At 33.3% G+C, this 127,154-nt stretch overlaps 10 protein-coding genes and 1 long non-coding RNA gene across 22 annotated transcripts; 8 read left to right on the top strand and 3 right to left on the bottom strand.

Moving 5' to 3' along the window:
• Positions 1-11,678: 11,678 nt before the first annotated feature.
• LOC130961234 (uncharacterized) lies at positions 11,679-14,745 on the bottom strand. Of its 5 annotated transcripts, none has more exons than XM_057887023.1 (4): positions 13,894-14,745; positions 12,658-13,730; positions 12,537-12,566; positions 11,679-11,920 (listed from the first exon to the last, which is right to left on the bottom strand). In XM_057887023.1, exons 1-3 carry the CDS (start codon positions 14,602-14,604, stop codon positions 12,539-12,541), a joined length of 1,812 nt encoding a protein of 603 aa, XP_057743006.1. In that variant the 5' UTR covers positions 14,605-14,745; the 3' UTR covers positions 11,679-11,920; positions 12,537-12,538. The 5 variants fall into 5 exon arrangements, with proteins under 5 accessions (XP_057743006.1, XP_057742983.1, XP_057742992.1 ...); XM_057887000.1 differs by lacking the exon at positions 11,679-11,920 and adding an exon at positions 11,956-12,296; XM_057887009.1 differs by lacking the exon at positions 11,679-11,920 and adding an exon at positions 11,956-12,219.
• Positions 14,746-18,193: 3,448 nt separating this feature from the next.
• On the top strand, positions 18,194-20,832 carry LOC130965081 (uncharacterized). The gene is made up of 6 exons (XM_057889921.1): positions 18,194-18,856; positions 19,065-19,591; positions 19,742-20,173; positions 20,256-20,355; positions 20,440-20,553; positions 20,647-20,832. The coding sequence occupies exons 1-6, from the start codon at positions 18,194-18,196 to the stop codon at positions 20,830-20,832; spliced, it is 2,022 nt and encodes a 673-aa protein (XP_057745904.1).
• A 3,105-nt stretch (positions 20,833-23,937) lies between these two features.
• Positions 23,938-49,340, top strand: LOC130961201 (suppressor of mec-8 and unc-52 protein homolog 1). 4 transcript variants are annotated; one of them, XM_057886957.1, is made up of 18 exons: positions 23,938-24,165; positions 24,261-24,387; positions 24,627-24,807; positions 40,427-40,637; positions 40,827-40,979; positions 41,977-42,025; positions 43,090-43,173; positions 43,331-43,434; positions 44,317-44,403; positions 44,518-44,571; positions 45,414-45,509; positions 45,853-45,980; positions 46,288-46,414; positions 46,496-46,555; positions 46,664-46,771; positions 48,181-48,281; positions 48,569-48,620; positions 49,052-49,340. In XM_057886957.1, exons 5-18 carry the CDS (start codon positions 40,839-40,841, stop codon positions 49,148-49,150), a joined length of 1,290 nt encoding a protein of 429 aa, XP_057742940.1. In that variant the 5' UTR covers positions 23,938-24,165; positions 24,261-24,387; positions 24,627-24,807; positions 40,427-40,637; positions 40,827-40,838; the 3' UTR covers positions 49,151-49,340. The 4 variants fall into 4 exon arrangements, with proteins under 4 accessions (XP_057742940.1, XP_057742932.1, XP_057742928.1 ...); XM_057886949.1 differs by lacking the exons at positions 23,938-24,165; positions 24,261-24,387; positions 24,627-24,807 and adding exons at positions 37,898-38,332; positions 39,461-39,508; positions 40,221-40,289; XM_057886945.1 differs by lacking the exons at positions 23,938-24,165; positions 24,261-24,387; positions 24,627-24,807 and adding exons at positions 37,898-38,332; positions 40,221-40,289.
• LOC130961219 (uncharacterized) lies at positions 30,797-34,744 on the bottom strand. 4 transcript variants are annotated; one of them, XR_009079433.1, is made up of 4 exons: positions 33,818-34,744; positions 33,696-33,725; positions 31,831-32,098; positions 30,797-31,057 (listed from the first exon to the last, which is right to left on the bottom strand). XR_009079433.1 is itself a non-coding variant. In XM_057886983.1 (3 exons), exons 1-2 carry the CDS (start codon positions 34,663-34,665, stop codon positions 33,698-33,700), a joined length of 876 nt encoding a protein of 291 aa, XP_057742966.1. In that variant the 5' UTR covers positions 34,666-34,744; the 3' UTR covers positions 32,127-33,457; positions 33,696-33,697. The 4 variants fall into 4 exon arrangements, 2 of the variants coding, with proteins under 2 accessions (XP_057742966.1, XP_057742954.1); XR_009079440.1 differs by having other exon boundaries at positions 31,831-31,992; XM_057886983.1 differs by lacking the exons at positions 30,797-31,057; positions 31,831-32,098 and adding an exon at positions 32,127-33,457.
• A 2,696-nt stretch (positions 49,341-52,036) lies between the features above and the next one.
• LOC130959224 (pheophytinase, chloroplastic) lies at positions 52,037-57,404 on the top strand. The gene is made up of 7 exons (XM_057885279.1): positions 52,037-52,295; positions 52,396-52,503; positions 52,943-53,081; positions 54,640-54,810; positions 55,237-55,477; positions 55,706-55,797; positions 56,791-57,404. The coding sequence occupies exons 1-7, from the start codon at positions 52,208-52,210 to the stop codon at positions 57,065-57,067; spliced, it is 1,116 nt and encodes a 371-aa protein (XP_057741262.1). The 5' UTR covers positions 52,037-52,207; the 3' UTR covers positions 57,068-57,404.
• Positions 57,405-59,576: 2,172 nt separating this feature from the next.
• On the top strand, positions 59,577-60,926 carry LOC130965065 (late embryogenesis abundant protein 76-like). Its single transcript, XM_057889920.1, has 3 exons — positions 59,577-59,779; positions 60,348-60,514; positions 60,625-60,926. Exons 1-3 carry the CDS (start codon positions 59,577-59,579, stop codon positions 60,924-60,926), a joined length of 672 nt encoding a protein of 223 aa, XP_057745903.1.
• Positions 60,927-63,793: 2,867 nt separating this feature from the next.
• Positions 63,794-70,436, top strand: LOC130966656 (sugar transporter ERD6-like 6). Of its 2 annotated transcripts, XM_057891477.1 has the most exons (18): positions 63,794-64,464; positions 64,567-64,629; positions 64,720-64,809; positions 65,277-65,336; positions 65,459-65,524; positions 65,606-65,671; positions 65,895-65,970; positions 66,477-66,541; positions 66,709-66,801; positions 66,938-67,018; positions 67,133-67,217; positions 68,388-68,434; positions 68,523-68,585; positions 68,681-68,740; positions 68,821-68,886; positions 68,989-69,048; positions 69,412-69,526; positions 69,612-70,435. In XM_057891477.1, the coding sequence occupies exons 1-18, from the start codon at positions 64,270-64,272 to the stop codon at positions 69,722-69,724; spliced, it is 1,464 nt and encodes a 487-aa protein (XP_057747460.1). In that variant the 5' UTR covers positions 63,794-64,269; the 3' UTR covers positions 69,725-70,435. The 2 variants fall into 2 exon arrangements, with proteins under 2 accessions (XP_057747460.1, XP_057747469.1); XM_057891486.1 differs by lacking the exons at positions 65,277-65,336; positions 65,459-65,524 and having other exon boundaries at positions 69,612-70,436.
• A 6,175-nt stretch (positions 70,437-76,611) lies between these two features.
• Positions 76,612-77,469, top strand: LOC130965049 (uncharacterized). Its single transcript, XM_057889918.1, has one exon. It carries the CDS (start codon positions 76,612-76,614, stop codon positions 77,467-77,469), a length of 858 nt encoding a protein of 285 aa, XP_057745901.1.
• A 6,588-nt stretch (positions 77,470-84,057) lies between these two features.
• Positions 84,058-95,482, top strand: LOC130965033 (sugar transporter ERD6-like 6). The gene is made up of 18 exons (XM_057889917.1): positions 84,058-84,192; positions 84,976-85,038; positions 85,156-85,245; positions 86,181-86,240; positions 86,476-86,541; positions 87,941-88,006; positions 88,114-88,189; positions 89,106-89,170; positions 89,268-89,360; positions 89,928-90,008; positions 90,144-90,228; positions 91,034-91,080; positions 91,427-91,489; positions 91,599-91,658; positions 92,243-92,308; positions 92,414-92,473; positions 94,862-94,976; positions 95,367-95,482. Exons 1-18 carry the CDS (start codon positions 84,058-84,060, stop codon positions 95,480-95,482), a joined length of 1,407 nt encoding a protein of 468 aa, XP_057745900.1.
• A 1,959-nt stretch (positions 95,483-97,441) lies between these two features.
• On the bottom strand, positions 97,442-102,263 carry LOC130956623 (uncharacterized). Its single transcript, XM_057883672.1, has 4 exons — positions 101,480-102,263; positions 98,624-98,713; positions 98,473-98,540; positions 97,442-97,659 (listed from the first exon to the last, which is right to left on the bottom strand). Exons 1-4 carry the CDS (start codon positions 102,131-102,133, stop codon positions 97,539-97,541), a joined length of 933 nt encoding a protein of 310 aa, XP_057739655.1. The 5' UTR covers positions 102,134-102,263; the 3' UTR covers positions 97,442-97,538.
• A 5,768-nt stretch (positions 102,264-108,031) lies between these two features.
• LOC130963387 (uncharacterized) lies at positions 108,032-108,410 on the top strand. Its single transcript, XR_009079807.1, has 3 exons — positions 108,032-108,109; positions 108,213-108,278; positions 108,363-108,410. It is a non-coding gene; the product is annotated as an uncharacterized LOC130963387 (long non-coding RNA).
• Positions 108,411-127,154: the final 18,744 nt, after the last annotated feature.

Raw genomic sequence — 127,154 nt, 5'->3', positions numbered from 1 at the left:
AGTATCCAAACAAGGTTATTAATTGAATATATACTTTTGATATAACAAGTTTATTGTATATTTCATTACTCCATATTTATATAATAAACATTAACCAATAATCGGTCCAGACTAATTCAGTTCAAGATAAAAATTATTTAATGGTGAATCGAATAAAATAAAAAAATATTAAATAATCGATTAATCAATCAAATCGATATGAATTTTAATGATTAATTAATTTAAAATAATAAATTATAAAAAATGTCAATTTTTAAAAAAAATATATATTTTTATACCTAAATATATTGTTGTTATATCTGGTTCAATTTCAATGAAATTTCGATTAAATTTTTAAATTATTAAATTTTTAATTCTACTGTTGGCCGGAATCGTGTAAGGTACTTAGGTTTAATTATTTTCATTAAAAAATATCAAAAACATAGCTGGTCATTAAGGGTTTGTTTGAGTGCGTTTTTAAAAAATATTTTTTTAGTTATTTTTTTAAAAGATCTTATAAAAAAATAAAAGAAATTTTATGTTTGAGTATCTCATGTAAAAAAAATTTTTATTTATCAATTATATTTAAGTATAACAATATAAAAATATTTTTTTATTTATTTAATATATGAAAAATATATTTTTTTTAAAAAAAAAATCTTTTAAAAAAATATATAAATTACAATTTCTCAAAAAAATATTTTTTTTTTTATTCTTTTAGTACTTTTACTTTTACTATTAAAAATTTGTCAAATATACTAAAAAATAAAAAAATATATTTTTTTATTAAAAAAATATTTTTTATTAAAATAATAACACACAAACAAGACTATGTCTTCCTTTTGTCTCATTCCCTGTTGATGATAAGTAGTTATTTCTTTTAAGATTAAGACAAGACAATCTTTGAATTATTCGACTATAACCAGCATAGTGGCAATCATGTGGTAATTGGATCTTTATATATCTCTGTGTGTGGTCGTCGGTGCGATCCATTAGAAAGAGTGGCATGCTCGTTTATGAATATTCTTTAATTATAATATACAATACACAAGAAATTTCAATAAACCCTTACTTCCATTTACCAATGAAAAGACATTACAAGATAAAATATTCCATGGATGATTTCTACTAGAAGAATCAAGGGATTGATCTATGAATTCCGTTCACTATTGCCAAGTTGGAGTTGCCTTTAGAAAAGAGATCGAGGTTGAGAGACAAAAATAAAAAGATATAAATTGTGTTAAATTAAATTAAATTTTTATATTATATTTAATATAAAATATATAATTGTTCATACCCTGCCCCAATGTTAAGGGCCCAGGTCCAACCAAAAGGCCTGATCTAATAGATTAAGCCTAGCAAAGCACCGACCTCCACTTAAGAAGTCGGTGTCAACCACGACTTAGTATGAAGAAGTCGGTTATGAGATTAGCTAGCAGATAAACACTCATTCAAATGAGTAACCGCCCCTAAAATCTCTCTAACCACTTCATAAAGCCATATCTTAACCTCCCTAAGATAATGGGACGGTTAATATCCTAAAGATACGGCACTACTCCAACGGTGGTTATTGGCTCACCACTATAAGTACACTGACACGCCTCAGGTATCTCTAAGCCCAATACTCTCTAGACCTGCTCACACCCTTGCTAACTTAGGCATCGGAGTGTCTTTGCAGGTACCACCCCCCATTCATTCACGCACGCAAGTCGGACGGAGCCTCCCGAGTTGCAGATCCATCCGGAGTCCTCCTCCTTCAGACACTTGGACCGCTCAACGCCATCCATCTCATTTATCTCCGGTTACCCATCGTAACATTGGCGCCGTTGCCGGGTACCCGAGAGATCATCCATCGATGGCGGACAGATCCCACGAAGAAGGCCATGTGGAAACAGATTCTGAACAAGAGAATCTAGACATGGGCAATGACAATGAAGACCTGGCCCAACACCAGGAAGATAACAATCAACACAGAGAGGGTACCTCCGGAGTGAAAAATCCAAAGGTAAATTCCTCAGATGGGCGCGAATCAGAAAAAGGCGGACCATCCCACGTAGCGGAATTAATGGGATTAGTCCATAGCCGCCTGGAACAGTTGGAGCAAGAGCGGGAGAAACAGAAGGAAACTGAAAGGTACCTTAAAGAGGAGATGGAGCGGCGAAAAGAGTTAGAAAGAAAACTCTTACAGCTAGAATCCTCCCTCAAGGGTCACAACTCTCGCAACGATCAGGAAGATCAATTCCCGGGTGGAGAGGATCCTTTCAGCGAGGACATAATGAGGGCAAAAGTTCCGAGAAACTTCAAAAGCCCTGATATGGACCTCTATGATGGGACCACAGACCCAAAGCATCATCTAAGCAACTTCAAAAGTCGGATGTATCTAGCTGATGCCTCCGACGCTACGAGATGCAAAGCTTTCCCGACCACTTTATCGAAAGCGGCAATGAAGTGGTTCGATAGCCTCCCACCAAGATCAATCACCAGCTTTGAAGACCTCTCAAGGAAGTTTTTGATGAGGTTCTCAATTCAGAAAGATAAGGTGAAACATGCACCGAGCCTCCTGGGAGTAAAACAGGAGGTCGGAGAGTCTTTGCGAGCCTATATGGAAAGGTTCAATAAGGCATGTTTGGAGATCCAAGACCTGCCCACAGAGGCAGTCATAATGGGGCTAGTCAATGGGCTCAGAGAAGGTCCCTTCTCACAGTCCATATCTAAAAGGCACCCCGTTTCTCTAAGTGATGTACAAGAAAGGGCCGAAAAGTACATCAACATGGAAGAGAATGCGAAATTAAGAGACCTGAGTTGGCGACCTGGACCCCCTCCCTCATCTAAGGAGAGGGAAAGGAAAGTCAAGAAGAAGGAAGAACTCGGTCTCGAGAGGCCCAGAAAATATCACTCTTATACTCCTCTCAAAACTTCTATAGTGGATGTGTACAGAGAGATTTGCCACACTGAAAGGCTGCCACCCCCTAGACCTATTAAAAACAAAAAAGGGGGAAGCCGCAGCGACTACTGCGAGTACCATAAAATATATGGTCACTCCACCAACGATTGTTACGACCTTAAAAATGTGATAGAAAAGCTGGCTAGGAAAGGTCGGCTTGATAGATATCTCATGGAAAGGTCGGACACCCATGAAAAGAGAAAGCGAGATGATATGGATATAAGAGATCCACCGCCGCAGACTCCAGAGAGACATATCCACATGATCTCAGGAGGATTTGCGGGAGGGGGCTCACTAAATCCTCTCGCAAAAGGCATCTCAAAAGAGTCTATCAAGTCGGGGAGGAGTCATCCGACCTCCCCACCATCTCGTTCACAAAGGAAGATGGGCAAGGGATAATCCCCGGGCACGATGATCCCGTGGTGATAACTATGATCCTAGCCAATGCCCATCTCCACAGAACCCTAGTAGACCAAGGAAGCTCGGCGGACATCCTTTTCAAGCCCGCCTTCGACAAGCTAGGGTTAGATGAAAAAGAGTTGAGAGCCTATCCCGACACCTTATATGGATTAGGGGATACGCTAATAAAACCACTGGGATTCTTACCCCTTCACACCACTTTTGGAAGAGGGGAAAAATCAAGGACTCTGAGCATAGACTTCATAGTCATTGATGAAGGGTCAGCCTATAATGCCTTAATCGGCAGGACTACCCTTAATCGCCTCGGAGCAGTGGTATCCACTCCCCACCTTTGCATGAAATTTCCGACTTCAGCGGGAATAGCAACGGTAAGAGGAGATCAAAAATTGGCGAGGAAGTGCTATAATGAAAGCCTAAATTTGAGAAGAAAGGGCAAAGAAGTCCACACCATAGAGCTAGGCGGCACAAGGACCAGAGAAGAACTGCGACCCCAACCGGGAGGAAAAACCGAGGAGATACAAGTCGGTGGAGAGGAAGGAAAAAACACTTACGTAGGAGCCAACCTAGGGGAAACCCTGAAACAAAAGTTGGGTGAACTCCTAAGAGCTAATTCTGACCTCTTCGCATGGAAGGCTTCCGACATGCACGGGATTAATCCCGAGCTCATGTCCCACAGACTCTCGGTTTACCCAGGGTCTCGACCTGTACAGCAAAGAAGACGCAAGCTCGGCCCAGAACGAGCCCTAATAGTAGAAGAGCAAGTGCAGGCGCTCCTGGAAGCCGGCTTTATTAGAGAGGTCAAATACCCAACGTGGCTAGCCAATGTAGTGCTAGTCAAAAAACAGAATGGTAAATGGAGAATGTGCGTCGACTATACCGACTTGAATAAGGCATGTCCTAAGGACCCTTATCCCCTACCGAGTATTGATACCATGGTGGACTCCAGCTCGGGGTACCAATACTTATCATTCATGGACGCCTACTCGGGATATAACCAAATCCCGATGTACGAGCCCGACCAAGAGAAAACATCTTTCATCACACCAAGGGCAAACTATTGCTATGTGGTCATGCCATTCGGATTAAAGAATGCAGGAGCCACATACCAACGGTTGATGAATAAAGTGTTTTCCCCCCACCTAGGGAGCCTGATGGAGGTATACGTCGACGACATGCTAGTAAAGACCAAGGAAGAAGTCGACCTCTTGACCGACCTCTCACAAGTCTTTGACACCATAAGGTTGCATGGGATGAGACTAAATCCCGCAAAATGCGCCTTCGCGGTTGAAGCAGGAAAATTTCTAGGATTCATGCTAACACAAAGAGGGATTGAAGCCAATCCCGATAAATGCAGAGCCATCCTAGAAATGAAAAGCCCAACTTGTTTAAGAGAGGTTCAACAGCTCAACGACCGACTTGCAGCCCTTTCCAGATTTATGGCAGGATCGGCACTAAAATCCCTTCCACTATTTTCCTTATTAAGGAAGGGATGCCAATTTGAATGGACTCCGGAATGCGAGGAGGCGTTCCAAGAGTTCAAAAAATTCTTAAGCCAACCTCCTATCTTAACTCGACCAATACCGGGAAAAGACCTCGTCCTATACCTATCCGTAGCAAACAGGGCTGTCTCATCAGCCCTGATCAGAGAAGACGAGGTCGGACAACACCCGGTTTACTTCACCAGTAAGGTCCTACAAGGCCCTGAACTAAGGTACCACAAACTAGAAAAGTTTGCCTACTCCTTAGTAATAGCCTCACGAAGGCTACGACCTTACTTTCAAGCTCACACAATAAGAGTCCGCACAAACCAACCCATGAAGCAAATCCTTCAAAAGACAGATGTTGCAGGAAGAATGGTTCAATGGGCAATAGAGCTTTCCGAGTTTGATTTGAGATATGAAACTCGGACAACAATCAAAGCCCAATGCCTCGCCGACTTCGTTGCAGAATATGCAGGAGAGCAAGAGGAAAAACCGACTACATGGGAACTCTATGTAGACGGGTCCTCCAACAAAACAGGGAGCGGCGCAGGCATAATATTAGTAGATGAAAAAGGAACCCAAATAGAGGTCTCCTTAAAATTTGAATTTCCGGCTTCTAACAATCAGGCAGAATATGAAGCCTTGATCGCCGGATTAAAATTAGCAGAAGAAGTTGGCGCTACAAAGGTGATGATATACAGCGACTCGCAAATAGTGACCTCCCAAATAAGTGGAGAGTATCAGGCAAAGGACCTAAATATGAAAAGGTACTTAGAAAAAACCTTGGAGCACCTCGGGCACTTTGCGGAAACCGAGGTCAAACACATACCTCGGGATCTAAATAGTAGAGCGGATGCCCTCTCCAAGTTAGCAAGTACCAAACCAGGAGGAAACAACAGAAGCCTGATTCAAGAAATCCTCCAAGAGCCCTCAGTTGCAAAAACAGAAGATAAACAGGAGGTGCTTGAGGTAGTCGGTTTAAACCTCGGATGGATGAATCCCTTAGTCGAATACCTAAAATTCGACATCCTCCCTAAAGAGGAAAAAGAAGCTAAAAAGATCCGGAGGGAAGCACAGCACTATACTTTGGTGAGAAATGTCCTTTACAGAAGAGGGATATCAACGCCATTGCTAAAGTGCGTACCGACCTCAAGAACCACCGATGTGTTGGAAGAAGTACATAATGGGATCTGCGGAAACCATCTCGGAGCAAGGTCGCTCGCCAGGAAAATAATCCGAGCAGGATTCTATTGGCCGACCTTGCAAAAAGATGCCACAGACTTTGTGAAAAAATGCCAACCATGTCAGATGCATGCGAATTTTCACGTAGCTCCACCAGAAGAGCTCATCAGTATCACTTCTCCCTGGCCCTTTGCAAAATGGGGGATGGATTTGTTAGGTCCTTTTCCTCAAGCACCAGGACAAGTCAAATACTTGATCGTGGGAATAGATTACTTCACAAAGTGGATAGAAGCAGAACCATTAGCCACTATCACCGCTCAAAGAAGTCGCAGGTTCCTCTACAAAAACATCATCACAAGGTATGGAATACCTTATTCCATCACTACAGACAACGGAACTCAATTTACCGATGCCACCTTCAGAAATCTAGTAGCCAGTATGAAAATCAAGCACCAGTTCACCTCGGTGGAACACCCACAAGCCAATGGGCAAGCCGAGGCAGCTAACAAGGTCATACTGGCAGGATTAAAGAAGAGACTACAGGAAGCAAAGGGAGCTTGGGCTGAAGAGCTCCCTCAGGTGCTATGGGCTTATAGGACAACCCCCCAGTCCGCCACAGGAGAAACACCCTTCCGACTAGTCTACGGCGTGGAAGCCATGATTCCAATAGAAATCAATGAGCAAAGCCCAAGGATAATTCTCCATGACGAGGTCAGAAATATACAGGAACATAAAGAGGAGCTCGAATTACTCCCCGAAGTCCGAGAAAATGCCCAGATAAGAGAAGCTGCGCTGAAGCAAAGAATGACTACAAGGTACAACAAGAAAGTCATTCGAAGAACATTTGCCACAAATGATTTGGTCCTAATCAGAAATGACAGTGGAGTCAACAAATCGGGAGAAGGAAAGCTCGCCGCAAATTGGAAGGGACCATACAAAATCAAAGAAGTGTTAGGGAAAGGTTATTATAAACTAACCGACCTAAACGGCACTGAGCTACCAAGGTCGTGGCATGCTTGTAATATGAAAAGGTACTACAGTTAAAAGCGAGCTCTACTCCCTGATGTACTCTTTTCCCAACTTCATGATTTTTTTTCCACAAAAGGGTTTTTTCTGGAGAAGGGTTTTTAACGAGGCATCATAGTAGAGGCTAAGGGAAAATAGGCTATCAAGACCCTTAGTAGCAAGAAGGTACCTTCCTAATTAATAAAGATCTTTTTTCATTTACAGTATCTCTTACATAATATCCTACTTTATTTCTTCTAAGTTTTTCTACGAAACGCGCCGACTTAAGCTCGACAAAACGTAAAAATCCCATGAACCGACCTAGATGGTCGTCAGGATAAAACGACGAGGTACAAGTCGGTGTAAAGAGGTTGTATAAGTTGATCGTAAAAAACTCGGGGACAGTCCGACTCTTAAGTCAAGAGATGAACCCGAGTAAAACAAACTCGGAAATACTCCGAGTCGATAAAAAACGCATCACAAAAACAATCTAAGTCGCAAAAACTCACCAAAGCAAAGTTGAGTAAAAAGGATAACGAAAAGAGATTAGAAAACCTGAGAAGAGTTTAAAGGCTGCATAAAAGCCCTTAAACGAAAGCGATACAAGCCAACAAAAAGGTTTTCAGAAAGAGATCAAAAGGATTTTTTGAAAGCATACACGCACAAAGTAACTAAAAAACCCTTATCCAAAAAAGGGGCATTTATATTCACACCCTTATTTAAAAGGGCATTCGCCAGAAATGCTTTTGTTTACGGCCTTAAAAGGCCAAAATAGTTCACACAACCACCAACAACACATAAACGAGTTTAAAAAAGGGGGACTCACAGGCCGAGCCCCCATATAGCCATAAAAAAAAATAAAGTTATCTTTTCAAAGGAGTAGAGGAATCATCACCAACAGAGCCGGGAGGAACACCACCAGGACCAGGAAGGGAAGCTGAAGAGGAAGTCGGAGGAACAACTGAAGAACTCGGAGCATCTTTGGAATGAGGAGGAGACTCAATAATCCTCTGCCCCCGAGTCTTCAAATCTGACTCGGAAACAACCTCGGGGGCAGGAGGATCCACGATAGCACCATCGATGACTACCTTATCAGGATGTAAAGGAGAAAGATCCAAGTCGGGAGCGATGACTCTGACTTGTTCTAGGAAAATTCTCCAAGACTCCTCGGCACCATCAGCAATAGAGTCTTCCAACTCGGCGTATGCGTTCCGAGAGTTCAGCAAGTCCTTCCTCACAGCCACAATATCTTGAAATAAACTGTGATAGCTGTCCTGTGCTGTTTTCCTCAAATTTGCCTCCAAAGTACATTGAGCCCGCAGCTTACCCTCCTCCTCCCTAAGGTGATCCCTCTCCTTCCTCAATTTATCTCTCTCCTCCTTCAACTCCTTCTCATGTTTTTCAAAAATAAGAAGCCTCCCCTCCAACTCCTCAACCCTTGAGGTTGCCCCCAAAGAGATGAGGGGAGTCTCCTCAAAAAGATCTAAAAGTTTGCCACAAACACCCGCTGTCCTAAAACTCTCCTCGGCCATGGTGGTGAGGTGGTTTCGAACAGAAACATCATCCATACTTATAAAAGGATAGATGTTCTTTCGGACGAATGCCAGAGCATCCGCCTTAACCCCACCATCAAAAGAAGAAGAGCCAGACTCTGAAGTCTTACGCTTCTTCTTCTCTGGCTCGGAAAGAAGTTGGGCAGAAGGGAGTGGCCGGGACAAAGTTGAGGAGGAAATTATAATAGGACGAGAGGGAGTACCCACATTCTTAGGAGGAGGAGGAGGAGGAGGAGGAGGAGAGGTGATCGCCCTGGCACCACCCGACCTGGCTCGAGATTTTGCCTTAGCCTCCTGAACTCGTTGGTAAGATTCCTGAGCATTCTTCCTTGCCATATCTACAAGAAAAACAACCAACAATTATAAGTCGGCAACATTCAAGTCGGTAGAAACAACTCGGAAATCAGGAATGCATGCACTACCTAATTGAGATTGAACAAAGGTCGGCGTTCCCTGGAGGATTTTTCTGGTATCCAAGTATGGGGCCCTCCCCCACGCTTCTCGGAAAAACCCCAAAATGGCCGCCTCCACCTCGTCCAGGTCATCTGGACTATACTTTTCACAAGGGGAGGCCGCCAACCAATATAGGGGAAAGCGAGGGGAAGAGTGCTCATCAAGGAAGAAGGGATGGTGACCCTCTACAGCTTGTACTTTGAAAAAATAGTTTTTGAAGTCATGAAAGGATTCGTCAAAAAGGGTAAAAATCCTCCGACCTTGTATGGCTCGGAAGGATACCCATTGCTGTTTGTTGTTTAGCCCACTAAAGGGCTTAGTCATATGAAAGAGAAAAAAGAAAATCCTCAAAGAGGTCGGGAAGTCCAGAGCATGGCTTATAAATTGATAAATTTTCAGAAAACCCCAAGAATTGGGGTGAAGTTGAGTAGGGGCAACTCTACAGTGGTGCAAAACAGATATTTCGAAATCTGAGAAGGGAAGAAAAACACCCAAACGGGTGATCATACATTCATACATGAAGAAAAAATGAGGGGTTGCCTCATTAACTCTCCCAAAACAAACCCGGTCTTCCGGACCCGGGACTATCAGTTCGTATTTTGGCTCGTCCTCCTCTGAAGTACAAAGCCGGTGATGAGTACGAAGATGAGTGATAAACTCAGCATCAACCAGGGGTTCCTCCCCAAGGACAGTGTCATCAACCCACAGAGAAAGAACATCTACGGAAGCCATTTTTTATATAAAGAAAAGTGGCAGAAACCTACAAAAGAAAAAAGAAAAAGAAAAATAAAAAAACACGGCCCCTAAAGAGGAGAGACACGAAGCTAGAATCTACAGGCTAACCTATCCACTCACAACACAAAACATGCAAACATAAGGCATGACATGGAAGAAACAAAACTAACCTTTATCCGAAGAAATGAAGGCTGGAGAGAACGGAAATCTTCGAACACAAGAATACAGCACGAGCAAGAAAATAAGAAGTTTGAAAGATTGCAGAAACGGAAGAAGGAAAGAGAGGGAAAGCATTTATAAACATACTAAGGGGCATAATGGTAAAAACGAGGCAGTCATTAATGAGATTGCACCGTTACCAAAGCCCTCAATCCCAAAACGCTTCCTCAACGGACACGACGCTTGAATTGACGTAACTGTCAGAAACAAAAGGTCGCGAAAATCACGTCGGTTTCAAAACCCGTGAAGGTCGGCTACGAACCCGAGTTAAATACTTGAACCCAAGCCTTAAAAGGATATTGGGCTCAAGTAGGGGCACTGTTCATACCCTGGCCCAATGTTAAGGGCCCAGGTCCAACCAAAAGGCCTGATCCAATAGATTAAGCCTAGCAAAGCACCGACCTCCACTTAAGAAGTCGGTGTCAACCACGACTTAGTATGAAGAAGTCGGTTATGAGATTAGCTAGCAGATAAACACTCATTCAAATGAGTAACCGCCCCTAAAATCTCTCTAACCACTTCATAAAGCCATATCTTAACCTCCCTAAGATAATGGGACGGTTAATATCCTAAAGATACGGCACTACTCCAACGGTGGTTATTGGCTCACCACTATAAGTACACTGACACGCCTCAGGTATCTCTAAGCCCAATACTCTCTAGACCTGCTCACACCCTTGCTAACTTAGGCATCGGAGTGTCTTTGCAGGTACCACCCCCCATTCATTCACGCACGCAAGTCGGACGGAGCCTCCCGAGTTGCAGATCCATCCGGAGTCCTCCTCCTTCAGACACTTGGGCCGCTCAACGCCATCCATCTCATTTATCTCCGATTACCCATCGTAACAATAATATTAAATTATATCTCAATATTATATTTGGTTTAAAATAAATATAAATATAAAATAATAATATTTATTAAAATATTTTTAATTATTAAAAAGTATTGTTAAAGTTTTATGTCTTTATTTTTTGTTAGTTTATTTAAAAAATTTTAATGGTATAAAATTGAATTGAATTTCGGAATTTGAAATGAATTAGTAAAACTATAAAATTGAATTGAATTTTAGTATTTGGCATGCTTATTAAATGAATTAAAATTTTATAATAGACAACTTGATCATTTATTAATATAATATCATATTTAAATAATTCATATACTTATTTATTAAATTATGTGAAATAATTAAAAAAATGTATTTTTTAATTGCAATTTTTTTAACTGAAATTTATTCACCTCCTTAAAAAATAAATAAAAATTAGATTTATTTAAAATATTAAATTTAAAAATATTGTTATTAATTAAAAAAGTTAAATGGTTCTCCATAGTTTATTTCGACGACAAACCAACAATAAAAAATAAATATGACGTATCAAAAACTAACTTGTTAAGTGATCTAAATCTAATGACATAGTAAGTAAAAAAAAATCAGTTATTAACATTAAATTATAACAATTAGTTAATGTCATTAAAATTGGACAAACTCATTATTTAAATTTGTATCATTCCAGGAGACTTTTCTAAAATCGATATAGAAAATTTGTAACATTAAGAAAATACTATCGACCAAGAGTCCAAAATTTGTTATATTATTTTATTGAAAACTTTTCTATTTCGTTTAGTTTAGTCTGTATATTAAAAGATTTAATTGAATTGGATTTGTTAAAGTTGAATGTGTTCAAATTAATTTTGATTTGATATAATTTAGCTATATTGTATAAAATTTTATCATAATTGTGATTTTTTTATTTTTTAAAATTTAATATCTACAAAAATGGGACGAGGACAAGAGGCATTTTCCTAATCAGTAACGGATGACGGGAAAGGATCTCCACCCCTATAAATATCAATTGTCATCCCTAGTAGCAAGCAGGAGTGGCAGTGGACCGAGTAGTGGCAGATTTTTCTTTAACACGTATAAAACCCCCATACCGATAGCTATTCGAATCTAGCAAACAAGATTAATTTTTAAAATTTGTAAAACTATGATCACGCCTGAACATAAACTAAAAACACAAGAAACATACAATGTCAAACAACATAAAAAAGAGAAGAAAAAAAAACCCAATGTCTAGTCACTAAACAAATTTAACACAATTAATCTTGGTCGCTTTCTAACTCCCCATCATCATTAATATTTTGGAGGTCAAGATTGAAATCCGAAAATCAAGAGTACAATAGCAATTAACAAATTAATTTGCATTCCTTCCTTCTTCAGGAGCATGAGTGCCACCAACAAGAAGCACCCTCAAACATAACGGAATATTGGAACCAAGTGCAAAAATATACAGATCAGTAAAATCATTAAGCGAAGATGAGCAGACCTATCATTAAATTTAAGCACATTTTCAATAAAATTGGATAGCATTCATTTTGTTGAATATACATTTATTTGTTGCTAGATTCTGACAATTTTATGGTGAGTATATATACATTAGTTAAGATTTTAAAAAATAATAGCCATTCAAGGTGTAATTTTTCTTTCAGGATTGGAGTTTTCAATTTTAGGTTAGTGTGCAAATATTCTTCTTTAATTTCAACGTCTTAAACAAAGAATTTCTTACAATTATTGGTCTTCATCTCCAACAGCAAACCTGTCCAGTGTCCACAGAGATAATGCAGTAAATATCAAAACTCAATGAATAAGGTCAAGAAGTTTAAAGAGAGAAAGAGGGGCATACTCACATATAAAGATTTACATAATCACCAAGGTTAAGATTACCCTTGGATTCAATCTTGGCAGAAAAAGTTTTGAGTTGGAGCTTGACTCTGGCATAAGAAACAACCCCAGAACCAGTGTTAGTAGATGGCTCTCCCTCGAAAACATTTCCAGGTTCCATGAACATATAAATCAAACTTTCATCGCTAGTGTTGTGGCAACAAAAAATATACGTTATTTCTGCGGTCTTGTCCAAACCATCCACCCTCACCGTTTCCACAACATTCATCTTAGATAAATCATAAATACGCCACATTGGAGCGAAGTCAACAATCAGAAGATAATGACTGCATCCCAAACGAACAAGTTTCCTTGTACAAGATTTAGGAACTGGCGGAAAATTCCAATCAAGGTATTCCCAATTGTTAGCCTTGACGTCATATGACATGAGCCCTTGATGTTTATCACCACAAGAATACAATACAATGTGGGTCTTCTTGTGAGGCTTGGTGCTGTCCTCCCACAGAAAGTAAGAGTCAGGGTATGACAAGAGAGCACTTTCGGGCACTTCCCTTGTTTCCCATAGACCTGATTTTAGGCTGTAAATATCAACCCAGCAATCTGCAGTTCCAGTACCCCCAAAGATGTACAATTTGCCATCATAGGGGACTACTAAGGGTCCATATCTGCGGCAGAACATGCTTCCACAGAACTTCCAACTCCAATTAGAACCCTCATACTTGAGGCACCACATCCTTGAGGGGTAATGATCATCCCAATCCAAACACAATTCTGGGTCAAAAATATTCAGGTCACCACCACCAGCAAAGAAGAAGCTGTGACCGACAGAACAAACTCCTTGCATAAATGGTAATGGAAAATCGACCAATAGACCATCTCTAAGAGGCCATTTGGCAGTTACATGACCTCCATCTTCAAGATCAACAGTGCCATTCTTAATAAAGTTGGCCTCAGTTATAGTTAACATCCTGCGCGTGATGGCTGATTTCCCAACATGATCTCTTTCAAGATTTATATTTTCCACAAACAGGTATAAGCGCTGCGTCATGGATAGCTTTGGATCAGAAGAACCAACATCCTGGAATTAGGGAAACAATCATATTATCTACGACAGAATCAAATCACCATAAGTTTACAGCAATTAACTATTAAATAGAAAGCTTTGCAGTGTGTTGATGATAAATTGAAACGTCATACTTATCCAGTTAAGTTTATAAGGATAAGAGGATGCAGAAACCGACCTCAGGATCATATTCCCCGCACATGGCATCAGCAGCACCTCCCGAAACAGCACCTTGCAAAACCCCAACAACACTTCCCCACCAGCTGTCAAAATCCGCGTTCAATTCAGCAGTGTCCCCCAAATCCCTAATATGATTGGCAGCCTTAGCCATCAAATTCGTGTCATCTCCAGAAGCCCCTTTGCCGGCGACAAACGCACTGAAACCGTAAGCATTCACAACTAACGATCCAAACTTATAGCCCTCCGCGTAATTGACGATCCCACCGGCGAACATATGTGCTCCGAGAGAACGGTTGTCAGTGGAGATGAAATCTTGTCCGAGAAATTGGTTCCAAACTTCCGAAGTTGAAGCAACGAGGACGACAAGGTTCTCCTTGGGTAGGGCTTCGGGCACGTAATCCCTGGCATCTACGAGCTCCGTAACGACGCCCAACGGCTCGAGCAAATCGCAGAGGCACGAAGCTAGGGCTTTTGAGGTTCCGATTTGGGAAAAAAATAGAATCTTGCCAGTTGGATTGCTTTTAGGTTTTTCATGATGGAGTCTTATGAGGTTCTTTTTGTGGGAGTAGAGGCGCATGAGGCGCATGAGGCGAGGCTTGCAGATTAATGACAAGGTTGTGGCAGTGGCCGAGACCACGGTCACGGTGGACAAGAGCAAGGGTACAGAAATATCTGCTTCTAACGACGACAACAACGAAAGTATTGCCATATTTCTTTTCTGCTTCAGAGGGTTTCCACCACCCCTCCTCTGTTTTTCCGCGTTGCTGAAGAGAGTCGGTGTGTGTTCGTTGATGGCAAAACCGAGGCGGTGGAGTGAGAAAAAAGAATAAGTAGGACACCAGAGGGTTTCCCCACCCCTCCTCTTCATTACAACATTTTTAGATTAAACTACCATTTTTATTAAAAAAATATTTAAAATATTGAAAAATTTATTAAGAAAAAACTAATTTTATAGTCATAAATAATAGATTTTCGTTGACAAAATTATCCTAAATTTTTAAATGATCATTTAATTATTATATTAATTATCAAAAAATTCTTTTTTTTATTAATATTAAGAATATTTTAGAAAATCAATTCTATATCTTTTATTTAGTGTTTAATTTATTTTTTATAATAATTTTTAAATAGTTTTAATATTTTTAATTTTCATATTTTTAATTTAAAATTAATTATTTAATTTTTTAATAATTAAATAATAATTTTTAAACACTATAGTAATTAGCAAATATTATTTTAAAAATTAAGAACTTATTCCAAGAATATGTATAATGATAAAACATATTTTTAATTTATTTTTAAGAATATTAAGATCTATTCTCAACCATTTATATATTACAAAATAAATAATTTTTTTATAATATTTATATAATCAGCTTCGGATATATATAAAGGCATATTAACTTTAAATAATTTCTGCTCCGATAGAGTGATATACAGAACGTGTATAGACAGTATAGCAAGTAGCATGGGATAGAGTGTCATAATTTTCTATTGGAGGTTAACTGGATTAATAATAATTAAAAATGTAATAATTACCAACATAAGGTTGGCTGAGCTTTTTTTAGTAAAGTCCATGTATATAGTATTGGTAAGTGGATTAGGCTCATATAAGCGAAGAAAAATTTATTTTGTGGTTTGAGTTGAAGAAAGAAAGTTTAAAAAAAAGAAAGTAAAACTAAAAAAAAAAAAAGTACACATTTGAAATAAAAAATTTAAATGAAAAAAAAATATAAGACTTGAACAACGGAAACAAAAAGTTAACGATGCTGTTAGGATCATATAGATAAATTGTGTTAGATAATTTTGGTAGAAAAATATAATAAAAAGAAGTAATATGATAATACCAAAAAAAAAAGAAGTAATATAAAAAGAAGAGTTGTTTGATTAGAGATGCGGATGAAAATAAGAGTGAACGAAAGCAAAATGAAAAGAAAAATTATTAAAAGTTACAATGAATAAAAGAAAAAAAGAATGGAGCAAGTATGAAATGTCATATTTAGTAATGTTGTGATAGTATCTAAATAGAATAATTTTGATTATTTTAATTTAAACATAGTTATAAATGAAGTTAAGAAAAATGTTATAGTAAATTACAATTTGATATTAAAAATAAAGTTGAATGCAAATATGAAAATATAATAATTAATTAAATATAAATATAATTGATGATATTTTGATGTAGAAGTAGTAGTAATTTTGCCAGAAATTTGTGTTTTAATTAAATATAAGTATAATTGTATTTTAGTTTTATGTATGTATATATAATGTGGTATATTTAAGTGAATTTGTATATAAAAATAGAGGAGCTATTTATTTAATTTTGTATTTTTTTAGTGTGCAGTCTTGCTAAAACTATAAGAGAACAAATAAATTTCATAATATTGGAATCAGATTAAGAAAAAATCGAATAGAAGACCATATGGAACGACCTATCAGCAAAAATAATAAAGCACATGTAATAATGATCCGCTATTATTTTTTATTATGGGATCCATAATTAAAATTAATCTACAACACTAAACTATTTTTATTTTCACACCATGTGTGCATCAATAGTACTAACATCATTGTCGCCTCTGTACTTCTTTTTCACGCTTCTCAATTTTTGTCTCTCGCTCGTGGATACATGAAACTATATCCATTTGACACAGCATTTCTATAGAGTAAATAGCCTCTCCGGCCCCTGTCCATTTTGAAATTTGACTACACGCCCCCTAACGTTTATAAATTATCAAATCAGCTCTTATCCATTTACTCAGTGATACCAATTAGCCCTTGAGTTGGTTTCTCCGTTCAAAGTCGACGAAAAATGCTGAGGTGTAACGTGCAGCCCGTGACGTGGCGTTGGATCATCAAACGTGAATTGCTCTGTAGGTATGTGGACAAATAAACCCCTGCAGACTCAGCAAAGCGACGTCATTTTGCTTGGCATCATTTTGCTCGTTTGGGGTGAAATCCTATTCTCCCCCCTTGTGCACACCCCAATCACCATATATCACCCTCGTTCTCTCCTCAAAATTACGAAGAAATCCTAAGAGACCGAAACGTCTCCCTCCAAGCAGGCTGACAGAGACTTCCAACAGGGAGGTGTTGATGATGCTGCAGACAGAGGAACTGACAGCGCTACTAAGGTTAGTGTCACTATCTGATCTTGAAGCTTCGTTAGCTTGTGTTGCTCCATTTTTTTTTTTACTGAACTTGGTTATTGTTAATGATGATTTGGATTATTGATCACCCCATGCATGTTCTAAAATATTAAAATGAGGCGTGATGGAAGTTATTAATTAATTTCTAATTATTGCACATTGTTGTTCTAATAGATGTCATATGAAATAGTCCCTATTTTTCATCATGGGGGTTGGTTTGAACGGGATGAAGATGGTGCATTATTCTACCGCGACGGAAGTGTTGAGACATTTCCTCCGTTAGACATAGATTATGTTAATTTCAAGGATTTGGAGAAAATGTTCAAGGGTTTAGGGTATACAAGTTACAAACAAATGTATTGGTATGATGGCAGTGCCCTTGATTTAGAGTCTGGGTTGCATGTTCTCAAAGGGGATAAGGAAATCAATAAAATGTGTGATAAAAAGATGGAGAATGTGGAGTCGGATTTGCTGGTTATTTACTTTGAGCATGATGTTAGTCAACCAGTATATGGGCTTGATGTTGTTGAGGTAGATTCACCTTCTTCCGATGACGGATATGAAACAACTGAAGACGAACCCTAAAAATCCCCTCCAACTGGATTAGAATCTGATAGTAGTAGTAGTGATGAGGAAGTAAATGTATAGAGGAAGAGTGTGAGGAAGAAGCAGCCTAATGTGAGAATGAAAGAGGCAATGGATGCTAGACGAAAGGGTGCTAGGAAGAAGAGTTGTATTAGACAACAGACACCTAAAAAGAAGAAGAACGTGCCACCTGGTAGTTTTGGTGATAAGGACATGTCTCCTAGGACTAAGAAGAAGAAGGCAAAGAGGTATGTTGGAAGAAAAAGAAAATATATTCTATCCCAACAAGAAGCAGACAATGAGCCAAACAGTGGGCCTAGTGGAGATCAAGGTAATGGGTCAGGTGATGTTGACCCAAATGATGAGGCAAGGGATAAGCCCAATTCAAATCCAGTGGCTGAGGAATTGGACTCAGACCTGGAAAAGCCATATGAATATGAGTCTGAGGCATTTAACTCCCCAATTTCTGACTCAGATGAGGAGCATAAGGCAAGATATCCTGATTTCAATGAGGATGCAGAGTATGGTGAAGTTCAGTTTTAGGTTGGACAACACTTTGAGACCATGGCAATGTTCAAGCAAGCACTTAAGGATTACTTTGTATATGAGGAAAAAGAGCTTATGTATTTGAAGAATGAGCCAAAGAGGATTAGAGCAAGGTGTGCTGAGGAGGGTTGTCCATGGCTGGTGTTTTGCTCTCATAATAGTCAGAGTCTAAGTTTTCAAATCAAGACATTCATTGGAGAGCATAACTGTGGTAGGAATTTGAGCAGCAACATGGCTGATAGAGCTTGGGTGACAAGTAAGTTGGTAAAAAGGTTGGTAACTCAACCTCTAATGACTCCGAAAGAGGCACTAGAGCACATGAAGCAGGACTATAATGTCCATATAAACTATAGGATGATATACAGAGCCTTGAAAGCTGCTAGAGAGCAAGCAATTGGAAAGGAGCGAGAACAATATGGAAAGCTACATGACTACTTAAATGAAATTCACAGAAGCAATCCTGGATCCACTGGTATGGTTGATGTAATTCCTCAACTGGAGGGTCGTCCACTCTTCAATAGGTTGTACATTTCACTGGATGCTTGCAAGAAAGGCTTCAAGGTGCGCTGTCGTCCTCTGATCGGATTGGATGGATGCTTCTTAAAAGGGTACTTTGGTGGTCATCTGTTGTCAGCTGTGGGGCAGGATGCCAATAATAGTTTCTTTGTTATAGCATTTACTGTAGTTGAAACTGAGAACACTGATTCCTAGAAATGGTTTCTTTCAATCCTTCATGCTGATCTTGGTTCTGTGGTTGCCAATGGGTGAAACTTCATGTCTGACCCACAGAAGGTTACATTACTAGTTTCTTTGTGTTTCCTTTTTGTTATATGGTTTGTGTTCTGTGCTTACTTGTTAATTCAATTGTTCTTATGAATTGTTATTGCAGGGATTGGCTAAGGCATTGCATGAGGTAATGCCACAAGCCCATCATAGGAACTGTGTCTTACATATATGGAAAAACTTCATCAAGAACTTTAAGGACAAGCACACAAAAGGGCTAGTTTGGAAGGCTGCTAAGAGCACAACAATGAGAGAATTCAAAGACTCAATGGAACTTGTGAAGAAGGTGAACAAGGATGCTTGGGAGTATCTACGGAAGTTTGATCCTGGTGCATGGACGAAGGCTTACTTTAGCCATGGCCCGAAGTGTGACAATATCACCAATAACATGTGCGAAGTTTGGAATGCCAAGATCGTGGAGTATAGAGAAAAACCGATTTTAACTATGTGCGAGGAGCTTCGAAGTTACATTATGCGAAAGATGGCAGGGCACAAGCACAGAATAAGCAAATGCAAGGGTAAATTAGCTCCAGTTCAACAACTAAGGCTGGATGAGTATATCATTCCTGAGAGCAATAAGTGGACAGCAGAGTGGACTGGGGATGAGGCAAAGGTATTGTTTGAAGTCCAGAGGTACCAGACCAGAGTGGCTGTTAATTTACAAAGACAAACATATGCTTGCAACGTTTGGCAACTAACAGGTATATTCATCAACTCATTTTTTGGCAATGATTTAAGTAAATATTGATTGAGTAAAAGTCATTTATGTATCTATCCTACCAGGTTGCCTTGCAAGCATGCAGTGGCTGCTATCTCAAGGTTAAGGAAACAAGGGCTGAGGCCAGAGGATTTTGCACATAAATGGCTTACAATAGAAGCTGTTCGGGTTACTTATAGGGACTCCATTAAACCAATGAATTCTGAGGAGTTTTGGAAAGAAACAAACAGGCTGCGTCCAGAGGCACCAATCATTAGGAGAGCCCCTAGGAGACCAACCAAAAAAAGGGCTGTTGATGTGGTGGCTGAGTCACAAATGCAGCAGCAAGGTCACAAGGCGAGGAAGTCATTCCAAGTCACGTGCAGTAAATGTGGGCAAAAGGGACACTACCACATGACTTGCAAAGGACCTCCTGCAAATCTGAATTGGCAGCCAAAACGAAAGAAGGCAAAGCAACAACAAATTGGAAATCAATCATCACAGCTACCTCCAGATCAGCAGGAAGCATAGGTAAAAGAAGTTCTACATATTTTTCTTTTCCATTGTAGTAGTTGTTATTTCCTATATTCAATTGCGCAGTATAGTAGCTGAGATTGTTATTTTTGGATTTGCACAGGCCGGGGAAGGAGTTGGAAGCAATGTTCCCCAAAATGTTACTGCCACATCTATTGATCCAGTGGTAGTTTTTTATCTGAGACCCTAAACTTAAGTTTTTTTTTCTATCATGGATGTGCTTACTTTGCTTCTCATATGTCTTTCACAGAGTAAAGCAAAAAGGCAAAAGAAAAAAGTCCCAAAGACCTCTAACACTCACTCAGTCCAACAAGAAACAAGGATTGACACTCAATCCTCACACCCTGCCCAACCACCAGTAGAGGTAATGTTATTTTACAGATTCATGCCCTTTAACTATAAAATTAATTGGCCCAAGAGCATATACAATAAATTGAGTTGTTTTCATTTGGTTTAGGGTGTGGACTATAACACTGAGCTCTCAAACCATACTACCCCAACTACACTCAACCACGGGCCAAACTTCAGACCCAAGCAAGCTATAACTAGACCTCCAGCACCTACGGTGTACCACCCTCAACAGCAGGCCACAGCCCCAACAATTCAGCCACCTCTACAGCAAGCAACAACCCCAAACTCATAACCATCAACTGAGCAACAACTTTCACCTAAAGGAGCAACTAACTCAGGGACTGCCACAACTCCCTTCATGTTTATCCCCACACCAGGCCTAAATGCACACCCCAAATTCAAGCCAACATATGGGTTTAGGCCACCAAGACCTCAGAAATGACATAACCCTAGTTATAGTTATGAATATTTTGGTGTAAAATTTTTTGGTTGTCAAGTTATTGGAAGTAATACACTAAACAATATGGAACATGTTTTTTGTTTTGTGAATTCAGACATGTGCTGATGATTTTGGCTCACTATGTAAATGCCTTTGTGCTTAGCAGTATGAATATAAACATTATACTTTTACCTTATACAGCATTGTGCAGAGTTATCTTGGGTTCAGCCTTTACATTATTACAAAGAAAAATTCACATTCAATTCATTTAGAATCTACAATTACAGAGAAAATTAACCCAAATCTTAACATATATCCATGCATCACTTAAAGCAACACAATATACCCTAAAACACTACAAACACAAATGCTGTTAACACAATTAACATTGCCAGCATAACAAACACACTATGGCTATTACTACATTTTATTGATTTTGCTTCATATTCATCTTCAATCTTGAATTCCAGTTGCTCCAACCTTTTCTCCATCATCATCATTCTTCCTTGAACATCATTGTCATCTTCATTGCCAAAACATTTAGCAATCAGTTCGTCCAGCCAAACAAAAAAGTTGCAGTGACGTTGCTCCATCTGCAATTGCCATTATAGTGAATACAACTTGTTAAACAACGTAGGAAGTTGATTACATAAACTGAAGATGGGTGCACACTTACGCCATAGTAAGAACAACCCAGAAAGATTCTGTCTGGGTTCTTGGCTGTCCCAGACTGTTGCATGACTGCATAGGTGCCACACTTGCAGTTAGGGTGTTGGAACTTGGCCTTCTTGCCCTCACTTGCATTGCTACTCGAACCCACCAAATTCTTCCTCTGGACACGGCGTGTGTTTGAGGTTGAAGATTGCTCTAGATCGCTCATGCTTCAGGCACTAGTGTTAGGGTTCAGAAATGGGGAGACTGAGATTTCGCCCTAAACGAGCAAAAGGACTTCTTTTTAAGGGGAGATTGAGTCTGCAGGGGCTTATTTGTCCACATGCCTACAGAGCAATCCACGTTTGATGATCCAACGCCACGTCACGGGCTGCACGTTACACCTCAGCATTTTTCGTCGACTTTGAACGGAGAAACCAATTCAAGGGCTAATTGGTATCACGGAGTAAATGGATAAAGGCCGATTTGATAATTTATAAACGTTAGGGGGCGTGTAGTCAATTTTCAAAATGGACAGGAGCCGGAGAGGTTATTTACTCCATTTTTATATATATAGAAATAAGATCCACTTCTACACCAGAAACACCACCTTAAAATTAATAATTAAAATCACTGAAATATTGATAATTTTAGAATACTTAAAAATTCTTCTAAAATAAAAAAAAAGCCTCTATGTATATGCAAACATTTTCTCTTTATGATGTTGTGGTGAGTAAGCCACAGCTCCTTGTACATTATTTAATTCTTTCTAGTTGAAGTTCTATTATTTGTAGTTTGCACTGACGTGTTTATTATAATTTGAATGTCTCATTTTTGAAGAGTCAAATGTGTGTGGTACGTTATTTATTATTCTATAAAAAAATACTGTATATTACTATTTACGATATTTTTTAACTTTTAAACTGATAAATCAACTTAAATATTTTAATTTTTGTTAAGTCAAATATTTTAATTATTTTTTTAAAATATAAATCTTTTGAAGTCAAATCAATGTTAGACAACAAAATGGAAAATTATATATTTTACCGCTAGATTGATAAAATAAAAATGAATTTCACTTCTAATTTTTTTTTACCAAAAGATAAAAGTCTGTTGAAATCCTCAATTTTAAAGAATCATTTTTTTCTAATTTTTAATATCATTAAAAACCTAAAAGGCTAAAAATTAAAAGTCTATAAAAATATGCAAACAAATAACAAAAATGCAAATCATATAAAAAAATATTTTACTAAAACTTTGATTTGTTGATGACTGCTCAAAAGATTTTCTAATAAGTAAAAAATAGGATTTTTTTATTTAAATTAATAAAATATAATATTTATTGAATTGTGTAAACGTCAAATATTTATCTATATATATTATGTGACACATTTTGGGTATTGTGTCCCAAAGCACTCTAAAATCATAAAACGTATTTTAAATATGTAATCATCAGGATATAACATACGCATTACACATCTTGAATGCATCCGGAATATGAAATAAATGCTTAAAACGGATTCTGAGTACTTAGGATACCTGGCTAATGATATTGGGTCTTAGTATTTAAGATATTTTGTTTTAGTTGATACTTAGGATATTTTGATTCAATTAGTTAGAAAATATATTAGAATAATGACATATTAGATTAACTTATTTTGATTAATCAGTTTTTTATGTTAGGATAATTGAATTTAAGTAGTTAGAGTACGTGTTAAATGTAGGGTTGTGTTGCTATTTTTTTTTATGGTTTTTGAAGTTGTGTTGGTATATTTTTTTAATAAGGGTTAAGTATCACACCAATATCCATAAATTTAAAAGGATATATTCGGAACAAAACTTTAAATATGAACTTTTGACTATAGAATTTAGGGTTTAAGTTGATTTCTTTTCGAATTTTTTGATATTTTTCTAAAATTTGTATGCATTTGTTTTCTTTGAATTTGTATATATTTCATCTTTATATATATATATAAAAAAAGCTAAAACAAAATGTGTGTATGTTGGGAACAAAAAAGTATTGAGTTCAATTTTGTTTTTGGGGGTTGAGGATAATATATTATATATATATTTTTTTACAAATTATCTTTGGTATTAGAAGCTCTCTTTTTTTTTTTTTTCAAATGTAGTATTTATTTATTAAAAATAAGTAATAGATGTCCAAGTTATAGAACATAGTAAAAGAAAAGGGGAGAGGGGAGTTTCTCCTAGTAGCACTAAAGGCGTTCGAAACAACTAAATAAAATAAAAAAGAATAATAGAAACAGATAAGAGGAATAGGAATGAAAGGTAAAGTAAGAACAGGTCTTCAATTAGAAATAGTGGGCATCGTTGAGCGCCTTTTTTAATGAGTTTCTCCGAGGCAACCACCACTTCAATTGGAGAGCTTGTTTGATTTTTAAAAATGGCTTTGTTTTTGGTCTTCCATACATTCTAACACTGGCAAGCTAGCAGGTCTATTTTTCTCTCTCCACCATAACCACCACGTAGGGATGCCGATGAAGCTTTCTACTATGCTCGGATGCTTGAGAACTGGTGAGCAAAAATCGGAGTTCCAAAGTTGCTTTGTTGCCAATATTTCTTCGATTCAAGACATTGAGTGATACAATGATTGATTGTTTCTTTCATAGATTGGCATCTCTGCAGATTGGACGTGTTGTGGAGATCCTTTGATGTAGTTGTGAAAGAATATAGAGCCGTTCATGCAAGCACTTCCAAATAAAAATCTAGACTTTATGAGAAATTTTTTGTTTTTAGGTATCCTTCCAAACTAAATTATTCTGGTTCTAGTTTAGGTTCACATTTGGGTAGAAATGGTAAAATTGATATGCAATATAGTAACCAGAAGCAACATCATATGATTTTGACTTGTTTAAAGTCCATTCTAAGACATCTTCACCCTCACCCGGTTTGATTGTTTCAATTTGGTCTATAATAGAAGGGAAAAAGAGTTCTTGTAAGAGGTACTAATTACATTCTCTATTCTCTGTTAGCAGATCTTTGACATAGGCAACTTGAAAGGACTACGTGCCATAGCTGGAAGAATACTCACGGGGTAAGGAGGAGGTAGCCACGCATATAAAAAAATATGAATTGAAGTTTTAGAATCAACTCTTCAATGGAGGCCCTTTTCAACTAGTTTTTGGCCCTCCAACATACTGCACCATTCCCAGGAAGGTATGTTCCTTGCTTCTGCAGACATAATATTACCATATATGTAGTATTTATCTCTGTATATATCGGCTAGGATAGTCTGTGATTTTGTTGTGATTCTCCAAAACTGTTTGCCTAATAGAGTTAGGTTTTGATCTTGGAGATCTTTAAATCCGAGACCCCATCCGTCTTTGGTCGAGTCATTCAGTTCTAACTAATCCACGCCATACGTCTTTCATCCCATTTCTATCCCACCAAAAATTAGTCTGGATACTATGAATTTCAGATAGGAGAGTATATGGTAACCTGAAACATGATGATGTGTATATAGGAACTGACTCACCTATAGCCCTTAGGAGAACTTGCCTGCCTCCAGCTGACAATAAATTCTGTTGCCATCTGTAACAACCCTGATTTTCGAGTACGCAAGATATTTTCTAAAAGTACGGAGAACTCCGGAGGATCAGTAAGGGGAGAACCTCTGATATATCATCAAGTATCTCAATCCTCATTGTCATTATGTCATCTTTAAGATAGAACCTTTTCTGAGGCAAGCTCGATAACGCAGGGATGAAGAACTTAGTTTTTGAACCGTATCGATTACGATTTTTGATTATGTTTTTCGTAAATAGTCTCAATTTGACGAACCGGACTCGATTCATGAGAGAAGAGAGATAATAGGATAATATTATCATTATATTAGTATTAGAAGCTTCTTGAATGATATTATAAGATTACCTGGTTAGTTTTAGTTAAAAACAGAAAATCGATTTAACCGGGTTTACAGTTTACTAGTGCAGCTTAGCACTAGCACTCTATGATGACTTTAGAATGCAAGGCCTCATTATTCTGTTTTATTCCACCTCCAAGCCAACCAATCACAACTCACCCTACCCCCCAAGACCTTCAAGGCTGTCTCATTTCATCATTTTGGCCGAAAATAACAAGGGAGAAAAGAGAGAAACTTTCATGAACACTTAATCTTCAAAGCTTGATTTCTTCTGAACTAAAACTCAAATCAAAACTCCGATTTCACCAAAATGATCCTCTCTTCTTCCTCTACATAACCATGTAACTTATCAAGGCTGAAAATAAGGTGAGATGGCTGTTCCTTTCCCCTTTCAATTCAGTTTTTAAGGAAAACCATGCAAAACATGTGTTTTCTTGATGTTCTTCCTTAGGAATCCTGCTTAACCTGACTTGAGAGCTAAGAAACGTTAATTTCCAGCAAGTCTAAGGTGAGATATCCCTTCCTAACGTGCTGAGAGAGATTTGTTCAGTTGAGAGTTTTTGGATTTAAAGTTGTTCTTGATGTGATTTAGGAGGAAAAAGTGCTTAAGGACCACCTGAAAATCTAATTGAATTAGGAGCAGCAAAACCAGGTAGGGTTTGACGAATTTAATCTTGATTGATTGTGTTTGAGTTGTGTGGTTATGATATGGTTTGGTTGTGCTTGAAATTGATTGTTTGTATGAGTAATTCTTGTTGAAATTTTGGTGAAAATTTGATGAAATTTGATGAAATTCTAGCTATGAATGTGTGTTCTTGTGGCTGCTGGAAAAATGAACCCTAGAGCTTAAATTAAGGTTCAATTTGTGTTAAAATTATGTAGAAAAGATGGGGTTTTAGTGGCTGCTAATTTATTTTGAATTATGGTAAAAATCGGTTGCTGAAAAGACTGAAAAACGGGTAAAAACAGAGAAAGAATTTGAAGAATATACGAAGAACATGAAGAATACTTTGAGTGTGATGAAAAACAATGAAGAACAGGTTTTAGATCTTAGAAAGGGCAAGGAAGTAATTATTTTGGTGTTTGAAGGGTTATTTAGTAATTTCTGAAAGTTAGGGTGGTTAAAGTAGAAATATTAAAAGTTACGGGTGGTAAAAAGTAAATTTTAAAGGTTAAAAATAAAGGGTAAAGTAATTTTCAAAAATATATTAATAAAATAATAAATAATAATAAAATATTAAATAATAATATTTAATTAAAAATAATATTTTAATAAAAATAATAAAATAATGCGGAAAAGGCAGTTTTCTGTAAAAGCTTTAGAAAGACAATTTTAAGTGCAGAATCTCATAGTTACCTTCATAAAACACTTAGGGAGTGGTAAGAACATATTAGTGAGGCAAAGATAAAGGAAAGATAAGAAGTTAGGAATAGCACAATTATCAAGCTATACACAATTAATTCATAAAGATCAATACCTAGAATTTCCAAATACACAAATGACAAAGGTATAAAGCTTTCTTACCTTACCCATTGTGAATTGGGATAAAATTCAACAATAACCCGTTACTAGATCACACATAAACAACCAAAATCACAAAATTTTTTCAAAATCAAAACCCAAAATCACAGAATTACATAGGGCAAAAAATTGGAGTGTGAGATTTGAGTTCTTATCAACTTTGTTTAGCTAGAAATGAAGAGTCTGACGAGAAATTCGTGTGGCCGCAAATGGCTCATCAATCGGAGTTCCGGATGAAAAGTTATGGAGTTTTGAAGGAGGAAATGAATAGTGACATGGAGCTCTCTCTTCCCCCCTCCTTCTAATTTCAGTGTGCCCTCACCCACTTTGGTGAGTGAATGAGCTGAAATGCTCATTTAATGTGTGTTTATAAGTTGGGTTTGGCCCAACTTAGGCCCGATTCAACTCGTTAGTGTTTTTTGTCCGTTTGACCTAACTTTAGACAAAACCTTTAGAATTAGTGCCCGATTTGCAACTCTAATCTATTTTTATCTTTCAAATTAATAATTGAATTTCCTAAATTTATTTACTCATAATTAAATTTGTTTTCTTACTCACAGTGCCAGTCCAATTAAATCGGTATGTGTTTTTACGTATCTTTCAGCTGAAAAGTACTTTCTCCCGCTCGAAAAAATTTACTGAATCCAAATTTTATCTTTATATTTTCTAATTAATATCTCTAAATTTCGAACCTAATCCGGACACCTAAATCATATTTTTATTTTATTTTAATTAAATGATTAATTAATTCTTAGTTCTTACAGGGGGCTTCTAATTCATAGTTCCTCTCATCCTCCTTATTCTCATATATGCTATGATGCCTATAAAATTTCTCACAATACTCCCTATCAGTCACAGGAACATAAGAAAGGACAGTGGTGTCTACTTAAACTCGAAGATTAGGGGGGACTTTGGTTGACATACTCGTAAGAATAGTACGAGTCTACGAGACATAAAGGCTACACTTACAAATGGAAAAGAAAAGAAAATCGTTACTATAAGAGGTCGAACCTCGTACACAGCAGGTCGAGTAAATCAACCAAACCAAAAGAAAGCTGCTCTTTACAAAATTTTTTCTACAGTGCAGCCAAATAGTGCCTCTCTTATGCACCATCGCTGCATTAAAGCAACATCATTAGGGGCAGTACAATACATAAACAAAAAGGTAACAGCCACAATAATAAAGAGAAGTCTTGTAGGATCTTTCATCATTAAACTTTCTTAAACGTTTCAAGCATCAAACTCACAAAAAAGTCAAAAAGCAAACCTTTTTCAACAAAACGGAAAAAGGACAATGATAGTGGAGGTAAAACCTCAATAAAAACAACCAGCAGTCCCAGGTAAACAGAAATGAGAGTTCACGAAAAAGAGAAAACAAAAACCAACCTCGAAAAAAATTGTGAAAAAAGGGAGAGCACGTCTAAACAGCAAAAACGCGGACGATCCTTTTCACGCCGGCAAAAGCAAAATTCTTCGAAAGACCAAGATAAAAAAATCTTAGAAGAAACAACCAGCAGTCCCAGGCAAACAAAAATGAGAAATCACAAAAAAGAGAAAACGAAAACCAACCTCAAAGAAGATAAAGAAAATTCATAACATTAAAAAAATACTATCACCGAATTATAATCATCGACCAAGAGTCTAAAATTTGTTATGTTATTTTATGAGTTAATAGTCAAAATCGTCCCTGAAAGATACCCCGATCTCCATATTCATCCCTGAAAGATAAAGTTAATCAAAATCGTCCTCGAAAGATGACGGACATGACCACGTTCGTCCTTCCGTCATCTCCTTCGCTGATGTGGCTAACATTGGGTGACGTGTTTCGTTAACTACCCATGTGGACGACGCCTACGTGTACGCTATTGTTGCTGACAAGGTAAGTATGTGAAAACAATTCAAATTAATCCCTTGGATGATGAACCCTAATCCTAAATTCGATGATAAATAAGTCACGGTCAACAATCATATGGCCATATAGTTAGGTAGAACTTGGAATTGTTGGGTCGCCGGGAGGATGGAGACGGGAAATGGAGGTCGTAGTGGTAGTGTGTCATTTCCGTCGCACGACAGCAATGGTTCCAGCGCTTCAATGCGAATGAGGAGGAAGACTCATGAGGAATCATGTTTCTGCGGGTTGAAGGCTGTGATAAAAAAATCTGGGATAGCAGAGAACCCAGATAGATTATTCCACGCATGTCCAAGGTACCGGGTGAGTGGTGTTGAAAAAGTTCAAGGTTTTCCATCTTGTTATGTGTTATTGGGTGTTTTTTCATTGTTTTCTTCTCTGATTTATCAATTTGCAAAAGGACAGTCACTGTAATTACTTTAAGTGGATTGATGATGATGACTATCAAGCAGTGGTTGAAGGTGATGCAAAGAAAGATTCTAGAACTGATTTGCAAGTTGAAAGTGACTATGATGAATGGAGGGTGAAGGTGGCATGGAGATTGGGTAGTTTAAAAGATGAAGTTAGATCTTTGAAACTGTTAATAATTTTCATGTTTGTGATAGTTATAATTAATGTGATCCTTTGTTGTTTGATATGTACTTCCAAGTAAACACAATTCTGTTGAAATATAATGGTGTATTGAGTGTGATGGATTGAATGAGAATAGATGTTTGATTAGTGTTGTTTAAGATTAACTCCAAACTCTCAATTACTGGCATTGTGGAATATTGCAAATTAATTACTATCACTATTGCTATAAGATTAAACCATAAACAGAGTAAGTAATCAAAGTAAGTAGTTATAACATTGTGCTGCCATTGAAGGCTAATTGTCACATTGTCTTAAAGATAAGTACCATGGTGCATGCTTTTTGCCAATGATATCGTCCTTATGGGAGAATCAAGAGAAGACCTAAATAAGAAGTTGGAGTTGTGGAGAGAAGCTCTAGAAGTGTATGGTCTGCACATAAGCCGTAGCATGACGGAATATATGGAATGTAAGTTCAATCCGAGAAGGGAAAACCCTAATATAGAGGTGAAGATTGGAGAAAACATCCTACGAAAAGTTAAAAGTTTTAAGTATCTTGGGTGCATCATACAGGATAATGGAGAGATTAAACAGGATGTAAATCATAGGATCCAAGCAGGTTGGTCAAAATGACGGAGTGCATCTGGTTTTATATGCGACAAAAAATTGTCTTTAAAACTTAAAGATAAATTCTATCGCACCGCTATAAGACCGGCTACGCTTTATGGTACGGAGTGTTGGACGGCTAAAGGGGAGCACGAACATAAGCTGAGTGTGGCAGAGATGAAGATGTTGAGATGGATGAGTGGTCATACGTGATTGGATAAAATAAGGAACGAAGATATAAGGGAGAGAGTTGGAATAGCACTCATTGTGGAAAAGATGGTTGAATCGCGTCTCAGGTGGTTTGGACATGTGAGAAAAAGACCGATAGAATATCCAGTCAGGAGGGTGGATGAGATGGAAGATGGACAAGGGGTGAAAGACAGAGGAAACCTAAGAAGACCATCCATGAAGTGATCAAACAAGATCTACATGTAAACGGTATTTCTGTAGACATGATACATGACAGAGTACAATGACGTCGTTTGATTCATGTAGCCAACCCCACTTAGTAGGACAAGGCTTTGTCGTTGTTGTTGTTTGTCTTAAAGATAAGTACCGCAGCAAATTTGTAAAGTATCCAATCTTAAAAATGAAGGCTACACCAAAAGAGAATGGTACATACAACTTTCAAATTACACATAACCACAATATTTAATATGGTACTTCATTTGTCCTGTACAAAAAAAAAAAAAAACCAAAGCGGCCCCATACATTGCTTTCTAATCAAAGTAGTTTATCATTCTTTTTTGGGTTCTTAAAGCCTGGAATAGGCACAAAAATCATAAAGTTGGCCAACTTCTTAGCAGTTGTAGAACTTGTCTCTTTGATGATCTCAGCTGAAATAGCCACTGGTGTTGCAGTAAGTTTAGGGGGAGAATCTAACTCTTACTTTCGCTTTAATCACCTATAATTTAGGTGGCGTAGCTACAACTTCATCCTGCAAAATTAACCATTAGCCAAATTATATATCAACTTGATAGCTTGCCATAATGCCATAAACACTTTTTTTCCTATTCCCAAACAATACCGCATAATGATCATCAGACAGACAATGCAGAAATTATAATTTTTAGTTAAATGCTAAATGATCCTCAAGCAACATGTCTAGTTGTTTATCCCGTTTCATAGTTGTTTGATTCCATTATAAATATTATATTACACAAGTAAAAAAAATTAAATAAACCATGACTAAATTTGCACTGAACTTAAGGATACATATCATGGCCTAATAAAAATATATATAGACACTGTTTTGGCAGGTAATGTTACTTACCAAAATTTTTTTATAGAAAACTGTACAAGACTGAATCCAAGAGATTATCTAAAAGATATTAAAATTTATTATATTGAATAAGCTGTCCATCGTAGATCATGACTCATCTAAATTGACCATTTCATTTCTCTCACCAATTTCATTAGTACTAAGGTCAAATAGAATCTTTCAGTTCTTATAACCGAAATATTCCATAATCTTTGTAAAAGTTCCTGGTAATCTTCAATTCAAGAGTTAAATGTCCTATAGTCCATAGATTTTACAGGGACTCTAAACTACAAATAAATAGTAAATATAAACACACAAAAGAGACCATGATTCAGTTTGAATCTAATACAAACTTCCACAGCAGGATTTAAGACAACAAACTGAAGGAATTGTAATTGTTATTGACGTTATAAAATAAAATTCACAATCACAATAGGGTAACAGAGCACCTGTATCTTGCGACGCCAATCTTCGATACCCTCTTTGACCATGGTCACCCCAATCTTCGATACCCTCTTTGACCAGAGAGTGTATGGAGCAGTGTATGGAGCAAGCTTTGTCATTGCCAAGACACCAATGACCAAGAAATAGAAATTAGCAACCCTCCTAAACTGCTCAAAGAGTGATTTTGTCATGTTCATATATCATGTTTTCATCAACAGAGTTTTTAAACATTCCACCACGGTGAAACACAAAAATCATGGGAGGACCCTCCATCTACAATAACATTGACGAAAATTTCATTAACAAACATAGAAAAACATACCAAAACATACCCTAAACCCAAAACAAACACGCAACAAACGAATAGAACCATCACTAAAATGAAACACCCCTACCTAAAAAATCATCACAAAGCCAATAAAAGCAAAATATTCTGATCCACTCATATCATATAAGAACAGTCATACAAATCGTTAATCACCCCAAACCCTACCCATACTCAGAAGAACACATGAGTCACGCCACTAGGAAGACATCAAGCCACATAATAACTCAAAAAACAAGAAAAAGGTTTCATCTTTATCTCTAATCGTCGCAATGGCTTCCTCCACTATCAATGTTGCTCCAGGAGATGATCAGCTCTGTATTCAGTACCGATACCTCTTCTGTTTTAATTGTCTTCCAACACTGACGAAGGTTGATGGCATGGTTTAAATGTTGGGTCAAAGGCTTAGGGCATAACTTGAGGGAGACGATATGTTTTGGAACGAAATAGAGAGAAATGGTTGTTAACAGAGGGGATAATGCTTTGCAATGTTTTGAATCAGTCCTAAATGGCGTCATTTTGATAGTATGTCATGCAAACAGTTAACGAAATATGTCACCCAACATTAACCACCTCGGCAAAAGAAAAGACGGAAAGACGAACGTAGTTATGTTTGTTATTTTTCGAAAACGATTTTGATTCACTTTATCTTTCAAAGACGAATATAGAGATTGAGGTATCTTTCCAAAACGATTTTGATTATTAACTCATTATTTTATTGAAAACTTTTCTGTTTCCTTTATTTTAATCTGTATGTTAAAAGATTTAATTGAATAATATTAAATTAGATTTAAAGTTGAATGTGTTCCAATTAAGTTTGATTTGATACGATTGAGTTAAATTGTATAGAATTTTATCATAATTGTGATTTTTATATTTTTAAAAATTTAATATCTACAGAGATGGGACGAGAACAAGAGGCATTTTCCTAATCAGGAATAGATGACGGAAAAGGATCCCCACCCCTATAAATATCCATGTTTTCCCCCACTTGACCCGCCCTTCTTTAAGAAGTATAAAACCCCACCCCGATAACTATTCGAATCTAACAAACAAGATTTAATTTTTAAAATTTATACAACTATGATCACGTCTGAACATAAACTAAAAACACAAGAAACATACAATGTCAAACAAGATAAAAAAGAAAGAAATAAAAACCAATGTCTAGTCACTAAACAAATTTAACACAATTAATCTTGGACGCTTTCTAACTCCCCATCATCATTGATAGTTTGGAGGTCAAGATTGGAACCAAGTGCAAAAATATACAGATCAGTAAAACCAATAAGCGAAGATGAGCAGACCTATCATTAAATTTAAGCACATTTTCAATAAAATTGGATAGCATTAATTTTGTTGAATATACATTTATGTTGCTAGATTCTGACAATTTTATGGTGAGTATATTCATTAGTTAAAATATTAAACAATAATGGCCATTCAAGGTGTAATTTTTCTTTCAGGATTTGGGAGTTTTCAATTTTAGGATACTGTGCAAATATTCTTCTTTAACTTCAACGTCTTAAACAAAGAATTTCTTACAATTATTGGTCTTCATCTCCAACAGCAAACCTGTCCAGTGTCCACAGAGATAAAGCAGTAAATATCACAGCTCAATGAACACGGTCAAGAAGTTTAAAGAGAGAAAGAGGGGGCATACTCACATATAAAGATTTACATAATCACCAAAGTTAAGATTACCCTTGGATTCAATCTTGGCAGAAAAAGTTTTGAGTTGGAGCTTGACTCTGGCATAAGAAACAACCCCAGAAACAGTGTTAGTAGATGGCTCTCCCTCGAAAACATTTCCAGGTTCCATGAACATATAAATCAAACTTTCATCGCTAGTGTTGTGGCAACAAAAAATATGCGTTACTTCTGCGGTCTTGTCCAAGCCATGCACCCCCACCGTTGCCACATCATTCATCTTAGATAAATCATAAATATGCCACACTGGAGCGAAGTCAACAATCAGAAGATAATGACTGCATCCCAAACGAACAAGTTTCATTGGACAAGATCCAGGAACTTGCGGAAAATTCCAATCAAGGTATTCCCAATTGTTAGCCTTGACGTCATATGACATGAGCCCTTGATGTTCATCACCAGAAGAATACAATACAATGTGGGTCTTCTTGTGAGGCTTGGTGCTGTCCTCCCACAGAAAGTAAGAGTCAGGGTTCATGCAATATGACAAGAGAGCACTTTCGGGCACTTCCCTTGTTTCCCATAGACCTGATTTTAGGCTGTAAATATCAACCCAGCAATTTGCAGTTCCAGTACCCCCAAAGATGTACAATTTGCCATCATAGGGGACTACTAAGGGTCTATATCTGCGGCAGAACATGCTTCCACAGAACTTCCAATTCCAATTAGAACCCTCATACTTGAGGCACCACATCCTTGAGGGGTAATGATCATCCCAATTCAAACACAATTCTGGGTCAAAAATATTCAGGTCACTACCACCAGCAAAGAAGAAGCTGTGACCGACAGAACAAACTCCTTGCATAAATGGTAATGGACAATCGACCAATAGACCATCTCTAAGAGGCCATTTGGCAGTTACATGACTTCCATCTCAAGATCAACAGTGCATTCTTAATAAAGTGCCTCAGTTATAGTTAATTAAATAGAAAGCTTTGCAGTGTGTTGATGATAAATTGAAACGTCATACTTATCCAGTTAAGTTTATAAGGATAAGAGATGCAGAAACCGACCTCAGGATCATATCCCCGCACATGGCATCAGCAGCACCTCCCGAAACAGCACCTTGCAAAACCCCAACAACACTTCCCCACCAGCTGTCAAAATCCGCGTTCAATTCAGCAGTGTCCCCCAAATCCCTAATATGATTGGCAGCCTTAGCCATCAAATTCGTGTCATCTCCAGAAGCCCCTTTGCCGGCGACAAACGCACTGAAACCGTAAGCATTCACAACTAACGATCCAAACTTATAGCCCTTCGCGTAATTGACGATCCGACCGGCGAACATCTGTGCTCCGAGAGAACGGTTGTCAGTGGAGATGAAATCTTGTCCGAGATTCCAAACTTCCGAAGTTGAAGCAACGAGGACGACAAGGTTCTCCTTGGGTAGGGCTTCGGGCACGTAATCCCTGGCATCTACGAGCTCCGTAACGACGCTGAACGACTCGAACAAATCGCAGAGGCACGAAGCTAGGGCTTTTGAGGTTCCGATTTGGGAAACAAATAGAATCTTGCCAGTTGGATTGCTTTTAGGTTTTTCATGATGGAGTCTAATGAGGTTCTTTTCGTGGGAGTAGAGGCGCATGAGGCGAGACTTGCAGATTAAGAACAAGGTTGTGGCAGTGGCCGAGACGACGGTCACGGTGGATAAGAGCGCGGGTACAGAAATATCTGCTTCTAACGACGACGACAACGAACGTATTGCCATATTTCTTTTCTGTTTCAGAGGGTTTCCACCACCCCTCTTCTTTTTTTCCAGCTGCTGAAGAGAGTCGGTGTGTGAAGCATGACACCAGTAATACGCCTTATATCTATATCCAAGGCGGTGTTCGTTAATATGCCTTTATATATATATCCGAAGCCGATTATCTAAATCTAAACATTATAAAAAAATATTTATTTTGTAATATATAAATGGTTGAGAATTGATCTTAATATTTTTGAGAATAAATTAAAAATATGTTTTATCATTATGCATATTTTTGGAATAAGTTCTTAATTTTTAAAATAATATTTGCTCATTGTTATAGTGTTTAAAAGTTATTATTTAATTATTAAAAAAATTACTTTTAAATTTAAAGATTACTATAAAAAATAAATTAAACACCAAATGAAAGATATTATAAAATTGACTTTTCAAAATATTCTTAATATTAATAAAGAAAAGAATTTTTTTATAATCAATATAATAATTAAATAATAATTTAAAAATTTTGGATAATTTTGTGAACGAAAATCTATTATTTATAACTAAAAGTTAATTTTCCTTAATAAATTTATCAATATTTTAAATATTTTTAATAAAATGGTAATTTAATCTAAAAATGTTGTAATGAAGATTTAAATTTGTATCTTTTATGATATTTAAATATTTTTTGACTAAACTACTCTTTTAATTACATATATCTTTTTTATTTTTTAACATCTTTAATTTTATTTGTTTATTTTTTAAAATATCAAACCATTTAACAATTTATGTTTGATCAAATGAGTTAATAGTTAAATTTGTCTTTGAAAAATCATCAATTCTTTAAATTAGTCCTCAAAATACAAGTCAATTCCATTAGCTAGATGATAACGGCTGATGACATGTTACATTAAGTGCCACGTGTCACAATATCATTGGTTGATGTGTCAGGTCAGTGGCACTTAACATTTCACGTGTCACTTGACGTGTAAAAAAATTATTTATAATCAAAATAGTCTTTGAAAATTTAGACTAAGTCATTTTCATTTTTAAAATTTTATAAATTAATCATATAAATTTTTTTATTTTTTCATAATATTAAATTTAAAGTATTTTTAATAGTACTAACTTTAATATTATTCCTTAATAAATAAACTTTTATTTACATAAAATAATAAAAATAATTTAAATTATTATAAAGTTATTTTGTCATTTTTATTTTAAATTTTATATTTTTAAATTATAACTTTTATAGCAAATTTTTTTATTTAAACAAATTTATCAAATTATTATTGATTCTATATTTAAAAATTTAATATTTTAAATTTTATTATATAATATAATATTTATTTTAAAATTATAATTTTTATTATTATTTAATATATATGGTAGAACTCAATAATTGAAAAATCAAATTGTGGGATCATTTGTTGAATCTTAATATTTTAATATATTTTTTTAAAATAACTACTATATTTATAGAGTGAGATATAAAAGATTAAAATATTTAAAATAACTACTATATTTATTTAGTGAAATCCAAAATATAGTTTTAATATTTTGAATTTCATTAAATAAATATAGTTGTTATTTTAAATGTTCTAATCTTTTATATTTCACTAAATAAATATAGTAGTTATTTTAAAATATTAGAAAACTAGGATTTTAATATTTTAAATTTCAGTAAATAAATATATTAGTTATTTTAAATGTTTTAATCTTTTATATGTCACTAAATAAATATAGTAGTTATTTTAAAAAATTGTAAATTTAAATTAAATTTTTAAATATATAATCAATAATAATTTGATAAACTCGTTTAAATAAAAAAAGTCACTATAAAAAATTACAATTTAAAAATATAAAATTTAAAATACAAATGACAAAATAATTTTATAATAATTTAATTATTTTTATTATTTTATGTAAAAAAATTTATTTATTAAGGTCTAAAAAATAATATTAAAATTATTACTATAAAAAAATATTTCAAATTTAATATTATGAAGAAAAAATAAAAAATTTATATAAGGACTAATTTGATTAATTTTTAAAATTTTAAGAATAAAAATAATTTACGTCTAAATTTTCAGTGATTATTTTGATTATAAATAAATTTTTTACACGTCAAGTGACACATGGCATGCTAGGTGTATTTACTTCCCAATTACCACAATTTGGTCCTCCAAATTTAAGAAAGTGCACCTTTAAAACCGGAGGAGAACCATCGAACCGGACGGTTTCCGGTCAGTTGAATCGGACAGAGAACCGACCGGTTTAAAAGAAACGGCGTCGTTTTTGCTAAATTTGCTTACTTTCACTGTTGGTTCTAAAGCTCCTCCGTTTCTTTCTCCTTTTCTCCCTCCGTTTCTTTCATTCACATTTCACAGAAACTCAGCCAAAAACCCTAGCACTATAAGCCTACACCACCGCCGCCGCAAGGAGTGGCATACTGCCGCCGTCCGTCCGTCTATCTAGCTTCCCTCGTGCTCCGAGTCTTCAACCCCCGTTCGTTGTCACCGATCGCAGCTGCTTCCTCGAGCTCGGCGTCCGTCGTCTTTGTATGCTCAGCCGCGCTCAAGTTTGCGCTCAAGTTTGAGCTCGGCATACTTCCTTCGTTCGCGTTCTTCGCCGTTCAAGTTTGCTCGGCGTTCACCGTTCGCGTTCACTCGCTGTTCACCGTTCGGGTTCGCGTTCGTCTGGAAGCCACGTTGCCCTGCTTCAAACTCTGCGACCAACCCGCGCGCTCCACCTAGCCGTCGAACTGCTCTCTTTTGTCGCCGCAGTGAGTTCCCTAAACCCACCACCAGACAATGCACTCACACAACACCAATACTCTGCTTGAAACTCTGCAACTTCTTATTTCTATTACAATAAGTAACTACTTGATTTGGCAGTGGTTTGGATTTTTTTCATAGACTGAATTAAAGTATACAATAGTTATGTTCTCTTCTCTATCAGATTGATACTAAGCTTTGAATTCTCTTATTTCGTTTCAAGTTTACCGCACTCCAACATGTTTGATGAAATGCCTTAACCATGTTTCGGGTTGGTTTTATCATTTCTAGCTTTTAGAAACTTAGTTGATTGCACGTGAAATTAGAATAATTGGATCTTAGTAATTAGGAAATTTTAGCTGCACAAATAGCATCTTTGTATAAAACATATTAGCATGATGATTCCACTTGTATTAGTGTTCTTCTGGTAAATTTTAACGGTTAGTGTGAACTTGTTAATTTGCTAATTGTTCTTGTGTTGTTGTTCTGTTGTTCTTCTGTTATTTTTATTTTATTTTTTGTTGTTGTGATTTTCTGTTCTTGAACCTGTTAAGTTGATAATTTGCTAAATTGTTAGGTTTCTGTGATTTAATTTGTTGGATTTTCTATTTAGGTCTTGTTCTTGTTTATTTGCTAAATTGTTGTTGTGTATTTATTCTTGTCTTTGAGATTCTTGCTGGATATTGGTGATTATTGATTTATTATATTCTTCATGTTTTCATTGTTTTCTTCTTCTGAAGGAAAAAAAATTCTGTTTCATTGTTTTGTTGATTGTTTTTTTTGTTTCAGAAATTAATTTTTTGTGATCAATGCTCAAACTCTAAATGCTGTTCTGTTGGTTTTGCAGTGTTTGTTTTGTTTCAGAAATCAATTTTTTGTTATCAATGCTCAAACTCGAATGTTGTTCTTCTGTTTTTGTTTTGTTTCATAAATCAATATTTTGTGATCAATGCTCAAACTCTGAATGTTGTTCTGCTGTTTTTGTTGTTTCAGAAATCAATTTTTTGTGATTAATGCTCATACTCTGAATGTTGTTCTGTTTTGTTTTAAGGCTGAGTTTAGAAGAGGTGATTGATTTCTTAGTGTTGTTTTGTTTTTGTTTTAAAGTTGTGTTGTGTTCAATTTTCATTTTGTAGGAAATTCTTTGAGGTATATAAGAATTAAGAAGGAAGACTATTTTAACGGTATTATTCTGTTGATTCTGGTATGCTACAAGCTTGAACATAGAACTGAAGAGAGAAACCCTTTATTATTTTATCATTGGCCTATTTTTGGCATTGAATATCATTGTAGTTTGTTTATTCATAGAACTAGTTGTTTATGATCCCCTTTTGAAGTAAAAAAATGCAGTAGAAGAGTGTTTAGAACCAGTTGCTTTATTCATTGAATTTTTATAGAATCAGGTGTTTATTATAAAACGGTTTTTCTGGTTGAATCACGGTTGAACCAATGAATTAATGAATCACTAACTAGAGCGGTTCGATGACCGGTCCAGTTTTCTGAACCTTGACTATAACACTCTTTCACTATGGCGGTTGACGCAAACCCTATTTAATTGTTTCAAATTTTAATTGATGATGGTTACTTGGTTAGGGATAGAAGCGTATTTTACCGTTTAATCTTTAGTTCTTTACAATGGCCCTTTGTGAACCCTAAACTCAGTAAACTCGGTGAACTCAACTACACTACGTACGCTCTCCTTCAGTCAGTCTCGCTCGCTTCGCCGCACTCTCGCCGGACGGAGCAGGCGAGTACCCCCTCGCCGGAAAGGTCCAAACCTTTTGAGTTCAATGCGGCACCAAACTTACTTCTTCGTTTATTATTCTCCCGTTTAACCGTTTTTCGCATGTATATCAATTAAGAACACTAAAACCCTAAGCTCCTTCTATCTTTCAGTGCAAACTCTAATTATCCAAGTCCAATAGAATAAGAAGCGATGTCTACGCTAGAAATTGAAGCTCGAGAGTAAGTTCCCTTATTTCTCGTTTATTCCTTAAATTTAAAAAAAAAATTAAAGTTTAAATTTTTTAATCTGTACATATGTACTGTCTAGTTGTAATATACTTTATCCTTTGATGATTGATTTTTGTTGTCATTTTCAGTGTCATCAAAATTGTGCTTCAGTTTTGCAAAGAAAATTCCTTGCATCAGACATTTCAGACACTTCAGAACGAGTGCCAGGTTTCGTTGAACACTGTGGATAGCATTGAAACCTTTGTTGCTGATATTAATAGTGGAAGATGGGATGCAATATTGCCTCAAGTTTCTCAATTGAAGCTTCCAAGGAATAAATTGGAGGATCTGTATGAGCAGGTATTTCTCTTTAATCACTTCCATTCATGGTATGCATTCTATATAGAAATATTTTTTTAATATTAAAATTTTGCCTTCTACTCTACATTTTTGTGATGCTCAAAACATCAACACTCTAAAAATGTTATTTATGTTAGTCATGTTACTAGTATTTTGAATTCATTTGAAGCTTCATTCAAATGGTTGCAGATTGTATTAGAAATGATTGAACTTCGAGAATTGGATACTGCACGTGCAATTTTAAGGCAAACACAGGTGATGGGTGTCATGAAACAGGAGCAACCTGAAAGATATTTGCGTCTTGAACATCTCTTGGTCAGAACTTATTTTGACCCGAATGAGGTACTGATCGCTATTTACATTTTTGCAATTGCCTGCTCTCCAAATCAATCAATGTTTTGCTAATTTCTTTTTCTACTTTTTTTAATTTTCTGCTTAGACTGTGTCATGGTCAATTGTTGATAAGTTCCTAGATTTTTTTGTTTGTTTTATGTTGGTAGTATATAGTGTTCCTATGTCGGGGAAAGTGGATTGCTCTTAAATGAGGTATGTGTGCATTCGAAGTTTGGATAGACAAACCTGAAAAATAATTGACACTTAGTGATGTTTGATGATGTTAAGGTATAGAACTATTCACATGTTTCTACGCAACTCTAGCATTTGGAGGTACTAGTTACTATGATCAAGATTGGATCCCTATTTGACCCCATTCGTCTAACTAGAAGCTAAAATTTAGCCCAACGTAGGGTGGTTTTTTGTAGTCTAACCGTCAAATCTATAGAGACTCTTATGTGCGGGGGAGTGTGTTCAATGTCATTGGGATTTGGCAAACATTTATGTTGGTTATTGAGGGCCTAACATAAACCACTTCTTTTGTCTACACTTGAGATTGGCTATGTAAAAAGTTTTCAACAAGCTTGACATAATTAAGCTATAGTTAAGCTTATTTATGACTATTACATTATGTAGAGATAAGAGAGGAAGAGGTTTTTAATATTTTGATAATAATTTGCTAGAGGAGTGCAGCTTTTTTTTATTTTTTATTTTTTAAGGAAAAAAATAGAATATATTTCTCATAGACATTATTATGTCTTCTTTATTGTAATTACTATGTAAATAAAAAAGCTATTAAAAAATATTATTAAAATTATAATAAATATATTGTTCAATTCGATATATTATAAATTCTATGAAAAATATTAATAATTAAAAAAAAACGAGGCTCAGTAGTGACTATTAAGCAACTAGTGAAGTGCTAAAATAAATACCACAATCTTCATGTATTATTGTCATGTTTTCTTGAAAAATGAATAGGTCTGAATTGTGATCTATCTGACAGGCTTATCAAGACTCAACAAAAGAGAAGCGGCGTGCGCTAATTGCCCAAGGTTTTTCCCTTCTACTTTACTGGTAGTTGCTGTATCTGATTGTAATGAATATTTCTGTCTTGGTTGGAATTTTAAAATGAACCCTCCTCTGATTGATAGAGAACCAGTTTGTTGCTAGAGTTTTGTTTTCTGTTTTCGTTTTGTTTTGTTAAAAGTGATGATGTGAAAAATTTGTGGTCTGTTAGGTTTGAGGAAACCAATTCCATTTTTATACCCTGTTATCAATTTTGTTTAGTTGGAATTCTTTCATTTGTAAGATCCCTTATAGGATAATTCTAGGATTGTTTCTTTTAAGGATGTAATGGTTTGGAGAATTCCTTATTATTTGAACTGGTGGACTCCTTTCCTTTTTCTCTTTTGGTGACGGGCTGTCCAGCTTCCCTTTTCATTTTTTCTTGTTGAATGAATTGTGTTTTTTCTAGCATTTTGATATGGGTTCCTGTGAGGATTGAGAAACTTTGCAAAAGATAATAGAAGAGATAAAATACCGTTTGTTGTATAATATGTTTACACTCAAATATGTGCCCCGGAGATAATTTTCTTATGGTATTGTGTATACAAACGTTGCTTATACTCCTACCTTTTCCACAGCTATATAATACTGTAGTAGAATACTAGCATTCTAATTATGCTATACACTATAATAATCATTAATTAAATAAAATTCAATATTCTTGCTATAAGTGTGTTGTAAGATTGTGGGCATGGCAGCATTCAGTGAACGTTCAACTGTTCAAGTTCTTAACTCAAACTCGAGTCTCAAATTTAGTTTACTAATTCTGTAAAAAAATGTAGAAGGTATTGAGATTTTAGTCTAAACATGACTGAAATCAGGATTGTTTTAAGTACTCTAATATTAATCTGCCCCAGGTAAATTGTATTCAAGCATCGAACCATACACAAAAGAAAAGTTCATTCTAATATAATTCAATGGCTCAAGTTCATAATCACCAAGGTGGTTCTTATTATTGTGGGTTTATTTTTTCCATTTATGATTGTATAAGTACATTGTGCCATTTTATATTGCTTGAAAACTGGAACTAACTTGCATTTTGCATTTTCAGCTCTTGCTGCTGAAGTTACTGTAGTCCCTCCGTCTCGACTAATGGCTCTAATTGGTCAGGCTTTGAAGTGGCAGCAGCATCAAGGTAATCACCCAGTAATATGTTGATGTCACTTTGAAGTGTGCATTTGTATCCGATTCACTATTTGCAATTTTGTTTTTGTTTCAGTTCAGTGCAGGACATCAACTATTCTACTTTTCTTCAACTCATTGATGCGGTGTTTTCCTTTGGGATCTTTCAGGGTTACTACCTCCTGGAACACAATTTGATTTGTTCCGTGGAACAGCTGCTATGAAACAAGATGTAGATGACATGTACCCGACAAATCTCTCACACACAATAAAGGCATGATTAATATATGTTTTAATCAATTGTTTTAGTTATATTCTTAAATGGATGTGAACATCATTAGAGATATAAAGAAACAAATCTGCAAGGCCACATGATTTCCTGCAAATTTGTGCCAAGGAAGTTTTCATGTAATGCTGCAAAGATAGGACTGATGGCACAAACAAGGGTTATGTTTTTTTTTTTTTGGGTTTGTTTAAAGTATTATCTATATAACATTTTTTCTTCCTTTAGGTTTCAAGAATGAATATTCTGTTATAAACATGAGTAACACACTAACCTTGTTTGAGGTTAGGTATTTTTATTTATTATACAGGAACTGTAGAAACATACATTAACCTCTATTGAGCTATAGGTTATATGACACTTGGTAGGAGATTAGTTTTAGGAAGGTGAGGTGATGGGGAAGAAGGAGGAGCTGTTTTGTTTTCTGGTGTTCAAGCTTTAACCATCACTTGTTTATGCACCTGTTGCTGTGGTCGCTAAGGGGTATTGTCCAAAGATGTACATGGGTCCTGATAATCTGGCACTGATTATCTAATTTGGCAGGTTTCTAGTAGATGTTGGTTTTGTAGTTATTAGGGTAGTTATGCCATCCTTAAAGCCTTTGAACTACAATCTGTTTTAGTATTGCTAATTGGTATACGATGGTCATTCCTACTTCATCATTATTTATCTCTTGAAAAGTCACGGTTGTTTGACCTTGTATTTATGTCGCATTTTAGAGGTTGCCTTGTGCTTCTAGTTTGTTTCTCTATTTGTCATCCATACTTCCATAGTAAAAGTCGTTATTCCTTACTAGCTCCTTTTTGTATAATGATGGTGGACGGTGCAGAATCTGACCCTTATAGCTTGTGTTTTTCCTGTATGCTTGTTTAGTTTGGGACAAAAAGTCATGCAGAATGCGCTTGCTTTTCACCAGATGGGCAGTTTCTTGTATCTTGCTCGGTTGATGGGTTTATCGAGGTATGCAAGATTAGAATATTTAATGTTTTTGGGATAGGAAAACAAATATTGAAATATTTTAATTTCTTTAGAATTTTTATGAGCTTCTTTCTTAATTTGCGGACAAATTTCCAGGTCTGGGATTACTTAAGTGGAAAACTAAAGAAAGATCTTCAGTACCAGGCAGATGTAAGTGAGTTTGTATTTGAAATTTTTTGAGACTAAGTATAATGTATTTTGATGAATTTTGAAATAGCAATTTGGCTAATACGTTTCCTTAGGTTGTGTTTGGATGAAGTATTCTAAAATTTCAGGGAATACATGGAAATTCAAAGGGTTCGATTAAATTCCCTTCAATTGCACAATTTCTTATTTGGATGAAATAAATATATTACTTGCATTTAATATGACTGACTTTCCTCTTTGTTACTTTTAGCTACTTCAATTTCCTTCTTAAAATCCCTTGAAATTTGTATATCCCTTCATATATATCTGCAAGTACAATATTTTACCATGAGATTTCAAATTCTCTCTAAAATTACTTAGCCCTCTTTAATTACTCCATCCAAAAGAAAAAGTGGAATTTTCTGAGCCTCAAATATCTCTCAAACCTTTAGTGTCCCTTGCACCTTTGCATTTATTGATTCACTGGAAGCTGTGGAAAAAATAATGCATTAGTCTTGGTTGCCAATTTGGAACTACTGCCATAAATGCAGAAATGATTTATTTATTTATTTTTGCCATTTCCTTGTAACTTTAGTATGCATGGGGGTTGTTTTGTGATGTAGTACACGGATTAGACCTTCATCAGAGCTTTCCTGTTGGGTTGTTCTGCATGAAAACATCGTGATTCACGTAGCCGAGTTTTAAAACTATCAATACTAACAAGACATGCTTACCTTCTGGAACAAAGTAGTTGCACATTGAAATAATATGTTTGTGCTTTATGGAAGGGAATTTCGTATGGTATTGTGTACAGTAAGTCTAGTCATTTTTTGCATTGCACCTTGTCTGATTCTATGAACTTACAGGAAGTGTTCATGATGCATGAGGATGCCGTGCTTTGTGTAGACTTTAGCAGAGATTCAGAGATGCTTGCATCTGGATCACAAGATGGAAAGATCAAAGTGAGTGTTAATTGTCTGCCTTTTATGGTTGTTTGAACTATCCCTTTGATGAAATTCTAAAATGAAAATAAGAGGAATTAAATAGCAACTGATCATAATACTATTGCAAATTTTTACTATCTTTGTCTTTATGCTTTGTTTCTAAATGAAGCTTTTTGTTCATTACCATATCTAGTCCTCCTAGTTAATTGTATGCCACTCTATATGGTTTATGGTTATTCCAATATGTTTCATCATCTTTTATCTGTGCCGCAATTGCTGTAAATTCATAGTGTGATAACATTGTTCACCTGATCTGTTAATAAGTGGAACTTTAATCTGTATAATTGGTCGTTCATTTCAGGTCTGGCGTATAAGGACTGGTCAATGCTTGCGGCGTCTTGAACGTGCACATTCCCAAGGTGTGACAAGCCTTTCCTTCTCTCGTGATGGAAGCCAATTATTGAGTACATCATTTGACAGCACAGCAAGGTTTTTTCTCGATTAACTTGTTTGATGTCCATATTTCAATAACCATTTATGAGCCTAGAGCCTTCATGGAATATGTTAGGGACTTGGTAAGGAAGGGAAATGCTTATTAGGGAGTAAGAGCTTTAGATGGTACTATTATTTACACTGCAGGGATTGCTAGTAAAATTTGCTAAATTGGGTGCAACTATTTATATTTTACACAACTTATTATAATCTTTGACTCTAGAGCTATTTGATATTTTATTATAATTTCTTTAATAAAATGTTAGTAATTGCTAATGCAATTGTTTCTCGTGATGTAATATAGAATCCATGGTCTCAAATCTGGAAAGATGTTGAAAGAATTCCGTGGGCATACATCTTATGTGAACGATGCAATTTTCACAACTGATGGTAGTCGTATCATTACTGCATCTAGTGATTGTACAGTGAAGGTCAGTTATTCAGCAACATATATGTGTCGCATAATAATTCTTGGATATTCATAATAATTCTTTTCCCTCTACTAATTGTAGGTCTGGGATGTGAAGACAACAGACTGCATACAAACTTTTAAGCCGCCACCTCCTTTAAGAGTGTGTATTTAATAACTTTCCATTATTACTGCATAGAAACTTCAATCTACTATCGCATCTCTCTAAATTTGTTGTTCTGCCTAATTTTTGGTTCTTTTGAATTTTTAGGGAGGTGATGCTTCTGTCAACTCTGTTCATATTTTCCCCAAGACTACTGACCACATTATTGTTTGTAATAAAACATCATCAATATACATCATGACACTACAAGGACAGGTAAATATTATATAGTGGATGACTTGTCATTTTTTATACTTGATTTAGGGGGATATTGCTATGAAGATTAATGTGGCTGCAAAAGTATTTTCCTTAATGTTCATGGTTTCTGTTGAAAATATCTATTTCTGCATATACATGGGGTGAAATTGGGGAATTTACTGAGATACACAAATTCCCTATAGTCTTGTTGTATTTGTTTCTCTGCCTTTTAATTATTTTGAAATTTTTCATATTTAAGAATTAATAGTCATTACATTACTATATTGGAGTCAGAAGGTACTTGCTTCATATGATGTCTTACCTCTCCACTTTTTATTAGTTCTAATAACAACTAAGCATTGTCATATCATATGGGGTCATGGATAGTGCTCTATAATATCCATGTTTAAGCTATTAATATTTGACAATGTACTGAGTGTTCCAATACATTTCTTGGCAATAACCTAAAATCACCATCCTGTCCATGATCCATGCCATAAAGATTTGACAAATTTTTAATGTTAGCTGTTGATGGCCAACCACAATCCTCTTTATCGGGGCTTGGGATTGACCAACCAGCTTTAGTTTAGGATTGGTTCTAAATGTCATAGTATGAAACTCTATAGGTTTGGAGTGATAAAGGTTTCTTATACTTTCTAGTATAAATATATCAATCTACTACATTTATGTAGTTTTCCTTGTAACAGTTTGATGGTGCAATTGTGCAACCATTTTATTCATCATCTTGTTGATAGATTATCACCATATTTCTTTTCTCCCTCTCCTTTTCTATACTAATGAAATTCAGTTTTCATGTAATTTAAATATAATAATGCTGCAAGTTTTGGAAATTGTAACTTAATTTTTTTTTACCAAGGTAATTGAATTTTGAAGCTTTGTTTTGTTTTATTTTCTAAATGATATGTATTTTTAAGATTCAGTTATTATTGTATGTTGTTGAAGATGACACTATATTACATGTTTACAATATTTAAAGATTGAGACTAAAATGCATGTAATGGATGTTGCAGGCATTGTGATTGTGGTTTTATTCAATTCTCAATGGGATATAAAAGCATATTGTCATAAATTGTGATATTGTGATGGGATTAGAAAATCTAACTGTACAATTGAATGGTTGAAGTGGATTTTGATTTTTGTTGAAAATCAACAATAATACATATCTACTTGTAGTAGGTGCTATTAAGATAAAAAAATGAGATTCCCATACTGCATGAGTTATGAAATTGAATCATTATTCTTCAAACTATGATAAGAGAGAGCGTGTTAACTACTGGATTTTAGGCAAGTTGGTGCCCAAGTATGTTAGAACATTTCTGTGAATGCTATCTGATATAAGTGGTCCTATTCTGTGAACATTTCTGGTCCTATATTCTAAGCGTGTTTTTCTTTGTCAAACGTGTTAGGTTGTTAAGAGCTTCTCATCTGGTAAAAGAGAGGGTGGCGACTTCATTGCTGCTTGTGTTTCACCTAAAGGAGAATGGATTTATTGCGTCGGTGAAGACAGGTATATAGATTTATACTTCTTATTTTGTTCTATAATATTGTCTCTTCATGCAAGATGGAAGACAAAGATGTTATACCATGCCTTAGCCTTATTACTCAGACTTTTGTGCTTGCTATATTTTCGGTTTTTGAAAATAAAGAGCTTAGCTTAATCCTTAATAAACTTCAGAAAATGATTTTCACGAGATTTTCCAATTTGTAATTAAATTTTTATTTGAATTAATCCTCCTTAGTTTTACTTCCAAATTGTTATGTTAATTCTTTGGGAGATTTGAAAATTAAATGCAGGAATATGTACTGCTTCAGTCACCAATCTGGCAAATTAGAGCATCTGATGAAGGTATGTTGCTTGAGATAGCCTGACATTAGATTTATAAATTTCTCTCAAATTTATTTCATTTTCCAGAAACAATATAACATTGTGATATTGTTTATATAAGGTACCATTGTGTTAGTTGATCTATAAGCTAGCATATTTTTTATACTTGTATCTTCCAGCTGTATCTTGGAGTCGAGCCAATCCAAGCACTCGATAAAATAAAAACTTTTTTTTTTAAATTGTATACAAATATCTTTATTCTTTAGAATTTTATAGAATACTTTTTTTTTTAATAATAATATGGTACTTTTTCCATTAAAATAACCAATCCAAATGATATTCAAGGTACTTATTCTATATGTTGTGTTTTCTCCACCACTAACACAACTTATGTTTATCTCTTGATATACAACATATTCACGGTTAATTATATTCTCTCTGGTTAATGATAGGTCCATGAGAAGGAAGTTATAGGCGTCACCCATCATCCCCATAGGAATCTTGTTGCAACTTATAGTGAAGACTGCACAATGAAGTTATGGAAGCCTTGATCTTCGTCTTCCCTCTATTGTGACCTCCATAAGCACAAATGAAAATCATATGAATACATGTTTCTCGTTTGTAGCTGTACAATGTTTTTTCTTTCTCTTATTTCCATTTTGTAGCTTCTTAATTCGTACGCTGCCAGTGGGAATTGTAGGTGAGATTGTACTTTTATTTATGATTTATGGTTTATCGTCTTGTTAAAATTAAAGGAAAAAGAAATTGAAATTAAAATCCCTGGAACTTTTTATTTAGAGATTACACATCAAACAAAAAACTCAACTCATTACAAATATATGTTTCCAATTATCCAAAACATTGGCCATGATAGAGTGGCGAAAAGGACGGGGCAGGAGGTTATTGACAAGGTTCAAGGGAGGTTAGTTAGCTGAAAAGGTAGGATGCTTAACAATGCAAGGTTATGTTTGGTTAAGTCGGTGTTGACTTCCATTTCATCGTATAATATGCAAGTAGCCTTCTTTCCGTCTTATGTTTGTGAAAAAATTGATTCGATGACGTGGGAACTAACCCTTGTGAATTGGACCAAGTTGTGGCTCTGAGAAAACACGGAGGCCTAAGGGTGAGAGACTCTAGGTGTGTTAACATTGTTTTTTGGGAAAAGTTTGTTTGGCAATTTCTTCACTCAAAGAGAAATTATAAGTATAATTCTTAACTAAAGTATTTGTTCGTTGGGAAAGGTTTTGCTGATGTTGGTAAAGGTTTTGTAGATGTTGGGTTTTTTATGTTTGGAAAAATGTGATCAAAGTGTTCAATAGTTTGAAAGAGGGTTTTTTTTGTGTGTGGTGCTGTGGTACTTTCGATTAATCCTTGTGTTTATGATCAATGGTCTCTTTTAGATAAGTTTGTGGACTTAATTGTTTCTGATTCGAAGTGTTTATGATCAATGGTCTCTTTTAGATAAGTTTGTGGACTTAATTGTTTCTGATTCGAAGAGACGCTAACGGTGTTGCTGATTGGTTGACTAAATCTGGAGCAAGAAGTGATTCAGCTCATATTTTCTGGATCAAGCTTGGTGTACACTTGGAGCAAATCCTAGTGTAGGATGCTATCGGTTCTAGCTAGTTTAGCTTGACTTGTGTTTTATTTTTTTGTCTTTTGATCTTTTCCGTCACAAAAAAAAAAAAAGTGGTGAAACTTATAATGTAAGATCATAAGATCATCTCGAGTGGGTAATTTATTCCAATTTCTATTTATGATTTATTTGTCATAAGAAATAATTTCACATTAGTTTTTTTTATTACAAATAATAAATAAAAATTCAAAATATTTATCTCTTCTCCATTAGAAAGAATTAAGTTTAGTTTTTATTGTGATCTCAATTAAATAAAATTACTAAAATTAATATAGTTATAATTTTTTTATAATAATATTATTAAAATTTGTAAATTAAAAAAATCACTATTATAAAAAATTAATATTCAAAAAATTTTTATAATTTCATAAATAATAATAATACATAATATATAATTCGAGTTTAAACTAATTTATAACATTATTTAATAAAAAACGGTTTATAGTTAATGACACGTATCGTGAAGTTACCATATATATATTCAAAAAAAAAAATTCATTTCTCCATTTTATCTTTGCCTTTTTGTTTTTGTAAAATTGGTATATGTGTTTAATAAAAAAAAAAAAAATCATTTCTCCACTTAATCTTTGCCCTTTTTTTTTTTCTTTACCTTTTGAATGCATTAACCAAAAATGTCCAATATGGTGCAAGATAAGGGGATACATGGCCAATAAACCTTAACTCACATAGTATATCTTTCTCTCCCCATTTCAAAGGTCACGAGTTTAAATCCTGAAAATTGCAATCAAGAAAAATATCTAATAAGTTCTTTTATCTTTCTTTTTATCCTTTGAATTACTCATCTATATCCTATGTATGATTTTCATTTCGCATCGGAAACTATTTTAGGAGAAGTTCGAATCCGGGTCTCAACGTTAGGTTTCAACTTATTCTGGAGTTTTATTATTTTTTTTAATTCAACTTATTCTGGAGTTATTAATGCCTGAAGGGGAAGACTCTTCCAGCTTGTTAATTCTAAATACTTTCAAATTTTCTTGTCCAAAAAAAAAAATGCCTTAGTATGGTGCGAAATTTAGGATGTTTTAGTGTATGTTTTTATTTTTTATTTTTTTTATTAGATTATTTATTTTTTAAATTTTATAAAAAAATAAAAACAAGAAATAAAAATAAAAAATAAAAAATAAATTTTATCATTTTTATTTAAAAAAATATATATTAAAAATAAAAACGTAAATCAAACACACTTATATCTCAGTTTTATTATGTCTTTTTTGTAGATGTAGAATATCTGTTTGTATTTAAAATATATGTATTTATATTTTAAGTGATTTATTATGTCTTTCTCTAGCTAGATGTAGAATATTTGTTTGTATTTAAAATATAGTATTTGTATTTTAAGTGAAAATATCTAGTAGAATAAAAAATGTGACTATAAAAAAGTATTGAATAAATTTTTGAAATAAATTACGAGATGTTAGGGGAATAGATTCTTTAATTTTTTTTTCTTTCAATTATGTTGTCAAATTTTTATCATATATTTTTTTAAATAAACTAAAATAAATATATAAAAATATTAAATGACAAAAATAAATAAAATAATTAAAAAAATTTTAAAAAAATTTAAAAATTTTTCATATAAAATTGATAATTAAAAACTATTAGTTAAAGATTTAGTTAAATTATTTAAATTATTTAACTACTTTTAACTATCAACTATCAAATGCATGTAAAGTTGATTGTAGTTGAATTTTCACCCCAATTTTGACTAGCTTGAGGCTTCTTGTAATTTATGATTTGTCTTTATTCTTTTTCCTTCTCCGTCGAAACACACAAAAAGAGAAGGGGAAATGATGCTAGTCTTTGGAGTCTCTGGCTCGGAGTCCGCCACAACACTCAAACAGATACCCACCACAAACATGCAAACGTCGTCGTTCATTTTATTCTATCTATTTTCTTCAAACTCCTTAAAGCTCTCGATTTTTCTCGAACCTCTGTCTACTGCACCGTTTAAATGGCTTCTTCTATATCCCCTCTTTCCCCTTCTCTCCGATTACACCTCACTAACACTACTCTCCTTGCTCCGTTCCCTTACTATCACCGTGAGTCTCAATCTCTTTAATGCCTGCGTTCTTATTATTTTGTAGCAAAATTAGTTGCTGATTTTGTGGGATGCGTGTTTTCTTTTTTTTATATTTGAAGGAAGCAAATGTGAAATGAGCAGGAGGAGTTTTGCGCTGAAAGGGATTGTGGCTTCCGGTGTTTCATCCATGGCTTCCACTTTGACTGCAGAAGCACAGCCATCTCAAGGTTCGTACTTAGTAGCCAGTACTTCCAGAAAACAATTTGAGGATTAGGGATAGAAAAGAGAAAATCAAAGAGAAATAAATGTCTTAAGACATTTCACAATTTTCATATTCACTCCCCTATTATAATTTCTGATACACTTGTTTATATTACTTCTAGTTGTATTTAATATTCAAACCTATTTCTATTGGCCCAATTGTACTCAACATAGCCTGATTGTATTCATTACATAATTCAGCAAAGAAAGGGCAAGTAGATCCTTGACCATTCGCAAGGAGAGACATGTTTTCAATTGTGAAAGAGCTATATGCAATTTTGGGTCCTTGCCAGAAAAATGATCGGTGGCCTATTTGTCCTTTATTTGTACTTGGGCTAAGATAGTTAATTCTTGGTTGTGCTAGTTTCTCTTGAATGTATTTTTGAGACACGAATTTTGAGTCAGGTGTTGGAAGATTGCCGTACAAACCTGAAGGCTACAATTATTGGACTTGGAGGGGTCATAAGATACACTACGTAGTGCAAGGGGAAGGCTCTCCTATTGTCCTAATCCATGGTTTTGGGGCTTCTGCATTTCATTGGAGGTTTTTATTTTATTTTTATCCCTTTATTTACAGGGTTTTCTTAAAATAATAATAATAATAAAAGCTAATCAAGTAGGCCCTTGCAAATGGCTTAATGCATTGTGTGAGAGCTGTTATCTAGTGAAGATAAGAAGTCCTTAAAACCATAGCAGAAATTGAGGCGGGAGTAGTCTATGAAGCATGTATACATTAGCTAAGTGAGGTGTTTGTGTATCTAAAAAGACACTCGTACAACACAAGCTAAATGCAAACGTCTTGTTAATATTGATAGTAGTAAATACTGATAGTTTGATAATGATCTACTATGGTATGGAAATGGAAACTACACACAAGTATATTCTGTCATGTCTTGTCATTTTAAAAATTTGATGTGTCCATGTCGTATGAAGTGACACGTTGGTATCATGTTTTCCCTTCCCTCGGGTGTTTGGTATTTTTTCTGAAATAAAAAAACGAAACATTGATAGTACCAAGCTTTTCGAGAGGGTTGATTCTCTCCCAAGTCCCAAGTCTAAATTCCCAACAAGTCTGAAATAGTCCCCTCGCAGCGTCTCCCACCTCCCTAAATGCCCTTTCACCTCTCCATGTAACACATTCCTCTTCATTCCAGTACTCTGCTTTGTCGGCAGAGTTAGTTACAAACCTCCTAACCTAGTGGTGCAGTAACTTTCATTTCAGTCCCTAGTTTCTAATTGGTTGGGATGTTTCTTTCTTTGGTGGTTCACCCATCAATTTTACTACTTTCTTGCTTCCTTGTTCTTTGCTTAAATTGTACTTGCCAAAAGTCAGTCTCCTTGTGTTGGTAAAGTATTCACATATATGATTTCTGATACTGCCAACTTATTGATGCCGTCACTTTAATGCTTTGTTTTTAGGTTTAATTACTTTGTTAGTCCCTACTCCCTATAGTTTCACTAAATTTTTAATTAGGTCCCTATATTTTTTTTCTTTTCAATTGGATCCCTACAATACTTTTGATTTTGTAAGTAAGTTCTTTTCATGTCAAAAACATTAAAATTACTAGAATATTTTTCCCAAAATACATGCAGTCAAAGATCAAGTTAGGTTTTTAATTATAAATACCTTCAATTTGCAAAAAAATATTTAGTTAATTCTAACATTTTTTACACTAAGAAGGACCTAATTATAAAATTAAAAGTAGTGTAGGAATCCAATTGAAAGGAAAAAAAGTATAGGGACCTAATTGAAAATTTGATAAAACTATAGGGACCAACACAGTAATTAAACCTTATTTTTATATAGAAGCCTCAGTGATCTTTTTTGTCCTTTTGAGTATGCATTGTAGGTTAGGTTACAGTTTTTGTTGCAGTGGCTCCAAGTCAAATGAAAACAAAATTCTCCTTATTTGCACATCGGTTATTTAGGCACCAACTTTTTCATCGATAGATTAAATTGTGAACTTTACTCATATTATTTGTGCACTTTTTCAACCATTGGATTTAAGAGGTGTCTAAAGTATCCATTTGATTGTGTGTGTAAAATAATAATTTTGTTTCTTATGTAGATAATCATATATTTGCTTTCAACATTTCTTTAGGTACAACATACCAGAATTGGCGAAAAGACACAAGGTTTACGCCTTAGACTTGCTTGGATTTGGCTGGAGTGACAAAGCACTCATCGAGTATGATGCTATGGTATGGAGGGATCAAGTGGTAGACTTTGTGAAGGAAATAGTTAAAGAACCATCAGTTTTAGTTGGAAATAGGTAAATGACTATAATACCTATATCTATTTTCTTTTGGTGGATTACGTCTAATTTTAAGAAGACATTTTGTTAATCATGTACTAGGTACCTCACTTTCGAGAGATGCCCTCGAAAATTGAGTTTTTTTCCCCCTCTTCAACACGGATAGTGCATGTCATTAATGAAAAACAAATTTGCATGATTATCACTAAAAACTTAGTTGTCAAGTACTATGTTATCAAATTAAGCTGCTCCTACATTTAACATTCTTTTCCTTCTGAATTGTCAAATTATTTGATGAGCTGTCCAGCATCTTAATTTACATGTTAATATGTTATGTTGTAGCTCATTATAAATTTTGTTTATCGAGGCAATATAATTTTTCTTCATACTTACTAAAAATAGAATGTACTGTAATTCTTATTTCAACTTTGATAAAATTTTCAGCCTTGGAGGATTCACTGCTTTGGTTTCAGCAGCTGCGTTACAGGAGCTTGTCAGTGGAGTTGTTCTACTAAACTCTGCCGGACAATTCGGGGACGGAAATAAGCAAAGTGAAAGTTCTAAAGAAACACCTCTAGCAAAGTTCGTCTTAAAACCCTTGAAGGAGGCTTTCCAGCGAGTAGTTCTTGGATTTCTTTTCTGGCAGGCAAAGCAACCTGCTCGAATTGTGTCAGTCTTGAAAAGTGTACGTTTATGAACTGGAGTTCTCTAACCCAATAAATAACCACTAACTGAAAACATTGAAACAATTGATGAAACTATTAAAAGAGATTAAGATTTTAATAGTCTGAATGCAGACATAATTCATATTAGGAGGTTACTATGTCTATTGATCCATGCAAATGACATCATCTAGTCTGAACCGCTTACGTGTTGTAAATATTGTTTTTGAGAGAATGGTTTGTCAATGCAGGTTTATGTAAATTCTTCAAATGTTGACGACTATCTAGTGGAATCTATTACAAGACCAGCTGCAGATCCCAATGCAGGAGAAGTTTATTATAGGTACATGATATTTGCAATTTATTCAATCTTTCTTTGTTATGAAATTTTAAGTTTAATTTACATCTTGGTATATATGGTAAGAACAAGCTCTCTCTGAGGTGTAACATGTATATTAGTATTGGTTTAACATCTTAATAGTGCTTATTAAGTAGTTATTTATATCTTAATTATTAATATATAAAATAAATATACTTTTGTAATGTTTTTATTATTGGTGAATGCTATCGTACTTAAAGTTATAGTGGCTATGGTAGCTATACAACTTTAGCAACGCTTAAAAAATGTTATTAAAATTAAAACAACACTTTCCATTTGAAAAACAAATGTAAAAAGTGTTAGGAATATGTAAAAAAAAAAAAAAGTGTGATTTACTGATTTTAATTTTAGCAACACTTTCTAAGCAATGCTAAAGTTGTATAGCCATGATAGCCACTATAACCATAGACACCAGGCTCTATCTTTTTGGTTTGCATAATGGTTATAGAATAGAAAAATAATGAGATCACTGAAAACAGTTTTTTTTTTTTTAAGGGTAAAGCTGAAGAGAAAAAAAAGTCCGCATAGATAGTTTGTTAGTGGGAAAGTTAAGAGGGTAAAATTGAAGAGAAAAAAAAATTAGACATCAAATACCTCCAATGTAGATTTTGTACAAAAGCTATACAACATTGCAGAAGAAAGGAATTTTTGGTGACTAAACCAAATAAATCAGCCTCTATAAACCAAATAAATCAGTCTCTAGATGGAGTTATGATAGTTAGTTTATTCTCCTAGTTATTCCTCTTTATTTGTCTCTTCCCATAATGTGTTGATCAAAAGAGATCTAAGCATGAATGTGCCAAGGTAAAGGATGATTAACAAGAAGGCGCAATGGTGGTGTTTGATCCATTTAGCTGATCCCACTTAGTGGGACGATATTTTGTTATTGTATTCGTATTTACTGCACCATCCGATTCGGTCATCCACGTACTAATTCAAATCAATTGTTATCTACAGGTTAATGACACGCTTCATGATGAATCAGAGCAAGTATACGCTAGATGCTGTCTTGAGCGAACTCTCTTGCCCCTTACTTCTGCTCTGGGGTGATCTTGATCCATGGGTTGGTCCTGCCAAAGCTAACCGAATCAAAGAGTTCTATCCGAAAACAACTCTCGTAAACTTGCAGGCTGGGCACTGCCCACATGACGAGATTCCGGAGCTCGTGAACAAGGCCTTACTAGATTGGTTGTCGACTCTCTATCCTGAAGAAGCATCCCTCCAGACAGTTTGAACATGTGAAAAGAAATTCACGAAGTTAATCAATCTTGACCAAGCTGAGGTTCAAGGTTCTCAGTGTCATTACATTTGTTGTATATAGTAAAAGCTGGTCAGGGGATAGGAGGGATAAAAATGAGAGAGAATTGAAATTTTTATCACCGGTTTTGCATATAGTTAGTAATAGTCACACATTTTTAAACATGTATGCAGTCATTTCTCTCAACTGCATTTTTCATTTCTTAATCAATATTGTTTTTGTATTATGTTGCCCCCTTCAATCACTAGCCAACAGATTTTTATGCTGGTTATTATTTCCTTCAATCCCCTTCTCATTGGATAATACAACTCATTTCTCCTTCAATTAGTTTGTTTTGTGTTGTATTTTTAAATAAAAGTAATTTTAAATCACTTATTTTGTTAAATGTCTTAGAAATATAGGACCATTTGAGAGGATGAGTAGAACACTCTTAAAATTGGCATATTACAAAAAATTAAAAAATAAAAATATAATTGGCATATACTTAAATAAAGTTGATATATTTTGAAGAATAAAAATCAAAATTGGTCTCCACTAAATTATATATCAAACGTTTGATCTCTAATAAATTTTTACCTTTAAACAATACTCACATTGAACAGATTAGTTTTTACGTCATTTTAAAAAGGGGTTAATTCGTCTTAAAGTATTATTTTTTAGAATTTAATTGTCTTATAATAAACTTGTTAGGAATTTATTTTTCCAACATGCATGTTAAAAACTTGTTTGAAAGCTACAAAGGATTCAATGTGTCTAACCAAAATAATTCTCAAAGATTTTTAGTGAATAAAATTTTGTTTGAAACTAAAGTATCTTGTATGAAATTTTTTTGAGACCTCTTTAAGGTTTATTGTATTTTAGGAAAAAGAATACAGTAAAAGAAATTAAGAATTTATCTTGAATATTTCTAGTATCTTTACCTAAAATAAGAATGTAATTTTTTTGATAAATTATAATTTGGCTCCTTTGTTTGTAAAAACTAATTTTGATATTCACATATGTTTATTTTTACGGTAGTTAAGATTAATTATAATTAATTACTTATTACTTGTGTGTTTATTATAAGAAATTTTTTAAGTTATTCCCATGAAGAATTTATTCCTACAAATTAAATATGAAATTTATATTCCCATCTCAAAGAATGGATATTTAATGTTCCTATGTCTAAAACTATTACATATAATATATCTCTCAATTATTATATTTCTTAACTTAAAGCTTTTTCTTTTATTGATATTGGAAATATTTTTAAAATTGATCAGAATTTTCACAAATACGAATACAAACTACATGATAAAAAGGGAGCCACTTAAATAAAAACGTCTAAAACGTCTTTTTTTACAGATTTTTTTAATAATTAAAATGTAATATATATAATCGATTAAATTGTGTTACTTTTGTCAAAATTAGACCAGACAAATTAATTTAACTGTAAAAATGGCGAATCAAATCTTGAACTGGTATAAATTAATATTATTTTTATAAAAAACAACTATAATATTCTTATTATAAAATATGACTAAAATATTTATATTATATATATTAATTTTCTATATATATATATATATATATATATATATATATATATATATATATATATTAATTTTGAGAATCCTAAATTTTAGCCTTTCACTTTTTTTCTTCCATAGGATTAGAATTTGGAATTTTTAAAACTAATATATATATATATATATATATATATATATATAATAAGAGTATTTTACTTATTTTCTATAATAAGAGTATTATAGTTATTTTATATAAAAAATAATATTAATTTAGACTAGTTCAAGATTTGATTCACCATTTTTTCAGTTAAATTAATTTGTTTGACCTAATTTTGATAAAAATAATACTACTTAATCGATTATATGTATTAAATTTTAATTACTAAAAAACATCTTAAAAAAAAAGACGTTTTGAGTGACTTCCAATACAAAATAGTAAATAAAATTTTTTTTATAATGTCCATATATACTTGAGAATTTTCCTTTTATCTTTGAAATAAATATTCATTTGTTCTATCATATTACTTTCCTTTTTTATTCGAAAAGATCACTAATATGGCAGATCATTTTGAGCAAAAACAATACATGTCATCATTCTCTAGCTAGCTCTAAATTTCACTGTAACTTTGCAAAAGCGTGAGAATTTCTCTCCACAAATACTAAAGGGTCTTGCATGCATCACCATATTTGCGTAGGATGGCTAGGTATCCCATACATGAATCAACATTGGTCTTCAACTCTTCATGCACATGATGATTCGCTATATTTCATGTCTATCCAAACACATGGCCAAACCTTGAAGCCTTATCTTCCTTAAAACACTCTATATTCACAAAACACCATCCATTTATAGTCACCATGTTTTCTCCCGGAACTAATTAATGTGTGTGTATATATATATATACCTCTAAGACGAATTATTTTCATTTCAAACAAAACAGTAAGGAATATATATAAATAGTAAAGAGAAGTTAAAGATGGCGGCCGCAACCACAAAGCTTTTCGTGTTGGTGTTGTTTCTAGCAATGTGTGTGGGCATGTGTAGACCATGGGGTGAGAAAGTGGCTGAAGGTACCAAAGAAACCGCCGTGGAAGCCAAGGATAGTGCCGCCGCCGCCGCCGAAAAGGCCAAAGAAAAGACTGAATCGGCTGCTACTTGGGCTTATGACAAAATCAAAAGGTACAACTACATTTGTCTCTTACAAGCATACATTTATATTTATAAGAGTTAAAAACTATATTAAAAAATAAGACAATTAATGAATGTTAAAAATTAATGAATGTTAAATAAGACAAATTTTGGGTGTTTCTATTAGATTGTTTTTCGTTGAAAACGTTATAAGCTAGCACATGCCAAAGAAATTATGATGTCATAATCTCAATTATCAATGCCAATGTATGATTTTAATTTTAATGTGCTAACAGTAGTCTAAAGTATTTTACACAATCGTGCAATTACATCTGTTTTTTTCGATGACCATTCATGCGATTAATATGAAAGTTAATTATTTTTACTAATACAATCTTACATAATTAGATACATGTGTAAAACTATTTTACACTGTTATTATATCAAAATTAAATTTTTTTAAAAATATTAATATTTTAATAATTTTAGCCGTTGATCTCAATTATAATCGATGATTAAAATTACTGAAATATCGGTATTCTTGCCATACCTGGAAATTCTCTAATGTTTTATAAGTTGTATCATTATATTGTTGAATTATTTACAACTTTTGGGGCAGTGGTTTGAGAATGAACAGTAATGAGGCGCAAAAACAGCAGAACATACATGATGACCAAGTGCAGAAAAGGTTAAGCAGTGAAAAAGCCAAAATAGCACAGAACTCAAAGATTGAAGCTAAAGAAGCAGCCTCCAATGCCACGGAAAAAGTTAAATCTGCAGCATCGGGTGAGTGTCTTTAAGATCAAACAAGAAATTATGCCAAGAATTGATTATTATATATAAAACATCAAAGCCCTAATTATTTATGGAAAAATTGATGATTGTGTGTTGTGTAGATGCATCCCAGTACGCTTCAGAAACGGCATCAAGTGCGTCAAAGAAAGTAAAAGGCGCAGCGGCATATGGAAAAGATAAAGCCGCAGGCGCAGTGGCATATGGAAAAGACAAAACCGCAGGCGCAGTGGAATACGGAAAAGATAAAGCCTCTGGTGCGTACGCAGCAACTAAGAAGCAAGCAAACAAAGCCTCCAATGCTATCGGAGAAACCGTTATGACCGCTAAAGATAAAACATCAGCCACTTATGACCAAGCTAAACACAAAGTCGGTGAAGCATATGCTTCTGCCAAGAAACCATGATTTCATACCTAAGCTCTGCAATGCATAAGAAATTTTGGAACTAAAATTAGGGAAAGAAAGAAAATAAAGATAGCCTTAGTAATTAGGGCATCGCTGTAGTATTGGATATTTTAGGACCCTATTATGTATTAAGCGTAATGTGAAAATTCATATACAATCAATTTTACATCAAGTTGATAGTTGAGAATGTTAAATAATTTGATTAATTTAACTAATTTTTATCTAATGACTTTCAATTATCAATTTCATATAAAATTGACTGCACCTAAATATGAAAAAATAAAAATCAATAACGATTAAAAAATTATGGCAATTAGCACTAGTTGTAGTTTCAAATCAAGTACTTTAAATTTATAAATTTTTTACATAATTCACTGTATTATTTGTACTTCTTTTGTAAGAGGAGTAACGATCAATTATAAAATACTCAAGCAATTGAAATTATAAACATGATTGTTTTTTAATGAACTTGAGACAAGTAAAAGAGCAAATTAAATGGACATTTTGTAAAGAGTTGCATATATTAGATGGAGCTATTATTTTAATAACTCTAATTGCAGCTTGATAAAAATGTTTTTTTGTTGTAAGTATTATTCGTAAAATATTATTGAAGATTGGAGCAACTTATTTATAAAAAGACAATGTTTATGGTGTTAGTAAGGTATTATTCTGATTTGAATTTATTTTGATCTTACACCTGATGGAAATTGTGGAAATGGCTAATATTCTTTTTTAAGCATCACATACAACAATAATTTTAAGAAGTTTTGAATTCAATGCCATCTCATTTTGAGACATCAAAATTACTTTTTTGGCAGTTAAGAGATAATTGGTGGCGCAATTGGTGGAAATTCAAGTGTAGTCGACTTCACATGAAGTTGATAGCGGAGAGTTGTTAGATGAAAATTTAGTCAAATCAGTTAAATCATCTAACAATTTTCAATTATTAACTTCATATGAAGTCGACTATATCTGAATTTTCACCGGTGCAATTTGATTTGTAATGTTAAACAGTTTCGATAAAATGTTATCATTGTTAGTCTGTTAATTATGCGCTTAAACACACCAACGAATGTCCACATGTCAGTTTTTCATTCGTTGGTCAACGTAACAATAGTTACAGCTACCCATTAAAATTGTGGCCACCAAAGATACAACCAACTTGGTTATTAATATTAAGAACCAAAAAAATTGCTGCTATTTTTAGTAAGATTTTATAATAAATTATCTTAAATCCTCAAAGAAGTGCCGATCGCAATTTTAGGATCTTGAGTCATTAAAGAAGTGCCGATCACAATTTCAGCAAAATTAATTGTAAGTTATAATTTTTAAAAATCATTTAAATTTTGTCATGAGTCCTTATAAATTTTTCTTTTCTTGAACATGAATTACTTCTTTTGAAGTTCTAACTACAAGATTATGAGATTGATGTGCCAAATTTTGTCAAAGATGTTGTAAAATTTTTGAGTTATAGATGATATTAAAAGAAACATGAAAATAAAAATCTTATCACTTAGTTGACAGATAGATGTACATTATTTTTTATAGTAAATTTTATGGTATCTATAACTTGGTATTTAATTTTTATCTAATTTATTTTTTATGATAAATTTTAAATATTTAATAATTATTTATTTTTATATTTTTTAAATTAAATATTAATTTTTAACTTTTTTTAATAAGTTAGACAAATATTTTTAAATACTATAACAATGACGTATTTTAATTTTTTTTAGTATCAACAACAACAATAACAACAAAGAACTTTCTCATAATAAAAATGATTAAAACAAAACAATAAAATAAAGTGAGTTCCTTGAAGATAACTTAGTTATTTATCCTGAGAAAGAGTTTGCTGCTATTTTTAGTCAGATTCTATAATTAATGACCTTGAGTTACTAAAATCGTGTGGATCTTATTTTCGACAAAACCAATTGTAAGTCATAGTCTTTAAAAATCATTCAAGTTTTGCCATGAGTCCTTATAATTTTTTCTCTTTTACTTTCATAGGCTATGATATGTCTTAATGCAAATTATTTATCTTGCCAAAAAAAAATTAAATGCTATATTACAAACTACAATGTTAATATTTGAAGTTAGTTGTTATAAATTTTTTACAAAATTTTTACAAAATTAAATACATTTATTGCTTAGTTAGATGTTTTGATAACTAAATATTTATTTTATTTTTATGAACTTAATTTTAATATATTTACAAAATAAAACATTTTATACCGTCATTCACTTATATTCGTATTTTTAGATAATTATATAAATAATAAATATAAAAAATAACTATTTTTATTGATATAATGTCATTTAGTTGAATATATGTGTAAAATTATTTTATATTGATATTATATTAAAATTAAGGTAAAAATTCAGGTACAGTACGTCGACTTCACGTGAAGTTGATAGGTGAGAGCCGTTAGATAATTTGACTGATTTGACTAAATTTTTATCTAACGACTCTCAGCTATAAACTTTATGTGAAGTCGACTGGAACTGAGTTTCCACCTAAAATTAAATTTATTTTTATATATTGTTAATTTTGTTTTAGTAACCGTATATTATTGTTTATATTATATTAATAGTAATGATTATCCCTAAGGAGTCTAGCTCCGCCCCCTGATTACTAGTTCTTAATAGTGAAATATGTTAATCCTATATTTACGTGTGAGAATATAAAATTGATGACCGAAACTGAAGAGTGTTATAATAATTAAAAATAATTGAGAAATAAGTGAAAACAATGGTCCATAATTGGACGTGACATCCACCAGTTAATTAATCACGTAACTTAATCTATTAATGCATTATTATTACATTATTTCCCTTGATGCGTGCGAATAGCAGAACAGGTGCCATATCCCTCGTGAGGCTTTCAGGTTTGATTACCAAATGTAGCATCAAACACGCGACAATTATTGAAGCTTCAGAATTGAGATTCAGACCCCCACACAAAATAACTAACAATAATAATAATAATAATAATCCACCATTTGAGAGTGAGATAAGCATGATTGAATGAGTAGTGCACGCACTTCACTCCCTCACCACACCAACAACGCAAAATCTTTAAACCAATCCGAACATTTTATATTTTCCCAACAAATTCCTAGCTTCGATTCCCAAAGCTGACAAAATTCACTTGAAACATCTTGTCCTCTTGTTCAAATCTGACGAACAACAACAACAATTTCTGACTTGTCAATTAATCACAGCTCAGCAGTGAGCTGCTACCAGTCAAGACTGACATCCCTTTTTCTGTGTGACATTTTCACGAACACGTAGAACGCAAGAGGGAGGGGAGGGGGTTCTGTTCTGAATCAGCAGCGAAAAGATGAGTTTCAGGGATGAGGAAGCGGTTGGGAGGGACCTTCAGAAACCGTTCCTCCACACGGGGAGCTGGTACAAGATGGGTTCAAGGACGTCCAGCACCATGGGCTCATCTGCACAGGTCATGCGCGACGGTGCCGTTTCGGTCCTTTTCTGCGTTCTCGTCGCCGCCTTGGGTCCCATCCAATTCGGTTTCACGGTTTGCCTCGGTTCTCCTTGTTTCGATCTTTACCCATCGCTCGTTTATTATCTTGATTATTGTTATTTTGATGAATTGGGTTTGTTTCTTTATTGGGCATAGTGTGGGTATTCTTCGCCAACGCAGGAAGCCATAATCAAAGATCTAAAGCTCTCACTTTCCGAGGTTTAGTTTTTTATTTTTTATTTATTTATGGTTGGATTTGGTTGAGTTACTCTTTTTCTTGGAGTTTACGTTTGAATCTTTTGGGTGCAGTTCTCAGTGTTTGGATCTCTGTCCAACGTGGGTGCCATGGTTGGAGCTATTGCAAGTGGTCAGATAGCAGAGTATATTGGTCGCAAAGGGGTAATTACTTTTAGAATTTAATTTTGATTCTCTCTCAATTTAAAAATAATTTGATGCATGCATAGGTAACGCCACTTGAACAAAAATAACTATTTTTTACATAGATTCTGTGAATGATTATTCAAAAAAAGCAAATGTGGCTATACGATTGGGTAAATTTTAAACCACCATTTTGATGCCCACAAGATTTTAGTTTCAACAAAATATCCTCAGAATGAAATAAAGGTACCCATGACCCCTTAAAAATCATAAAAGTTTGATAAGCTTTACCAATAGGGCCACAGGCAGGATTACCTTTGCCTCATTTATCTAGCTATTTTGTGGGAATTAGAATCTTTTGGATGCCAAATATTAGTTTGCCCTTTTTCGCCCTTTCCTTTTTGGTCTAATCTGAGCTGCTTTGAAGGAATAACTATGAATGTGATCGGAGTGGTGATGGTTTTTGCATGTTTTGAATGATGTTTCAGTCATTGATGATTGCTGCAATACCGAATATAATAGGGTGGCTCGCCATTTCTTTTGCCAAAGTAGGTGCTATCAAGTACTAGTATGTTGCCTTTTGAGTACTAATATTCACACTTCCTCATCTGTTATTTGTAACCCATTTGTTGCCTGATGCATTGTATTTCTATTTTGTTGATTCCAATAGGATTCCTCGTTTTTATTTATGGGGAGATTATTGGAAGGTTTTGGCGTTGGGATTATATCTTATGTGGTAAAATTAGTTTCTCCCTTATGTCACTCATTTGTTGGGTTGGACTTACAGAGTTAACCTAGTCTATCTGATACTATTTAGGTGCCTGTTTATATAGCTGAGATAGCACCTCAAAACATGCGAGGCAGCCTTGGATCAGTTAACCAGGTAGTAAGCCTACACTCAACTTCGGTTTCTGCTTTAATATCCTAATTTTAGTTTTAATTATAATAGTGCCACAATTTTTTCTAATCTCCAATTTCTTCTCAAGATTTGGTAAAAAGTAGTAGTGATTAGGAAATCAAAACAAAGCTACATACATACTTTGTTTCCTGTTCATTGTATTTGAAATTAAGATTTCTCATTCATGTAATATATTTTTTTGGCTTAGCTATCTGTTACGATTGGAATAATGCTGGCATATCTGCTTGGCCTTTTTGTCAACTGGAGAGTGCTTGCAATTTTAGGTAAAATCCTAATTATTTATTGATTCAATGTTTGTCGATGGACATATGGAACTCTTAATAACCTTAGTTAACTACGATCACATTTAAGTTTAACTGAAAGGAACACAAGGAACATGTTTGGTGTTTGTGCGTACATAGGTCAAATTTGTATGACAATAGAATATTATGTCTATCTGTACTAAAAAAATGTGTGTATTTTACCTATAGCTGCTCTTAAAAAGTGGGAAGTTATTTCATATTGAAGTTAAGCAAGAGGTTCTGAACATTTGAAAGAGCATCCATGCGATGGCCTAATCATACACATCAAACTTAAGGCTCATAAAACAGAATGCTCTAATGACAATATTATAATCATGATTTTGAGTAACTTTCCTGCTTAACATCAAACAATTGACAGAACAATACATACTTAGGACTTGGTTTGAAATATTAGTCTGCAGATCAAACCATTACATAGTTTCTGCAACTGATATAATAACAATATACCTTGTTCTATCCTATTTCAGGAATTTTGCCTTGTACAGTATTAATTCCCGGATTATTTTTCATACCAGAATCTCCCCGATGGTTGGTATGATCATATGTTTACAAGATATCTTGAACCTTCAACTTCGTTAATATGCTCATATCTTAAGTAAAATGTTTGTAAGACATTCTGCTATTTGCTGATTTTCTCTCTTCGTTTCTCCCTTTCTTTCAATTATCCTTCCTTTGTTGGTTGGACTTGGGGAAGTATAGGCCAAGATGGGGATGACAGATGAGTTTGAAACTTCTTTGCAAGTACTTCGAGGATTTGATACTGATATATCTCTTGAAGTACAAGAAATTAAGGTATTTCACTCATGTTGTTTTGTGACTTTTGCTAACCAAGTCACTTGCATGAGAATAAGCATCAAAGTTCTGTTATAGAATAGTTTAATAACATGTGTTAACAACCATAAACTGATTATCAATTTGCTTTCTATAGAGATCTGTGGCATCATCAGGAAAAAGAGTAACAATACGGTTTGCAGATCTCAAGAGGAAAAGATATTGGTTCCCTTTAACGGTACACTGTTATCTCTTTCTAGTTTCAAGCTTATACACTGTATCATAACTAGCATTTCCTTTGTTATTTATATGAAAACTCACCTGCAAACTTTTGCTAACCTGGCAACTCCAGATTGGAATTGGATTACTTGCACTTCAGCAATTGAGCGGTATCAATGGAGTTTTGTTCTATGCAACGATCATCTTTCAGAATGCAGGTAACTTATCAATTGTTAAGTTAAATTTCATCATCATTATTATTATTATTATTATTTGGGGGCAGGGTGATGCTGGTCGGAGTTTAGGAAAGAGAGAATAACGAAGATTTGAATAAGTTTTATCACGGATATTTCAAATAAGTTTTAATCTTCATCCATGTGGAGATGTTAACGTGACAATACTAGGATCAAAATTGAAATATATTTGAAATGTTATGAATGAAATTGAGACAAATAAAACATAAAAAACATACTTATCACTACAAATTATTTTATTATAAATAAGAGTTTTCCTAAGGATATACTACAAATAAATTTTTTTGATGGAATAAAAATGTAAATTTTTCTCTTTCATACTCTTGATCAATGTCTTTAGCGCACTCTTTAACTAAATCCTATAAATAGATATTTGTAAAATGATTTTTTAAGAAAGAATATTTAGTTATTAATAATTATCAAAAATAAAATATGTAATTATATTATTACTAATTTAATATCAAGAAAGAGAATATTTAACTTTAATTAATGAGTGTTGCATTTAATTACTAAAGTAGACATTATTGTTAAGTTCAAACACCAAGTACAATAAGGCGAGAGACATTTCATAAGTCTTGGAATTGGTAATTCTTATGTTGTCTTTAAGAATTGAGGAAACTCATCGTTTGCATAAAATTGGTATGTGGACTATGGAATCATAATTACAACCCTATACGAAACTGGAAACATGAAAGTTGGAATTGAAGAGCCCAATGCCAATTGTAAACTCTAATCCAATGCTTAATTTGAGATGAAAACAAGAAGTTATTGTGGGGGTCACCAATTGCGATTCCAATTCTAAACTTCAATCCCATTCTAAACTCTGAGCTATGATTTGAATGGATTGAGATTTGAGATAGTAGATATGGGATGGAAATGGCACCTATGAGGCAGTAATCTCCAGTTATTTGTATTATATTTCATAATCATGTGAGCTTTTTGATTGTGATAATAGTCATTAAATGAAAAGGAATGTGAAGGTAGTTGTCCTGTTCTATAATTTACAGTAATTATATATTTTTCATTAATTTACATTTCCGCACATGGTAATAGTAATTATTTTGAGGTCATAAACAAGCTTTGGATTTATCAAGGTAGCACTTGTGTTGGTATTTGACCTCAGTATTGTAACAGGAATTCAATCCAGCAGTGCTGCTACAGTTGGACTTGGAGCTATTCAGGTTTGGACAATAAAGCATCGAGTACATATCGGATTTCATGCTAATATAATATAGAATTCCGTTCTCATAATCATCTTTTCTTTTCCAGGTCATAGCAACTGGAATCACTACATGGCTGGTGGACAAAAGTGGAAGAAGACTACTTCTAATTGTGAGTATTAAACAAAATTGATTTTCTGTAAGACCTATCTTACTAAATAATGTATATGGAGTTCTATAATATTGAGTTGGTCTTCTCTTCTGCAGATATCGTCATCTCTAATGACAGTTAGTCTTCTCGTTGTTTCTGTAGCGTTCTATCTGGAGGTAGGTAATGGTAATTAACAGCTTGATTCAATTTCCATGCCTTAGCTATGCTTCTAACTGGTATATTTCAATGATACCAGGGAGTTGTATCTGCAGATTCTCATCTGCAAAACATTTTGGCAACTGTTTCTGTTGTTGGACTTGTGGTACGATATTGGATCTAGTTGGCTGAACAAGTTATTTATTTATTTATTTCTGTGATCTATGAATTTTAGCATTCAACACTTTGAGCAACTGCTTCTTTGTAGGTTATGGTAATTGGGTTCTCCCTAGGGCTGGGACCAATCCCATGGCTTATAATGTCAGAGGTATTTACTTTAATTACTCAAAACAAAAAGTACTCTACAAGGTCACGGGTTTGATACCACATAAATCCCTCACACTCTATCCTGGGGTGCATGTGTGTGATATAGACCAAAAAATTAAGGCCAATACATAGGATAACTGAGAGTAGGCATATTTGGTGGTGAGACCATACTTTATTTAAACAAAAAGTGGTGGGACTCGCATAAATTGTCATTCATTCTTATCCTCTCTGTATTCTCTATACATTTTTTTCTGTATGAGTAGGCACCAAAAATTAAAAATACTTGAAAGTATTCCTACTTCTTGACATGGAATTAATGGTCGCTGACCTGCAGTCAATGCATAATCTGTTTCTTGTTTTTCAGATTCTTCCAGTGAATATAAAGAGCCTTGCTGGTAGTGTAGCCACCATGACAAACTGGTTGACTGCATGGGGGATCACAATGACGGCGAACTTGCTTTTGAGTTGGAGTAGCGGAGGTGTGTTACGCTCACACGTGTGCATGTTTCCATGTTTAATGTCTACTCTCCCATGTCTTGCTTGCTGACTGTTGACTTTTTACAGGGACATTCGCAATTTACATGGTGGTAACTGCCTTCACCGTTTTCTTTACGGCATTGTGGGTACCCGAAACCAAGGGAAGAACATTAGAAGAAATTCAGTCTTCCTTTAGATAGATGTGTGCTGTGGAGAGAACATGGGGCGGTAGTGTGTATTCATTGAAAAATATATTTTGTTGAGCATAATGTATTTCTGTAGCCCTGTGGAATCATCATCATGTATTATGTTAGTTGTTTCAAAGGGAAAGATTTGCTCATCCATTTGTCTCTTTTGTGAAATAAGTGTACTAGCTGCTTTTACACAGATACACTATAACTTGAAGTCCTTCCACATAACGATGGTCGTCAAGGTGCTTGTCCGAAAGCAAACAGTCATATCTAATGAAGGTGCCACGAGTGAGTAGGTTCTTATTGGCCTTCCTAAGGGATGTCATGTTTGTAATGAGAGGCCAGTTTGGGTGCCAAGTGTTGGGGACCTAGGGTTATGTAGGGTAGTTAGGTCCTCATGATATGTAGTGTTTTTTTTTTTTCTTCGGTCGGATAGATTTGATAGCTCCTAATCCCAGACATTATACGCTCACTCACACCACACTCACCCATACAATATTAATAATTCTATCCACTACTTAATATCAGCCAAGTTTTGAACTTAGCATGCATTCATTGTAATGCACAGAAAATGACTACTAGACCAAGACCTTGCATGCGATATGTAGTTTTCTTTCTCTTGTGATCCCATTATGTTATAATTTTGATGGATTTTAGTATTGGTAGGGGAAAAAAAGTGCTGATGGTTCGGATTAGAGAAAAGAAAAAGAGCAAAGAGAAAAAAAAGTTGAAATGCAATGAAATTTATGAGGTTTTTCCTTTTAGTAGTAAATTTATGAGTTTGTTTGGATGCAAGAGCTAAATAAAATAATAGTAGTAGTATAATTTATCAAATATATTATATAACAATATTTTACAAATTTGTTATACAATCAGTTTTAACTTGTTATCATAACTGAATGCATTTTCATCTCCATCATTCTCTTTCAAGTTAGAAGCACTTGAAATTTGTCCAGATTTTCATCTCCATCATTCTCCCTAAAGTTCACTTGAAATTTGTCCAGAACTGAAAATACTATCATCCTCATCATCTTTCTTTAAACTAGAGTTTACCATAGCTACATTTAAAATATGTTCAGATCCTCCCTCAAGTGGGGTATGCAAATCCAACATGCCCAGTTTGGAAGTGGGTGCTTGAAAATGACCGGGTGCCAAAGCTTTGGTGAGAAGATCAATTGTTTGATTAGCTGAGTTAATGGGCAGCAACTTCAATATGCCAACTTGCACCTTTTCTCTTACAAGGTAACAATCTACTTCAATATGTTTGGTGCGCTCATGAAACACTAGATTGGCAGCAATGTACATGGTTGATTGATTATCACAATGGAAATTAATAGGTTACAGATGAGGAAGTTGGTAATCATGCAGCAAATACAATAACTATTGACCCTCTTTTGTTGCTTGAGTTATGGCTCGATACTCTGCTTTCGAAGAAGAACAAGCCACAGTCGTCTGCTTCTTACTCTTCCAAGAGACGAGAGAAGATTCCAAGAAAAAACAATAATCTGTCACTGATTTCCTAGAATCAACACATATTGCCCAATTCGAATCAACAAAACCAAAGAGGCGAAGAACATTTTCGCGAGAGCTTGTTTGATGTAACCAAGGATATGTAGAGCAACCTTGTAGTGTTCATCAGTAGCACAATCAAGAAGTTGACTAAGCTTTCCCACAGCAAATGCAATATCTCGCCATGTATTAGTCAAATATAGTAACCTTACAAGTAACCTCTGAAAACATGTCAGATCCTCAAGTCTCATACCATTCTCTTTAGAAATTTTACCATTATAAAGCATAGGAACACTGGCTGGTTTCGCCTCTAACATCCCACACTCCTCAAGTAAGTCAAGTGTGTATTTACCTTGATATAAAGCAATGCCTTGGAAACTACATGCTATTTCCATACCAAGAAAAATTTTAGCTTTTCCAAATCTTTAATGCTAAATTCAGCATCTAATGCTTTCTTGATAGCCTCAATTTCAACCAAATTGTCTCCAGATAAAACTAAATCATCCACATATACAAGAATTACAGCTAAGCCATTATTAGTGTATTTGGTGAAGAAAGAATGATCATGGCTTGATTTGATGAAGCCATGCTGCTGAAGAAAACCTGTGAGACGCAAATTCCATTACCGACTAGCCTGTTTGAGACCATACAAAAATTTGTCAAGCCGATAAACTGCACTATTGGGGACAACAAGGCTTTGTGGAGGAAGCATGTATACTTCTTCTTGTAACTTACCATGCAAAAAAGCGGTATTCACATCCAGCTAGTATAATTCTCACCTTTTTTCTGCTGCCAAAGTGAGTAAAAGTCTCAACGTAGTAAGTTTTACAATCGGACTAAATGTATCAAAATAATCATAGCTAGTTTGCTGACTAAAACCTCGAGCCACAAGCCGAGCTTTATGCCTTTCAATACTCCCATCGGGATTGAAGTTAATCTTAAAGACCCACTTGCAACCAATAACATGCTTTCTTGGAGGCAAAGAAGTAATTGCCCAAATTTTGTTCTTTTCAAGAGTGAGTAACTCCAGACCAATTACATTTCTCCAACACTCATGCACAACAGCTTGTTCATAAGTCTTCGCCTCAACTGTAGTAGTTATAACAAGGAAAATAGCTCTATGGATGGGGGATAGCCACCATAATCCACCATTTGAAGTAGTCCATATTGCCTCGAACATGATTGAACATTAAAGCAACCTATGTTAACCAACATGCAATAATAGTCTTGTAGGTAATTAGGTGGCTTTCTAATGTGGGTGAATTTTCTAGGACCATGAACATGATGGGATGAACTAGGTTGAGATGCATGAGAATGAGAAGTTAGTGTATGTGAAACTGGTGTACTATGAGATGTATTTGACTATTTGTGGGCTCATGATGTGTATGTTGAGATCTTAAGTCATGCAATTATGGCGGATGTGATGTATAGGAATGTAATGGGGATGAATGATATTGCAAATTCAATGAATTATCAACAAAAGGATCAATGTCATCAAAATGATAAGTAACGTTATACATGAGAGCAAATTCAGATTGACTTTTTTTAAGAAATGACTGAGTGGATTTATATGAAAAACAATGATCCTAAAATTCTACATTTTTGGACAAATATGTTTTTTTAGTGTGAAGCTCAAATAGAACATACCTTTTAGTGCCGATTTGATAACCAAGAAATACATTTTTTAGTGTCTTTAAGTCAATTTTTTTTTTCTTTGTGAAACCAAAAATTTTAAGATGATTTATGTTAGCATTCTTGTTAAATAAAAGTGCAAAGAGAGTTTGATTTTTTTAAAATTGGACTTGATAATCGATTTATTAAACGTACAGTTTGACCCATGGCATAATTTCAAAAACACTTTGGTAAACCAGATTGAAAAAATAATACCCTTGCAATATTTAATATGTGTGAATGTTTTCTCTCAATAATACCATTTTGTTGGGACATTTCAACACAAGAAGTTTGATGAATGATGTCATGTAAAGTGTAAAAAGGAGTGATTTTAAACTCAGGATCATTACCCGAGTAAATGGTCTTAACTTGGGTTTGAAATTGAGATTTAACCTAGATTATAAAATTCTATTCCTCCTTTCTACAACACCATTTTGCTGTAGTGTTCAAGGACATGAGAAGTTGTGTGATATGTCACATTTATTATAAAAAGATTCAAAATGTTAGTTTTCAAATTCTTTACGATGATCAGTTCGAATTGAGACAATTTTTATATTCTTTTTTATTTTGAATCTTCTTGCTGAATTTTTAAAAAACAGAAAATGCTTAATGATTATGAGCTAATAAGAACACTCAACCAAACTGAGTGTAATCATCCACAATAACTATTTCATAACTTTTTTCTCCAATACTGAGTTTTAGTTAGTCCAAACAGGTCAAGATACAACAATTCCAATAGTTTCTTAGTAGAAACATCTTCCATGGATTTGAAAGAAATTTTTTTTATTACTCATTTGACAAGTATCACAAGTGATGTCTTTATCAAACTTAATGTTAGGAGGACCTCTTACTAAACCTCTTTTAACAAGTTTAGAAATTTGGAACATGCTAGCATATCCTAATCTCTTATGCCACATCCATTTTTTAGATTTCATTGAAGAAAAATAAGTTATATTTTGAACCTTAAAATTATCTAGAGTGAGACCATAGATATTGTTACATCTTTTTGCAATAAATAAAATAGCTCCTATTTTTTCATTTATGACTCTACAATCTAATTTTCTAAAGATTACTGCATATTCAATGTCACATGTAGTGACCCTCAATTTTAAAAATATAAATATAAATAAGTTATAATTTATTTTATAAAATTAGAATTTTTTATTTTTAGAAAAATTATTTTTATTATCAATAATTAAACTAATTTTATAATAATTTAAATTTAATCAAATTTATATTATTATTATTATTATTATTATTATTATTATTATTATTATTATTATTATTATTATATATACTTACCGTAAGTATTAAATTGCATTATAAGTTTATATATATATATATCATATTCATTGCATTACTATTATTATTATTATTATTATTACGTTTATTATTATTATTATTATTACATGACCATCATTACTATCGCTAGTATTATTATTATTATTATTAGCTATAAAGCATAGGAGATAAAAGGTGGTTTAAACTTTGCATCAAGTTACATATATATTGTTATTATCATTATGCATTAGGTTATGTGTTATATATATATATATGGCATCTATATAATAGAGAAACCAAGGCGGTTTATAGTTTATACATAATAATAATAAAAAAAAGCTAAGACGGTCATATATATACATATATACGTGAATATCGTAAGGGAGAGGGAAGAACGTAACGAAGAGAAAAAACATAAACTCTTCCGAACTTCCGGCTTCGATTTCTTGAAATCCGTAACTCCAATAAAAAATCTAATCCGGAGGCATAAACGATTTTGGACATTTCTTCTTCAATAGCTCAGTCAAAAAGCTTCTCCGGAGTTTTGAATATTTTGATTCCGTACGAAGGTATGGTTTTGGTTTCTCGTAGTTAATATTTAATGTCACGTGAAAACTTAGGCTAGAAGAGCTTAAGATAGGAATGAACTGAGTGAATAATTGATGGTTTGTGTATATGGTATAAAATGTGAGGTTTAGCTGTTGTCAATAATTTGCTGTTGAAGTTGGTCGGTTTGGAAAAAGATTTAATATTAGTATTTGTTTGATTATGAAATAATTGGTTACTGGAAATGATTTGAGTGACTGAGAGGGTTTGGTTTGATAGTTGGGACCCTTTAAGGGTGGCAGAAATTTGAGTCTTAGAGGAGATAATGCCAAAATTTCTTTAAGAATTGGAGTTTGATTTGAGGTGGTATTTTAAAAAGAAAGAGATTATTATGTGGCTTGTGTATTTGAGACTATTTATTGACCCTCTGTCGCAAGATGTGACCGGGCACTTTAACACCCCGGATTCCCCCATGGGCATGCATATAAATATGAATATTGAAATATATTTGAGCTTGGAGTATAACTCCATGGAATACTATTATTGAGCTTGGAGTTTGACTCCATGGAATATATTTGAGCTTGGAGTTTAACTCCATGGAATATTATTGAGCTTGGGGATGCGCGCACAGAGGGACTGTCTAATGGTTAACTACCAGGACTTGTCGGGTTGGCTGTATAACCGACAGATGAGACTCATCAGCCATAGGACAGGCATATCATATGCATTTGTTTGCTTTGTTTGGGTGTGCATTGTTTTAGTTTGCTTAACTGTTAAATTCTGCTTATCTGCTACTTGTTCTACTTGCTGTAAATGCTTCTCTATTTGTGTTTTCCTTGTCTGTAATGTTTGTCTATATAATTGAGAGGCCCCTTGTCTGGCGAAGGAATGACGAGGGTTGTTCCACCAGTGATTCAGAGGATTAGAAGTGACAGAAAGTAGAATCTTGGGTTAAAGTTAGATTCAGAACTAGAATACCTTAGACAATTTACCTAACTTCCGGTTTAGTTGAATTCTTAAGCTGAAATCTGAGAGTCGAAGTTCTAGGAATGCCTCGGACTTTCCCGAGACCTTTTATATTAACTATGCGGGCACCTTTACCATACTGAGAACCTCCGGTTCTCATCCCATACTATGTTGTTGTTTTTCAGATGCAGGTCGAGAGACACCTCGTTGAGCGTTTGGGTATCTTCCTTACGAGCAAAGAACTGTCTTTTGGACTGTCATATTTTGTTTTAGGCTATGTATATATGTTTATAGAATCTCCGCATGTATATTTTGTGTTTTGTCCCTCCTAGAGGTCGACTTGGAGATACAGGGGTTTATTTTGTGGTTTGAGTTTTATTTTGGGTTGTATATATACATAATTATATACTCTGGTCGGCCTTAGCTTCGCAGGTCGAGTCTGGAGCTTGCTATCTGAGTTTTGGAACTCTGATATGTATATATATGTGTTCAGTTATATTTCGATTTTACCTGTCCGTTTTACGAATATCCATGCGAGTGTGTCACGATTTTCTGTTTATCAATTTGTTTAGCTTGTTCTTCAAGGCTCCTAAATATGATTTCACCCAACTATATCTATGTAGATATCATTTTCTTTTAGAGGTCGTAATACCTTGCCACCTCTGCTTTACGACTTAAGCGTAAGGCCCTGTGTGGTAGGGTGTTACATTATGGTATCAGAGCAGTTCGTTCCTGTAGAGCCTGAGGGATGGACTGATTATGCTTCTGGGCATACTCTGGGTGTGTGTATGTACTATTAGGATATCTGATTGATATATGTGGCATAAATATTCATGAGCATGCATTTGGAACTTGAAGCATTAAACTTGCGATATTGAGACTGATCAACTTAATATCACTTGTTTGGTGTGAACAGGGACCAGATGTCGTCTCGTGGATCCGAACGAGGTATACGGAGAGAAAATCCCGAGGTTGAACCAGTGCAAGGACGTCGAGGTGGAAACCCTAGTGCTAGTACGAGTAACATAAGTCGATACTATAAGTCAATGACCCTTACTGATTTCCTCAAGAATGGTCCACCTCGGTTTAACGGAAATGCTAATGCCCTGGAGGCTGATCAGTGGTTTCGAGAAGTAGAGAGGTTTTTGTACACTCAGCACATTCCTGAAGTACAATCAGTGGAGATAGTGACTCATATGTTGGAGGGAGATGCTCAGAATTGGTGGCAAGAGTTGTGTCATAACTTGCAGGTGGAGTTAACGGATGTCCCTTGGCATAGATTCAAGACAGAGTTTTACGGGAAATATTTCTTGCATGTGTTTCGCATTGCAAAAGAATTGGAGTTAATGCAGCTGAAGCAAAAGGATATGTCTGTCGCTGACTATACCCGTGAATTCGACAATCTGTGCCGTTTCTCAAAAACTTGTCAAGGAAATCCAGCCGATTATGAGGAATGGAAGTGTGCTCAGTATGAGAAAGGACTAAGGAGAGATATCTTTAATTACGTGTATCCACAAAAGCTAACAAATTTCACTGAGTTGGTTAAGAAGAGCCAGCTCGCTGAGGATTGCTCCATGAAGTGGACACTGCTACAGGAAGGCTTTGGTGAGACCACTCCAGAAGAGCCGCGCAGGTACGGACTGGGAATGTGTTTTCGATGTGGAGCACCGGGACATATGTCTAGGGATTGTTCGCGTGGGAGAGCCGCAGATACGGGTTGGCCACGACAGGATCGAGGTAAGTATGATACCAAATGCGTAGAAAGGATTTGTTCTGTATAGAGCTAGGACCCCGCTTTCGTTTAGGTTACATAACCAGATATGGAAGTTTAGGACTAGAAAGACTGGGCGTAGTTTTGGACTTAGATACATACTAGAAATTTAGGCCGATAGAAATATCTCTTTAATAACTGGTTAGGTGTCAAGAGAAAAAGTAAGTTGTGATAGAATTAGTGTCAGAGGCTGAACCAGTTTCGAAAGTATTACGTATGATGACACCATTAGAATCGGCAGAATTAGGAACTAGATGAAACGAGTATTAAAAGCGATAAACCCGTCATTCTAATATCAGCCTGCCTTATAACCCTTTTGCATCGAGCCTATCTTGTATCTTTTACTTGCATAGACTTTTAAGCCATAAGAATATCCTGAATTTGCAAACTAAACATGTCAAATCTTTCTGTTTTTCTTTGACATGTTTAAGAAGGGAAGTTACGTTAGTATGAATCTTTTCCATGTTATATCAATTTTCGAGGGCGAAAATTTTTATAAGGTGGGTAGAATGTAGTGACCCTCAGTTTTAAAAATATAAATATAAATAAGTTATAATTTATTTTATAAAATTAGAATTCTTTATTTTTAGAAAAATTATTTTTATTATCAATAATTAAACTAATTTTATAATAATTTAAATTTAATCAAATTATATATTATTATATTATTATTATTATTATTATTATTATTATTATTATTATTATTATTATTATATATACTTACCGTAAGTATTAAATTGCATTATAAGTTTATATATATATATATCATATTCATTGCATTACTATTATTATTATTATTATTATTATTATTATTATTAAGTTTATTATTATTATTATTATTACATGACCATCATTACTATCGCTAGTATTATTATTATTATTATTAGCTATAAAGCATAGGAGATAAAAGGTGGTTTAAACTTTGCATCAAGTTACATATATATTGTTATTATCATTATGCATTAGGTTATGTGTTATATATATATATATATGGCATCTATATAATAGAGAAACCAAGGCGGTTTATAGTTTATACATAATAATAATAAAAAAAAGCTAAGACGGTCATATATATATATACATATATACGTGAATATCGTAAGGGAGAGAGGGAAGAACGTAACGAAGAGAAAAAACATAAACTCTTCCGAACTTCCGGCTTCGATTTCTTGAAATCCGTAACTCCAATAAAAAATCTAATCCGGAGGCATAAACGATTTTGGACATTTTCTTCTTCAATAGCTCAGTCAAAAAGCTTCTCCGGAGTTTTGAATATTTTGATTCCGTACGAAGGTATGGTTTTGGTTTCTCGTAGTTAATATTTAATGTCACGTGAAAACTTAGGCTAGAAGAGCTTAAGATAGGAATGAACTGAGTGAATAATTGATGGTTTGTGTATATGGTATAAAATGTGAGGTTTAGCTGTTGTCAATAATTTGCTGTTGAAGTTGGTCGGTTTGGAAAAAGATTTAATATTAGTATTTGTTTGATTATGAAATAATTGGTTACTGGAAATGATTTGAGTGACTGAGAGGTGTTTGGTTTGATAGTTGGGACCCTTTAAGGGTGGCAGAAATTTGAGTCTTAGAGGAGATAATGCCAAAATTTCTTTAAGAATTGGAGTTTGATTTGAGGTGGTATTTTAAAAAGAAAGAGATTATTATGTGGCTTGTGTATTTGAGACTATTTATTGACCCTCTGTCGCAAGATGTGACCGGGCACTTTAACACCCCGGATTCCCCCATGGGCATGCATATAAATATGAATATTGAATATTATATTTGAGCTTGGAGTATAACTCCATGGAATACTATATTATTGAGCTTGGAGTTTGACTCCATGGAATATTATATTTGAGCTTGGAGTTTAACTCCATGGAATATTATTGAGCTTGGGGATGCGCGCACAGAGGGACTGTCTAATGGTTAACTACCAGGACTTGTCGGGTTGGCTGTATAACCGACAGATGAGACTCATCAGCCATAGGACAGGCATACATCATATGCATTTGTTTGCTTTGTTTGGGTGTGCATTGTTTTAGTTTGCTTAACTGTTAAATTCTGCTTATCTGCTACTTGTTCTACTTGCTGTAAATGCTTCTCTATTTGTGTTTTCCTTGTCTGTAATGTTTGTCTATATAATTGAGAGGCCCCTTGTCTGGCGAAGGAATGACGAGGGTTGTTCCACCAGTGATTCAGAGGATTAGAAGTGACAGAAAGTAGAATCTTGGGTTAAAGTTAGATTCAGAACTAGAATACCTTAGACAATTTACCTAACTTCCGGTTTAGTTGAATTCTTAAGCTGAAATCTGAGAGTCGAAGTTCTAGGAATGCCTCGGACTTTCCCGAGACCTTTTATATTAACTATGCGGGCACCTTTACCATACTGAGAACCTCCGGTTCTCATCCCATACTATGTTGTTGTTTTTCAGATGCAGGTCGAGAGACACCTCGTTGAGCGTTTGGGTATCTTCCTTACGAGCGAAGAACTGTCTTTTGGACTGTCATATTTTGTTTTAGGCTATGTATATATGTTTATAGAATCTCCGCATGTATATTTTGTGTTTTGTCCCTCCTAGAGGTCGACTTGGAGATACAGGGGTTTATTTTGTGGTTTGAGTTTTATTTTGGGTTGTATATATACATAATTATATACTCTGGTCGGCCTTAGCTTCGCAGGTCGAGTCTGGAGCTTGCTATCTGAGTTTTGGAACTCTGATATGTATATATATGTGTTCAGTTATATTTCGATTTTACCTGTCCGTTTTACGAATATCCATGCGAGTGTGTCACGATTTTCTGTTTATCAATTTGTTTAGCTTGTTCTTCAAGGCTCCTAAATATGATTTCACCCAACTATATCTATGTAGATATCATTTTCTTTTAGAAGTCGTAATACCTTGCCACCTCTGCTTTACGACTTAAGCGTAAGGCCCTGTGTGGTAGGGTGTTACATCACATAATTGACTTATACTCAATAGATTATACTTTAACCTATCTATTTGAAAGACACTATCTATACAAGTTGAGAAATCTTTGCCAACCTTACCAATGACAATTATTTTACCTTTACCATGATCTTTGAAAGTGACAAATCCTCCATCATACTTGTTGAGTTTGATAAAGAAGGTAGCCTTTCTAGTCATATGACTTGAACATCCACTTTTAAGATATCACATGTCCTTTTTCTTCTTGAATGTAAGACAAACCTACATGTTCTTCAACTAACCTTAGGTATCAAAATCCATTTTGATCCTCTTATGTGAAATCTTTTTGGTTGTCCAATAGTATTATAATCATGAACAATTTTATACAATTTGTTATCATCACCAAAAGATTTTAGAAAAATGAAGCATTATTAAGGAACATGACCATTTCTATTGCATTTATAGTAATGGTTCTTATTTGTTGAATTTTGAGACTTGCTGAAAATTTTGGATTTAACATTCTTGGAAGAGAAAGTTTCAAATTTTTTAAAAGTTTGTTTGAAAACAGAATTACTTTCTTCTTTAAATCCAAGTCTAGATTTTTCAAAACTGGATCTTTGACAAGCAAGTAATTTGTTAAGATTTTGTGAATCTCAAAGAAATTTTGCTAGGTCTCCAATAAAATTCTTAATTTTCTCGCTTAGCCTTTCAATTTTAGCAATTAAATTAGTAAAGGCTGTGACCTAATGCTTAAGTTTGAATTTATTTAATTAAACTCTTAAAGTATTATTTTCTTCTTTCAAAGATTTCTCATTACAAGTTTCGGTTACCTTTACCTTTTCTAATAAAAATTTATTTTCAACTTTCAATACCTCATTTTCTTTTTTACGCTTAACATATTTATCAGAAAGATTTTTTGAGTTCATAGTAAAATTTTTTATAATAATATAGAGCAATTCATCAATGAATAAATCAGAAAGATCTACCTCATTTATGTCCATGTGATCAGCCATCAAGCACATTTGAGTCTCTTGATCAAAATATTTTTCATCTTCAGAATCAATGTCATTTTTCAAGTCTTTCCATGTTGCCATTAGCACATTCTTTTTGTCCTTCTTTGATTTTTCGTCTTTCTTCAATTGAGGACAGTCGGACTTAAAGTGATCTGGTTCCTTGCAGCGGTGACAAGTAAACTTGGATTGATCTTTCTTGAAATCTTTGGATGTAGTAGTTCCTTTGCCTTTGTTTTTGAATCTCATTAATCTTCTCATTTTCTTGCAAAGAGGACCATTTCTTCATTTGAGATACTGTCATCAAATTCCTCTTCTTTGGCTATCATTCTTGATTTCAATGCTACATTTTTTTTTTGTCATCTCTGTCTTGAGACAAGTGAGTAGTTTCATAGGCCAACAGCTAGCCTCTTAGCTCATCATAGGTGATTTTTATCAACATTATTTCTTTCAAAGATGGCTATACTTTTTACCTCCCACTTCTTAATAAGACTCCTCAAGATCTTCCTCTATCCACTCATTATCTTCCTTTGGCACCACATCTCCGTCAGTATTTTGCTTTGTTGGAATGTCAGGTCCATTGAAAATAATCTTTCAGATATTGTAGTCGATTGACTGCACGAAGATTCTCATTCTCTCTTTTCAGTATGAGTAGTTGATGTAGTTGAAGTAGGGAGGTCGATTGTTAGACTGTCCTTCAGTGAGTGTGTACGCCATGATGTTAGCACCCATATTATTGGTCGTGGATCTTTACTCCAAGCTGTAAAGCTTGACACATTGAGACCTTGCTCTTGATACTAATTGATGGAACTGATAGAACTTGAGAAGGGGGTTGAATCAAGTTAAATTCAGAAGTGAACTTCTTTTGCTTTGTTTTTTGTGGAAGTTGATTATGCAAGAGATTTTTTCTTTTTATCTCTAAAACCAGAAAGAAACAAAGAAGGGAATGAGGCCAACATGTATCCTGGTTCGGTTTTCTAGTACCATGAAACTTACATCCAATCTCCACCACAACCATAGTAAAATTTTCACTATAATCAACCAAATTACATATACCAATACTAATGAATTACAATCCTAATTCATCTAGTATCAAATTCTAAGCTTATACTCTAGCTACCACCAAGTGCTATCCCAACTTGGCAAAAGAAAATTCACTGTTTCAATCAGCCTTAAAGTGTTATCCCAACTTAGCAAGGAGAACTAAACCTTAGTTCAACAAAACCAAAATTACACAGAAACTATATTGGTTTTTTCATGCATTTCTCTTGCCTCTTCTCTCATGGCTTTTTCATATTTTTTACTCACAATAACAAGCATTTTTTTTTCAATTACAGAGAAATAACATTAGATAGGCATAATACTAAAATTTTGAATGAAGCTCAAGGTTGAAGGAAGATGATTTTTGCTCAAGTGGGAGAAATGATGCTCAAATGCCACACTATTCCTTACTTCAAATGATGTTGTGAGCCCAGCGTTATAGGATGCAGCTTGCTTTTCAAATTTTCTTCACCGCCTCTTCCAATTTCTGATACATTTTTTTCGTTGCAGCTGTCTTCTTTGACATGCAATACTTTTTCATTCTGCTCCACTACCTCTATTGTTTGAGGAGCTGCTCCACCACTTCTGCTCTCTTGCATGTTGTGTTTTGCTCTCCCACTTTTTGAATATTACTGATGTTCTTCGAGTAATGTTATTGTCTTTGTGTTCTTGTGCTCCAGCTATTTCATAATACTACCAAATATTTCACTTTTTTTTTTTCATAAATTTTTGAAACCTTCTTTTTTGGCTTCAAGTTTCGGATTGTTTTTTATAAAGTGTAATAGACTGAAATTTTGAAGTTGTGATATTTGAAATTGCTGAAGTAACTTGAATGTTAGGCTGAAATACGAAGTAATGGACCTACATCACTAACACACATATTAAACTAATTTAAATTATGAATGTTTGTCATCAATCATCATATATATAAACTCCAAAATCAATCTTAACTCAACATTCATATTTGCATTATATCTAATATCTTTAATTTTGTACTATAATATTTATATTTGCTAAACATATATGTATTAAGTGGGGGATTTCTTTAAACACTAAAATGTACAATGTTTTTACAATTTTATTTAGCTTTAATATTAATTATTAAATTTTTTTATTAAATAATTTAATTAATTTTACTTTCGGACAATGCGCGAGTTTAAATCTAGTCATAACAAAATCTCGTCAACAAATTCCTTTTCCTTTTTTAATAATAAGATTAAGGACAACCCTTCTCACTCTCCATTCAACATAGCACTGTCATCATGCATATTTAATTATAAATTTTTAATTAATCTCATCCACAAGAATATGCATCCAGCTTCATTTGTATCATAATAAAAAATTATAGTGTGAAGATATAAATTTATACAAAAAAAACATTCATTTTAAGTCATAAAAAATATTATCTAACAGTACTAATGATTCTGTTGACACCACACATGTATCTATTTAGAATCACAAAAAGAAATACATGTATCACATTTTTCGCATACCCAATTGAACCGGACAAGCTAAGAAGCAATACGGATCTTGTATGTTGTTAGCTTCTCATATTCTTAACCTTCTTGACATGCATTTCTCAAACTAAGAGAACAGATTAGAGTAACCTTCAACATAATTAATGGCTCATGCGGAGGATTCCGAGGATGCTAGAAACCTTAGGCAGCCACTCGTCAATGCCAATCATGGCTCCTCCATGTTTGTTATATTGTGTGTCTTGGTCGTTTGTTTGGGTCCTATTCAATTTGGTTTCACGGTGATACTTTCACTCTCTACAATTATATTAGTCACTATATGAGATCAACTCTTCTAAATCCAAACAAATAAGAGTATACTCATTCTTAAATTAAAATTGTGATACTTACCCATGATAGAAGTTATAATTTTAATGGTAATTTTATTTACTTTATTACCTTACAAATCTTTACTCTTTCTTTGGATTTTCTCCCACAATATGCATTGTGTTCCTTGTCGTGTAATTTTTTTTAAAGAGTATATATTCAAATAGATTTTTTTAGAATTTTGCATCGAACGTTTTCGTTAAAAAAAAAAACTATTATGTTGAAGTTCTTGAATTTTATTAATATATATATATATATATATATATATATATATATATATATATATATATATATAGAGGTTCTTTTGTCACATTTTTTATGATCTATTTATTCAAATAAAACTAACGAATTTGGTTAAAGCAGAGATTTATATATCTTACTTTTATAAAATTTAAAAATTTTAATGTATTAATAACATTTTTAGAAAAAAAACATTCGACCGAAAATTTTTTAGAGACTTATTTAAATATATACTATTTTTTTAAATATTAAAGTTTAGTTCAAATTAAGTGATTTAAAAAAGTACCAAATTAATGTTGTTGCCGAATCATGTGAAGCGTGACCTGGCCCGCCCGCCCGAAATTTGAATCCTTGCATAGAACATTTTTTCACTTTTCTTTTCATCTTGCACATGAATTTTTCTTTTTACTTTTTATAATGATTAAAATTATACTTCTTTTCTATTACATTATTAACAGATAGGGTATTCTTCGCCTACACAATCTGATATGATTCGAGATCTTGACCTCTCAATTTCAAAGGTATTTTGGGCGAGTGAGTTCTAATATTGTTTTCAATAATTATTTTGAAATACACATGTCATTTATTTTCGAATATTATATTCTATTTCTGATTTGTTGGATATATTGTTGGAATAGTTTTCACTTTTTGGATCTTTATGCAACGTTGGTGCAATGATAGGAGCAACGGCTAGTGGTCACATAGCAGAATACCTTGGCCGTAAAGGGGTATTATTTTTCATACTCCAACTTAATATATTTTTCATTTTCTCTTTAGTTTGTTACAAATATAAAGCATTCATTTTAATCTTCTATTTTATTAGCTTACCTATTTTAATTAAGATAGTATCAATATACTACTATTTTCTAATAATGAAATATTTGAATGCAAATGTTGAAAACTCTTTCTTCTTCTTTCACTATCACTAGGTTCCTCAAAGTGGATTGAAAGTCAAATACTTTTGGTTGATAGAATCTTTTTTTCCTCTAACCATTTTAATAACTTGTTGAACATATACTTATTAATATTATGGCCAAAATATTACCAATTTGATTCTTAAAGGACTATTATGTTGATAATTACTTCATAAAAATTATTTTTCTCCAAAAAATCTTGTGATACCAAAAAGGCCACTAAAACCAAGTAGTAAAAAGTAAAAACAGAATCTATCATTTAAGAACAATTAACTTTTAAGAAATACTCATTTGTCAATACTAATATTGAAGGTTTTAAATTAGCAGTTTCACCCAATTATATATTTTTAGCTTTTACATCTTTTCTTTACTACATATTTTGTAAATGTTTCAAAAAAAAGTATAGAATAAAGTTCTATTCGAACAACGAACACAATATCTATAAGATTACTAACATCCAATATTACTTTTTAATTAGAAGAATGCTTGAAATTAAAATTATCAAAATTTATAATTTTTGACATCAGCTAGTGATCTATTTAAAAATATGGGTTAAAATATGTTATTGAATTACTAAATTAAATGAATTAAGTTGATGACTAAAAGTAATAGCAAATTAAAAAATAATAAATTCTGATGGTCTTTTATTATTTCTCTTTTAATTATTTAATTTCAACGTTTAAAATGAGATTAACTACTTGTTTTGAAACTTTGATTGCAATTTATTGTTGGTGCGTTTTAAATTGCAGGCTCTAATAGTGGCAGCGGTCCCAAATATAATTGGATGGCTCACCATTTCAGTAGCCAATGTATGTAGTAATTAATTACTCGATAATGCTACGAAGACAAAAAAACAACCTTATTTAGTATTCATTAATTGTCGCAACAATTAATAAATACTAAATAAGACAAGTTATGGCTGTTTTTGGCTGATTTTCTTTGCCTACCAAATATTTTCGTTACTTAATTATGTCTAGTTTGTTGTCATGATGAATACTACTACAAAATCTTACATCTAACATTACCATTTATGTTATATTGTAGGACTCATCTCTTCTATTTATAGGAAGATTCTTGACAGGGTTTGGCGTCGGAATAATATCTTATGTGGTAATTTCACTTTCTAGTACTTCTTTTGTACATATCAACAATATCTAACTAGTTTAAGTGACGGAACACATTCCACACAATTTTAAAAATTAGTTAGAATGGCAAAATAACCTATTTTTTAGCAAAAAATGTTTGGTAATCAAAGAAAATCAACAAAAAACAGCCATAACTTATTTTATTTAACATTTATTTTGGTTGTTTTTTTTTTGTCTCCCTGACATTATCTAAAAAACGACCTTATTCTATTTAATTTTTGCCTTCTAGTTTTTCTTTTCTTTGCGCTTTAACCCCTTTCAATATATATAGAAAAAACAATAACGTTAAATATACCTTCCAAATTTATAATGAGAGTTATTTGAATTTTGAACTCATTCTCATTGCTTATAACTGTTATTATTAAGAATTTAATAAAGTATTATTTTTGTTCCTAATATTTGGGGTAAGTTTTATTTGTATCTCTAACGTTTAAATCGTTCTATTTATATTCTTAATATTTGTAAAAGTGATTCAGTGTTATCCGGCCGGCAATTATACATTATGAGCTTTAGTTGAAATTCTGAAAATCTCTTTTTGAAATTAGAATAATACAAATGTATGAGACAGAACTGATGATTCACTCAGGATAATAATTCATCAAAAATTAAAATTAATCCCTACAATATTTACATAATTCATTTTTTAGGGACATAATTAAACCTAAATATAAATAGTGGGTACAATATTAAAATCGAACACATCCAAGTTAGACTTAATTGAGAATGAATACATTCAAGTGAGAATAATTGAAAAATATAATCTAATCTATTTGTATAACTGACGGCAGAATAACATTAAATTACTTTTATAAATATTAGAAATACAAATAGAACGATTTAAATGTTAAGGACACAAATAAAACTTACCCAAATAATTAAGAACAAAATAATATTTTACTCTTAAAATTTTTTTTTATAAACAATCCAAACTATAATCAACCTCGCTCAAACTACCAACTGAATGAATAAAAATTGTATTTTATATAGCTATGAAATATTGTAATTATCTATTATTCTTAAAATCACACCAATGTAAACTTAAAATAATTTGAGAAATAGTATATGAAAATTCAATATAGTTGTGATTTTTCTAGAACTTTGAAGTCAGGGAAATAAAAATTCATGTTCAATATTATTGTGACGTATGTAAGTTCTATATGCATGAATAATAATTTGATTTATTCAATTAGCTTAGGTGGCAAATTAATTAGCTTTCCTTTCAAGTGTCTTTTAATGAAACGTGACAACACAATGTTTTCTATTTGCACAAACATATATTTTCTCTCATAATGCTCTTTAATTCATTTCCTTATCTTTTTCTATTTCATTTTTTCATCATAATAATTTTCTTAATATACATATAGGTGCCCGTTTACATAGCAGAAGTATCACCTCGAGATATGAGAGGTAGTCTTGGATCAGTGAACCAAGTTAGTGTTGTTATTACTTAACATCTTTAATTTACATGTCTTATTTGTTTTTTCAATTTTCTATACACATCAACTAACATGTAAAGTTATTTCACTATTTTTTTTAGCTCACAATCACCATTGGAATCATGTTGGCTTATTTGGCTGCACTTTTTGTTAAATGGAGAATGCTAGCAATTTTAGGTAAAGTCTTAACTACATCTATCTCATAATTATCAAAACAAGTTAACAATGAATATCAACATGATACAGAATAATATACAATAAATAAAGTTTAATTATAAGATAGATAAAAAAAATTTTGATTCTTTATCTCATTGTAAATATTCTTTTCTTTTAGAACTAGTAAGTAGGGTGGCAATATGTACCCTATCTGCGGGTATCCAACCCGACCCCACCCGGTCGGGTAGGGTTGCTAACCCGATCCGCAGTGGGTAGGGTAGGGTGTGGGTTGAGCCTCAACCCTACCCGACCAATCCGCACTCTATATATGTATATGTTATATACGTATATAAAAATATATTTTAAGTGGATGTTGAACCAAAAACCTCTCACTAAATACAAAAGATCCCTGACCACTAAAAAAAATTATTAATTGATAATTTAATATTTTTTTAATATAAAAGTCAGTTCTATTTTGAATTATCATCAAGTTATATAATAATACTGTATCTTTTTTGTAACCCGCAGGTAGGGTCGGATACCCCGTGGGTTAAGAGTGTGTAGGTTTAAGGTTGAGATAGGATTGAGTTTATATAAAAATCTCAACTCGCGGGTAGGATTAGGGTTGGATCCAAACCCTACCCTACCCTACCCATTGCCACCCCTGCTAGTGAGTCACTATCTTTTAATATTCTAAATTAGTGAGTTATCATTTTCTGATATTTTAGAATAAAAAATTATCTATTTATCTTGTAATTAGACTTTACTTATTGCATATTGTTCTATATCATGTTAAACTAATTAGGTTGAATGATTCGATAGTATTTTCCATCAAGAGTCACAAGAAATGCAGAATGCTTGCTGTAAAATTTGTTTTAAACACTGTGAATTAAAATAAATTTATTAGATACTAAAATATGTTTTGGTTTCTTTATAGGAGTTATTCCTTGTGCAATGTTAATACCAGGACTATTTTTCATTCCAGAATCCCCAAGATGGTTGGTATGTATCATATGAGTCAGTTGTTTAATATCAATAACGTGCTTTTTAAATGTGCTATATATTTTATATGATTCATTTTATTTTTAATTTTGTTTAGGCTGAAATGGGGATGATAGGAAAATTCGAAACTTCCTTACAAGCTTTACGAGGACCCAACACCGATATAACATTGGAAGCCCAAGAAATACAAGTATTTCATTTTATGGATATATACAAGTTTTATAATCATAACAAGTTCTAGCTAGGTTTGAATTTCCACCTTTGCATAAAAAAAAAAATAAAAAAAAGAAGAAAAAACATTTGATCAACGTGTAGATTATTATGTAGCTAATAGTAGTTTATGTTTTCTATTTTAAATTTAAAGATATCAAACATTGATTTACGTGCTGAAATTTTAAATTTATTAAATAAGAATTTTTCACCTACCTAATTCTATTACATGACTAAATCTTTTTGTTAACTAAATCTAATCAAATTGGTTTAACATAATAAAAATCAGTTATAATTAGTATTATTCTAAATCTTATTATTTAACTTGATTGGACTTGATTCATAAAAAAATTTAGACGTGTATGTAGCATTACTCAATATATTTATCATTGCGTTTGGTAGTTCATGAAATTTTACCATCTACATAAACTTTTATTGTCCAAAAGTATTTATATCTCTTTGTTATATATATAAACTTTTAATGTCCAAAAGTATTTATATCTCTTTGATTATATGGTTTAACAAATGTGATATATTCATAATGTAGGGTTCTTTGATGTCAAACAACAAATCAGATACTATACAATTTGCAGATTTGAAGAGGAGAAGATATTGGTTCCCTTTGGGGGTATGTTTCTCCTTTAATTAATAAAATAAATTCATCTGATCATTATTTATTCAACTTTCATTTATTTAATTGGATACTAGTTTGAGTTAAATTCTAATTATTTGTATTAAATAATCTTGTGTATGCATCATGAAGATAGGAATTGGATTACTTGTCCTTCAACAACTTTCTGGTATCAATGGAGTTCTTTTCTATTCTAGTGAGATCTTTAATAAGGCAGGTAGGTGATCAAATAATTTTGCATTAGTTTTCTTTCGGTAAGTAATAACAATTAACAAATAAACCTTCAAACTACAGAAATAAAATCTGCGAAGTTCGATGAGTTTTCGTATCTGTATGTTGGACACATTTTGGATACGACGATCTCATCGACATTCGTTTGACACGCTTATTTTCTTTAACTATGTTTTAATAAAAAAAATAAAAATTCTTCTTCAAATACGTTTAGATATACTTAAATACCATGTGTCCTTGTATACAATCTTATGATTCTTAATATATATTTTAAACTATATAATAAAAAATATATTAAAATAGTTAAAAGATAAATTTATATTTTTAATATCAATAAGATATCAAAATATTATTATAATTTATCTAAAAAATACTTTATATATATATATATATATATATATATGTTGTGTACCTGTATCTTAAAAGAATTTAAATTTATGTGTCCACGTGTTTAGTATCATATCGTATTCCGTGTTTGTGTCAATATTCGTGTATCATAGAATAAAATTATATGAAAGTTCCAAATCCAATCTTAAAACTATACCAAAGATTGAGACCTTTTTTAGATAATCTTCTCAGCTTTTCAAACTAAGGAAAAAACAGGGAAAAAAATAGAAACCATGCAAACTTGCTATACCTCTAGCTTTGAAAGCTCGAAAATCTTCAATATTTTGCATTAATTAACTATTAATTTTTGAGTCGCTATATGTTCATATAAACTATTTGTTACTTATTATCATCAACCTTGTTTGAGTTACAAAGTTATATACTTTTGTATCTAAATTTAATAGGAATCTCTTCCAGTAATGCAGCTACATTTGGTCTTGGAGCTATCCAGGTTAGAAAACTATCTTGTTCTAAAGTTATATATATAAATAAAGAAATTATTTTACATTAAGTATAAATTGTTATGAATTAGTTATCTTAAAAGTTTAAGTTATAAAAAATTACATAAATAATTATATATTTAATCAAAATAAATAATCAAATTTGTTCATGAAAAATCACTCACTCTTCAATTATTTTTAAAAAAAAAATTTTAATCAAATTGAAAAGAGAGAAAATAAATGGATGTAAAGTGTACTTGTAAATTAGCTGTGTACAAATAATAGTTCTGAATATATTCATTTTTTGTAAACATCAAAATATTAAATTTCATCTCACTGATAACTATGTTATTAAAGGTTTCAATGACTGGAATCACAGTGTGGTTGTTGGATAGAAGTGGCCGCAAATTACTTTTGATAGTAAGCACCAATTGAATATGATTTTTTTTTTTTCCAATATCCCTATAATGTAATCCTTTTAGAAATATATCACATTTGAGGTTGAATTTTCCTTGATTTTATTTTCTAGGTATCAACCTCTATAATGACAATTAGCCTACTCCTTATTGCAACAACATTTTATTTAGAGGTTAGTCAGATAAATATTTATTATAACAACTAAGTTTGTTATTAGTACCCAAATTTTGCTTTATTTTTTAGTAAAAGAAAGAAAACTCCAAGTCATTTAAGAGTATATATTCAAATAGATTCTTAAGAAATTTGCGTCAAATATTTTTGTCCCCAAATTTTAAAAAAATTATTACGTTAGTTGAGGTTCCTAAACTTTATAAAAATAAAACATATAAGTCATTTCATCACACTTTTAAATACCTATTTGTCAAAGTAAAAACAATGAAGATCTCTGACTAAGATAGAGACTTATATGTCTTACTTTTGTAAAATTTAAAAACCTTAATATAATAAAATTTTTTGGAGACAAAAATATTCAATATAAAATTTCTTAAAGACATATTCACTTAATTCAAAATAGTGACATTACCAGAATATTATTTTTTACTTATTTAATTTATTAATTCTTTATTTATAAAATAATTACTCAAATTAATTTCTAAAATTTTTAAAATTAGACATTTTAATTTCAAGATTTTATTTGTATCATTATATGCATAACTAATATATATGGAAAATTTTTGTTGGTTTGAATCCATGTAGGAAGTAGTATCATATGATTCAAATCTTCATACAACCTTGGAACTGCTATCAATTGCTAGTATTGTGGTATCATTTTATTTACTTTTTCATTTTTCTTGATGCTTGTTTATGCTTTAATTAATTTATTTAGTTGGTACATATATTAGCTTAGTTATCAACTTTTTTGTTTAGGCTATGATCATCGGTTTCTCACTAGGCACTGGACCAATTCCTTGGATCATAATGTCTGAGGTATGCACAAAGAATGATTGAGTACATTTGATCTTAAGTCATAGCGCCTTTTTTTTTTTTTTTTTGGTTTCCCACGGTATCCCCCAACCCGGCAAGTCAAGGACTAATCCGCCGCGGTACTGAGCTCCATTTAAGGGTTTGCCGCTGGCCAATGGGTTGCTGCATGCACAAGGCGGGATTCGAACCCCCGACACTTGTTTAAGCGGACTAGTGAGCTAACCACTAGACCAACCCAACTTGGTTATAGCGCCTATTTTTTAAATAAATAGAGTTTACTCTAACAAAAAAGCCCAAAACCTAAAACCCCGAAAAATACGCAAATAAGCCCAATAAAAATAATAGTATTAATTTGGAAAAAACAACCAAAAAAACCATTATTTTTTTTCACAAATAAAAAACGACTTATCCATATGATCTAACATTTTGTGAAACAATCATTCAAAATAATTAATAATGCCATGTAACTATGAAGTTAATCAAGTCAATAATTCTGTTAGTCATATAAGCATTTTTTGTTAACAGGGACGTGATCAATTAGTGTTTGAATGTTTTTGTCAAACTTTTAAATCTTTTAGGAGCTTTTTTTTTTACGTCTTTTAGGAGTATTTTTATCAGTCTCATAAAATTTCGTATACAATTTTGATGGTTTACTCTTTTGAAAAAAAATATTAATAAAATTTTAGTTTTTGTTTTCAAAAATTTTAATTTCGATGTCCTCACTTTTTAGAAATATTAAAGAAATTAAAATTTTGTGTTCTAAAATTGAAATTTCAGTTTCAATTTTTAGTCATTAGATACAATACTGAATTTCAATCTTTCAGTTTTAATACCTCAAAACATATACAGCCTAATTGTTTTGGACAATAATATTTCAGATAATATTCATTTTGGCAAATATGTCTCGTATGATTATTCGAGAGTTTTTAGACACTAAACATTTGTTCATGTTTCAAAAGATATATGATCAAGGCTTAATTGACTATAAGTTTTATAATCTAATTATAAAGAAGCTTGTAAGAAGTTATGATGTGAAATTATTTAAAAACTTAACCGTTCAAAACATGATAAATCAAACTTGAGAAGAGTCAATAATTACAAGAGCATAAAATCAAGTTTAGGTTTATATGTAACAAAATGAACATTTAGTTCTTGACGACCACACGATGGAGAACAGTTTGATGCTCCATTTGATGATGACATTGATGCTCTTGAATTACTTAAAGATCTATTGGGTTTTCATTCTGGGAGATTTATTAGAGAAGGATGACTTTCAACTAAGTATCCTTTTAATGAGTATGTGACTATAACTGATGAGGGATAATTAGAGTGTTACGTAGATTTAGAAAATAATTAAAACAAAAAATAATTTGATGCGATACAAGATAAAATGCAATTCTTGTATAATGATAACCAAACAATTAAGCTTGGGATGTCACCAAAAGAGAACAATATAATAATACTTTGTAGAATAGGTGGGTATATAGGTTAAAACATGAAATATTTTTATTTATAAGATATAAGACTAGATTGGCGATCAAGAGCTATATGCAAGAAAAGGGATATCAATTATAATGAAATCTTTTCATGAATTATAAAAAAGTAGGACTATCTTGAATTTAATCACAAGTTTTATTTTAGAAATAGAGCATATGAAAATAAAAATTATATTTTTTTATAATAATTTTAATGATGAAATTTATATGAAAAAATCTAAAGATTTCATGAAAAATGCAAAACAATCATATGTGCTAATTGAAGAAGAGTTTATAGTGCTTGAGGCAAGCTCTGAGACAGATACAAGAAGTTTGAGTCTGAGACAAAGATATAAGAAGTTTGAGTTTGCTACGGAGTAATATTAAATTTTTTAGAGACAATCTATAAAATATATCAAATGGCTTAAAAATGCATGAGAAACGAAGTTGAAAGGTAAATAGGTATGTTTTATGAAATTACAAACTTTTCCAAATATAAGATTCTTGTTCCAAGCTGTTTATAGGTATATAGCAACTACTTAAATTGTGTTTGCTAATCTAATATATAAAACAAAGATTTAACTTAGTTTACAAATAAATTATAATGACTCCTCTTAGGGGTTTGATGAATCTCGTCGTGTGCATACAGCAACCCATTGGTCAGCGACGAATTTTTAAATTTGCGACAAACTAAGCCTTAACCTGTTTGGTTGGAAGATGCCGTAAATAAAAAAAAAATTGGCCTCAAGATCATCATATTTCATCGAGCTTTTCGGTCAAATACAAATCTATAACATAAATTGATCAAAATATAGGGTCAAATATGGGCTAAAACAAACTGAGTCCTATTGAGGAACATGCATGATTAGTTTGTATTATGAAAAAGAAGTAATATAACAAATTAAGTACTTTTCAGATACTACCAAGTAATATTAAAGGGCTTGCTGGAAGTGTAGCTACGTTTATGAATTGGTTCACTGCCTCACTAGTAACCTTGACTGCTAACATGCTTCTAGAATGGAGTAATCCAGGTACTTTCTCTCTTTCCTCCCTAGGCCACTATATAATATTCATTTTTAACATTTGTTCTTCGTTTATTATTTTGTCTTTATTTACAAAGGTGAAAACTCATGTGCAGTCGATTTCACGTGAAGTTAATAGTTGAGAGCCTTTAGATGAAAATTTAGTCAAATCATCTAATGGCTCTCAGTTATCAACTTCACGTGAAGTCAACTGCATCTGAGTTTTCATCATTTGCAAATCACTTTTTAATCATGCACGTTTTAATTGATGGCCATTTCTTTTTAAGTTGCCTTCGTAATCTAAAAGTTATATTTATAGGATTAATTTCTTTTTTTTTTTTATGAAGAGGCTACAACTTTTTATTTTGACTTAATTTAATAGAATCTTATTTTAACCAGGAACATTCACAATTTATGCAACCTTTTCTGCCATCACCCTTGCTTTTGCAATACTATGGGTTCCTGAGACCAAGGGCAAAACATTGGAAGAAATTCAGGCATCATTTAATATATAACTTTGTTGATGACTACAAAATACATATACATGGTATTTTAATTGTTTATTGTATAGTAAGCTTCAATTTTGTATGCACGGGAGATTCTAGACAGAATAGTAAAATTTCTATGCTTTGTGACATAAAAAAAAAAAAACGTTATAATTGCTAGTGGTAAGCCTTTCTATTTTGTTTCCATAAAAACATATGAGGTTTTAACTTTTAACATAACATGTGGATTTTGAGATGCTAGCTTAATTTAACTTTGCTTTGTCACAATATGGTAACAATGCAAAAATAAATACTTAACATATTAAGCAAAAATGATACACCCGTTATTAAATGGGTAATGCGAGGAGATTCCTACCACCTTATAATGCAAGGACACTGACACTGACACGGACACGGACACGATACGATATGGGACACGTCGACAGATAAATTTTAAAATTTTACATGACACAGGGACACGCGTAAATATAAAATAAGATAAACCATGATGATATTTTAATATTTTATTAATATTAAAATATAAATTAATTTTTTTAATTATTTTTAATGTCTTATTTTAATTATATCAAGTATTTAAAATATTTTTTGTTTTAATAAATAATAATATATACCATATCTAAATTTATTTTAAGAACAAGACCAGACACGCTCACACGTGATTGTATTTAGGTGTGTCCAAGTGTGTCTGAAAAAGAATTTTTTATTTTTTATTGAGACACGATTTGGACACAGCAGACACGCGTATCGAACAAGTGTCGGTGAGTGTCGTGTCCGAAATGTGTCCGACATACAGACACGGCAACTCAGCAAAGTATCCGTGCTCGGTGCTTCATAGCTACGACCTAATCATATGACTCATCAATCTTTTACTAATATTCAAAAAAGGACTTTCGTTAAATTTTATAAATTTTTAGCTTGATCAATTTTTATTTTTTGGTATACTTGGAAAAAATATAATATCATACTTTTCAATATGTTTTAGTAATTTATAATTTTTAATCAAAAATTATTTTTTATATTAAGTTTGATGCAAAATATAATTTTAGTAGAGTAATTGTTATGTTTTAGAAATTTATAACTTTTTTAATAAAAAAAATTATATTGATTTTGGTGCAAAATGTAATTTTACTCGAGTAGGGCCGCATTAAAATTTTTTAGATTTTTGCTTTACTAAACAAATATTTTTATATGAATTTTTGTTGGAAATTTTAATTTCAAGAAAGTGATGGATATATTTTAAAAATTTATAATATTTTATTTTTGTCAAAGTGATAGGGAGACTCGAACTTGCAACCTTTTAGGCGAGTATAGAGAGACTATGCCATTTGAGTTATAATTCATTGGGAGTATACATTAGAAATATTTAAATTTTTGCTTTAATAAAAAATATTTTTTATATTAATTTTGTTGTAAAATATAATTTTTAGAAGAGTGATGGGTATACTTTATAAATTTTTACTTGACCAATTATTTTTTTATATATTTGTATCAAATTATAATTTTCATAGATTCATTGGTATGTTTTAGAAATTTTTAAATTTTTCTTAATAAAAACTTATTTTTATATTAATTCTGGAGCAAAATATAATTTCAGGAGTGTGACGTATATATTTTAAAATTTTTTAACTTTTTCATTTAATAAAAAATTATTTATTATATTAATTTTAAAACAAAATAAAGTTTTAATTTAGTGAGAGGTGTGTATTAGAAATATTTAAATTTTTTTTAATAAAAAATATTTTTAACAAGAACTTTGGTGCTGAATATAATTTGAAGAGAGTGATAGATGGGTATATTTTATAAAACTTTAGCTTGATCAATTTTGTTTTGGATATATATATTTGTAGTAAAATGTAATATCAATAGATTGAATTGATGGATATATTTTAGTAATTTAAAAAATTTTTCTTTCATAAAAAGCTCTTTTATATAAATTTTGGTGAAAAACATAATTTTAAGAGAGCGATGAACATTAGAACATTTAGAGAATTATAATACAATAATTTAATATCATCAGTTACAAATTTGTTTATGTTATCATGCATCTCCTCAATCTTAGGGTAAATCAGAGCAAGATGGAATCAATGAAGTTCTTGAGGCATCTATTGTAGACACATGGTCGCTCTAGATGAACTAAGTGACCAGCTTTCTTTATTCCTTCTAATGTGCTTTTCTCTCCCAGTTGCCTGTATGTCATTCACAATTAATCTTTTTATATCACTCTTTAGTAATTAATAAGGGATATACAAAAAAGTTATGTTAATGTATCACTCTTTAATAAGTGCCAAAGTTTTATTGAGACAGTGTGAGATCATGATCTCCCGAATATTTTATGAAAGAAAATTATTACGACTTATAGTATAATGATTTTATTAAATGAAATCCAACTATAAAATAATAAATCATATAAACAAATAATTTCATCCTATTTTAGTAATTTTAATATTTTATGATACAAAATTATTTATTAACTAAATTATAAAATAGATAAACTAATTTCACATATTTATTAGGCCACATAGTATATTTAAGACACGAATATAATCTGTTTTCAAAAATTATATTTGCATAAATTTAAATTTTAAATAATTTCTTTATACAACTTACACTATTTATTAGATAAGCAAAGTAATATATATATTAAAATGAGTAGTGTTTATTAAAATAAGTCCAATCTTTTAACTTTTTATGTCATGTCAAAATGTATTATTGTACAATAGAATAAGTAGGATTATAAAATTATATAAAAAACTTTGTTAGATTTTAAGTTTATCGTTTCATATTTTCCTTACTGATCTTCAATAATTTTAAAAAAAAAATAATTTCGACAAACAAAAATTATGTTAATTATAATTTCTTTAATTTTTTAGGATTTATTACAATTCTATAATTATGAATTTATAATTAAGAAAAAAAGAAATTGAGACATCAATAAATACATAATGGAGCATAGAACTCTCATTTATGAATATTTGAAACAAAGAGAGAAGTAGTCTTACTCTTTCATATTCTGCGCGAGTTCTAATTTGAAAATTTGATCTTTTTCGCCCCATAGAAGATGTATTCTCTGAACAATTATTATAAGTTAATTAGTAACACGAATTGAATGATGAGTTGCAGTTATGAGGATTATGGTGTAAATTAAAGTACCTGTGGAAAGTTTGGGATGGTGATGTCTCTGTTGCTAATTACTAAGCCCTCTAGTAACTCACCTCGCTCCTTCCTATTCGAGAACATCACCTATACTCATTCATTCATCAAATTAAACACATAAACTTACTCTATCATATAATCACTCAAATTCATCTCCTCATATAGTCATATCACATTTCAATTCAATCAAATCAATTTATTAAATTAACTAATATGCATTAGTATATTTTTTTCAATCCCGTTACGTTACCAATAGCATTTCTGTCAACTTTTGTCAACTCTTATTTATGACTGTGTTTAATGGAAGTGTTTTTATGGATGTGTCTAATAAAAATATTTTTTTGTATGACTGTATCTAATGAAAGTGTCTTTATATATATTTTCTAGATGTGCCTCCTTATACATGTGTTTAAAATATAATAATTAATTATTATTGTCAATAAGTTGGCAGATAGTATATTGGTAACCTATACTTTTTCTATTTTTTTGTCTTTAATGTTTGTGTTTTTTTCAAAAATATTTTTAACATTTAATTTCATTCAATTTTATTTTTAATGTGTTTGATTTATTTAATTTTATCCCTAACATTTTTAATTTATGTCAAAACTAATCTTAAAGTTTTCAATTTTGTCCTTCAAATTTTATAGGAAATTAATATTTGGGAATAATTTTGACTTAAAAATAAAATTAAATAAAACTAAATATTAATGATAAAAAATATACTTTATCCAATAATTAAGAGACCAATTTAGCTCATGCATAAAATTTGATGGATTAAATTGAGCATTTATATTAAAAGATAAAAATGGAAGAAGAAAAGAGTATTTTGGTAAATGCTGATTCCGCATTATAGATAAAATCTAAACGTTTTATATATGATGATATATAGGACAGTCAAAATTCAATTAGGTTAACAAATTGTTGACCTTAAAAAAAAAAAAAAAACCGTCTAGGGAACAAAATTTTATTTTGAGGTTAGAAAAGAATAAAAACTCGTAATATATTATATATATAAAAAATATGTTTTAAAACTAAACTAAACAACATGTATAAATACATAAAATTTAGTGTATAAATGTTGAATAGTATAATCTACGATAAATAATAAATTTTCTTCGGCTAGTATATATTATTTGCGAGTTGGAAATAAGGAATATTGCTATTTAGGGAACCAAATATGAAAATAGATTAGTTTATCAACCACCAAATTAAAATCCCTATATACATATACAACCACTTTCCTATGCTGTTAGGTAATGTTAGTTGAACTATAAGTAACACTCCTGCCATTTTTAATTTCTAGCCGGCATTATGGTCCACTAGCTAGTTGTAGCGTATTTTCTTAAAATATCATTTATTTACCTATATCTTATTCAATTCTCGTGTTGCACCTTTCAATAACATTAACTATATATAAAATATATAGAATATTAAAAATATTATTGATATATTAAAATCAACTATTATGTTTTTATATATAAATATATATTATTTAATTTGTTTTTAATATATATTTAAAATCGTTGATATAATATAAACAATTTGAGTTGCCGTGCTATTTAGGCACAGTAAAAAGGCCAAAACTATATATGTAGATCTTAAATTTGATACAATTAAATTAAGGGAGTCATCTAGATAAAGATGTTAAAATTATTTTTTTAAGATATTTTTTAAAAATTAAAATTTAATACGTATAAGCAATTAAACTGTGTTATTTGTATTAAAATTAGACCGGACAAATCAGTTTAACCAAAAAATTAATAAATTAAATTTTGAACCGACAGAAAAAAAAGAATTAAAATTTAAGATTCTCAAAATTAATATATAATAAGAATATTTCGGTCATTTTCTATAATAAGAGTATTATACTTATTTTTTATAAAAAATAATATTAATTTAGACTGATTCAAAATTTAATTAACCATTTTTTAGTCAAATTAATTTGTCTGACCTAATTTTGACAAAAATAATACGATTTAATTGATTATATGTGTTAAATTTTAATTATTAAAAAAAATCTTTAAAAAAATATTTTAGACGTTTTTATCAAGTAACTCCCTTAAATTAAATTAAAAACCCCACCTTTTTTATGTATAAATTTTCTTGTACCCTTACAATTTAAAAAGCATGTGTCTAAAATGGTCTGTTTCAACTTTGTTTTCATCATATTTTCCATATTCAATTCCTTCACACAATCATGTATTCATCTTTTACCAATCCCATGGAATTACATGATACTGTGCGCCAGGTGCAAGACCTACCTAATCCCTAATATCAATAAGCATGATATATATATATTCAATGTTTCACTCATTTAAATCGAAATGATATACGTACAGGTCCTTAATTTTTTTTTTCAGAGATATATCAATTTTTGTCACACAAAATTAAATAATGAGTAACGTAACCAATATGCGCTCACATGATAAATGATCATAAACTGCAAATTACTTTTGATTTCAGGAGTCTTATGATGCTTTGAAACAATAAATTAAACAATGTGTTAGTCAAATATTAATAAAAGTAATAAATTTTATTGTTTATGTAATATTTTGTTTTTAAAAAATATTTAATTTGTATAGGTATATTTTCAGTGTAAAGACAATTAAATATATATTAAAGATAAAATCAAACATTAATTACCATCACATATTTAATGTCTTCAATTCAATTATATTATTGGTCATCAACTCCTAAGAGGATCTGATCATAAAAAACTAAATTCTATAATTACACTACTGTAAATGTATTATAACTAAAGTCTATATTAACAAGACGTTAGTTGTACATATGTTTTCGGAAATTGTGATCACCAAAAAAATATTTTATTAAAAAGAAAATAAAAATACATACCTCAAGAAAATCTCTGTGTAAACGATCCGGGAACCACAGCTTCTTGTGGGCAGCAACGGAGAGAAGGGCCTTAAGGCCCTTCACAGATGTAGGCAGCAAGAGCTCGGACGACGAAGAGAATCCGAGCTCTTGCAGCGTCGTAACACTGATGGAATCCGTCATGGCCAAGATGGATCCTGAGATGACCAGTGCTTGGACCATCTCAGGATACATCTCGGCCATCTTAAAAGCCACCATCCCGCCATAACTAAATCCAACCACAACACACTTCTCCACCCCAAGCTTCCTCAGCGCCGCCGCCAGACACTGCGCTTGGAACGTGGGTGACCTCTCCGTCTTGTTGGTTTTGGAGCCTCCGAAGAAAAGAAGGTCAGGGACGTAGACAGAGTATTTCTTTGTTAGAGCTCCAATCTGGAACTGCCACGTCACTATCCCTTCAGCGGCGAAACCGTGCACCAGCACCACAGTTGGCTTCTTGGGTTGGGATATGATTTGGGGTTTTTCGTGTTTTTTCTTTGGTTTCTTTACGGTCTCTGAAGGGACCCAGAAACTCATCACTGTCCCTGGCTCTATCTCAACCGTATAGGGAGTTATCCCTGCCATCTTCATTAGAGCATTCATTAAGGGCTTCTGTGCTGCCACAAGGTTCACCATGATGATGATGATGATGATGGTGTTTCTCAACTTGATTTGATAGGCGCGAATATAAAGAAAAGAGGGTAATCTTTGAAAAGTGGAGTTTGGTGGTGGGTTGTTATCGCTTGTTTTAAACTGGAAACTGGAAAGCTATATTTATGTTTTAGAATTTCAAAGAGCATTTCGATTTAGGGAGAGTCATAGATAAACAATGATCATTTTAAATAACATAAATAATTATTAATCAAATAAAAATATATTATATTTTAATTTAATATTATTAATTAAATTTATTTTTTTAATTTTATTAATTCACATTATTCACATATTAATCAAAAATATTATTAATTATTTATACTTTTCTTTCGTGTTAATAGGTGTGTGGCAGCTCATAGTCGTTCACTCATTTTCCTATTTAATTTTCGTAATAAATATTGTCGAGTGTTGAAGTGTCTTTTATTGTTTTACTAACTTGGGGTCAGGAGTTTGACTAAGTGGAATAGGTTATTTGTTCTTATACAAGTTATCCAATATTTAGATATCATGGTTGACGGTGAATGTTTGATGACTATAACGATCATCATGGATTGACCATCAAATCAAAATTTGACAAATGTCCTAATATTTGTTATTAATTATAAGAATTTTTTTGTATTGAAAGAGGTTTACTTGTTTGTTTTTAATACTCTTCATTTCTTAGTTTGGTAATGTTTCTGAATCATTATATAAATTCTAATTTAAGTTTGTTTTAATAGGAAATTAGATAAAAATATATACCATAATTAAATTTGGATGATTTATAATTATCCTGTACGAAGAAATAAGAACAATTTTGATAGCAAAATGCTCTTTTTTTTTTCATAACTAAGAAGAGATTTAGTCAACTCAATTTCTATTTAAACTGTATTTTAAAGTCAATAAAAAAATCGGGCCTGCTACACATACAAGTCTACAAGCAACCAAGTTGGCCCAACCCAAACACGAATCACGCGCATGAAAGAGAGATAAGATGCCGCGTCCAAATCACGCGCTCAGCATTCGAACGGTTACGTATGGGAGACTCTTCCACTTCTTCCACTTCTTCCATTTCTCAAGGCACTTTCAAAACAACGAAATCATCTCATTTTCGAGCGAAAATCAAGTTTCAAAATATAGAAATCGTAGTTCGACAACTGCATCAAAACACCATCAACCTCTCTGTGAAGAATCTGAAGAAAAAACAAACCAAGAATACTCAACGTAAGTCCATTAAAATACTGTATATTTTACTTTTCTTCTACGTCGTTCTGCTAGGGTTTACTATTACTCTTGCTTCTTTGTTATACGTCGTTCTTCTAAGTTATACGTCGTTCTTCTAAGTTCTACGTCGTTCTACATTGTTATTCTAAGTTCTCTTGCTATTTTTGTTGATTTTTGGCGGTTTATTCCGTAGATTCGGGGGTGTAAACTGCTTAACCTTGTAATGTGGCTTTATATTAAAGCATGGTTGAGTGATATCTGTCTGATATCTATATGGATGTATCTGAATAATATCTATGGGTGTATCTCACTGTAATCAATGGGTGTATCTTGCTTGACATCTTTGGGTGTATCTGAATAATATCTATGGGTGTATCTCACTGTTATGAATGGGTGTATCTTGCGAATACCTGGCTGTATCTGACTCATATATATGGGTGTATCTTACTGTTATCAATGGGTGTATCTTAATTGTTATCAATGGGTGTATCTGAGTCATATATATATGGGTGTATATTACTGATATCTTTGGGTGTATTTTTAGTTTCAGAGAAAATGGCAGCAAGAAACCAAACCAAAGACCTGAAATGTGCCACACATCTCCTGAATGATAAGTTCAGAAACATGACTGAGGAGAAGAAGGCAATTGTGAGGGATCTTGGATTTGGTGGGTTAATGCACATCCCACCACTGAGGGTGGATCACCAACTCTTAAGGGAGCTGGCAAAAAACTTCAAACTTGGGGAGAACAAACTGAAAACAGGATATGGTTCTTTCCATATAACCCCAAAAAAAATAGGTGATGCGCTTGGCATCAATGCAACAGGTAATTAGCTCAAAATTATAGATGTATATTAAGTTTTTGCTTGGGTGTATATTAACCTGATGCTTGGGTGTATTTGAACCGACTTGAATGCTTTGTTGTCTTCCTTTTTGTAGGAGATCTATTTCCTGAGAAAGTTGACTATAAGAAACTTTCTGATGATGACAAAATAATTTATAGAAGATTCCAGGGTAAGACCCTCAAAAGTCTTACCGATGAAATGATGGAAATCGGCGTTGGCAACGAAGAGGAACGCCTGATGTTCAAGAGGATATTCATCCTCTACATACAGATGGCGTTCCTTTTGCCAACGACGATAAACAAAATATCGCCCGTGCACCTGGTCCCGATTTTTAAGATGGACGGCATAGAGGAGAGAAACTGGGGGGGCATGTTTTGACCTTCATGATCAGGGGCATAACAGACTATCAAGAGAAGAAGAAGAAGGCAATCAATGGCTGCCTCTTCGCCCTGATGATAATCTACTTTCACCTTTCAAAAAACAAAGGGAAGAACAGGGGTGAAAGACCACCAAAGCCATGGATTGCCAACTGGACTAAGGAGCAGTTGGTGAAAAAAATGAATGAAGAGAGAGAGGAAATTTTGGTGAGTAATCATAATAAGTTGGTGTACTTTATTTACCCGAATGGTGCTAACTAAAATATCTCATGTTTCAGGGGATTCTGAATTTGGCAGAGACAAAAGAAAAAATGAGAAAAAAAGAAAAAAAACAAAAAGAACAAGAAATAAAAAAAACAAAAAAAAGGAAGGCGAGCTCAACATCATCTTCGGAGACAGAAACTACCGAGAGTGACACTTCTACCTCTGAGTCTGAGGCTCAAGAAGACTCAGAGGATTCGGGAATTAAACACCCCGTCAAAAAGGGGAAAAAGTAAGTACCATACTTGGGTGTAATTTCTTTTTGGGTTTGGGTGTATTTTGTTTGTCCACGTTGGGTGTATGTAGTTTATTAAGCAGGGTGTGTTTCGTTTGCTGCGTTGGGTGTATATTGTATACTCAGTTGGGTGTGGCTCGTGAATTCAATTGGGTGTATTTTTATTATGTTCTAAATGATGATTGTTTGCCTGCAGAATGGACTCAAGAAAAAGAAAGCAGAGGGAAGATGAGTCAGATTCTGATTCAGAATCTGAATCTGAACCAAGTGACGAGTAATGTCCTGAAATTATTACTCCTTTCTTTTGGCTTCGTTATAAAGATTTCGTGTATTAACTGAAGCGTCTGTTATTGACTTATAGGAGCGAAGAATCATCTCCTGCGGAGAAGGAGTGTAAATCATGTTGCTTGTATGCGAAGTTTATATTCGTAGGTTTTGATGAATGACAAACCAACAAACGACATGAAAAGACATACCAACAAACAACTTGAATGAACAAGCATGAAGAGTTGAAAGCAAACACAACAACAACAAGAAACTCAAGTCCACAACATTTGAAGACAAGTATAGAGTCTTAGGACTTAGGTAACTTCTTGTTAAGAACCAATTGCTAAATCTCTCAACACACACTCACAAAATGTTTTGATGCACATCTTGCAATTCGATGCTAGCCAATAGGTTTAAAAACTTGTTTTCAAAGGTACAAAAGCATAGGAATTGACTCCAACAAGTTTGAGATCAATCCTAAGCATTTTGAAGTGATTTTAAGCCATTCTTTAAGGTTTGCATCGATGCACACTCATCTTGCATCGATGCAAAGCATGCAACGACTTGTTGCATCGATGCAAAGATGTTTGCATCGATGCAACCTAGCTGAAAATTCAAATTTCAGCATCAAAGACACATTTGCATCGATGCAAAGTGTTATGCATCGATGCAAATAATTCAAAAACATAAAAAAACGGCTAGTTTTGACATAAATGCTCCATCCCATTAATTCCCCAACGTTTCTAAGGTTTGGGGAATCTATAAATGGATGGATTGAAGCCTTATTTCATAATATTGAGTATTTGGAAACTATCTTGTTCATATTCTTTCATTCTACACATTTTTAAAGTGATATAATACACAATTTGAGAGAGCAATATCATTTTGGTTCAATAGTGCTAAACTTGTAATCATACACTCTTCTAGAGAGTACTCATTTCATCTCAACAATTCTCTGAGAATTGTTTTCTTGTACACCTTGTAAATTGGAGTGTGATCTCCAAGGTTGAGTCAAGAGTTATAAACACTATAGTCGGTGAGGATACCAAAGAGGTATACTAAGTACTCAAGGCAAATCTTAGAGAAGGTATCTCTAAGTGGAGTGGGTTAGTATACGAGTGGTGATCATATACCGTGAGGTGTTAGAAACTAAGGACTCGGATTGTAAAAGGTTTTGCGCGAGCACCTTGAAGCTTGGCAATAGTGGAACTTCTCAATTGCGATTGAGAAAGAAAGTGGACGTAGGACAAGGATTGTGCCGAACCACTCTAAATAGCGTTTGCATCTCTCCAAACTCATCTCTTCAATATTATTGTCTTTTACTTTTGAGCAAATAAATTGTGATCGAAAAGTAGCTTCGTAAGTACTTAAGGAGTGGCTTAAGTCCGATTGGTGAAAAGCTTGATCAATTTATTTGAGTTGGTGTATATTGGAAAGTAAAAGCTCCTTATAAATGCTTAGCAATTGAGTTAAGCTCTTGGAAAAATACTAGTACAATAACACTTTTGTATATTGTCTTTAAATTTCGCAAAAAGATTCATTGTTGTTGCATTACTCAATTCACCCCCCCTCTTGAGTAATTGTGCATAGGTTCTACAAGGAGAAGAAAAAGAAAGAAACAAAAACAACTCCAAAAGAGTAAGCAATTCTTTGGATAAAATTCTGTGATAAAATTAATTTTTTATTTCTGATTGGTACTGTTTTTTTTCCACCCAGAACACCACAAAAAAAGAAAAAAGTAGTTGTGGAGGATTCACCTCCTAAAGAAGATCAATACTTTTACGGGTACAGTACCTCGTAAGCTATCCTACGGTCTATCATCGTAATTATTTTTATTAACGTCTTATTTTATGAATGTAGTGAGACATGAAATATCGAGTGACGAACTCGATGAATTGCTAGGGGAAAACGTTCATAAATCTGCTGCAGAGGGGTATGTCTTGCTGTGCTGTGTATTTGAGATTTTGGTGTCTTTTGTTTGCTAATAATTGTATCTTGTTTCGCAGGGACAACCAGGCTGACCTGCGATCGACAGAAGGTCGCTATGTGTCCTCTGAAACGTAAGAAACTTTATTATTTAATAAATTATTGTTATCGTGATTTGGATGTATTCTGTTAAACAATATGGGTGTTTTGTGCATCAAGTTGGGTGTATCTTGTTCACTAAGTTGGATGTATATTTCTTTTGAATAACATGAAATCTGTTTAGACTACCGGCTGTCAACTTGGGAAGTGATGATACTTCCTCTCAAAGACGCACAGAACAGAGTAGTGTAAACCAGCCGTCTCAGAGCATGTAATTTCTCTTTCAAATAACCGTTACTTTTCTTCTTCTAATAACTTCTACTTCTAATTCTGTATATATTTTTTTAGAAAAAAAAGCCCTTTATTATTTTATTCAAGAAAAAAAAGGCAGCAAAAAAAAGCAAAAACTGCAACTACGTAAGTTCTCAAAAAACAAAGCCCGTCTTCTTTTTGAATTGTTCGGGTGTATTTGTTGACCTTCTTTGGGTGTATTTTAGGTTGACTCCGGATGATTCGAATATGATGGTTCTTAGGGAACAAACGCCGTCGGAAGCGCTTGCAATGTGAGTTATCCAAGAATATTTCAACCTTATAACCTTATTATTTTCAAATACATTGTTAACCTTTCATTTTTATTCGTGTTTAGAGTCCCGATCCAGTTTTTTGTGCCGCCATCCCAGCAAACAACCACTGACGCAGATTCCGAACCAACCCCTATGCTACAGATTGAAGGGGCTAGAGAAACGTAAGAAAATAGTATTGGGTGTATATTTGTTTAGGGTTTGGGTGTATATTTGCTAACAGTTTGGGTGTATACTCTTCCTGATCGATTTTTTGTAACTGTGCAGCACTCCTGAAACCCCCAAACAACATCAAGAAACAACACCCAAGCTTCCCCCAGCTCCAACAAAAATGTAAGTTAATTAGACTAGAATCAATCTTTGCTTGTCATCCTTATATACTTATTCTTACTCTTATTCTTATACATAATGATGCAGTCATCCAGACGCCGAGGACGCTGCTGCCCTGTTGATGATGGCACGGACAGCAAGTTATGTTCCTAAAACAGATTCGGGGATGCCATCATTCAGCCTCGGATTGACAGATTCAAGCCAGGAGGGGGCATCGACGCAGGAGACAGAAAGGGAAAAATCTCCAGGAACTGCAACTATGCTAGAACAATTGGACAGTTTGGTCCAAAAGATAGCAAGCAGTGCGTCAAAGGGAAAAGACGAAAGTCCAAAAATTCAGAGGGAGACTGGGGGAGAAAGTTCTGCTAAGTTTGAAACCTCGGGGGGAATAAATCAAATTCCGGATGATATGAAAGAAAAGTGCTACATCTGGGGGACGAGACTGAAGGAAGATGCAAAGGACAATACTAACGAGTTTGAGGAGATATGCACTCTGACTGGCCAAGGAGAATACATTTTGATGAGAACGCACCTTGCATCCCTCCAGGCAAACAGTGATATAGAATCTCAGGTAATTTTAGACTAACATTAATGATTTTACACCAAAGTCAACTGCAATGTTTATTAATTTAAAATTGATTTCTAGATTGTATCTGCCATCTGCCTCATCCTAAACCAGAAAAAGGAAAAGAGATTTCAGGCACAAATATACTGTCTCCCCCCCGATATTGTGGTAAGTGTTACTTCTACAAACTTTGGGTGTATTTTATGGATTGATTTGGGTGTATTTTTTTAGCTTAGATTGGGTGTAAGTTGTATATTTTCATGTTTTCATTTCTTGTATTGCAATTCTTGCAGAGCATGGCACTTTCGGATCACCCAAGGGGGGAATTCATATCTCCGAAAACGAACAGAGAATTCAGGGTGGAAGCCTACCCCAATTTCATTCCATTCATAGATAGAAAAAAATTAAGTTCGCATCCATATGTAAGTTTTTGTTTCGTAAATTTGTTTGTACGCTTATTTACTTATATGCCAAATAAAATAACAGACTGTTGAAAATGTGGCAATCCTTCAGATTTTTGCTCCTGTTTGCCACTCGGGACATTGGTGGTTATGGCTGATAAATACAAGAACGCGGAAATGTCAAATACTTGACCCGCTACACAAAAAAGCTCCAAGCACCGAGAGAAAGGACATTAATAAATTCACTGTAAGTTCCCTCTGTCTTCTTTAATTTAATAGATACGTCTATTTTGAAAGTTGAGTTGGGTGTATATTCTATATTCAATTGGGTGTATCTTGTCCATTGATTCGGGTGTATTACTGACTTGTTTTGGTATTTAAGGGATATGTATTTTCAAGATTGATAGCATATGCCGGTGGGAAACCTCTCGAGAAAGGCGAGAAGGAGAAGGAAATTAAAGCCCCATATGTTAAAATTTCAGGCCAAAAAACAAGGTATAGATTTGTGACTCTGAACCTTAAACTTTCCTAAATGAGATTTGTAATTTATTTTCTTCGTTTTCAGCTATGACTGCGCTATCTACGTAATGAAGTGGCTTGAGTTAATAGAGCCGGAAAACATTAAAAAGGGGAAGTATGAATGGGATAACTGGACACAGGTAACTGTCTTTAGAACTATATAACTCTGTATTACTTTACTGAATTAATATTTCTGTTTAAACATAACATACTTTTTAATTGTAGGAGGAGGTGGACCACTATAGAGTGGAGTATGCTTCCCGGATACTATTCAGTGAGATGAATAAACAGAGAGATCGGGCAATTAGAGAGACTAGTGCTATAAGGCTGTCGAAGCCATCCTCTGTATTATTGAGTCCGTTTTGTCAGATTAATTCTGAGGATATAGAAACTGGGTAGTTTGTAAATTGAACAAATGATGTAAATATTTGCCATTTATCAAAAACTTCTATTCCATGTATATTTTTTCCCATAGTTACACTATCTGTGCTGGTAAACTGTCTGTGATGTATTGAAAAACTGTATTACAGGTGGTAAACACATAAAGCAAAAAATCAAGGCATACGCATATTATAAACTGTTACACCCAACGCAAGTCTAATAATACACCCAAGGTTGAATAAAATATACACCCAATTGTCTGTGCAGTATTCAAAATGAATGAATTACAAGTACTAAAATATGAAAAAAAACATCAACTGAAATATATCGCCCATAACCTATGAATTTTTACAGCTTTTGTTCTATATGTATCTATATATGTGTCTATATGTAAATTGTCTATTAACAAAAATACACCCGAAAGTAACATTGATTTTACACCCATACTCTCTATAACTATACACCCAAAGAGTTATCCCCTGCTGCTGGTACCCTGAACTGATAATTTATAACTTGTCCCTGATATTGGCTGCAACTTGAATACGCCGCTGATGCAGCATCAAACAGGTTTATCTGAATATAACACTCACGCATTAGCTAAACTATTAACGAGAAAAATAAACTCAATCGCCACAAATTTAAAGAACATTACATTTACCTCGCTTAAAACTTTCGTCTTCTTCTTCTTTCTGGTATTTGCAATCTGTTTCTCCAGCTTTGAACCTAGCCTGTTTTTTGGACGTCCTCTTGTTCGAATCCTTGGCGGGCTTTGAAGCTCGTTAACGGATTCCAAGTTGGCGTCTTCGTGGGATAAAGAAGATGTCCCCTTCCTTTTGGCTTTTAATGCTTCCATCTCGGCCATGACGTTATCGTACGCACGGTGCAGAATTGCAGTCAGCTCCTCCGATTCGGAGGCAAATTCGCAAATATTTTGCGAACGAAAAACCAGTTGGTCGAACCTCTTGCTTCTTGGCTCCATTAGTGGCTCGTCGTGGCTGCTCTTGATGTGTGTGTGTCGCCTCTTTACCTTCTTGCTCCATCGTTCCAGTATGTATCTAGGGGACACTTGGCTTACTTGTTCGAAGCTTAACACGCTTAGTGCGTGACGGCACAGTATCCCTCTCGACTCGAATAATAAGCATTGGCATTTTACCTCGGCTGCAACTGAGTCGTAGGTAACCGCGAACTTGTCCAATATTGAGCTGGAAACTTGTTCTCCGACTTCGTATACTGAATAGCCTAGAGCGGAATTCTTTAATCTGGTGATGCAATTCGCCTTTCCTCTGAATTGGGCTTGGACTTCCCTAAACTTTGCGTGGGTGTACGCATCTTGAAACTGAGCTTCGATGGAGGATTTGGTTGCACACGGTATGACCGTATGAAAATCTGCAGCATCTGATTCTCTCTCTGCTTGCTCCCTGCTTCCGAGACAATTATCGTACTGTTTGACGAACTGAATGAGCGAGCTGTTCCGGGTGATGTACTTGTTAAAAAATGAATGCATGCTCTCGCTCCTTTGTGTGCTTCTCATCCCTGCCCAGAAGTGGTGGTCCAGATAGATAGGAACCCATATGTGACGGTCTTCGTACAGATCTGCATAATACACCCAAACATACACAGTAAAATACACCCGAGAAGTCGTACAATTTACACCTCTGCTGCAGAATTTAAAAACACATTACCTGAGAGCCACTTGTTGTCCGCAAGACCAAAATTCACCAGAAAATCGTTCCAATTCCTATCGAATGAGTCTTTGCTGTGAGAGTTCCAAACAACATGGCTCATTTGTTGTTCGATATCGACGTGTCCCTTGTACCCGTTTAATTTGCTTGGAATCTTCTTCATGATGTGCCAAATACACCAGCGGTGAACTGTTGTTGGCATACAGGCCTCTAGAGCCCTTTTCATTGATGCGCACTGATCGGTGAGAAACCCTTTCGGAGCGTTTCCTCCCATGCAACGAAGCCAGCATTGAAATAACCATTTGAATGATTCAATTTCTTCGTTCTTCATCAAAGAGCATCCGAGAAGTGTTGACTGACCGTGGTGATTCACGCCGACAAAAGAACCACAGACCAAATTATACCTGAAACGAATTACCATGGTCCAGAATGCAAAATCATTAGGTACACCCCAACAAATGCTTAGAATACACCCAATGACACAGCCAATATACACCTCTGCTGTGGATTCGTAAAAATAAATTAATTTAGCATCATAAACAGGGACAGTTTGTTACCTGTTTGTATTGTAGGTGGTGTCGAATGAAATGACGTCTCCGAAATACTCACAGGCGGCTCTGCTTCTTGCGTCGGCCCAAAAGGCCAGCTTAATCGATTGATCCTCCTCGAGTTCGAGCTCAAAAAAGAAATTCGAATTCTTCTCTTTCATCCTTAACAAATATTTCCCGAATTCCTTTGCATCTTCTTGTTCGGAAACATTCCGCACTTCCCTGGTAATGTAATTCCTCACGTCCTTTTCGATGAAATTTAACTCGCGGTGACCCCCGGCAGCCGCAACAAATGATTGGTAGGTTTTGCTTGGTCTGATACCGGCCTCGTCGTTATTCTCTATCGTACGACGAATGGACATGCTTAGTTCCATGTGCTGTTTGAGCATCTCTGCTTTGCTTGGACAGCAGGGGTGTGAATGATCCAGCACAACCTTTGAAATGATCCAAGCACCGACATCCTTCAATGTGTGTATATAAATTCTTGCAGGACAGTTTAAACCGGCTGTCGGATTGGTCTTCTCGGTTGGAGATATTTTAGATTTCCATTTTCCCTCTCTGCTACATGTAATCAGTTGATTCTTAATCTCGTTTCCCTTCCTATTTGTGCACCGAACTCTTGTAGAGAAACCTGCAGCCTTGGCGTAGTTCCTGTAAAATTTTCTGGCATCTTCAAGGGTCGTAAAGGTCATTCCGACCTTCGGAACAAGCTCGTCATCAACAACAGAGAGAGGCTGCACAATAAACCGTGTCAGAACTGTGAATACACCCATAGATATGATACAAATACACCCAATCATGTCTAATATGATACACCCGAACCGAAACAACTCAACTACAGAATGACCTTTAAAGCCATAAACTGTCAATACACAGACTGCAGAATACACCGTGTCAAAAACTAAAAACACACCCAATCATGTCTGATATAATACACCTGAACAACAACAACTCAATTAAAAATAACAAAAAACCAGTAAAGTGTATATACACCCACACTTATAGCTAAAATACACCCAAAGAAGAAATTGATCTACACCCGAGCGTCTGCTATAAATTCCAGGTAATTAAACAATGTTCAGCAATTTTTAAACTACACAATGCTATACAAATTACTGTAAATCAAACCTCAGGAACTTCGTTAGATTCAAATTCATAATCCACATCGCCTGGATTCAGCGCAGAATCTGAGCTTGAAGGATCCATTATCTTCAAAACGAGTTCGAACTTTGATTTCAGAAAACAACAAATCAAGAGAGAAAACGAAGCTCGAGTTGCAGAGAGAGAAAAAGAGAACGTAAACGAAGAACATACCAGTGAGAAAAGAAGAGGAAAAGATCGATGGAGAAGAATGAGGAAAACGCGCGAGAAGAAGAACAACCAAATCTCAAAATAACGAAAACGAAGAAGGAAACAAATATTTTAAATTTGGAAGTTATATATACGCGGCATATTATATAGCGCGTGTAATCAACGTAGCTGGAGGAGCGAGTATTTTAAGTTTATTATTTAATAAACTTGTAAAGCATACAAGCCACTGCAGAGCTTTTTCGTAAAAAAATATCTAAATTATATAAAAAATTAGGCTTTAAAGAACTTAATTAAACTAGTTTGTTGTCTAAACACACTAACTATTATTTCTGCTGCACATAGGTCAAGGAGTTGATAAGCATTCTAATTATTTTCAATTTAAAAGAAATCGAGCACGATTCAATTCTTTTCTCGTGCACTACTCTTTACAACTTCAGGTTCTAATGGTAGTTCAGAGATATATTTTAGAATTTCAAAGAGCATTGGTGTTGCGTGCTAACGGGTCTACTGTGGCAGCTCATAGTCGCTCACTGATTTTTGTATTTAATTTTTGTAGTAGAGAGTATCAACTACTATCAACTATTCAAGCGTGTTTTATTTTTTACCAACTTGGGGTTATTTTACACAGTCCTCCTTTTACTTCCCACATGCATAATCAAATGGCACTCGTCTCTTTTACACAATCCTCTGGAACAGCAGTGAAGGCACCAGGTCGGCGACCATCACTCTCTATGTATCGCTTTTCTCTCTCCCTAATTGATAGAATTTTTTTTCTGTTTTTTTTTTCTAAAGAATCTGAGTGCTTCTTATTGTTGTTGTCGTTGAAATTTGAAGGATTTGATGTAATTGAATTTTTTTAAAAAAAATAATTTCTGAGACGGTAGTGGTGATGATAATGAAACTAACTATAGAGAGAAGAGCGTATATTAGTTATCAGGTGTATTTCTATTATTTAAAAATTATTTAAAAAAAAAAATTTAATATTAAATTGAACGACAAGATCATTTCGAACCAAAAAAATATTGAGGTCTGTTACGCATACAAGCATTTTTGCCTTACAAGTTATATAAGTTGCTCTACGTCTAAGAAAAAAACACGCGCTTCTTCAACAACTCGTTCACTCTTTGTCTTCTTCCTCAATCAAAATTCAAAACACAAACCATCAAGAAAAAAACACACGCCCCTTCCACAACACGTTCACTCTTCCTCTTCTTCCTCAATCAAAACGTAAACCATCAAGATTCAAGGGACATTCAGAACAAACTACTACGATTCTTCAGAAACGTTCCAACTCCTCGTGAAAAGTAGAAGAAATCAAGAAGTAAAGATACAAATCTCCATCAAAAATCACCAGAAAAAAGGAAGAAACATTATTCAAAATACTGTTTTACTGTTCTTCTAGGTTTTTCTTCTAGATTGTCTCTGCCATGTGCCTCATCCTTAACCAGCAAAATATTAAAAGATTTCAAGAAGAAATATACTGTCTCCCCCTGTTTTGGGTGTATTTTTGTAATCCTTTGGGTGTATTTCTGTAATCGTTTGAGTGTATTTCTGTAATCCTTTCTGTAACCGTTTGGGTGTATTTCTGTGACAGTTTAGGTGTATTTCTGTAATCGTTTGGGTGTATTTATGTAATCGTTTGGGTGTATTTTTGAAGTTTCATTATCTTTAAAACGATTTCAAAGCTTGATTTTAGAAACCATGAAAATCGAAAAAAACGAAGCAAAGAGAGAACACATGAAGGAGATCCAACAAATTTGGCAAGAAACTTGAAAAAAGAAACAAAATCTTTTAAAAAATGGAAGTTATATATTTGTGTATTAATTGATTTAAAATTCTGTTAAAAAGGCACGTAACAAGCAACACGTTTAATGAGTGGGTTTCGTTCAGACTTGTAAAGCTTGTAAATACAAAACACTTGTATGTAAAAATTAATCCAAAAATATTAGGAACAATTTCAATTTTCAGAATAAACTATAAAAATTAAAATTATACTTAATTCAAAAAATAATAAAGAAGTAAAATAAGTTAAGACGAAAATAAATAAATCTCTCGTCTCAAAAAGAAATGATGTTTTATGAGAAATTATTTGTTCTAGTTGAAGATTCTGGTGACAGAGTTATATATTTCTCCCACACATCAACATCTAACATGTCACATAAATTTTGCTATTAAGAGAAAATGACAAATTTAACAGAAAAACATAATTATTGTTAAACGTCAAATTATTGTTTTTTGGTCATAAAAAAACAGGTCATCTTTTTTGTAAAATTAACAGAATCTTGAATAAGATTATAGTTTTTTTTATTCTACTACTTAAAAAATATAATAAAAACTCATACTTTTTTCAATAAAAAAATTTGAAAAAAAAAATCAATTCTCGTTACTATTTATTAACTATAAGTTGACAACTATATACATATAATATAACACTAACAAAAAAAAAACAAAAAACAAAATGATAGTGTAAGATTAAGAACATAACCCTATAATTGTCTAAGTTGATAAAATCTAATAAAAATATCTCTCAGTTTTCTTCCACGCAATCTTGATTGAATATATTATAATAACAAGTCTCTCAAATAAGAGTGGTTGCGTTTTCGATTATAATTGTATGCACATGTTAGCTCAAATAAGCATCTCTCAAATTAAAAATGACATATAATAGCAGTAGTAAATAGGGTGTTCAAATTTAAACCGATCTAAATTACCGTTTATCCAATTTAATCCGATCTAAATTGAAAATTGATTAAAACCGCACTAATTCGGATTTGATTGGATTCTATTTTTTGTAAATCACTAAATTGGATCGGATTTCGGATCTATTTTTCATAACCGATCTAATCCAAATTGTACAATGTGCTATAATATTATTATTTTATTATTATATTTACAATTATACTTATAACATGTTCAATTTGTTATACATTTTTCTATTATTCATGTATTATTATTATTATTTAATAAATATTTTATATTCAAAATGTTATTTATTTATTTATTTTAACTAACCTATAATTTTATTTCTATTGTTATGTTATATTGACTTTTTAAAATATTGTTAAGACTTGTTATGTCATTGTTGATTATTTAAAATTTGATATTGAGACTTGTTATATGTATTTAATTTTTTTATTTAAAAACTACAAATCCAAACCGATCCAAATCGCTTGTAATTAGATATCGGATCGGATCGAATTTCCAAAAGAAAATTCATCTAATTCAAATCGCACTGCACATAAATTAAACATTCGGATCGGATGACTTTTTCTCTTAAACCCTAGTAGTAAATATTGTCTTGTCATTGAGTACAATAATGTTGTTGAGTTTTGATCAACCACATCATTTTTTTTTTTTGGTTTTGATCAACCACATCATCTAATATCCTTATGTTTCTCCATGTAGTGGACCCATTGTCCATTTAGAGAGAAAACTTGAATAATTAAAATGGTGTTCTATTTCAAACTGACGTTGACACTTGGTTATTGGAATACAATAATATACAGTTGGGAGTAAGCATGCATTACATGCGTGTCTTATAATAAATGCACAAGGGCATGGTAGTTCCTTATTATTTTTATTTCATTTTGATAATTGAAACAAATGGTTAAGGAACTCTTTCCTTTGCCTTATGGAGAAGAAATGTAAACCTCAATAAAATTTATTAAACTAGTGGATGACCTGCGCTATATGGATGGGTGAGTCAAATTGATGCGTTACTAGATGGAGCGATTCACAGAATATATGTTTGAATGGAATTTTTTCCTTTTTCATCATAATTTACTATGGATCTATTAATATATGTATATGTACATCACATGTAAATCATTAGTACTGTAATATAATATTTCAAGAGAGTATGAAACGAACTTTTGGTAAGACATTTTATTGCCGTGCATATTTTAGTTACTATATTATTCAATTTTGTAAAATTTTGAGAAGAGAAGTTGAATTAAATAATCACTTTTTTGATAGTTTATAAAACTGATGGTACAGAAATTGCAAAGTAAAAGATTGTTTTAATTTTTGTCTCGTTTTGATAGGGCAAAAAAATGTAACACAACGGTATATTTTGGTTATGTTTTTACCACTAAAATTATGAGACTTACGTTCGAACTCCATCATAAACTATCGTAGAATTTTTATTATAATCAAAGTTTGATTACAAACACAAATTTAAAGAATTTTATCACTCTTTCACTTACCTAAACTACACCTAGCTTAATGATACATTAAATGCTCACTACAAGAAAAAAGGTTGGTCATCACACTTTTTTTTTTTTTGCCATCCACATAACGGCCACGCTTTTATAAGAGTGGTGATTAATTACTGATTATTTTAGTCACATTTTTTCTTGTCACGCTTCAAAAGCATGGCTATATCAAACAACAGACATGTTCTTTAAGCATGACAAAATATTTTTATTATCGTCACGTTTTTGAAGTGTGCCTATTTCTTTTAACTTTTTTGACACCTCAAAAAAGCGTGGCCAAAAGATTTCCAAAAAAAATTAGATTTCCCACCTCTCTTTCTTCGAAACACTACCGAGAGAGTTACACAATAATACCTAACACTCTTTCTTTTCTTCAAAACACACTGAACTCATCGAAAATCTTCGAAGAACCCTCCTCCGTTGCACAGAGCTCATCGTCGGCATCGCACTCTCTCCTTTGTCACAATGCTTCCGTCAGCGCTCCTTCTTCCGGCGCTCCCACCACCGCTGCTCCTTCCATTTTCCCAGTACGCTGTAAACCCCTAACCCTCCTTCGGTGGTGACTCTTTCTGGCAAGGCCTCCTTCAGCACTCACTGTCTCTCGCAAAGCTTCCATCGATGCTCGCTCTGCCGGCGCTCTTTCTGTCTGTCTCCAACGCTATAAACCCTAACCCTCCTTCGGCGGTGATTTTCTCTAGCAAGGCATCCCTCCTCGATGCTCACTCTCTCTTGCAAACCCTCCCCTGTAGCTCACTCTCTTGTCAAATATTGAGAACTACTATCCCTTAGAGTAGTTTTTCCATGCATTGGATAAGGTTTGTTGTGCTAGCTATTTTTTTATTCATTTTGTGAGTTGTCATAAAATTAAATAATTTTTTATTGATTGATTGTTGTAATTTAAAATATTGGTATGGATATTTGTCACTCTGTTAGGGATGTTTGTCATTATGATAAATGTGTTTAGTGTTGTCATTATTTTGCTTGCCATAATTATTGGCTTTGGGGCTGTGATGTTTGTAGCTTCTGTTCTTACTAAGATATTAATTCGGGTGAGTTTTGTGAAAAATAGATTAAGTGAAAAAATGGTAAAGATGAGAGATTTGGAGTAAGTATACTTCGAGAAAAATACTTCTATTAACGACAAATAAGCAATACAAGAATTAATGATGAGAAATAGATGTGGAGAACAAGTGTTTAGACCTCCACTAATGTCACAAGAGGATGAAAGAACTTTGTTAAAGTAGACAGGGGTTAGTTAATGGTTGTCGAGTGTTCTGGTAGAACACCCGAAGGCCAATTTTGCTTGTGAAATCGATGAATAAAATGAAGAACAATGAGAGAAATCTGAGGAGAGAAAAAGATGGATTGTTTGAGCTTCTCAACTTCAGAAAATAAAAAAAGGTCCCTTTTAAGAGGTGGTTTGAGGTCCTTTTATAGTGTAAAACTATTTTAAAAAGAGAATTTATTGTCTAATGGTTATAGTCTTATGTTTGACCAACTCCTTTTACCCTGAATATTTTTAGGTATTCTTGTCACTTCAACTCTTTTCAACTAGAAATGTAAGAAGTTGATTTCCACAAGTTAAACTAAAGTTCATCATGACATGTGAATTAGTAAAGGGACATTTCGTTTAGTTTTCTTTTAACTATATGACACTCTTTACACTCCAAATACAACCAATCCACTTCCACCATTTAGTTCTCACTGAAGAGAAAATCAACTCCTCAAGGTGTTCTTTTGGATTTCATCCTTTTACCCAATACCTTTAGGAGAAACTTGACTTTTTTTTTTTACCATGCTTTTAGGTCATTTTAAAAATTATTTATGTACAAAAAAATTTATATTTTTAATACACAATCATAAGCTCCATACAATCTTTGATGATACAAAGTATTCTCTTAAGCTGCATTGAATTTTTGGTACTCAATAGAATTATAATAATTTAATTTAATTTTTTAACATAATATCAAAATAATATTTTTTTAACATATTATAACTCTAAAGAATCAAATCTTCTCTCTTTTATTCATTTCTTTTTATGATGACATATATATTTGTATATATTATGATAATAAAATACAAGTATGATATTATTATGTACTCGTAAAAAAATGAATAAAAGGATGCTTTTTGGAAGAATTTTGAATGTTAATAAGGAAATAAATAATTGAATAGAAAAAATAAATAAATAAATACATTTATAATTTATTTGTATTTATTTATTTATTTATTTTTAAATATTGTATATATATTTTTTAAAAGTAAGATGGATGACTTAATTTAATTGATTAAAAAGAATTATTTTTACTTTATTTTATATATATATATAAAGAAAAGTAAAGGGGATAAACTCTTACTCTCTTGATTTGATGCTTTTAAATTTTTGAGTACTTGGGATTGGAGAGAGGCATGAAGATTAGGGAGAGCGTGTTTATCATCATCCTTGCTAGGGTATTTTTCTACATATTTTTCAGTACTATCACTACTATCACTGCCATCATCCAAATCCTTTGTCTTCTTCAACAATGGGGAATTTTTCTTAGGGCAGAGGACATTTCCACATTCAACTTCGCTCTGTCTTCTTAACTGGTAAGACTCTTTTTCTTCTTTTCTTCCTTTTGTTTTTAGCTTTGCTCCTTTTTTTGTGATATAATGTGTACTCCTATTTTCTTGTATGAGATTCTAGCACTTGAATATCTGCTATTGTATATTTGATATTTTTGGTATTAGTCTGAACTTTTGTTACTTTAAATTTGTGTGATCATCATTGGTACTCTTATTACTTTGAATCCTTGTTATTATGTTCTTTGTCTTCGTTCTCATGTAACCCCTCTCATCTCCATGTATATTGGATTGCTAATTTTGGAATTAGCTATAAGGATTCTTTGATAAAGATCTTTCACTTTACAACTTTAGATGTTATATTCTCATTTGTATCTTTGTTTTTTCGTTTCATTTGAGAACTCCTTGGTTGTTTTCTTGACGTGCGATGCTCTTTGACTTTTTTAGAATTTCTTAAGTGTTCTGCAATATTCTCCTTTATATTTTGAGTATTTTTGTCGTTAATATTCATGTGATCCTGATATTCACTTTACTTTGTTGTTGTTGTTCTCCTTCTTTCCCCCATTTTTTAGGAATTATTTCTTTTTGTTGTCATGCCTCGTGTGTAACTTGCTGAGATAGTGGATAATGACCCAGAGAACTCTAGTAATAGTTTGGGTATTGACTCTTCTATGGATGATATGAACGATGTTCCTCAAGAATATGCCATCGGGTTTTCTGAATCTATCCCCCAACCTTGGGTGAAACCATTAGATAATAGGACCACTTTTGTGGATCCTTCTCTGATTAAGAAACCTTTTTTGGACCCTCCTTCCTCTGACTTGTAATTAGGTATCGATAAAACTATGAAACCCGGCTTTGGTTCTTCAGATTGTAGAGTTTTAGGTGAATTTGTTGAGAAGCCTTCATATCAAGTGGGTCCTACTCTACTTCGTTCTCGGTTGAAGTGCCAAGAATTTTCATGGGCATCTTTCAAATATGAGGCAGTTACTCACGTGAATAAGGTTCGGCAAAAGCGGGTATTCACAGTATTGTTTGAGGAGGGAGGTAATTTTGTGAGGAGATTAAAATTTGCTGGTGTTGCTAAGACTATCCGCACATCTGTAGATTGGTTGTTCTCTACCATTTGATTCTTATCATTTCTTTATTTTATTGCTATATATTGAAGAAGGACTAATTGATTTCTTCTTGGCAGGCTTGGGTGTTCAACGAAATGGATATGATATGAGTTTACTTTGGCAGAGGTGGTGTTCTCAGACTCGTACTTTTCTGACTTCTCGGGGTAAGTTTTCACCCATTTTAGAAGATGTTGAGGTTCTTCTTCAACTGCCGGTGTTTGGCAGTGTGGATCTTACTCTTCTTTGCCCAGATCCTGATCTGCTTAAGCTTGCGAGACATCTTCAAATGAGTTTAAGTGATGCTAGTCGATATGCAAAAAAGTTGTCCAAGAGTGAGTGTGTTAAGAAATCTTCTCCAAGGATAAGCATCCAAAGACTTGTGGGTCCTCGAAGGGAAAAGACGTGGTTGGCGACAAGCAAGATTCCAAGAAGAAGAAGATTACTGTTAAGTATTCTTACTCTAATTGGTCTTGTTATTTCTTTGGTGATTTTCTCAATGGTGAGTTTGTCCCTGCTCCTGCTGTTCCTTCATATCTTAGGGAAGCTGCTTTTGTCGCTAATTGATTAAGTAAATATGTGTTTTTGGGACCCGCGGATGAGTGTATGAGCCATGGAGTGTTTCTCTTAGCTTGCTTGATTGCTGGAGGAGAACGTCTGCCATTGGCTTATCTGTTTTTCAGCAGTTTATATATGAGCAACTCAAGATTGTTCATGGTCGCTTTCCAGTATTGGCTTTTATTGACGAAATATTTCTTCAACTCTTTCTTTTTGAGCGGTTCTCTCAGTTTGCTCCCATCCTTAAGCCCCCTACAATTCTTCCAGATAAGAGGACAAGTCCTCGTGTTTGTATTTGGGGTTCAGCTCATCCTTCTAAATCTTTGGAGGATGTTATTGATTTCGAGGAGAATTTTGGTTTCCGCCCGTACGTAACCTCTTACCAGCCTAGTGCATCGATTATTCATCATATATATTCTACTGATCTTGAATATGACCGCAATGATATTTTCACTAGCAAGGAAGGGGCTTATGACTTTTGGTTTCTGTGTACTTCTCCTACCCTCTTTCCTGGTTTGATTGTTATGGATAGGGACTTTCATTGTGGAGCTTTGATCTGTCCAGTGATCTACCGTCCTGATAGGATAAGTCGCTAACTGGGGTGGGACCAAGATCCAAAGAATGTGGAGCATTTTTTTTACTGGAAAATTTAAAGAAAAAGGTTATGTTTTAAAAAGAACTCCCAAAGTACAATCCTTGCTTGATTATTCCTCTTGATAGGGATGGGGGGTTACAATGGAATATGTGGATTACCTTATGCGTACGAAGAAGCATATTAGGCAATATGAGGGTACTTCTGTAACACCCCAACTTTCGACACGTCATGACCAATGGCAAATGTTCAAGTGTTACTCGTCGTACGGGCCTACTTTGCTCTAGACTCAGATTTTGTAAACAAATATTAATAGAAGCCTTTATCGGTTTAATCGTGAATAAACTATTATTCGTGGATTAGCGTTTAGTTGCTCGCAGGATTAGTTTCTTTAAAGTTGTGATGTAAAAAAACACATGGCAATAGAAAATAACATATATAAACATATATACAAATATACACATGAGTTAAGTTTAAGGATACGTGCCGTCTATCATAAGCCGAGTATCACACCAAGTTATATGTACAGATGCAAAAGAAGAAGTCAGTCCCAACCCTCACACGGGTTTCCTAAACTGGAACCAAACTACTAAGATGTCTTACCCCTCTAAAAGTACTACAAAAGCAAGGGAAAAGTAATACTAAGATCATAAAAAAGGAGCGAAAGATTCACTGCGACTAACTATGGAGTGATCTCCGAACATCGTCCAAGAAAGTGGTCCAAAGCGTGCTCCATATAAAGACTCGGCCACGCACCAAATCCTCATAGCTTAGAATAGAACAAAAATCAAAGAGCTCCTCTGCCGAACCTATCTGGGGAGGGGGAGAAAGAAAGAAAAGAAGGGTGAGAACCTAAAGTTCTCAGCAAGGTAAAAGGGGAGCCTAAGATATCTGTCTCAAAGTTGTCGTGAAACAGAAAAAGAACAAACACAGAACGTAGAACACAAACATACAAACAACAAGTAAATGGTATAGACAATTAGGAAAAGGGCTATAAATAATTCACATGAAGTTTATATGCACAAACATGATGATGCATGCCTGTTCCTAGCGCAGGCCATGAGCTCATGCATCGGTTGTCTATCCGCAACCCTACGTTACTCGGGGCAAACCCCGAATATGGTTTCTTTACCATGTCAATTAGGATATCTTGGCATCACGGTAAGAGACAGGCTATCAGTTAGGCAAACATTTTCGCATTAGCAATCTCAGGCTATCAATTAGGCAGGCACTTTCGCATTAGCAATTTGGCACAAGACCCATTCAATATACAATTCTCAATTTATGTTTCGTTCATTGTTCCTCATTCTCTTTTCTTTTTTTTATGCCTCCACATCACCATTTACTTACACGTACCTCCACATCACCGTTTTATCATATGCACCTCCGCATCACCGATTTATCATACATACCTCCGCATCACCTTTTAACTTTAAACCTTTCTAGGGATAACTTACATTCTTACTTTCCAGACTTGTTTAGCCTAATACCTTCTTGGCAAGCAGTTTTCTATTTAATAAGTAAGGTAACAAACGGACTCGGATTCGTGCAAACTTTATGTCCACGTGTTTGTATTGAACTCAAGTTTTCAAAGGTTTAGAACTCATATTTTCTGCGTAATTTGACGCTAGATATTGAAAAAAATCTGAGACTGCTGTCCTTAGATTTTTTGGGGCAGCATCTTGCTGTTTTGCTAGGTAGTTCTTATGTTGTGAATATTTATGTACAAACCATCTCTCTTGGTAAGGTAATTCTAGAGATCTTAATCTTTAATTTGAATTAGATTTTGCTAAATTTGGATTAGAATTGAATTTTATACAAGTTTTAGAATTCTGCTACTGCATTTATAAAGATCCAGAAAAGACAGCCAGCAGCGGTGTTTTTTTTTTAATTTCACAATAATTTCAATTCTAATCCGTCACTTCTAAATTTTGGTGAAATTACATCAACACCTCTAAGTTTCAAAATCCACAAGTTTCAGGTTCATATCACTTCATTTGATTAATTAATTATCAATTGGAAGTGGTGCCCTGTTTTCACAAATCAATTCAGAATTTTCAGCAAGCAACCCATCTTCCAAGTGACTTAATTAAGTCTACAAAATAGATATGGACATGAAACTTGTTCTCAATTAAATAGACTAATAGATTTTTAAAATCCTTTTAAAAGCAACTCAAAATTTCAAGTAAATCAAAAGTTATAGCATCTAGAAGTTGGTACTGTAGAACAAGAAAATTTTGCAGTAATCACTAAACTTCGAAAAATCATATCTTCCAAACCACTTGGCCAAATTCCCTGAAATTTTTATGGAGCAATCTTGACTTCTTAAAATTTGATAGAAAAATAGGTTGGTTTAAAAATTATTTATAGATTGCTCCCAATTTTTATTTTAAGTTGCTGTCCAATTTGTTTCAAAATTTCTACAGCAAAGCTTCTTAATTTTCAATAACCAAATCCGACCCCCTAAGTTCCTAACTCATGTCAATCAACAATTCTCATTATTTATTACCATTTATATATGAATTATGCCCTAATTTTGCCCAAGAGCTTCAGATTCATAAACATCAAGAATTTACACAATAAACATAACATGATCACACTTTCACAACATTAAGAGTCTGCACTACATTCAGCAATAATAATCCAACCACTTAACAGAATTTTAAGTAACATCAATCATGTTAACTCATCATCAACAATTAAGGTTACATCTAGCAAATATCCATAACTAATTTACATTTCTAATCTTTACCTTTTTTTTGGAGGATTCACAAACCAAACTCTGTTTCTTGCTACCTTAACTCAGGAAACCTAACAAACATAATTAGGGAATTTTGTAGTTCACAAGGCTAGTGACTAAGTTGCATGTGAAACAAAGAAAAGAGTCTCATTCTTGTGATGAGATAAATTTGATTGGGTTGGTCCTCATTTGCAGAAGTTGGAGCTCAAAAGGGGCTAAAATCTTCAAATTAGGAAGAACAACAGGTAGAGTTACTAATTTCTTACCTAATCAGAAAAATACTAAGGGAATCAGAAAAAAAGAGTAAAATTTTCTTCTTTAGCTTCAAATTGCAGCTCCTTTAATGGGCCTCTCCCTCCTTCTTGGTGATAATGTACGCAGTTGATAATGTCCCTATTGCCATCTTTCTTCTCCTCTGTCTTGAGCAATCACCACTCTTGACTCCTTCCTTCTCTTCGTACAGTTTCGAGAGAGAATTGAAATATATATATATCAATAGAAGATGGAGAAGGATGAGCTGGTGCAGCAAAGCTTCGTGGCTCCTTCTCCTTGCAACACCAATTCACAGTCGTTCTTGTGTGAAGCGGTGACCATGGTTTCTCCTGATGTAGCGTTCGGTGGTGAGAGGAGAAGAGATAATGAACTTAACCAGAATTTTCTTGGGTTTTAATTTAATTAGAAAAAACTTGGTTCGGTTGGATCGGGCGAAGGAAAAGAAGAAAAAAAGACGGTGGCTTTGAAAGGGAGAAAGGAGAAACCAGATAATTAGTTGGTAACGCTTTTAGAATAATTTTTCAACTAATTCATATTTATGAGTTAGTGACAGGTAGTTAATTTAAAGGAAGTAAATTAACTATAGCGGTAATTATCTAATTACCAAGATTCATCACTTGGAAGAACAAAAAAATATTTTAACGCTACGTGTTTTAATTTTAACTCGTTATCAATGCTATATATATATATATATATATCTAATCTTATGTGCGTCAACGAATGTCGTAAAGAACCAGAAATCATAAACTTCGTGGGATAGGATGGTTACAACTTTCGCTCCATATGTCAGATTATTTGTTTCAGTTTTGATCAAGGATCTAAATGTCAGATCATTTGTACATAAAAAATATAATTTATATTTATATTTATTAAAATTTGTATACATAAATTAATAAAATTTATTTATTAAAAATAATTTAATATTTATATTGATTAAATAATAAAAAATATTAAACATGAGTGGCTTTCCAAATTGTTTCTTATTTAAATGAAAAAAACCTTGAGTTGCGTGAGAATGTAGGAAAATGTGTGAACGACAAGGTTAAGCTTTAGCATGGTACGTGTTGGGGGAATCGAAGTATGCAACGCAAATAGTGAGAGAGAGCGCATCTTTTGGAAAGCTGTGGTGGCCGGTCTGGTCGTCCCCGTTTTGTCCAACTCTGCTTCCAACTTCCAATTCCATATATATCTTGACTTCACCAATCTCTAGACGATCACATATTCTCATTCTCTCTCTTAATCTTTTGATTGAATCTGGTTTATATTCTAGAGGAGTTTGTCTGCCCTTCGCAATTATGAATGTGGCCCCCTTATCCCTTTTTCCTATCCTCTTAAAATGTTTTTTCTTTTAATTTAGTTAACTTTGTGACCACATAACCCGTTGAAAATTTTTTTCAACCAGATATATTTATTTAGAT

Source organism: Arachis stenosperma, chromosome 1 (assembly GCF_014773155.1).
Source record: "Arachis stenosperma cultivar V10309 chromosome 1, arast.V10309.gnm1.PFL2, whole genome shotgun sequence".
NCBI lineage: Eukaryota > Viridiplantae > Streptophyta > Magnoliopsida > Fabales > Fabaceae > Arachis > Arachis stenosperma.
The sequence above is the reverse complement of the archived record's forward strand: the minus strand, read 5'-3'. Positions and strand labels throughout refer to the sequence as shown.

Coding starts and splice junctions, on each gene's coding strand:
- LOC130961234 (XM_057887023.1), bottom strand. CDS start 14,604: ATGGCAATACTTTCGTTGTTGTCGTCGTTAGAAGCAGATATTTCTGTA. Junction 13,731..13,893: donor GCGGGGAATATGATCCTGAG/GTCGGTTTCTGC, acceptor CCCTAATTCCAG/GATGTTGGTTCTTCTGATCC. Junction 12,567..12,657: donor GATTATGTAAATCTTTATAT/GTGAGTATGCCC, acceptor GACACTGGACAG/GTTTGCTGTTGGAGATGAAG.
- LOC130965081 (XM_057889921.1), top strand. CDS start 18,194: ATGGCAATGTTCAAGCAAGCACTTAAGGATTACTTTGTATATGAGGAA. Junction 18,857..19,064: donor TCTTTGTTATAGCATTTACT/GTAGTTGAAACT, acceptor TTGTTATTGCAG/GGATTGGCTAAGGCATTGCA. Junction 19,592..19,741: donor GTATTGTTTGAAGTCCAGAG/GTACCAGACCAG, acceptor CTATCCTACCAG/GTTGCCTTGCAAGCATGCAG.
- LOC130961219 (XM_057886983.1), bottom strand. CDS start 34,665: ATGCAAGGAGTTTGTTCTGTCGGTCACAGCTTCTTCTTTGCTGGTGGT. Junction 33,726..33,817: donor GATTATGTAAATCTTTATAT/GTGAGTATGCCC, acceptor GACACTGGACAG/GTTTGCTGTTGGAGATGAAG.
- LOC130961201 (XM_057886945.1), top strand. CDS start 40,261: ATGTCTACGCTAGAAATTGAAGCTCGAGA. Junction 48,282..48,568: donor TATTGCGTCGGTGAAGACAG/GTATATAGATTT, acceptor AATTAAATGCAG/GAATATGTACTGCTTCAGTC. Junction 48,621..49,051: donor AATTAGAGCATCTGATGAAG/GTATGTTGCTTG, acceptor GGTTAATGATAG/GTCCATGAGAAGGAAGTTAT.
- LOC130959224 (XM_057885279.1), top strand. CDS start 52,208: ATGGCTTCTTCTATATCCCCTCTTTCCCCTTCTCTCCGATTACACCTC. Junction 52,296..52,395: donor TCCGTTCCCTTACTATCACC/GTGAGTCTCAAT, acceptor TTATATTTGAAG/GAAGCAAATGTGAAATGAGC. Junction 52,504..52,942: donor AGAAGCACAGCCATCTCAAG/GTTCGTACTTAG, acceptor ATTTTGAGTCAG/GTGTTGGAAGATTGCCGTAC.
- LOC130965065 (XM_057889920.1), top strand. CDS start 59,577: ATGGCGGCCGCAACCACAAAGCTTTTCGTGTTGGTGTTGTTTCTAGCA. Junction 59,780..60,347: donor GCTTATGACAAAATCAAAAG/GTACAACTACAT, acceptor CTTTTGGGGCAG/TGGTTTGAGAATGAACAGTA. Junction 60,515..60,624: donor AGTTAAATCTGCAGCATCGG/GTGAGTGTCTTT, acceptor TGTGTTGTGTAG/ATGCATCCCAGTACGCTTCA.
- LOC130966656 (XM_057891477.1), top strand. CDS start 64,270: ATGAGTTTCAGGGATGAGGAAGCGGTTGGGAGGGACCTTCAGAAACCG. Junction 64,810..65,276: donor AGTATATTGGTCGCAAAGGG/GTAATTACTTTT, acceptor ATGATGTTTCAG/TCATTGATGATTGCTGCAAT. Junction 68,435..68,522: donor TTGGACTTGGAGCTATTCAG/GTTTGGACAATA, acceptor TTTCTTTTCCAG/GTCATAGCAACTGGAATCAC.
- LOC130965049 (XM_057889918.1), top strand. CDS start 76,612: ATGTCGTCTCGTGGATCCGAACGAGGTATACGGAGAGAAAATCCCGAG.
- LOC130965033 (XM_057889917.1), top strand. CDS start 84,058: ATGGCTCATGCGGAGGATTCCGAGGATGCTAGAAACCTTAGGCAGCCA. Junction 89,171..89,267: donor CAGAATCCCCAAGATGGTTG/GTATGTATCATA, acceptor AATTTTGTTTAG/GCTGAAATGGGGATGATAGG. Junction 91,659..92,242: donor CAACAACATTTTATTTAGAG/GTTAGTCAGATA, acceptor GAATCCATGTAG/GAAGTAGTATCATATGATTC.
- LOC130956623 (XM_057883672.1), bottom strand. CDS start 102,133: ATGGTGAACCTTGTGGCAGCACAGAAGCCCTTAATGAATGCTCTAATG. Junction 98,714..101,479: donor TACACAGAGATTTTCTTGAG/GTATGTATTTTT, acceptor GAATGAGTATAG/GTGATGTTCTCGAATAGGAA. Junction 97,660..98,472: donor CTCGCGCAGAATATGAAAGA/GTAAGACTACTT, acceptor AATGACATACAG/GCAACTGGGAGAGAAAAGCA.